Source organism: Heterodontus francisci, chromosome 30, assembly GCF_036365525.1.
Source record: "Heterodontus francisci isolate sHetFra1 chromosome 30, sHetFra1.hap1, whole genome shotgun sequence".
Lineage (NCBI taxonomy): Eukaryota > Metazoa > Chordata > Chondrichthyes > Heterodontiformes > Heterodontidae > Heterodontus > Heterodontus francisci.
The window spans coordinates 44196116-44340294 of NC_090400.1; the positions used below are offsets into that span (position 1 = coordinate 44196116).

Consider the following 144179-nt stretch of genomic DNA (forward strand, 5'->3'; position numbering starts at 1 on the left):
GCTTCACCTACTTTGTCCCGTAATCCGCTCAATTTCTCATCTAGGTGTGGGATTGGGTCTTGCTCTGACTCTTTATAATGCTGGAGGTGATCGTGGAGCTGATCAGTTGCATTAAGGTTTCCAGCCCCCGCTGTTGGATATAAACTATTCAGGCTAGTCCTATAGTGACTGGTTGTTGAGGGGTAAAACAGAAGTCTGGGTATGGTATGGGACGTCAACTTCCATAGCAGTATGATGTTTTGATGGTGGAAACGCAGTACTTTCCATTTCCCTGGTACCCCGACCTTGCAAAATCTCTGTCAGATAATATCGGAGGGAGGTATTGCCTGGTCGATCCAATCTGGTACCTCTCCACTTTGGAGCTGATCGAGGTTGTGCCTCATTTGTTCCACCATCCACAGCCCATAAGTGTGGCACAATTGTCCCTGCCGGGTACGGCATCCAAAATGATTAGAAGTCTTGGCATGGGCCTCCAGCACCGCTATTCCATCTAATTGTATTTCCATTGTTCTCTGCCCCAGACCTGTTTGATTGGGCCCCCTCAGCTTGAATTATGAGCTCCCTTATAACCCTCCAGAGTCGTTCCACATTCTCGTTTACCGCTTGTGTATGTAAAAAATTGATTAAAGAAGTCCCAGTATTGATCCCTGTTAACTCATCATTTAATATTTTTTTCTCTTGTATCTATGAAATGGGTTACGCCCCCCTTATCCTTGTGGCCCCTGTGGCGTCAGCAGCTTGTCGCACTATTACAGTGGCTAACATACTATACATATTCTTAGCCTGTTCTGAACAATACTCTGGCATCCGGATACCTGAGACATTGATCAACACAGGCACAATTTCATGTTTTACATGATCATACAACACTTCCCCTGGGCTTGATGTACCCACACACATCCATGTTTCTTTCAACTTTCCTTATCATCTGTTGCCCAATGGAAGGGACACAAATAATTCCAAAGACACAGCTCTCAGTTATCCCTTCCCCTTTCTGTCTGGTCACGCAGTTAGCACGGTCATCTGTGGAGCACCGTACACATACTGCATCTTTGCCCGGATTCACCGTAAGCCATGCAGTCAAGTAGGTTTACTCGCCGTTATACACTTCCCTTCCAACATGTTGTGCAATGCCCCATAGTTCATATAGTCCATATTACTACTCCTTTCATTAATCCGTTGTGCATCCATTACCGGGTCTTTGTTCGTCCTCTTCGGATATTAGCATCAGGCCCCACAGCCACTGCAGTCCGGTTCTTTCCCATTCTCCACTAGTGGTTATATCTGTAATTTAAATACACTGCCCTGGTGGTCACCAGGTGTTAGTACTTGTCCATGTTGTGAGTATCCCCTAACGACGGATACATGTCTACCTGTGGGGACCGAACATGTCCTGGGGAATCCAGGAGTTAATTTATATTCTTGGAAATTAGTTGTTTATTTCACCATTTGTTTATCCCCAGAATTCCTTTATTAGCGCTTGCATCAGCCAGATCTAATTGCCAATTCCTATTAATTATAATTCTATTTCATTTTGAACCCTGGAGAACCTTTACAATCAATATTCATAATTCCTTAAAACAGAAATCTAACATTTCCGTTTGATTCCAGACATTAGTGTATATTGTTTGTGTTTTTTTTTAAACCTTCGATGACATTTTAATTCCTTAAATAACTTGTCAAATTAAACTGGATTTTCGACATCTCAGATTATTCCAAATTCAAATAACAGTAAATTTCCCTTTGAATGCTTTAATTAACCACTCATATCAATTTAATTTTGTTTATCGATTCCAATTTCTTATGCCCAGACTTGGTGATATTGCATTTTTTTTTTTTTTTAAGTAAAGACAGAAGTGCTTGCAACTATTTCTCCTTCTCAAGCACTTTGTCTCATTGATAAAGATAGTTGCAGCAAGGTTAATTTCTTGCTAGTCTCCAAGGGGGCGGAGCAAAGCATTCTCCGCTGCGTCGCTTTACGTAACCCTTTTTTTTTTATATAATCGAAAAGGACTAAACTCCATTTTAAATGTTTTTTTGGTATTCTTAGGATTTTCAAACAACAAAAGTTTTAGTAACATTATCAACTTCAAAGGAAACCATCTCCATCAGGAAAGACAGCATTTTAGATTAAACTCCAATTGTTTCCAAACTTTTAGCATCTTTTGTAAGAGGTTTCTAATCCAAGGATTTTTTATAAAACAAAGATGATTCCAAATTCCAATTTACTGCAATAAATATTTAAAAATCAAAACTGCTGATGTTATATGAGTGAGTTCTATGTCCGGAACTTAAGACTCCCCCAAAACTCGACATGCTAAACTTGAAAGTTCATTGTGGTTGCAAATGACATTTCCAGGTTGTTTTTAAAAAAAAATTTAACAGGTCAATTAACCTTTACAGTATTAATTTAATTCAGACTTATTAACTTATAATACTTATTAACTACACACAGAACAGAATAGCACGTGCTTTTTAAAAAAAAAAGATAGGTAAATTACGTCATTTTTCTTGTTCTTCAGGCGCCTTTTCAAATGACTGTAATAAAACCAAAAACTAAAGAAAAAGTTATTTAACATTCTTATAACAAAAGACTTAACACCAGCTCCTTACACAAACTTTAATCTTTCCCATTATCTCCTTTGCTTATCCTTCTCTCCCTTAAAACCAATATCCAATTCCTGACATTTGCTCCTTAAAATAGTCAGTAAAACATGACTAATTTAAACTCCAAAAAACTAGAACAGATTTTAAACTGGAACTCCAATTAAAGCAGGAGTTGTAAAACTTCAAATTGGATTTCTGCCAAACATCTTCAGACCTTCAAGGCAGAAGCTTATCTCTTACAAAATTGTTCATTGCCTTTTCACAGTTGCAAAACCAACTTTTAAAATCAAAATAAAATTTTAACTTAAAGTATAATTCAATTTTATATCCCATTCCTGGGTGCACAATCTTAAATCGAAATGAACACACTCAACAATCACTTTTCACACTCATTCAATTCCAAACAACTTAATAGACTCATGCTTTCAACATTAAAGCCAGACAACAAAGAGTTAACGACAGTCAGTTCTACAGAACACAAGCTGTACATCCCAGACATTCAATTCATTCGTGGACGCTTCCAACAATCACACATTCGAATCAAAGACACAGTAACTTGTTTTTACTCTAAAACATAGCCCTTTGTGTCACTCTGCCATAAACTTAGTGAATGCTTTTTTTTCTTTTTGTTTCTCTGCCAGTTGGCAGGTAATGGACCCCTCCGGTCCCCACTCGAGCTCTATCTTTTTACTGGCCAGGCTTGGGTAGGATTAGAACCATTAGAATCTACTCTCAGAGGTCCGCTTTTAACTTAGCGCAACTTGTAGTAGACCGTCTCCTGGCTAACTGCTGGGTCACAAGTCTGTCCGTATTTCATACAACAAGCTTATGATATATATACGCATACATATATTCCAAACCCTCCTTGAGTGCCTACGTCTCTTAACAAACTACCTACCACCGTTTGACCATTGTTCAGATCCTGTTCACAAACTTGGCATTCGTTGGTCGTGAAACACCACCTGGCCCCGGGATAAGCTTTAAAGATACTCACCCGGTATTCCTGATGGCATCAAGCGACCGCCTAATCCTGTTCTCAAGTTCGGGATCAGGCTCCAGCCAACTCTCCCTTGCCCCCTTTGTTCCCTTCACCCATTTAATTCCTGGCCTTCACGTGGGACTCAGTTGTCCTCTTAATTCCGGCTCAGGCTGGGTGATTGGGATATCAGGGTCGCAGAAGAGTTGACTTACCCCTGATCCTGCCGACTATGCCAATTGTTAGCGGGAATGAATCTAGAAGAATCACTCGACACTCAGGTCTGCTCCAATGTCAAACAGTTTATTGAGTTACGCCAGCGGGGAGCAGGTCACTAGTCTGTCCAGATGCCTCTCCACCGAACAAAGGAAAATCATACATACTTATACATTTTTCAAACAGTTACTCAGCCCATCCTGGCTGGACATGATCCAATCATAATGGTTATTGATTACATACATTACACATATTACCAATTAGATTACTCATTAGGCATCATGTGGCTACTTGATCAGCTCATGCAAGCCCCCTGAACATCTTGTGATGTTTCCCAGACCCCCTTATCAACTATCCTCGAGTCTTCACAATGAATCCTTCTACCTTTATCAAGCTTGCATTCCTGATTGCTTCGTGCAGTCTGCAGTTACACAAAGCAGCTGTCTTATACACTGATATGAGGGGCCCTCCTTGGTCAGGCTAATTGTCTGTGCTGAGCAGTACCATGCTCAAGGCTGCAAGCTAACTAACTTGTCCCACAATGCCTTGGGTAAATACTCCATTTTGTGACAATTGTTCTCCTTTATTCTCTAAAAAAGGTAAAAAGGTAAACTCATTAAGTATTAACTATTAATCTTGCCCATGTGGCTTTAGGTTTCATTTCCTGAAGGGTTATACAATAGCTCCTGATGGCAGTCTATTTTGATAGGATGAGGTATTCTCACACTTTATTGTAGTGATTGTAGCTGGAGATGGGGTGTCAGTGAGTGCCTTTGTTATCGCTCATTTTTGTGGATAGCTCACATCCATGTGTGCTGAGTTGTTTACAGTTTCAATGCAGATGGGGTTAACGAGTTTTAGTTCTAGCAGACATGAATGTGTATTTCAGTGCAGGAGAAAGTGGATGTCATGTGACTTTGTCCTCCATCTTGTTGAAGGCAAGTGTACCAGTCTTTTAATTTTTTTTTAATATAACTCTCCAGTTTTGTATTTCCATCACTACACTTCTCAGGAGCGTGACACCAGTGACTAGTACAGCTTCTAGGAACAGCCAGAAGGCTTTCGTCGAGCCTAAATTGGAGACCTAATCAGTAGAGTGCTGGTGATAGAAATTTAGTGTCTTGTTATTGTATGGGCAATCACAGGGCACAAGTCGAGAAACACCAAGTGCTTTAATTGCCAGAGAAATGGTCATTTTGCAACTGCTTGCTGACTGTTAGCCAAAGCAGGAAAGGGAACTCATTCCAGTGGTAATGGAAAACAATGACCTCACAAGGGTGGAGTTCACAATCTTGAAGTGAATCCAGAGTGTCTCAGTGGAGAGGAGCTAGGAATTGTACAGCATTTATGCCACTAGCAATCACTCAAATGGCAAAGACTTTTGTACAAAAGTGTCACTAAATCAACAGCATGTGAATCAATACACCTGCAGATGGTTCCATTATGAGTAGAGACATGTATGAGAGCAAATTCAGTGACGTACCTCCAACTGAGAGCATAGTTCAGTTGAAAACCTACTCTGGTGAGGTGTTACAACGTGCGGACAAATGGAGTGCAATGTCTAATAAAATGGCAAGTCCCTCAAGTTACCCATTGTTATAGCAAAATCCTTCAACAAACCAACTTGAATGGACAAGGACTGGTTTCCCAAGTTGGAGTTAGACTGGAAATATGTCTTCCAAGTTGAGGCAACCAAGAAGCTTGATCAGCTATTGTACAGTTACAAGAACATTTGAGGATAGCTATGAAGCTATAATCAGTGTGAAAGCAGACATCTGAATTAGGCCCGATGCAAAAGCAATATATTGCAAGGTTCGCCCAGCTCCTTATGCTCTAAAAACCCATGTTGAAGAGGAACTAAAGAAGCTAGAGAGGAACTGTGTGTTAGTGGAAACTGACCACAGTGATTAGGCAATGCTAACTGCAGTAGTGCCCAAGTCAGACAAAACCGCAAGACAATGCAGGACTACAAAGTCACAACCAGGCTGTGGATGATAAGCAGTATCCACTACTGACCTCAAGATTTGAATGCAGAGTTAGCGGGATCCAAGCTATTCAAGTTGGATTTGTCCTTTGCTTATGCAAAACTCAATGTAGATTGAGCTAGTCAGCAGTATCTCATGATAAACACACATATGGGGTTATACTCCTACACAAAGCTGCCTTATGGCGTGAATTCTTCTCTAAAATCTTCCAAGCTACATTGGATAAGATTTTGCAAGGAGTGCCGCACTGCTTGTGTAATCAGGATGTTTTGTTGATTGCAACTGCAATAGTGGAAGAGAATTTTCAAGTGTTGGATGAAGTGTTAAAAAGGCTCAATGATCACAATGTGAAGTTGAAAAAGCGCAGGTATGCTTTCGTGCAGTCTGAGGTAGCGTACCTTGGCTTGAAAATCAATGAAAAAAAGAGAGAAGATACAGGCAATAGTTAATGCTCCAAAGCCAAAAGATGTGTCTGAGCTTAGGTCTTTTCCAGACATGGGCCAATGCTACTCATGGTTTCTGCCTGAGCTTGCAAAGGTGCGAGCTCCACTACATGAGTTGTTGAAGAAAGATGTGAAATGGGAATGGTCTAAAACACAACCAGATGCTTAAGAGGCAAGTAAGAGAAGCTTGACCAGTGGTGCACTACTCATTCATCACATGAATTGTGATTTGAAGCTGGCATGTGACGCTTCAAACAATGATGCTGGAGCAGTGATCAGTCATGTGATAGATGATGGTCAAGAGAAACCCATAGCGTTTGCATCGCGTACCTTGACCAAAAGTGAACGTAACTACATTCAGACAGAAAAGGAAGCACTTGGAATCACCTTTGGAATTAAAAGTTTTACCCGTTTTTGTTGGATAGAAACTTTATGCTAGTCGCAGATCATAAATCCTTAATAGCTATTCTGGGACCAAAGTCTATAACACCGACAATGGCAGTATCAAGGTTGCAGCAGTGGGTTATACCTCTCTCAAAGTACAATGACAGTATTGAATACTGCAGTTCGAAGGAGAATGCTATCGCTGACGCACTGTCGCACTTGCTGCATGAAGACTCAGAAGCAGGCTGTGAATGTGCAATCTTCACAATAACAGTTGATGAGGACTTTCCAGTCACGGCAACCGAAACTGCAGCTGAAACTCAAAAAACTCAGTGTTGAAAAGAGTATAGAAACAGACATTCAAGACCCCAAACACGCCTTCCAAATGAACAGCAACTTACTTGTACTTTCAATTTAGAATACTGTATTTGCTGTTCACGATGTGATCTCCTCTACATTGGGGAGACCAAACGCAAACTGGGTGACTGCTTTGCTGAACACTTCCCTATAGTCTGCAAATGTGACCCCAAGCTTCCTGTCGCTTGTCATTTCAATTCTCTACTTTCCCTCCCACTCTGACCTTTCTGCCCTTGGCCTGCTACAGTGTTCCAATGAAGCTCAATGATAGCTTGAGGAACCTCATCTTTCGACTGGGCTCTTTGCAGCTTTCCAGATTCAACATAGAGTTCAAACCTCTGCCCCATTTTTTCTTCAGGTATTTTTTGCTGATTCATTTTTTCCCCTCGTTTATTTAATCCCTTTACTTTGTGTTCGGACACCTCATTCAGACACATCTTTTGTTTCTTTACTTGTCGCATTACCACTCCCTTTGGCTTTGTACCATGAAACCTTGTGTCATTTATTCTGTCCTGCTCTCCACTCTATCACAAGCCTTCCCCTTTTGTTGTTCTACCTCCCTCCACCCTTTCACTTCCTCAAAACCTATTAGATTCTAACTTGTCCCAGTTCTGATGAAAGTTCAGACCTGAAACATCAATTCTGTTTCTCTCTTGATAGTTGCCACCTGACCTGCTGAGTTTTTCCAGCATTTTCTGTTTTTGTGCCTTTAGCAATGCTGGCACCTGATGATGTAAATAGGAATTGCACTACAAATATTAATCAATGTTAATATTCCATACTTTCTGTGGGGATGATAAACGGCACAGGAATCTCAAAGTAGCTTTTATCCCTTTTATTAAAACAAAAATGTGACAGAAGTTTTGTATGTGTGACAAAGTGCAATGTCTGAAGTGTGGCACATCTCAAAACTGTTATACAGAGAAATATTTAATATTTTGTCCCAGTTTTCACTCATGAGGTATGTTTTATGGCTGTGGTCTTCCCTCCAGAAATTCAATCAATTGGTCAGTTTTTATTAGACCCCAGAAAGTAAGCGATGAGAGTTATGAAAGGTATTGCAGCTGAGCCCAAGCCCAGTCATCTCTTCACTCCATGTCCACATATACATATATTCCAGCAGGTATCCTCAGGTAGTGATCAGAAGCAGGAAAGCTAGCAGATATTTCATTGCACCACCCCAGGGCACTGAGGCCAACCGGCATTTTGTCAGCCACCAGATAGCTCAACACAGAACAGGGACTTTCCAGTCTCAATTTTCGGCAGATTTCCTAATTTCATCCAATGTGGATTAAATGTCAGATGTGGTCAATAGTCCATTACTGCTGGACATAATGTACTCTCAATACTGGCCACATGAGATTTTCCCTCATTCCTGTCTGGTGAATTGAAACATTAGAGGCATTACATCTGAGACTACTTCAAATACTCTGGGTATTTGAAATCTGATCACAAAATTGCCCAAGTGATGCAGCAACTTAAGTCACCCTGTAGCCATTTATGGGTTATTCTAGCAAGCTTTGTGGGGCTGAAATCAAAATTTCATTCTTACATTCGTTCATTTAACATTCTCTCTCAGAGGCTTTTACTTTGCTCAGTTCTTTCTACAGTCTACAACGAAGCTTGGCATCATGCAACAACTTCTTGATTTATTTTGGACCTGATTTTAACTCCGATTAGGTGGCCAAGAAATCAGGCCTGGGCTATTTTATCCCCTAGGCATCATTAATATGCTGCCAGTCCACTTTCTGACCAGAATGAGTTGCTGGCCCGCAGAGAAAAGGCCCTTGGCTGCCCACCGACATGCAGGCAGATAGTTGTGGGAAAGTGGTTTTGGGAAGCTCGGGCAGGCATGTCTAATTAAGCTTGTCTTATGGGATCTGGATGAGGTGCACATCAGCTCCTCCTGGCACTACGAAGAAAAGTAAAATTTCAGGACCTGTTAACATCCCTATCTTCTTCTGACCAGCTTCAGCACGGCTGGAAAGGCACAGTGGATTCTGCACTCCAGCCCGATTTAAAATTGCAGTCAGAGCATACTTAAAGGAGGATCCTACTAGCTTCAGGTGAGTGCCATCTGAGCAGGAAAAGAACACTGAACAGCAATTGTGGCGGGATACAGCGTCTATCCTTGCTTAACCTCGCCTCCCCTGAATTCAGACAGCTGTTGAAGGCGGCTATGAACAGAAAAACACCAAGAAATGGAATATATCAAAGCAAATAAATCAAAAATACATTTCCTGGTTTCTTGGAAGCTAAACTTTTATGCGCAAGAAATTCAAAATATATTTTCCAGTATCCAGAACCTGATATCCTGAAGTCATGTGAACAGACATAGTTGTCCTATTGTTGGGCAGGCTGCAGCAAAATTTACACTGAATTTCTACCAAATCTACACTAAAATATTTATTTACAACAGCCAGAATATCTTATTAATAAGACACCAAAACTTTAAAAAAAAAATTTATGATGTTTTGCAAGCTCAGAGCTATTTGCTGTTATTCGGTTTCAAGTTAAACCGGCATGTCCCTTTCTCTGTATAGTTTAAGTTAAATGTACACTGCAAACCTCAACTCTACTCAGATGAGGGATTTTCTTTTTGATTTTCATTCCCTATGTAACATAGGCTGCGTTCTGTACATTTGGCCTGATGCCTGGCAGTCACTCATCTATTGCCAGATCACCAACCACCAGGAGGCAGAGATGCCCAGTGCTAACTCTACCATGTGATTTTCTCACATCATCTCGGCAGAAACTGTACTTTCTTATCTTAAAGCTGTTCAAATTAAGAACTGGGCAGAGCAGCATTTGAAACTGCATTTTTCCACCCTCCATGCCAATGATTGTTAATTTGAACATAAAAATGTTATAGGGCAAGATCAATATCAGGTTTGAGAATTAACCACTTTAACAGACATATTTTATACCTCTAGCTATAGTTGTCGAGTAGGTGACCAATTGCAGGGATTAAAGTAAATCTTTAGCAAACGCGCTAACTTCCAATTTAGAAAATATAGATTGAATTTTCTAAACACTTTTAGGATGTGATGATTCTTCCTTTCCTATCCTTTTTAATAGCAAGAAATTGGTTTTAAAGACTTATAAACTCTTCCAAACTCTAGTCCACAAATAGTTACTCCCTTCTGCAAAAATACTGATCCAGAGTTGTTTGCAGCTAACTTGCATTTACATAGCGCCTTTCACGTAGAGAAGTGTCCAAGGTGCTTTGCAGAGGCATAAACAAAAATTGATGCCAAGACTAAACAGCAGATAATAGAACGGGGGTGGCCAAAAATTTGGTTAAAGAGATGTTTTTTTTTAAGGACAGCCTTAAAGGAGAGGGATGGAGCAAAGGGACGGTTAAGAGGCAGAGAGGTTTGGCAGGGAATTCTAGAATGTGGGGTCCAAAGAGCTGAAGGCATGATTGCCAATGATAGGGCGAAGGCATGCAAGCAATTCACAAAATGGCAAAATTAATGGGGGAAACCATTGAAGGGCTGAAAAAGGTGAGATAAGGAAGGGCAAGGCCATGAAGGGATCTAAACTCGAGCATAACAATTTTAAATTTGAATCGTTAGGGGACTGGAGGCTAATGTAGGTCAATGTGGACAGCAGCGACGAGAGAGCATGACACGGTGCAGGGTAATGGGAGAATTCTGGATGAACTAAAGTTTATAGAGGGGGAGGAATGGGAGGCTGACCAGGCAAAAACCGGAATCGTTGAGTCTGAAGATTAAAGAAAGCATGGTTAAGAGTTTCAGCAGCAGATGGACGAAGGCAGGGGTAGAGGCAAACAATGTTACAGAGGTGGAAGTAGGGGGTCTTTGTGATGGAGATGATATGAGGGGGGGGGGAAATCAGGAACTCATCTTGGGATTGAATAGGAAGCTGAGAATGCAAAGAGCCTGATTCAGCCTCCGACAATGGCCAGATAGGGGATGGAACGCCCTTCAAAGGGGATGCAAAAGGCCACCAAAAAGTGGATAAGGGAAAAAATAGAATGAGAGCAAACTAGCCAGCAATTGATTGCAAGAGCTTTTACAAGTACACAAAAAGGAAAAGAGTAGCTAAAGTAGACGTTGGTCCTTTAGAGGCAGGAGAAATCATCCTGGGGAACGAGGAAATGGCAGAGGCATTGAGCAAATATTTTGCGTCTGTCTTCACAGTAGAAACCACAAGTTACATACCAGAAATAGGCAGTAACCTAGGGGCTAAAAAAAAGAAGCGAGGAAATTATCAGCTGAGAAAAAGTATTGGAGAAACTTGAGGGATTAAAATCTGAAAAATCTTTGGGGCCAGAGGGCCTAACCCCTAGGGTTCTAAAAGAGATAGCTGCAGACATAGTGGATGCGCTAGCTATGATATTCCAGAATTCCTTAGATTCGGGAGCAGTCCCATCAGATTGGAAGTTGGCAAATGTTACACTGCTTTTCAAGAAAGGAGGTAGAGACAAAACGGGGAACTGCAGGCCAGTTAGCTTATCAGTCGTTGGGAAGATGCTGGAAACTATTAAAGAAGTCTTAACAATGCACTTGGAAAAGCATATGATTAGAACAAGTCAGCATGGTTTTACTAAAGGAGAATCCTGTTTGACATATTTATTAGAATTTTTTGAGGATGTAACTAGGAAGGTAGATAAAGGGGAACCAGTAAATGTCGTATACCTGGATTTCCAAAAGGCATTTGATAAGGTGCCCACATAAAAGATTAATAGGCAAGATAAGGGCTCATGGTGTTGGGGGTAATATATTGATATGGACAGAGGATTCGTTAACAGACAGGAAGCAGAGAGTGGGCATAAATGGGGCAATTTCAAGTTGGCAGGCAGTGAATAGTGGGGTGCTACAAGGATCAGTGCTGGGGTCTCAGCTATTTACACTCTATATTAATGATTTGTATGAAGAGAGAGAGTAATGTGTCTAAGTTTGCTGATGATACAAAGCTCAGTGGAAAGGCAAACTGCAGGTGGAGAGGCTGCAAAGAGATATAGACAGGTTAAGTGAGTAGGCAACAAAATGGCAAATGGAGTATAATGTAGAGAAGTGTGAAGTTGTTCACTTTGGTCACAAAAATAGAAAAGCAGAATTTTTTTTATAAAAAAGGTGCAAAACTGTTAAGTGTTGATGTTGAGAGAGACTTGGGGGTTCTCGTACAAGGAACGCACAAAGTTAACATGCAGGTGCAGCAGGTTATTAGGAAGGCAAATGGCATGTTGGCCTTTATTGCAAGAGGATTGGAGTACAGGAATAAAGAAGTCTTACTAAAATTGTACAAGGCATTGGCGAGACCGCACCTGGAATACTGTGCGCAGTTTTGGTCTTCACATTTAAGAAAGGATATACTTGCACTGGAGGCAGTGCAGCGAAGGTTTGCTAAATTGGTCCCTGGGATGAGGGAGTTGTCCTATGATGAGAGGTTGAGTAAATTGTGCCTGTATTCTCTGGAGTTTTGAAGAATGAGGTGATTTAATTGAGACATACAAGATTCTGAAAGGGCTTGATAGGGTAGAAGCTGAGAGATTGTTCCCACTGGTCAGGGAATCTAGAACAAGGGGACACAGTCTAAGGATAAGGGGCTAATCCTTCAGGACTGAGATGAGCAGAAATGACTAGACTCAAAGGGTTGCGAATCTTTGGAATTCTCTACCCCAGAGGGTTGTGGATGCTCCATCATTGAACACATTTAAGGTTGGGTAATAGATTTTTGGTCTCGTAGGGAATCAAGGGATATGGGGGGTGAGCAGGAAAGTGGAATTGAAGCCCAAGATCAGTCATGATCGTATTGAATGGGGGAGCAGGCTCAATGAGCCATATGGTCCATTTCTACTCCTATTTCTTGTGTTCTTGTGAATCAATGGTGAAGGCATGGAGTTGTTGGCAGAAGCCAAAAACATTATCAGTCATTAGCTGAAAACCTGAGGCCAGTGCTCAACTTGAAAACACAAAAAATGATGTGTTGTGAAAATAGGTACAAATTGATACTTTTAACAGATTTAAAAATGAAATCCAGAGTTGAATGTACTATATTGTGTTGATTTCATACTTTGGAAAGAGGTTTAGATTATCTGTACATCAGTATTGCCTCTAAACAGTCTACCATCTAATCTGGACAAAACTATCACTGTAGTTTTTTTTGGGATTATCCAATGCATCAAACTAGCAAATTCCAAGATGGCTGCCTAGGTGCAGTTGCACAGTAGACTGCACAATTACTGTAATTAAAAACCTGAACAGAAAATATACATGCATTAATCAGACATGCTATTTAATGAGCAATTATTTACAATTTTAAACCATATCACCGTATCTTCAAATGTTTCACTAACAAAAAAAATTGACCATAATTTTTATTCCCAATGCCATTCCTTTAAATGCAGCCAGATTCATCTGTGCTAATGAGATTTTGTGTATCTTTTGCCAGATTTCCTCATCTTTTATGGTGTAATCTCCATCTGCCTTGTTTTTTGCTGCAAGCTCCTTCAACGCGAAGAAATGCTCACGAGCCAAAACTGATTTGCATCCAGATCAAAGTGTTGGAGTTGGGTTCTGAGCTTTCTGGATAATCTTTAAGTAAACCTACGGCTGTGACGCATTTCCTTATCAGCAGTCAGATGAGAACGATGGATTAAAAAAGACCTGGTTTAAACCGGGTGCATTGTATCTGTATAACAAGTAGATTTCTTGAACGAAATGGAACCCTAAAATGTTATGTTCGTGAAGAAAGTAAATCTATGGCCACCTAAACGCCAGTGAAAAAAAATGCAGCTGAGTTGTGAAAGATCAGCAAAGTAGTAGTGCACACTATCTGATGTCTTTAACCTTCCTGTCAGTGACAGAAGTCAGATTAACTAGGATGAGCTAGTAAATCAGTACTCAGTGTACAAACAAGACTGGGGATCACTCACAGCAGGAACTGCACAGTAAAACTTCAAAGTCAGCTTTCATTAGTAAAACAAATGAGGAACTACAGCATTATTTACTCATGATTGCTTTTGATAGCTGTTCAATTCACATTTTGATTATTCACTGGGATTTTACCTATTACCAATGTTGGGAAAATTAGATGTCAAAAGGTAAAGGGGAGCAAAATTAAATTAACTGCATTACCATTGAGATTAACAATATGCTTCCCAGTGCAAATCTTGTTCCTGTAATGTTAGTCACTTTAAGAATGAGGATGACCTCCCAGTGAACTCAGGGGATAGAATATTTGTATTCTGACGGGATTTTCCTTTGTCTGTTTTACCTTGTTCACCTCCATTGCTTTCTACTTCTCTCCTGGTGTTTGATATGGTGCCTACCAAAACTCGTTTTCACAGCCACATCTTCCTCAGTGACCGTCTCCGGCTCCAACTTATTTCACGTGGATTCCAACTGAAGTTTCATCCTTCATGTTTTGAATCCACCCAGGATTACAGGTATCTCCGAGAAATACAACGTTCCTTGGTCTGGGATTCTCGCCGCATCCTGAGATCCACACTCAGTGCCTTGCGCCACCACATGTAGACACTGGACCTCTCTCTCTCTCCAGAAGCACCGCCTTACCTTATCTCAAAGCTGTTCTACTCCGCACTTTCATTTCATCCTTCGTCTTATCCGACGCATTAACAAAAAACTTTTTTTCTTCCTTTCAGATGTTAAGGAATGCAAGCTCCAGCAGCTGATGGGGACTAATGCCCCTCCAGAACCTCCTTCCTCTTCACTTCCCTCTGACCCCACCCCTTCTGATCTGACCCCCTTGCCGTGTATTCACTATACCCTCGGACCTTCCCCTCTCTGATGCTGAACGATCTGTACTCAGCAAAGGACTCCGTTTTATCCCCTTACACCCCCACCTCAAATGAATTTTGCACTCGGCATGACGTTGAGCTCTTCTTCCGTCGCCTTCGCCTCCGGTCTCACTTCTTTGACCAGGAGTCCTCCCCCCGACCAGCAGACCCATTCACCCGCCTCCAGCATTCTCCCTCCACCTTGACCCCTCCCTCTGGCCTCTTACCCGCTCGAGCTTTTCATTGAAAACTGTCAGACATTGGCCATCTCAATTTCTCTGCCCCCCTCACTCACTCTAACCTGTCTCCCTCTGAACTTTCTGTGCTCCGTTCTCTCAGGTCTAACCCTGAGATGGTCATCAAACCTACAGACAAGGGTGGTGCTGTTGCCTGACGTATCGACCTCTATCTTGCAGAGGCTGAGCGCCAACTCTCAGATACTTCTTCCTACCTCCCGCTGGACCATGACCCCACCACCAAACATCAAGCTACTGTCCCACAGGACTGTCACTGACCTCATCTCCTCTGGAGATCTTCCCTCTACAGCTTCCAACCTCAGTCCCACAAACCCGGACATCCCGCTTCTACCTCATTCCTAAAATCCACAAAAGGGATTATCCTGGCAGACCCATTGCTTCAGTCTGTTCCTGCCCCACAACTTATTTTTTCCAATCTTGACTATCTTTACTCCCCTGGTCCAGTCTCTTCTCATCTACATCCGTGACTCTTCTGAAGCCCTACGTCATTTTGACAATTTCCAGTTTCCTGGCCCTAATTGCCTCCTCTTCACTCTGAATGTCCAATCTCTCTACACCTCCATCCCCCACCAGGACAGTTGGAGGGCTTTCCGCTTCTTCCTTGAACAGAGGCCCAACCAGTCCCCCATCCACCACCACCCTCCTCTGCCTGGCTGAACCTGTTCTCACATTGAACAACTTCTCCTTCAACTCCACTCACCTCCTTCAAGTGAAAGGTGTGGCTATGCGCACCCGCATGGGTCCTAGTTATCCCTGTCTTTTTGTGGGATATGTCGAACGTTCCTTGTTTCAGTTCTACTTAGGCCCCCTCCCCAACTCTTTTTTCCAGTACATTGATAACTGTATCAATGCCTTTTCCTGCTCTCGCCCCGAACAGGAAAACTTAATCAACTTTGCTTCCAATTTCCATCCTTCTCTCACCTTTACATGGTCCACCTCCGACACTTCCCTTCCCTTCCTCGACTTCTCTGTCTCCATCTCTGGGGATAGGCTGTCTACTAATATCCATTATAAGCCCACAGACTCCCACAGCTACCTCGACTACAGTTCTTCACACCCTGCCTCCTCCATTCCATTTTCCCAGTTTCTACATCTCCGACGCATCTGCTCCGATGATGCAACCTTCCACAAAAGTGCTTCTGATAGGTCTTCCTTTTTCCTTAACTGAGGATTCCCCCCCACCACCCCCCCCACCCCAAATTCTGGTTGACAGGGCCCTCAACTGTGTCTGACCAGTTTCCTGCACCTCTGCCCTTAGCCCTTCCCCTCAGAACTGCAACAGGGCTCCCCTTGTCCTCATTTTCCACCCCACCAACCTCCAAAGGATTATCCTCTACCATTTTCGCCACGTCCAGCATGATGCCACTACCAAACGCATCTTTCTCTCCTGTCAGCATTCCAAAGGGACTGTTCCCTCCAGGGCACCCTGGTCCACTCCTCCATTACCCCCGACACCTTGTCCCCTTCCCATGCAATCGCAGGAGGCGTAATACCTGTGCTTCTACCTCCTCTGTCCTCACTATCCAAGGCCCCAAACACTCCTTTCAGGTGAAGCAGTGATTTACTTGTACTTCTTTCAATTTTGTATACTGCATTCGCTGCTCACAATGCGGTCTCCTCTACAGTGGGGAGACCGAATGCAGATTGGGTGACCGCTTTGCGGAACACCTCCACTCAGTCCAAAAACATGACTCCAAACTTCCTGTCGCTTGCCATTTCAACACACCCCCTTGCTTTCTTGACCACATCGGTGTCCCGAGCTTGCTGCAGTGTTCCAGTGAACATCAACACAAGCTTGAGGAATAGCATCTCTTTTACCGATTAGGCACGCTACAGCCTACTGGACTAAACATAGAGTTCAATAATTTCAGAGCAAGATTCCTCTCCCCACTTTTATATTTTTATTTATACTTTTTATTTTAATTTTATTTTATTTTAGTTTGTTTCATCATTCAATTTATTTTTAACCCTGTGCCTGCCCACTTTTTTGCCATGTTTGTGCTTTAGGCTAGGGCTTTCATTATTCTGTCATTTAGCACCCTCTCTGCATTAACTCTGTCTTTCACCACACTATTTACACACTCTTTGCCTTTGTCCCATGACCTCCTTGTCAATTATTCCCTGTGACCCTATGTCCTATCAACACCTTCCCTTTTGTTCTCTTTTGTCCCATCCCCACTTTATTTGCTTAAACCCCATTATATTTCTAACCTTTGCCAGTTCTGATGAAAGGTCACTAACCTGAAACGTTAACTTTGCTTCTCTCTCCACAGATGCCACCAGACCAGCTGAGTATTTTCCAGCATTTTTTTAAATTTCAGATTTCCAGCATCTGCAGTATTTTGCTTTTATATTAGAATATTTGTATAGTGGGGCTAGAGGCTGAATGGACCATTAGCAACTCTAAGCAGAATAATATAGGAGGTAAATTTGCATGCAAGGTTCCACAAACAGCAAGCAACAAATGACCATTTTAGTGTTGTGGGCCAAGGAGAACTCCTTAGCTCTTTAAATAGTGCTATCGAATATTTACATCTACCAATGAGGGCATATCTCAACATAGTATGCGTTTATGATTTGTAGTTAAAAAGACATAATTCAATACCAAACAGCAGACTAATTACCTTTATGGTGTCAGAAGTGGAATCTGTAAAAATATACAAATGACAAGTTAAAGAATTCATGGGGCAAAAATTGCTTTAAAATCAATAATTAAATGATTAACACCCACTTTCCTGCATATTCTCTTTACAGCAGATTTTTTTTTCAAGAATAAGGAATTAATGACATGTAGGAAATATGAAGATCAAGATGGTGGTGTATGCCATTTTGCTTTTGCATGATCTGCACTATTAGTATTAAAGCATTAAATTCAACACTCACCTGTTACATGCTCCTTTCACACTTCTTGACTGTCAATCTATTTTGTTACGACTGAGTTGGGCGGAGTGCACTGTTATTCTAGTTCCACTTCTCCACAGGTCAGAACATATATTTAAATTTTTTCCCCACTTACCGATAGTCAATCCCAGAATAAAACACCCCAACCAGGTCTCTTTAATAAACAACAAAGTTATCAGATTATGAAACAAGTCTTAACCAGTAATGAAGTAAATCATAAACACACAGATTGAAATATTAAAGTTCCTTTTCTACCTTAGCCCCTCACACACACCCACCAGTTAACCAGAAAAATAAAGGGGTTTTTGTTTTTAAGAGTTCTATTACAGACAAAAAAACATTTGGGCTGAATACTTGCTCATTCTTGAAGAAACAGCAGGCAAGATATGCTGCGTTCCACAAGGGAAACATCCTTTCCACATCCACCCTGTCAAAACCCATCAGGATCTTGTATGTTTCAATCAAGTCACCTCTTCCTCTTCTAAATTCCAGCGGATACAAGTCTAGCCGGTCCGATCTTTCATCGTAAGACAGGCCAGATATTAGTCTAGTAAATCTTCTCTGTACTGCCTCCAATGTATTTACATCCTTCCTTAAATAAGGAGACAGTACTGCACACAGTACTCCAGATGTGGTCTCACCAATGCCCTGTATAGCTGAAGCATAACCTCTCTACTTTTGTAATCAACTCCCCTCGTGATAATTGATAACATTCTATTAGTCTTCCTAATTACTTGCTGTACCTGAATAACCTTTAGCGATTCATGCACTAGGACGCCCAGATCCCTCTGCATCTCACCATTTAGATAATAAGCTTTATTTTTCCTGCCAAAGTGGACAATTTCACACATTATAATCCATTTTCCAGGTCTTTGCCCACTCACTTAACCTATCTCTACCCCTTTGGAGCCTCCTTACGTCCTCTTCACAAGTTACTTCCCTACCTTTGTGTCATCTGCAAATTTAGCCACCATATCTTCAGTCCCTTCAGCTAAGTCATTTATATAAATTGTATAAAGCTAAGGCCCCAGCACAGATCCCTGTGGCATACCACTCATTACATCTTGCCAACCAGAAAATGGCCCATTTATGCCTGCTGTCTCCTGTTAGCTAACCAATCTTCTATCAATGCCAATATGTTACCCCCTGCACCATGAGCTTTTATTTTCTGCAATAACCTTTGATGTAGCACCTTGTCAAATGTCTTCTGGAAATCTAAGTACAATACATCCACCAGTTCCCCTTTATCCACAGCACATGTAATTCCCTCAAAGAACTCCAATAAATTGGTGAAACATGATTTCACTTTCACAAAACCATGTTGACTCTGCCTGATTACCTTAAATTTTTCTAAATGCCCTGCTATAACGTCTAATAATAGCTTCTAACATTTTCCCTCAGATAGATTTTAAGCTAACTGGCCTGTAGTTTCCCATCTCCCATAAAGAGATGGCCTGAGAGACATCAGTCGGTATAGAGAGACAACAGTCACGGAACAGATACCTACGAGCGAGCGAGCGAAAGGTTAGTATACAGGTACAGCACGTAATTAGGAAATCTAATAGAATGTTATCGTTTATTGCGAGGGGAATTGAATACAAAAGTAGGGAGGTTATGCTTCAGCTATACAGGGCATTGGTGAGACCACATCTGGAGTACTGTGTACAGTACTGGTCTCCTTATTTAAGGAAGGATGTAAATACGTTGGAGGCAGTACAGAGAAGGTTTACTAGACTAATACCTGGAATGGGCAGGCTATCATACGAGGAAAGATTGGACAGGCTAGGCTTGTATCCACTGGAATTTAAAAGAGTAAGAGGCAACTTGATTGAGACATACAAGATCCTGAGGGGTCTTGATAGGGGGCATGTAGAAAGGATGCTTCCCCTTGTGGGAGAATCTAGAACTAGGGGTCACTGTTCAAAAATAAAGGGTCACCCATTTAAGACAGAGATAAAAAAAAATTTCTCAGAGGATTGAGTGTCTTTGGAATTCTCCCTCAAAAGGCAGTGGAAACAGAGTCTTTGAATATTTTTACGGCAGAGGTAGATAGATTCTTGATTAGCAAGGGGGTGAAAGGTTATCCAGGGTAGGTGGAAAAGTGGAGTAATCAGTTCAGCCATGAACTTATTGAATGGCAGAGCAGGCTCGAAGGGCCGAGCGGCCTACTCCTAGTTCTTATGTTCGTATGTACATATGTTCCTGCTTTCTGTCTCCTTCTCTTTTTGAATAAAAAGAGTTACATTCACTATTTTCCAATCTAACTGAACCTTCCCCGAATCTGGGGAATTTTGGAAAATTAAAACTAACACATCAACTATCTCACTAGCCACTTCTTTTAACACCCCAGGATGAAGTCCATCAGGACCCGGGGACTTGTCAGCCCGCAGCTCCAACAATTAGTTCAGTACCTCGTCCCCGGTGATTGTAATTTTGAGTTCCTCCCTCCCTTCCATTTCCTGTGAATTTAGCAGGCTTTTCTTTAAAGACAGGAGATGAGATGAGTTGTCAGTGGACTTCTCAGGGTCTTTTAGAGAGGTGCTGGAAAGCTGAGCTGGGCTGTGGTCTTCTCTCCTCCTTGGAGGTTCTCTTTTTATACAATTCAACCCTAACTCAAAACAATTCAAAACCAAAACCGACAATAGGAGGTCAACCTTTTGACCTCTATCAATCTTGACCCATCACTTCTTTGCAAACATCTTTGCCAGGTGTCCAAAGTTCCCTGTTGTTTATTGAGCTGGAAGTCAGGTGGTTTTCTGGAAAGGCTGGTTTTCCTCAAGACCTTACAGTGCCCCTTTTAAAAAAATATTGCCAGGGATTGTTTTTCAAAGTCAACTGGCCTTTACATGACCCCCTTTGAAAACCCCAAAGTTCAATATCTCTTCAATCTTTCAAAAATGAATCTTCAAAAAATATATTTAAAACAGACACTTTCGTAACAATATCTAGGTGCATAAATTAGAGAAAATGGAGCAAAGCACTCAAAGCTGCTTTATGGATTGTTAGAGATCCGTATTGACAGTATTCTGTTGCCAACATACTGCCGTGTTTGGCCTGGGCATATGATCTAGCAACGCGTAAATGTTTGCTATTTTGAGAATCCTGGCATCATTATATCTGACCTTTGCTGGAGCATTGGGGTTATGTAGGGCTGTCATCAGCATTGGTTTCATTGCCCTCAGAGAAGGAAGCTTGCTATTTTTCTTTCTTCTGCAGTACACCATTAGATTGGCTCAAAGCACAATGCATGGGCCCTGGGGAGCATACACTGATGTGCATAATTTTCTGACACTGGTTGCTTGCTATTTGCACAGTAATGGAATAATATGCCTTCCTATATACTTATTCTAAAAGATTAGTAGGCACAGAATTTTAGCTGCTGGTTATAGTATCTGCTGAAAGGTCAAGGGTGAGTGGATAGCAAAAACTGAACTTAAGTTATATCCTTAGTGCAGTAATGGAGAGCGTAATGACAGACTAGTGTGCGTCCCCTGAAAGGACCTGAAGATATTATAATTCAACTGATTCACATCAGGAAGGGACCTACCACCCATACCCAGTTTGGCCAATGTGCAACTCAAATCCCACAGGCACATGGTTAACTCTTAAAAGACAGAGATTGTCAATAAATACTGCCTTACCAATATTGTCCAAATGCTAACTACCAATAAAAACAATGAATGAAGTGGTGACTTTCACCAGCATGTGGATAGCAGGCCATTGCTGAGTGCTTGGCTTACAGAAGTAATAGCCTTCTCGATGAGGCAGATTTTATCATACACATAAGCATCACTTTACTTCATTTTGTGAATGGTGGGCTTTCTCTATGGCCTCTGCATTCTTGGGCCACTCGGTCCTTAAATAAAAACTGTCCAGAGTGTGAAATGCTGTGGAAATGAACACACTCTCTCTCAGTCAGTCTCGAGACCGAGTGTGACTTGCTTCCACTCCAGTTCACTGAGTTCTAACATGGATAACGACTCTGATGCACGAACCACACTCTACCACGTGGGACAAGTGGTGTTTGAAGAGATGGATCGGCGAGTTGCTTGGGGGGGGGGCTGTGCGCTCCTTCCACTGCCTGCACTTGGCTTCCATGTTTTCCCGTTGAAATCTCAAACTGCTGGGTATCTTCCCAAATGCACCTTTTCCACTTTGAGCGGTCGAGGAACAGGAACTCCCATGAGTTGGTGGTATGTTGGATTTCTTCCGGGATACCTTGAGAAAGTTCCTAAAGCATTTCCTCTGTCCTCCTGGGAGTCTTTTTACTGTAGAGAAGCTCAGAGTAGAGCAGTTGCTTCAGGAGGCTGGTGTCAGGCATGTAAGTGACATAGCCTGTCCAGCAAAACTGGAAATAAATACAATAGACTTCTGGCAGTGCTTTGATGAATCATTTATATATTTTCCTTTGTTTGAATCGCAAAACTCTCAGGTACATATATTAAGGTGTGAACCCAGTCTTCATGAAGAAAGGTATAAGGGTTTGTCTTGATTGATCTTTAACAAGGGCTCAACAATGCTTGAGGAGGATTTATTTTCCATGACTGATTTAACAAAGTATACTTTTCACATTACAAGAGTATGAGCAAAGAAAGTAAGAAAAGAAATGACATCATGACTAACTACTGGGTCTTTCTCACTCATATAGTCACATCCAATTTCTTTGTTAAAACATTATCTGGAAGAAAACTTTGACCTGTCTGTATTTCTGTATTCAGATCATTGGAAGGCCCCAATGTGCCCTCAGTGCAAACATTCCCCCACCCCTTGAAAGGGGGCACAGAAATCCTAGAGGGATGCAGAAAGCAGACGTCACATTTAAACAGGTCCCTAGGTGCATTTCCCTCTACTTTGTGCCCATAAACTGATCATTCCTTGAATGCAGGAAGTCCAAAGTGTTATTTTCCTCCCCCATTAGTAACCTTGAGCACAGTGCTTTTGTTCAAATGCATAGATATTTAAATGAATGGCTTTGGGATTTGCATTGTTTTGCATCAGATAGTGAGAAACTGCGTTCAGCGATGACAAATTTATCTCCGTCCATTAAAAAAGGGTCTTATTTGAGAGAAGAGCCGATGTTGAGTTTGACAATGAAAGTCACAGAGGCATTACAGAAATTGCTAACTGAAATCCCCAAATGAAAGCTCTGTACGGACTATAGTGAGTACAAATAATTCAGCTACTTATTATAACTGTCAAGTTCAATAAGATTCAATACCTGCTGCTGTGGAAAAATAAGCTTAAAAGTCAAGACTAGTTTTAAAAAAATGCTGAAATGTGATAGCTCCCATCCGAATCCTGCAACTGTTGAAAGCCAGCATTGTGGTTTTGGGATACAGTACAGCAGCAAAATCCAAATGAACAAAATCCAGTTACCATATTTGCAAGAACCACATAATTTACTGTTTGTCAATGTAATATGACTACTGGTTTTCAGATCTTTAACCATTTAATTTGCTGGTAAGGGAAACAAAGCTCGATTGAAGATAACATGCCTTTTATAAAGATCTTTCATTTCCATTACTTTCCTGTAATGGGTCACGTAAAACAACAGGCAGCTTGCTGTGTAGGTTTGGCAGAGGACACTCCTGACCTGTTTTCCTCCTTTTTTTTTTGTCTTCTTACAGTTCATAAGCACAAAATTAAAAACAGTGAAAATTAAACAATGCATTTACATTGGCTGCAGCAGCCTTAGATAGCATAATTCCAACTACTGGGCCATCCAGTCCACAGAGCATCTGACTACAGAACAGAAAATAGGAATGTACAATATATGTTGGCACTGAAATGAAAATAGAAGTACATCAAGAATTTATTTAGGTCAAGATGCAATAAATTACGAAACACAATGCAAGTTGATTGAACGCATTGCGGTATGATTAAAAATGGTTTGATTCTAGATGAGGATTTTCTCTATGCACAAAAAAAATTACCTGTTCTTTAGAAAGTTACCAATTTTGCTGCACCTAGGAGAAAATCTCTTCAGGCACATCAACAATTATCCCTGTGCTTGCTGACCTTCACCTAAGGAACTCTTCCCCAAGAGACAATGCCTCATTTTTTAAATTCTCATCCTGGTTTTCAAAACCCTCCATGGCTTTGCTCCTGTGTATCCTCCTTCAGTGCTACAAGCCTTCAACATCGCTGCACTCCTTCAATTCTGGCCTCCTGCACATCCCTGATTTTAATCGCTCCACCATTGGCAGTTGTGCTCCTAAGCTCTGGAATTTTCTTCCTAAACCTCTGTGCCTCTCTACCCCTTTCTCAAGAGGCTCCTACCTCTCAAGCTTTTGGTCAGCTTTTGTGATGTCTGCTTCTGTGGCTCGGTGCCAAAAAATGTCAAAAATATTTCCATTGACATCGCTCGTTAAGTGTCTTGGGATGCTTTGCAACATTAAATGCACTATATAAATGCAAGTTGTTGAGAGAGGAATTGAAGTTGTTATAGTGTTTACAAAATCCAGTATAGACAATGTTTGCTGGATTAATGTAAGCCCTGAATTAATCAGCAAAGTCCTGTACTATTTCTGCATGTTGCTGTCATTTTTGGGTTTGCTATAAAAAGGAGTTGCTTGAACAGACTCTCAACTTACAGTAGTTCCACATCCATCTGGTATATATAATATTGTAATTTGATTACTGTAGTAGGCTATGACAGGCTGACATTTAATGTTGAGCAGCATTGGGTTGACATGTCAGGCAGCAGGTTAGATTGTGACCCATGTGCCCCCCCCTCCCCCGCTCAAGTAGCAATGGAATTATGCCTATTGACTACAAAAATTTCAAAAAACCATCAGGGAACCAACTGACAGAAGTGGGCATACAAGTGCACACGAAGCAAAAGGAGAGAACTGCCCTGCGCTGCTTGTACCTTGAATTCAGGATAACTTTATGTTGATGCTATAATGATAGCACATGGTGCAATAAAACTTGCATACTCATGCAGTAATACAAAGTCAAAAGATCACAACATTGCAGGGAACTGGTCTATAAAATTATATCTATGTCCTAATTTTTATTGTGCATTTTGGCTGACTGTTATATGGTTCTGTAAATTGAGCTATTTTATGTGGTACTACTACAAAAAAATGACAGTTTGTTCATGTCGTCTAAACACAATAGAGGACTGCTTAAGGGCTTAGGAATTTTCTGTAACAGATAGCAGCAAGGACAATAAAAAGCAGTCAGAAGAGATAATTGTGTCACACGTGTAACTTTACCTGCTAGAACATGAAAATTAAAATACAAAAATCACTTACATCTGTTGCAGCCAGACTTCAATCCCTGATGCTGGTCCTGGCATTGGAGCAGAGTACAGTGCAACTTCCTAAAACCCTGAGCAGTCAAAAAAAAGCAGTCCTCTATAATGAGTCTAGACTATATCAAATCAGCCATCTAAGGATTGAAGTTGAATAGCAGGAACTGGAGGAGAAAGGGATGAAAATATGTGAACAGCAAAAAGTGAAATAAAGGAATTGAAAAAAAGCTAGAACACAAAAATTAAAAGCATTGGTGGGGAAAAAAGGAAGTAATATATTTGATAGATCCCATTAAACCAAAGTGTTATTTTGAGCAGCCAACTCAAACGTAACACTGGTGGGATTCATAAAATGTTGGTGCTGAACCAGTAACACAGCAAAATAATACATCAATTAAGAGATGAATGTGAAAATTAATGTCCCTAAGGGAGTAAAGGGATATTCTGTTGCAGCCAATTGTTTATTTTCCTGTCGGATAATAGCAGGAAACAAATTGAGCAGAAAAGTAACAAAGAAAATGCATAATTAGGAAAAGGGTTAGCAGTTTTTAACCTTGTTTTCATGAAGTCATACTCCCCATCAACTATCACCAAACCTCATTAATACCTGCTGACTATTACTTCCTGGCACACAAAGCACTGTGGTCTGCAAAGGAATGCCACTCTCAACTTGTATTCAGAGAATTAATTATACTGTTGTTTTCAAACTAGAATCCAAGAAAGATCTGCAAAGGTTCTGAGAGATTAGTTTCTGTATTGTTGTTTGTTGACATATTCAACTGAAAAGAGAAAAATTTAACTATACAGGAAGCCAACACTAAAGGGTTTTCTACTGAGAATAAAGTTGTGTTATTTATCTTTAAAGTCAAACAGGATTAGAATACAAGGGGGTAGAAGTCATGTTTCAGCTGTACAAAGCCCTGGTTACACCATACCTGGAGTACTGAGTGCAGCTCTGGGCACCGCACCTTAGGAAGGACATATTGGCCTTGGAGGTAGTGCAGCGTGGATTTACTGAATGATACCTGCACTCTAAAGGTTAATCTACAAGGAGAGGTTAGACAAACTAGGGTATATTTCCTGGAATTTAGAAGGTTAAGCGGTGATTTGTTCAAAGTTTAAGATATAAAGGGAAACTCATAGGATAGATGGAAGAAATTATTTCCTCTGGTTGGAGAGTCGAAGACTACAGGGGCCTAGTCTAAAAATTAGAGCCAGACCTTTCAGGACTGAAATTAGCAACTATTTCTACACGTAAAAGGATAGAAGTTGGGAACCTTCTTCTGAAAATGGCAATTGATGCTAGATCCAGTGTAAATTTTAAATCTGAGTGAGATTGGATAATAATCTATCAAAGATATTAAAGGCAAAGGCAGGAGTTGGGTCACACATCAGTCACAAACTCAATAAATGGTGGAACAGGCTTGAGGGGCTAAATGGCCTACTCCTGTTCCTATGCATTTTCTAGTTTTATTTCTTTGCCATTTTTGGGTTACTTGAGTTGAATTAAGAGTTCAATTCTTCCTTTTACACCCATGATACAAGAGTTTCACAGTGATTAGCAAGAGTTCCCTCCACATAGAATAAGCATTCCTCTAGGAATTTGTCAGTCTCAAGGGGATGGAGGAGCTCTAGAGACGAGCGCAGTTAGAAGCCTCAACAGACTTCTGCTTTTCCAAGGAGCTGTGTGCACACACACAAACCACACTAGTTACTTGGACATGTGTTTGCTGGTTACACTTCACCAGGGAAGCAGTTGCAGAACTTTCCCATCTTCTAGATTGGACCTGCAAAACTACTAGACTGGGACTGTTCATCCTATGGCAACAATATTCATAACTTCCCTGAATTTCTATGCTACTGGCTCCTTTCAAGACTGGTTGACAGTCAAATCAGCCAGTCTGCAGTACATCAAACAGAGCTCTGCTTTTCAGAGTGGCTGACTTCCCAAAAGCATATAGCCTCATTATATGAACTGATTAACCATAAAGGATTCCGGCAATAATGCAAAGGGCACTTATGAACAGGAGGGTTCTATTCCATCAACATGAAGACTGCACGAGGCCATCAGAACTACCAAATTCAGGTTTCCTGGAAGTTGTCATGGTGCACGTATTCTTGTCCAGCTACAAACTCACCACTATTTCAAGGTACTTTCACCCTTGCTGGATGGATGGAATCTGGGCAACCAGGGATACCCACTCAAGTTGGAGCTCATGATGAGTGCGGGATCAAAGAACTATAACTAAAAGAAGCAATACATAGAAAAGTATGAAAGCTTACAACCCAAGTATACAAAAAGTGATCCCCTTTCAATGATTTAAGAGGTAATATACACCAATTTGAACTGAACAGAACAGCAAGGTGGCAACTGTGATTCCTACCTGTGCAGAGTTTGCTGATCTCAATGAAGCAAAGCAGGGATGACACAATTGACCAACAAAAATTAAACCTTTCTATTGACTCCTGCTGGAAGAGTGGGAGGCTTTTTAAAAAAATTCTTTCTTGGGATGTGAGCATCGTTGGCAAGGCCAGCATTTATTGCTCATTCCGTAATGCCCTTGAAAGAAGTGGTGGCGAACTGCCACCTTGAACCGCTGCAATCTATCTGGTATGAGTACACCCACAGTATTGTTAGGGAGTTCCAGGATTTTGACCTGGCAACAGTGAAGAAATGGCTATATGGTTCCAAGTCAGGATGGGATGTGGCTTGGAGGGGAACTTGCAGGTGGCAGTGTTCCCATGTGTCTGCTGCCCTTGTCCTTCTAGGTGATAGTGGTCGCAGGTTTGAAAGGGACTGTTGAAGGAGGCTTGGCAAGTTGCTTCAGTGCATCTTGTAGCTGGTACACACTGCTGCCACCGTGTGCCAGTGGTGGTGGAGTGAATGTTTAAGATGCTGGATGGGGTGTTGATCAAGCGGGCTGCTTTGTCCTGGATGGTGTTGGGCTTCTTGAGTGTTGTTAGAGCTGTACTCATTCAGGCAAGTGGAGAGTATTCCATCACAATTCTGACTTGTGCCTTGTAGATGGTGGACAGGCATTGGGGAGTTTAAGGCTGGGATAGATAGATTCTTGGTCTCGCAGGGAATCAAGGGATATGGGGAATGGGCAGGAAAGTGGAACTGAAGCCCAAGGTCATCCATAATCGTATTGAATGGCGAAGCTGGCTTGATGGACCATATGGTCTACGTCTGCTCCTATTTCTTGTGTTCTTGAGTCAGGAGGAGAGTTACTCGCCACAGAATTCCTAGCCTCTGACCTGCTCTGTATGTATACGCGCATATAAAGTATACAGGCTTGGGATGACTATGAGGCCCTCTATGGTCAAACAGCAAGCTGGCATGCTGTCGGAGCTCACAAATGAATAGTATTTGAGTTAAGAACTGATGGATTACTGCTCTCCATAGAACTGTACCTCAGCGAATGAGTAAACACCATCGGGGGGGCGGGGAGATAATTAGGGAGACAAAAAAATAAGTCTTTCCTATTTCTTCACTCAAAGCAATTGGAAATCAATCAAAATCATAACAGTATGCATCTTTTCTTTTGGGCCTCCTTATCTCGAGAGACAATGGATACGCGCCTGGAGGTGGTCAGTGGTTTGTGAAGCAGCGCCTGGAGTGGCTATAAAGGCCAATTCTGGAGTGACAGGCTCTTCCACAGGTGCTGCAGAGAAATTTGTTTGTTGGGGCTGTTGCACAGTTGGCTCTCCCCTTGCGCCTCTGTCTTTTTTCCTGCCAACTACTAAGTCTCTTCGACTCGCCACAATTTAGCCCTGTCTTTATGGCTGCCCGCCAGCTCTGGCAAATGCTGGCAACTGACTCCCACGACTTGTGATCAATGTCACACGATTTCATGTCGCGTTTGCAGACGTCTTTATAACGGAGACATGGACGGCCGGTGGGTCTGATACCAGTGGCGAGCTCGCTGTACAATGTGTCTTTGGGGATCCTGCCATCTTCCATGCGGCTCACATGGCCAAGCCATCTCAAGCGCCGCTGACTCAGTAGTGTGTATAAGCTGGGGATGTTGGCCGCTTCAAGGACTTCTGTGTTGGAGATATAGTCCTGCCACATGATGCCAAGTATTCTCCGAAGGCAGCGAAGATGGAATGAATTGAGACGTCGCTCTTGGCTGGCATACGTTGTCCAGGCCTCGCTGCCGTAGAGCAAGGTACTGAGGACACAGTATGCATAGAGGAAGAACAAAGGGGAATTGATGGGAGTTAAATTCTCTGAAGTGCAGCTACTTAACTGTTCCTTCGCACTGCACCTAGTTAAATCAGTGATTACCTTAGTACTGGAGGCATACATTAAACATGAACAGGCGAAGATCAAGGGTTCAAATAATTCCTCAATGTACAGTTTCAGCAAAAATTTACCTAATTTATTAGTTACTAAAAGTTTAATGACAAAATACTAAATGGAAATTATTTATTTGACACACTTAGCAACAGCAGGATCATAAAAGAATGGATTTTGGATTCTGGTATTTCATATTTAAGCATTCAGAATTTAAGTGGAGTTGATTTTAAAACTTCATTATATTGTTATGTGTACTATTTTTTTGAAAAATGTATTTTAAAGGACTTCTAGTTGAATTATGGACATTGATAATATTTAAAATCTCCCCTTCTGTTCAACAAGACTGAACTCATCTAGCGCCCACCACCAGCCTTGGTAACTGCGGGTATACCTTGGCAATCTTTATGCCACTCAGTGCTCCTGCATGTGTGCTCTCTTGCTAGGTGAGACAGCCAGCCCAATCTGTACTACACTTGGCTGCTGCACTCCGCTCCTACCTCCTGGCTTGCACTAAGCCCACCTCTAGCTGCCACTCAATTATCTCAAGGACCCCCATAAAATGTCTCTATGGACCTCAGTTTAAGAATCCACAAGGCAACTTGCGACAATTGTGGTTGCTTACCTGGAAAGTACACTGAAAACAAATGTGTTTAGCCCAATTAAAAAAATAAATCAAATAGGATTTGAGTCTTACCAGGAATTCTCAATGCTCTACAACCTGGCAACCAGAGACACTGCAGGGGAAAAAAATCTTTGTTTCGTGATCCTCGTGTAAAGTCAGAAATTAGAGCTGTTAGTTATATTCGCAATATTTGTACGCAGGCTTCACAGTTCTGTGGCAGATTTAAATATTGAGAATATACCAACAAAGCAAAGGTGAATATTGCACCTCCAATCACTCCAATCCAATATTAATAAATGGCGACTGGTAAATGAGGTCAGGATACAACCCAAAACATTATATCCTCTGTCCTCTCCACGGATGCGGTCTTATCTGCAGAGTGCTTCAAGCATTCCACTTTGGCTTCAAGTTCCAAAAGTGTTCACGGAATGGTGAACCGATGCAGAACCTAGATTAATTTTCTCATTCCTAATCCCTGGGTCTCAATTATAACATCTACCACAACTAAAGATCAGTGAACTCAGCATACAGGATTAAACCTGGGAGCTTCCTGATCTGCATACCTCAACTACTTATCGAACGAACTTGCTAGGGCATTGGTTGGCCCAATTTTCTACCAACTAAATGCTAGATGAAGTAGATGGAATAGGAGCAAACTCGTGTGGACCATCAGACTAGTTGGACCAAAAGGCCTGTTGCTGTGTTGTATACTCTATGTAAAGATATGCACTGTATAGAAGGAAAGTGGCTCCAGTACATTGCGGCTCATCTAAAATATGAACATTTGAAAATGACAGGCAGGAAAATATCAGCTGGTCCACCAAGCTTGCCCCACACTCATGATGCCTGCAGCATCATGAGTAAACATTTCCCATCCCGCCACAGCCATGCAATCTCCTGAGAGGTAAAAAGAGAAAGATCCAGGGCCAAAAATGGAAAATATTCTCTAGAAAATTTCTCTCCAACCCCTTCAGGTGATTGAATTCAGTACAGGAGATCACATGGACCATTATCTGTAAGGCCACTTACCTTCTATAATGATGTTATTTCTGCCATCATTTAGAAATCCAGCCACTTTTGAAGGCAGCACACATCAGGCCAGTCTGCACACTCTAGGTTCACTACTCTCCGGGAAGAACCACCAACCTCCAGTCTACTCCTACTCTAGAACAGTTTAAACTCATTCCTTGGTGTTGCCAAATCTTTTAAATCGGACTAGTCAACGATACAGAATCCGTCTATTAACACAATAAAGGCAATCTATTTTTAATGTCAGAACTACATGCTTTCCTTAAGACAGTTGATCTATAAAAGTTAATCCTTACTTGTTTCCATAAAGTCCAAATAACAGCAGTGCTAAATCTACGTCAGAACAATCTCACCTTCTGTATCCTATCCCTGGCGCATGATACCAAGGACATTCTTGTACCTAAGATACTCTGTGCATGCATATTTATGTATAAGTCCACGTGGTAGATTTTTGTTCAAATCAATCCGAAATCCAAGATCTAAGGCTAGCCAAACGTAGGTAGAGAAGGACGGAAAGGTTAGGAATATCTAAAAAAAAAATTGCAGTCAAAGATAACATCCAAGATTGTATTCATCAAATAATTCGATGTACCTTCTCTCGTTCTTCTCAGTTAAACAATCTGGACAACTGGTCTGCTCTTCACATGGCACTTGCAAAACCTTACCAAAAGCAAAATGACCCATGAAACATAAATCCTCTCTTAATACCTCAATAGTTTGTGAACCCTTTCCTTTTTAAACACACATGTTTTCTATATTACAAAACTGATATCAAAGTTACCAGTGTTGCTTCAGATGTATGACTTTTCATCATCTTGAAGACACTTGAGCTGAATGCCACACTTTAAACAAAATGGCAACAAATAGGAAATTGGCCAGATTTGTACAGAATAACTTATGCTCATGTCAGCAGGTAGCCAAACGTTAACCCTGTAAACAATGTGCATTTTGTTCTGTATATAACACTGAAAAGGTTATACTTCACTTCTTGCCAGTTCACATGGTCACATTTTGAAAACTTAAAAGTGACAGCCCTGCTCACATTACTATTTTAATTTATAACCAACTTCTAATTAACTGTTTAGAAAGCACATCTGCCAACGTGTTTGATTCACTATTTCCTGATACCATATTCTCCATTAGGATGACAAATTTTAAATGCCGGCAAGCACACGCCATGAAGTTTTTTTTAAAAAAAGGATTGAATTATTTTGTTCCCATTAAGATTTACCAAGAAAATGTATAATTGTTAAAGTTTGCGTGCATTAAGTCAATTCAAAGCTACTAATTGTCAGCTTCCATTTCTGCATTGAGTTATTGCCCGTTTTTTTTGTTTCATAGGAGATTTAGATGTAGGGGGTACTTTTAACCAAAGCTGCCTCGCAGTAAGGTGTCAGAATTAGGCATTTAGTTCACATTCACTTCTATTTTACTTCCTATTTTAATGGGTCATTCCAAATATCAGGCTGCGTTTCTTCTGCCTACAGATGGGTTCCATATCCATCTGCATACAGGAAGTGACTCATCCACTTGCACAAAGTGCAAGGGAACAATATAAAAAAAGGAAGACTTAACAGTTCTATCAGAGTTGGGATGCAAAATGTACCCATTGAAACTGGATGGCAACTCTATTGTTTATAGATTACAAGGGCTTCCATTCCCGCAATCGAAGGTACCCTTCAATTTCTACAAAAAAGGTTCCTCCATGTTACTGAAGTTTCTGGGTGGTCAATTATTAGTCCTCCAACATTGGCTAGTTAAATACATCAAGCAAGAACATGATCAACTTCAAAATTGCTTGTTGAATCAGAGGTAGTCTGAAAATTCCTTGATGTCATCAAACTCCACAAACACAAAAATATTTAATCTGTTTTCTATGACAGACATCAGCTTCGCAAAACAATTTCAGTGACTTTTGCGGTGGACTACCAGATAGCTCAATCAACCAATCTAAAACAAGGTCCAACATACATACAACATAAATGACCTGCAAATATGTGCGTTTTATACATGCCACACTTTTGGTTTCAGGTTCATTTGTGCAAACAGTATATATTAATTTATCACTGCAGTTTAACTGCAACGGCCATACGGACAGGCAGAGTAAGACAACCATGCATTTTAACCCTAGTCAATTAAACATTAGGAAGACTGAAGCATTGTCTTAACCACCCCACCCACAAACTCCATCCCTTCACCATCTATTCCATCCCCTTCTCTGGCCAGTGTCTGGCTGAACCAGATTGTTTGCAATTTTGGGATCTTATTTGACTCCAAACTGAGTTTCAGGACCCATATTCTCTCCATTGGAAAGACTGTCCATTTCTGCTCCGTCTCAGCCCATCTGCTGCTGAAACCCTCATTCATGCTTTGGTCACCTTCAGTCTAGACTATTTTAATGCTCCCAACCTCTACCATTCATAAAAAGGAGCTCATCCAAATCTCTGCTCTCCGTATCCTAAGCTACACCAAATCCCAGCCACCATCAACTGTCTTTGGCAACCTATATTGGCGCTCAGGCTCAAATTTAAAATTCTCATCGGTGTTAAAACCCTTCATGCTCTTGCCTTCCACCAATGTTCCCCAATTTTTATCTGGCTGCACACGACCTATTCATTTAAGTGTTTGGTACCTTTAAATTTTTTTTTGCGTGGTAGCTTAATGGCTTGTGCATGGCCTGTGTGTTAACTTCCAGGTTGCTGCACAGCTTAAAAGGAACATTGCCTACCACCTTCCGTCCCATCTGTATAACCACCTCCAATCCCGAGAATTCTGTGTACCTCTAATTCTGGCTTTCTACCCAAACCCCAATGCCTTTGCCCCATCTTTGGCAGCTTTATTTTCCGTTATCTAGGCACCAGGCTCTGGAATTCCAGTCAGAAACCTCTCTATCCTTATCCTAAAGTTAACCCTTCAAGTTATGTCTGATCAAGCTTTTAGTTACTACCAATATCATCTTTGGCTCAGCATCAATCTTTCTCTGATTATACTTCTGTGAAAATGTGGGACATTTTCCTACATTAAAGGGCACTACAGAAATGTAAGTTTATCATCCTGTTCTTTAGCAGATACCAACATGATAAATACATAATTGAAAAAATGCATCCTTACCAGTCAACTGCTGAGCCCCCAATATCAACTGTGACCATAACCTCTTTCATGGTCAAGTAGCTGGCAAGACTTTGTAGCTGCTTAGTTGCTTGAGCATCTGTATTTCTCCACCAGTGGATCTTCACTCAAGATGGCAGGAAATGTGCAATCTTTTATTTGGTTTGTTTAAAGACATTTACAGTTCATTTGTGGCATCCATTTGAGGTGATTGTACTTAACTGCTAGGCTACCTGAATCCGAAGGTCTCCCTCCCAGCAGGTGGAGTGTGTCTCAACTTACTGAGAATTGTAATGTTCGCTTCTTGAAAAATTATATCACAATTGTTTCAAATTTCTTCCTGTTCACAAATTGGAAAATATGGCTTATTGGTCTTAACTTAATAGCCAAAAACCAAAATGACTTTGGGCTATATTTAAAGTTAAAAGCGATTGGTCAGATGACACAATAGTGTTGGAATTTTGGTCACCACAAAACATACTTGGATCAGAGGTAGTGCAGACGCTTGGATGGTTGGTCCTAAGAATGCAAGGGATGAACTCTGATCAAAATTTAAAGTAGTTTAAACATTAGAGTTTAAAAAGATAGTGAAGGTGAACTTTATCACCATAAAATATTAAATGGTATAGATTGGTGAACCCAGAAGATTACTTTAAATTTAAACAAGCATGATCAAAGACATAATTAAAAATTTAATGTGAAGGAAAAATGTCTTTACTCAGAATAAAGTGTTTGGAATAACCAAGCAGTGATAGAGGGAAAATATTTGCATATAAATGGTATTGAATGCCATATTGGAAGAGCTTCTGTACCAAACAGATAAGCATTGAAAGGTTAAATGAACATTTTGTACCCTTAACTTTTTTATTCTTGCATTCATCCAGTTAACAATCCAACATTACAGTTGTTAAAATGCTTCACAAGTGAATTGTTTGAGGCTTAAGGTTGCTTATCACTTGAATCCATTGGCCTGCTCTGAATTTCAATCAGTTCTCAGCCATGCACGAGTCAAGTCATTTTGCGATGGCTTTATATGACCAAGGCAAAAGGCTGAAATCACAATTGCACTTCACTGAATATATTATGTTTTTTTGAGCTTGGGGGCAGTGGGACAAAGAAATCTCCACGTTACATTTGATGTAATGGACAAATAATGATGAAGTAATATTTCAAAAGTAACTTTTCAGTGAGCCCATGAAATAAAATTATTCTATGGAGTTTCAGATTAAGGTAATGTAATGGTTGATGTATATTTTGATATTTGCCAAACTTTCTCCTATGCTGGATATGTTTGTGTGTTGATATCTCTCATTGTATTAACCATATTTTGTAGCCTTTCCCAATAAAATACCACAGCCAAAATATTAACTTGGACAATATATTCATCTTCAATAAGCAAAAATAATCAGCATTCGCTTCCTCCCTTTTAAAATTTAGCATGCCTTTGGGGCTCTAAAATTAGTGCTAGATTTGCAATACTTTTATTAATTTTACCAAGTTCTTCTATGTTCAAAAGGTTCAAAGAAGCTATGTACTAAAGTATTTAAATATGTCAACTCGTATTAAAAGGGTCAAGAATGTCAGTGCAAATATAGTGGTCCATAATTTGCTATCAAAGCAAGCCTGATGACAGTGATTTATGTGCAAATGTTACAGCAACTTCAGGCGAGGGCAGATGCGAGATTAAACGCAGAAATTCAAAAGTTGCTGTCAGAGATGTGCTATGTTAATTTTATGAAAATGGCACCTTGCTGTCTGGCACATCATTGAAATGCATCGAATGGTGTGAAGTTGCTGTATTTGCATGGCAGATACCAACTAAACTTGCCATAGAAAATCAGAGCTGGTCTGAAGTGACACAAAGTCAGTCTTCGAGCCATTTAAACTTTGTGCATATTTAAACCTGGATTAGCTGGGATTCTTCTAATGATGTGCTAAGGATTGATTATTACCAATGAATCCCTTTGGCACTACAAATTAATTACAAATATGGAGTCTTATTCCTTCAAGTTTTACTTGGATATTTTCCTGTCATGTTTTCCATCTCTTAATCCAATCTTCCTGCTCCCTATTTCTTTCTGTACTTGAATTCACCCACTAATTTACATTTCTTCTCAGTCCTTATTCTGTTATGCATTTATTTGCCCCATTCTCCTGCTGTGGCGTTATCAGCTTGCAATGCAAAATATCACAAAACAGCCATGCCTTATGGGGGATGGCATTAGTTTGCCTGCTACAACAAACTATGGCCTATTAAGTTACAGAACTGACTGTACTTGAACTTTGCAGAAACAAATACAGTTTTGATTAGAATTGTGCTTGACTGTCATCACCACCTCAACCAGTGAAAATTGCTACCCAAGTAATCACTATTGTCTACTTATGCACAGCTACAATATGTTGCAGTCCAAACTATATTTAAGTGAATAATGGAAATTAATGTAAAAAAAGGAACAGAAAATAGATTTATTGCAGAAAATAAAGCAGAAGAGTTTTATTTGAACAATTTTTGTACCATGATTGTCAGTGAACTTAGTAGACAGTCATGACTTAAGTCTTGAAAGAAAACAAAAACTGAAATGCCTGCACTGAAATTTAATTCACTTCCTGGAGCTAGATGGCATGGCTGAAGCTGCCAGGAATTGACTTTTACAACTAAAATCTATTACAAAGTGGAAGGGTATTACAGAAAGGAATTTCAAGGTGGTTAAGGAGTGACAAAAACTTTGACAGATGAAACCTCTCATACAATAAAATTGGATCAAAATTTTCAGATATCACATTTTGAAGTTGCCATGTATTATTACGGCCACAGTCCCATGCCCCCAGGTGAAATTTGTACAATTAGTTATTTCATAATATACCAGAGGTTTGCTCATTATCCACATGCCTTTATAAACTTTATGAAAAACACAATTCCACTTTCCAAATAGGTTCAAGAAACTGCTGTGTAATAAAAGCATCTTTTCCCGGTCAAGGTTCACAGTACATTTCAATGTCCATTTCAGCTTTTTTTTAAAAAAAGGTCACTAACCAGATCAGGTCATTGTTTTTTTAGTTTATTAAGGGAGAGGAAGGAGAGAATACATTTGCAGTGTTCAACAGGACTCCTTTGCTGGTATGGGACAGTAACCAGAACACAAGACAAAAAAAGCATGACTGAATTGTAGCTGGAATTGACACTTAACACAACGAAAAATGCATATTCAAATACAACACTAGACAATCTCATCTGGGAAGAATGGGCCATATTTGTGCAGACATGTCTAATGCTTTCACTTCCAGGTTTTGACATTACCAGTGACCATTAAACAGCTCTTTCAGAAACTAAAGCAATTATGCCAGTTGCAAAAATATGCAAAGAATTTAAACCATTTTAAGAAGCAGTGCAGGATGGGGTGGGGGGGGGGGGGGAGGGGAGGGGGTGGTGGTGTGGACAAACCAGAATCATTTAAATAAAACATGGCAACTCCCAAGAACCAAATTTGCTGTGGGTCGCTGTTATAAATTTTACAAAGGAATTCATGCACATGTAAGCATCCAGGACCAGTTTCTGTGCTTTTTATACCAGCTAAATCATGACACAATATAAAGTTTGGATAAGAGATTTTTTTTTAATATACTGGTTCAAAGCAAGGGAATAGTGTTCCTTTCACACGAGAAATTTCTCAATGCATTCAAATGGTACTGATCCCAACTTAGGAGAGTGCATTCCCTACACACTCTAGGATTTTAACAAATGTATCCTATTTACATATTTTGCAGGAATGCTTTTCCCTTGGTTTTTGTTTAGAGATCTCCTCAGATGACATCATTTAGTTTTGAATAATGATTATAGAACAGAAAATATTTCAGCCAAAGTCGATTCCATGTATTTCGAACTTTTCATGGAATAAGGATCTAATATATTTTGTTTTGAAGGAATATTTGAGCCATGAAATCCACAGATTTTACAAGGTCAATTTGTAGGGAATGATTTAACTGATAGATAAAAATTAACTCCTGGAGCTCACCAAGGTACTGTACATCAAGTCTGGCCAACACATTTTAAAAATGCATGTTTTTGATCACGAGTTTTAATACATTTGTCTACTTACAATTTGACATCAAAAGTTAGTCAGCCCAAGTTGCCGCACAATTCTGGATATTTTATCCTTCCTTAAGAAAAAAAACTTATATTGAAGAGTGCACACCGGTGGTTTATTAGAATAAAATGCTGTATTCATGTTGCTAAATTTGATTTGACCAAATAGACACTAGGCATCCCAAGATCCTCTTGTGGCTAGAAGGCTTCCAAATGGCAAAAGAAGGTTTTTCTAGGGCAATCAGAAACATACATTTTGGCCAAACCAACAGCCATACATCTCTCTGTACACCTATTTATATTAACATCCATTTACAAGATAACATTCTATATAAATTCTCCTATGGCTTCTGAAACAGAAAATTCAAAAATTGACACTAATTGAAAATAGCAACACAGTTTAATCAGAAATTATGCAGTTCTTTACAAATGTTAGAAATAAGAACTTTTAAAACATTTTTGTGATATAGATTATAGCTTTTAACAATTGTGAGACATACAAACAGGCGACAAATACATGAAAAAAAAGGGGTTGGGTTGTTTTGTTCATTAAACCTTCCTGCTCTACCATATAAGCGGAGTTTGAAGGTACAATGCAATGCACAAACTTCTTGATGTATATGTTATCTCAAGGGGTCAAAGGGGTAGGGACAATTCTACATTACTAACTGGTCATTGGCCCAGCAGGATATGTTTACTTATTTGAACCCAACCATGGAACTTGAAATGTAAAATTAAGCACAACACACACAAAAATCATACTGGATGGGAAGAAATCTACTAACTCAACACACGTGCATAGCTCAATACCATCAGCTCAAGCAAACATTACTGGAGCTTCAGCAAAACCTGAGTGTGCAAAATGCATTTCTAATGTAATGCAAGCAGCCCAGGAAGTAAATCTTACACAATAATACATTGAGGGATTCTGTATAAGGCAGAATTAGCAAAGAGATGTTTTTTGGGGGGGGGGGGGGGGAGGGAGGGAGAAATTACACTATTCTATTCAGGACAAAGAGTTGCAGACAGCTATTTTTAGCAAGGTGCTTAAAAACAAATTCAGGATTCACAGATTTTTTTTTTTTAAAGTTTTGACTGGTTAATTTATAGACCAGTACGCACACAATTTCTAACCAGAGTGAAGCCGATTCTATGTCTTCATAAATCATTGCATTCCAGACTGGAAAATGTTAACCGTTTATATAATGTGCTGTCCAATTCCTGGCCAGAAACAAATTACATCAAGTAACCAGTACAGCAGCAAGACAGAATAAGCTTGGTAGGCAGATGTACATTTGTGAGCTCTGCCATTTCCCCGCATGGTATATCAACTGTTTTAAAAAGTTGACCGACTTTGATAAATCTATTTTCAGAGAAGTCACTTTTTGTTTGCTGAATACATCCATTGTATAAAGGGAACATACAATTGTACAATACATGGTAGTTCATTCCACATATGGATAAGGTCAATCAGGCCATTTAATCTAATCACACAGGTTAAATTTCCTACTCCAATAACTGCTATAATAATGCAGTCTTGTGTATTTAATATTTATGCTGTTCTCGCTAAACTTTAAATGGCATTACTGAAATACTTTTCTTCATAAGCACTTAATTTTTGGCCACTATACGTAGTCACTTTAATTAGTCACAGCATATTGCAGCATACCCTTAACCCACCCAAAAATGTTTCAGCAGGGAGAAAGGAGCAAAGATGACTCTAAATTCCTTTACAAAATAGAGTCTAACATGTGCTGGCTAGCTTAGCACAAGTTTAAAATCAACAGGAAACAAAATACTCCATGCATCTTTTCACCAGCACACTCAGGCAAACTGCAAGCATAAGAACACTTGGGAATAAGCAAATTTCAGATCAAATCTGCAAAAAAGACACTTTGCTAATCAGAGATCTTCCAAATATGTATAGTTACTGATACCCATCCCTCAGCTTTATACTGGGTGACCAACATGGATTATCTTTGAAATTCTACAAAATGCATTAACCTATTTCTCCTTCCTCTCCTGCATCCCTTCCCTCCCCCACTGCCCCCCACCCCTTCCCCAAGTCAAACGTTATTCAGATATTCTTGTTTGCAGGGAGAAAATTTATTAACATTTACTAGGTCAGTCAGCACAATGCCTGGACAATCAACATGGAAAAGTTAGCCACTCAGTGCTGTAAAGTACAAAGTTAGCCACTATTGTCTTTATATGAGGAATATTTTTCAAAGATTGCAAGGGAAAAGGTTCCTTTATTTTTTGCATGATGGAAGTGGAACGTGCCCATTTCCTGAAATGAAATTTATAGACAGAGTCATGTCTTTTCATTCGGAAATACATAACCAGCAATTTGTTACACTGCCAAATACTGGTTATGGTTAAGAAATACTGTATTTGAACACAGCAACATGTTCCAGTCACCAACTTCACTCTGGTGGTACAGTATGCACTGAGCAAATAATTATGAAGTACTATACTAAAATGTCAAAACAGGAGTTGTGTTATGCTCATTAGCACTCCGGTTTTCCATGTTGTATGCATATGTATTTTAAGTTTTTAGACTGACCCCACCATCTCATGCCTGGTCAGAAACTCTATGTAGCAGCTTCAGTTATTCACGTACAACCCAATCCCCACCCTTTACTGTAAACAGCTATTTGAAAAGGGAAAAAAATTGAAAAAGGAAACATCCTTGAACATTGGTGCAAGGTTTCAACAGCCAAAACATTTCTAAGCTGTAACCTGCCAGAAAGTTTCTGCAGATTAGATGTTCAATTCCACATATTTACATGAGTTTTTTTTAATTTTTGTTTTTAAATTAACAATTAGTAAGAACAGCAAGCATTTAAAATACATGTAATTTATGGTGGCATACAGACAAGACTTGCAATAATTAACCACAAATTAATATAAGTCCTGGTAACCATACATTCCATCAATTCTGATGGTATACATACTACAAAACATGAAATTTGGGGAAACGTGGATTGATAAATTTCTTCAAATGAATGTGGGCGGGAATTTGGAGCACACATGCATGTTGACAGCCTAGCTTAACTCCCTGAGGTTCTGGCAGCCTTTGCGTTGGGAGAAGGGGGCACTATATGGGAATTGGAATGAAAAAAAAAGGCTGACCTGCAAGGCCTACAGCTGGACTGACATTGCATTACAAAAAATGATTTATTTTAAAAAATACAGGTATCAAAGACTTCAACCATGATTAGTTTGTATCTTAGCAACAATTTAAAAGAACCTATGCTATCTTACTTGCTTAGTGCCATTCTGCAATAATTAGACCTCTATGATGATCATTACTCAATGATAAAATGAAATCAGCACATGGCACAAAATAAATTAAGTTCTTATTCTGAATACTAATAAATGCACCAGATACTGTATAGATCATACATACACACGCACATTCATTCAGTCCCTCTTCCCATGTTTTTAGTCTCTTCATAGAAGAAGGGGGCACCACAGTCTACACTGTATTTGGTTTATGCTACAGTACTAACACTCTTGAGGCGGAAAATGTTATACCTACAATAGTAACACATTAGCATTCACTGTACTAATTAGTCACAATTGATTGAACTGTACTTAAAACTTACATGCCTATCCAAAAAAATATAAACAGATTAAAAAGTTAAGAAATTTTAAGTGCTTATTGAAAAATCAAGGAGGGACATCAGGGAGAGATCACAACACAGCATAGAAAGGGTAAGCGTAACAAAATCTGGGTGGAACTACCCAGTGGTCCTGTGGCCTTGGGTAACCAGAATATTGTACAGTACCAAACACGTACTGGACTGCCGGACCACTCATTCTAGGGATCAATGATCAAGTTAAGCAAATTGTCATTATAAACTAGCCTTCATAGCCATTAGAAGTCAGTAACTGATGGCATGAGTCAAATTTAATTGTCTCTCCAAGGCATGACATTTTCCAGTTCGGCATTTGCAAGTAAAAATTTCAATGAGTTACAGAAAATCTCTACAAGCAATGGGCACAAAATAAGCAATGGTTGATATTCTAAAACAATACTGCCTATGTTGAATTATTCAGAAGTGTATTTTGCCATCACTGTATATTACTGGATACTATTGGTCAAGCCCTAAACCATTATTTTTGTGTTTAAGCTAGCACAAATATTAGACAAACTAAAACGTAAAGAAATGTCAAGCCTTTCTATTCTATAGGAAGAATTTGAAAGGACAGTGGTTTCCTGCATTTTCATATCAGTACACAAAAGGGGTGTTCAAAAGCATTTCCAGAAATTAGGATTACAGTGCTGGTCAGATCCTGCACACAGATGCCATGGGCTACCATTTTTCATTCTGGCTACCATAATGAGAGGTTTAAAGTCTAGCAAGTACACACTTTACTCCCAAAAAAAGAATAAGTATGCTAGCTTGGACACCATTTTCTCCCCAGAAATCCAGTTATCTAGAAAACTGAAGACCAGCAGAAATATATTTGGCGTTTTAGGATTTTAATTAGAGTAATTAATTAAGCAAATTAGAGGGCTACCTCCAGTCTAGCACTCAAAAGACAACAAAAATGATGTGAAAGCACGAGCATCTGGGGAGGAGTGGTGTTGAGCACTGGGTTACATCATACTTTCCACAACCACACTGCAAAAATTAGATTGAGAACATTTACTTTGCAAGACATAGCATAAAGCCACAGGAACTTTCAAAAATATATCTCTCGACTCTGGCACTTAGCCTTACATGCTGCACAAGCTGTAGTGTGTAATAACTACTGTTGCACGTTCAGAAGTCCATGCCTGCACACTCTTCACTCACTTCTAATATTGCCATAAAGCTCTTTGCCGATTTGTAAAATCCAAGCAGGTTTTTCATATTAAAAATATATATTTAATAGTTTAGAAGCAGCAATAAAGCTGTGGACTACACAGAATGCGTTAGAATTCAATAACCGAATTGTCAATTTAAACAGAAACTTTAAACTGCCCCATAAGAGGGATAAAGAATGTAAGAGAGTGATCCAATTTTAGTTTGACTTTAAAATCTACTTTTTTTTCCTTTTTTTAAACTGTATGTTCTGCATGATTCTGGTATATATTGCATGAAAATGCAAGTCTTTAAAAAGCAAGATGATATTAAAAAGGGAAAAAAGGGCATAGTAAGCAACTACATATCATGTTGTTATAGTTAAGGCCAGACACGCAACAGGGAAATAACCTACTGAATGAAATACTTAATGAGCTAGAGAAAGACAGTGAATGTAGAGCCCCTACAGCAGAAGCAGTGCGGTTTATGTTTAACACATACAATGGTAAATTAAAAAAAAAAGAGGGAAAGAATTGTACAACATTAAATACCTAAGTTGAATTACTCCACAAATTTCACGTAATACACCCTTTGCATGTGGAGCATGGTCTTTCCGACCAGTGAACAATCAGAACTGCATCGCCTAATATTGCGGGTGCCTGTGACTTTCCGATTTCTTCCCAGTGATGAGTTAAGACAATTTTCCCCCAAGGGCTAACTGACCATCTTAATCCCAGCAAAAGCCGAGAGCCTTGCAGCAGAAAAGAAAAACACATACTGTACTTCAAGGCATTATTCCAGCATAACTTTTTTTTTGGGTTTTAAAAAAGTTTTGTAATCCTCCTGTTTTCCCGTGTGGAATCTTGGTGCACTCACAGCAAAATGCAGCCTTTGTGAAGTGGGACAGCCCCTTCAGTGGTTCATTGGAGCCTGACATTACACCAGCAGGATCTTAAGAACCAGACTTAGGTAAAAAGTCCACTATTCATTGATCATTGCATTCAGGTTTTGTTTTGTAATAAGTTCAGTACCAGAGGTCATTAAATATCCAATTAGAGTCCATCGAAATAACTATACGACACGCTCTTTGCACTCACTCAAATTCAGTTTCCTTTAAAAAAAAATTTTTTTTGACGATTCTCCTGAACTGGTCCACTGCTAAAGAGATGATGTTAAAGGAGCATAAGGGCATCCAGACAGCGGCTTGCAGCAACAATGAAAACAGGCAGTTCACCAAGCTGACTTCATTGATCAGGACGATCCATAGATTCATCATAGGTAACTACTCTTGAAGGATCTGAAAACAAACAGAATTCTTTCATCATGCAGAACTAAAGTTTAAAGTAAAACACATACGATTGTATAAAACCAAAAGAACCCATCACACCATCGCGCCTCCATTACTAAAGCATCAGTTCGCAACCCCACACAGTGCATTCCAACTTGAAAGCTGAACCAATCTAATTCACAAAAATATATGGACAAAAACCCCAATTCCATATATAGCATATATAGGCTATCTCACGTTTAAGGGGAGATAGTGGCAGTGGTAATGTCACTGGACTGGTAATCCAGAGGCTCAGGCTAATGCCATGGGGATATGAGTTCAAATTCCACTATGGCAGCTGCTGGAATTCAAATTCAATTCATTAAAAATCTGGAATTGAAAGCTAGTCTCTAATAGTGCCATGAAACTAACCGATTGTTGTAAAAACCCATCTGGTTCACTAATGTTCTTTAGGGAAGGAAATCTGCTATCCTTACCTGGTCTGGCCTACATGTAACTCCAGATCCACAGCAATGTGGTTGACTCTTAACTGCCCTCTAAAATGGCACTGAGCAAGCTACTCCATTTTCAAGGGCAATTAGGGATGGGCAACAAATGCTGGCTTGCCAGTGATGCCCACATCCCATGGAATAATAAAAAAGAGTTTTTATTTTGTAACAGATTTCTGTGTTTAGGATACTTACTTAAGGTATGTCTCATTTTACCTTTCTCCTCAGATTTTGATATAGTAATTAAATGTACTTTAGGGTGAAAAATTCAAATGGGATGAGTTATGATTTAACTGAAGGGGGAAAATGTTAACACCAATTTATTTCACATTCATTTAATGTGCTGGTGTCAATCTTTATTGGCTAGCTTTGTTAAATACATTCAACGTATGTGTTAAGTTTGTACACACAAGCATGCAAAATATACCGAATACCAAAAATTTAGAGGATGCCAGAAATATAGTTTCCCCCTAACCTTTCAAAGGTGAAACACCACTACTGATGTAGATGGATATCTAAAATTAGCAATTTCATCTTTCTGCAAAGAACATAGTGTGCAGGAATGTAAAGCTAAGTACTGCCCTAGAAACACTGCAGTTATGAGGTGAAATCAATCTATTTTTCTCTCCCAAGGAGTAGCCTCACATCTACCTGCTTCAGTAAAAAAAAAAAAGACAAAAACCAACTTGCTGACTATGAATCAAAACAGGGCTGGACTGTTGAGACTCAGTGGGTAAAATCTGTGAGATACTACACGGAGTCAGGAATTTCCTGGGTTTGATCTACAGAAAAAAAAAGTTAACTGATGCATCCTGCAGCAACAGTGCAAATGATAGTCAGGCTCATATTGCACAGTGCAATCTAATGTCCTTGATTGATCCTATCCATGCACACGTTTCTCACATTCATTGCGAATTTGCAAACATCCTGCCCAATCAGGTTTGTAATTATTTTAAATGTGCAAAGAAAAAAAAGGGCTGCCAACACCTAATGGATCATGCCATGTATAAGTAGTACGTTCGAGTAATTGGGCATGGTGGGAAAAATTAGAAAGAAAATATTTGAAGAGCACCAAAATGACGAGGTGTATTCAAATCAATTTTTCATTAACCCCATTAGATTGCCCTGATCATCCAGCTGACTGTAAAGTTGTAAATGGTTTGACAGGATCTAGAACAAAAAAATTGTATACAAAAGAAATTGCAATTGTTTTCTAACTTTCAAAACATTAGATCTGATTAAGAGATCTGCAATTCACAGCTTTTGCAAATGTCTGCACAAACATGTATTCCTCAATTTAAATAGCAAAGTTTCTCATCTTTCAAGTTTTAAGTAAGCTTACCTTGTTTATGCAGGTTCCATATAGAGTCCATTTCTGCAGAAAAAATAAACAATTGCAATTAAGGCAAATATAACCAAATAGGTTTACTTTTTCAGAATATCCCAGAGTAGGTTGCATGGCTCCAGGGAGAGCACTGGGCAGTGGAATTAGGTTTGGACTGCACCAGCAGAGAGCTGGCAAAAACACAGCAACACCAAAACTGCTTTCACCACTTCTGAATGCTTATGAAGACAACAGATTTTGAAAGTTGGTGATACTGATAAAATATTGGCCAAGACTTCAGAACTTATCTCTTAACCAACTCCAAAATAAGGAGTGATCTCATTTGCTGCCTGCAAATTATTTGTCGCTTTTGCTAACAAAGCAACAGGGATTGCTAATCAAAAGTAATTCATTGGCTACAAAGTGATTTCAAAAGAAAATCAGATGGGCATTTGAAGAAAATAAACTTGCAGGGCTACAGGGATAGTGCGGGGGTATGGGATGACTGGATTGCTTGACAGAGAGCTGGCTCGACTTGATGGCCTTCTGTGCTGTAATGACTAATTCTAAGTAAAAAAACGGACATTTAAAATATCTGCTGTGAAAAGGAGTTGTGCAAATATTTTCTGGGTGAATTTTCATTTTAAAAAATCAGTAAGATACGCTTTCATCTAAAAAAGCAAAGTTAAACCCCGGGAGTATGCGTTTTTGCTAGGGGTTTCAATGTTCATAACACTTCAAACTTGATGTTTGGGCAGCACAGTGGCTAGCACCGCAACCTCTCCGCTCCAGCTACCTGGGTTCTGTTCTGGGTACTGCCCATGCGGAGTTGGCAAATTCTCCCTGTGGCTGCGTGGGTTTCCGCCAGGTGCTCCGGTTTCCTCCCACAGCCAAAGACCTGCAGGTTGATAGGCAAATTGGCCATTGTAAATTACCCCTAGTGTAGGTCGGTGGTAGGAGAATTGAGGGAAGGTGGGGATGTGGTAGGGAATATGGGATTAATTTAAGATTAGTATAAATGGGTGGTTGATGGTCAGCGCAGACTCGGTGGGCCGAAGGGCCTGTTTCAGTGCTGTATCTCTCTATGACTTTGACATTGTTTAATAACAGGTATAATATTTGGTAAAATTTACAAATGTTGTAATTACTCAAACTCTGCTGACGTGACCTCAATCTGAGAATTCAACCACATCATAGAATCAAAGCAGAAGGCCATTCAGCCCATTGTGCCTGCTCTTTCCCCATAGCTGTGCAACTTTTACCTTTTCAAGTATATATCCAATTCACTTTGAAAGTTACTATCTAATCTGCTTGTTGCCTTTTTAGGCAGTGCATTCCAGATCCTAACCACATAAAAACATGCATCTTTGCACTGGTTCTTTTGTCAATTATCTTTATCTATGTCCTGTGGGTTACTGACTATCCTAGCAGTGGAAGCAGTTTCTCCTTGTTCACACACCCAACCCTTCCTAACCTTGAACACCTTTACTAAATCTCCCTTTAACCTTCTCTGCTCCAAACTATTCCAACTTCTCTCATTTCTCCAAATAATTCATGCCCGACACCTACTATAATACGTGTAAATCTCCTCAGTGCCCTATCCAAGGCCATGACATTCATCCTAAAAGTTACTGTCCAGAATTGGATAATACTTCAGCTTAAGCCCAAGCAATGATTTGCAAAGATTTAACATAAAAGCTCAGGCCCTGGTATGCTTTAAAAAAAAAACAGCATTATCAACTTGTCCTGCTGCCATTAAAGAGGTGCGTAAATGAAATATATATTTATTCGGTTAGAATGTGGGTGATCATTGGTAATTGCAGCGAGCATTCAATACAGCTTATAAATAACAGTAATGAAGATGTTTAAATTTAGATTGAATCCTACTTTAAAATTTGGTAATTATCTGTGGAACACTGATTTGACGTTCTATGAACCTCAAAGTTGGATGAACACGACTTTCAAAATGTTCCAGTTTTAACTGAAACACTGAAGTAATCATCCTTTCACGCAACACCACATCAGCCCCTTATAGCGTTTCAAAATTGTACTTTACTGTCTTCCACAATAAGGAGTACAACTATGGCAAGTTGCATAAACTAGGTTTACATTCCCTTGCGTTTAGACAGTCCAGGTGACTAAAATGATGAAGGAGCTATAAGGGTAGATACTGAAACAATTTCTTCGGGTGCTGGAATACAGACCAAGGAAGCATAATGAAGAAGCACTTTTTCATGAAAAGGTTGATAGAAATCTGGAACACACTACCACGAGACTGTGGCTGCAGGGCCAACTGAAATTTATTATGATGTGAAGGCGTCCAAGGATATGGCGGAAATGCAGGTAAATGGAGTTGAGGTGCCGCTCAGCCACAATTTAATACAATGTTGGAATAGGCTTGAAGGATTGCATGGCCTATTCCTGTTCCCATATCAATAAAGATAACTGGATAGCAATTCCTACTCAGTAGGGTCATTTATGGCACAGGAGGCAGCCATTCGGCCCACTGAGTCTATGCCAGCTCTCCGTGGAGCTATTCAGTCAGTCCCACTCCCCTGCTCGATTCCCACAGCCCTGCAAGTTAATTTCCTTCAAATGGCCATCCAATTTCCTTTTGAAGTCATTGATTGTCTCCGCTTCCACCACCCTAGGGGACAGAGAGTTACAGGTCATGACCACCCACTGCATAAAAAAAAGTAGTTGCTCATATTACCCCTGCACCTCTTGCTCAAAATGTTCGATCTGTGTCCTTGTACCATTAGTTAATGTGAAGTTTTTCCTTGTCTAACTTATCTAAGCCTCTCACAATCTTGTACACCTCTATTAAATCTCCCCACAATCTCCTTTGCTCGAAGGAAAACAACCCCAGCTTTTCCAAACTTAACCTTGTAACTAAAATCCCCCATCCCTGGAACCATTCTGGTAAATCTCCTCTGCACCCTCAAGGAGCTTCACATCCTTCCTCAAGTGTGGTGACCAGAACTGGACGCAATACTCCAGCTGGGGCTTAACTAGAGCTTTATGAAGCTCAACCTGATTTCCCTACTCAATGTCTCTATTTATGAAGCCCAATATCCCATATGCTTTACTAACCACTCTCAATATATCCTGCCACCTTCAAAGATCGATGCACACACCCCCCCAGGTCCCTCTGTTCTTGCACACACTTTAGAACTTTACCTCTCCCTATTCCTTCAGCCAAAATGCATCATCTCTCACTTGTCACTATTAAATTCCATCTGCCACCTTTCTGCCCATTCTGCTAGCCTATCTATGTCCTGTTGCAGGCTGTTCATATTATTTTGCCACTTCAAGTTTGGGGTCATTAGCAAATTTTGAAATTCTACTCTGTATTCCAAGATCCAAGTCATATATATAGCAAAAAAAAAAGCACTGGTCCCAGCACTGACCCTTGAGGAACACCAATGTCTACCATCCACCAGTCTGAAAAACAATTATTTGCTGTGATTTACTGTTTTCTGTCTTTAAGCTAATTTTTTTTTTTAAATCCAACTGATGCTGACCCGATTCCATAAGCCTCAATTTTGTTATCCAGACTTTTATGTGGTACCTTATCAAACACTTTAAAATCCATATAAACATCCACTGCATTACCTTCAATAATCTTCTGTTACTTCAAAAAATTCAATTAGTCAAGCATGATGTTCCTTTTACAAATCCATGCTGGTTCTGCTTAATTAACCCAAACCTCTCCAAGTGTCTGCTGATATTTTTCCACAATTATTGTTTTTAAAACCTTACCCACCACTGATGTTAAACTAACTGGCCTGTAGTTGCTCAGGCTGTCCTCACATCCTTTCATGAATAAGGGGGTCACATTTGCCTCTCTCCAATCCTCTGGCACCCTCCCTCCCCCCATATATTCAGGGATAATTGGAGAATTATGGCAAACCCTTCCTCTATCTCCATTTCCTTTGGCAACCTGGGATGCAAGCCATCTGGACCAGGTGACTTATCTACCCCAAAGGATAGCCAGACGTTTTAGTACCTCCCCCCTCAACTTTTACTCTCATTGCCTCTCTCGCCACTTCTTTCAATATTTTGTCAGATTCCACTTCCTTAGTGAACACTCATAAAAAGTACTCATCAAGCATATTATACTTGCCCTGCACCTCTAAACATATATTACCTTCTTTGTTTCCTAATAGGCCCCACTCCACCTCTTACTATTTACATACCGGTAGACGATTTTTGGGTTCCCTTTTATGTTGACTGCCATTCTATTCTCATGTACTTCTTTGCCAGTCTTATTTTCCTCTTCACCCCACAACTTACCGTATGTAGCCTGGTTTTCACTTGAAGAATTCACCTGATCTGCATCATACACCCTCTTCTTTTTTCTTCATCATAATCTCTATCTCCCTCATCATCCAAGGAGCCCGGTTTTTATGTTCCCTTACCTTTCATCATTGTTGGAATGTACCTAACCTGTACCCGAAGCACATCATCTTTAAGACAGCCCATTGTTTTGATACAGCTATTCCCATCAGTCTTTGGTTCCATTTTACCTTGGCTAGATCCCTTCTCATCACGTTGAAATTAGCCCTCTTCCAATCTAGACATTCTACTTTATTTTGCTCCTTGTTTTTCTGTTTTACTAGTCTAAACTTTATGATATGATGATCACTCTTACCCTCCAAGTGCTCCCAACAGACAATTGGCCCACCTCATTTCCCAGTACCAGATTCAGCAACACCTCCTTTCTAGTTGGGCTAATAATGTACTAATCAAGGAAGTTCTCCTAAACACATTTCAGAAATTCCTCCCCCTCCTTACCCTTTACTTTAAAATTAGCCCAAATCAATATTTGGGTAATTAAAGTCCAACATAGTTCTTGTACCCGATTTCCCTGGAGATTTGCTCCTTTATCTCTTTCTCACTATGGAGGCCTATAGAATATCCCTAGCAGCATGATAGTACCTTTTTTGCTTCTCAACTCTAACCAAATGGATTCTGTTCTTGCCCTCTCTACTTTTAAAGTAAAACCAATTCTCAAACAGTAATTGCGAGCAGTTAATTTTAACAGGTATTCTTGAACTGTAGGTTACATCTCCCTTACTCCTCTCACTTAACAGAACTCGCCAGGAGACATACCTCCTTTCTCTACAACCATTGAAGTGTTCAATTATGGTTTCAAAGACTGTATCCTGGTTCAAACACACTGCGCTCTGTTCAACACTTTCTTACTGCAATACAACCCAGACTTGGAACCTATCAGTTTGAGAGAGAACAAAAGAATTCAAATTCCATTTCCACCAAATACATCTAGTCAGTACACTGGGCCAAAAAAAATATATAAATGAGTGTCCACATGCTACTTTAACTTTATTACCAATTAGCCTATATTGTCAGCTAGACACAATCTTAAAACTAGATGTGTAACAAATGCTTGACCACTACCAATTTGTATCAATACTACAAGAGTGTATGTACAAATGCACAAAATGTAGCTAATAAAGTTGGTGAGCTGCAGATGCAAATAGACATGCGAGTTATCACCATTACATCATATTCTGAGACCTGGCTCAAAAAAGTGGGTGGATTGGATGCATAATGTTCCTGGGTACAAGGTATTCAGGAAAGATAGGTTAGGAGAAAAAAAAAAAAGAGGGGTTCAGTTTTCATTAAGGAAAATATTACACTGCTAGAAAAAGAGAGAATGTCCTTGTGTGCCAAAGACAGAATCAATTTGTTAGGACGCAAGAAACAATAAAGGAGCTATTACGCTATAGACCAAATAGTGGGAAGAAGATAGAGCATATTTGCAAAGCAATTACTGAGAGATGCAAAAATTATAAAAGTAGTGACAATGGGAGACTTTACCCCAGTATTGAATGGGGCAGTGAATCAGTTAAGGGGAGAGAAGGGGAGAAATTTCTTAAGTGCATTCAGGAAAATTTTCTTGATCAGTAGGTTTTCTGCCCAACAAGGAAAGAAGCATTGCTGGATCTATCCCTGGGGAGTGAAGTGGCAAATGTCACAGTTGGGGAGCCTGGGCAAATTGGAGTCACAATAGCAGGCAGAAATGTAACTGAGCAATGGATGGCCTTTAAAGGGGAGATGGTTCGAGTACAGTCTAGGTACATTCCCACAAGTCGGAAAGGAAGGACAACCAAAGCCAGAGGTCCCTGGATGATGGAACTAGAGAGCAGGATGAAAGAGAGAGATAGTGAGTATGACAGGTATCAGCTTGATAAAAGAAAGGAGAATCAGACTGAATATAGAAAGTACAGAATAAGTGAAAACGCAAGTGAAAAGGTCAGACAGTACAAGAATAGATTAGTGATCAAAATAAAAGGAAATCCAAAAGATTTTCTACAGACAATATTAACAGTAAAAGGGTTGTCAGAGAAGCGGTGGGCCAATTAGGTTCCAAAATGGAGATCTATTAGGGAGGCACAGAAGGTATGGCGGAAGTACTAAATGAGTACCTTGCATCGACATTTACCAAGGAAAAGTACTTTGCCAAAACTATGGTAAACAAGGAGGTTGCCTGGATACTGGATGAGATAAAAATAAAGGCAGTACTAGAAAAGCTGGCAGTATTTAAGTAGATAAGTCACCTGATCCAGATGGGATGCATCTTAGGTTGGAGAGAAATTAAGGATAGAAATTGTGGAGCTGCGAGCCACAATTTTCTAATCCTCCTTAGATACAGGGGAGTGCTAAAGAACAGTAGGACTGCAAAGGTTGCATCCTTGTTCAAAAAAAAAGGATAATCCTGGCAATTACAGGTCAGTCAGTTTAACGTGTTGGTGGGAAAGCTTTTAGAAATAATTAGGGAGAAAATTAGCAGCCACTTGGACAAGCATGGACAGCCAGCAAGGATTTGTTAAGGACAAATGGGTTTGACTAACTTGATTGAGATTTTTGATGAGTTAGCAAAGGGTGGAGGAAGGTGGTGCAGCTAATGTACATATGGACTTTCAAAGGGCAGTTGATAAAGTACCACAAATTGGACTGCTTAGCAACAAAAAGCGAAAGGAGCAGCATTGGTACAAATTAGCTAAGGGATATTAAACAGTTGTGGTGAATGGCTTTTTTGAACTGGAACGTATACTGTCGAGTTCCGCAAGATTCACTTTAAGGACTACAGCTGTTTTTGATATACATCCATGACTTGGGGATACAAGGCACAATTTCAAAATCTGCAGATGATACAAAACTTGCAAGTATAATAAACACTGAACGATAAGAGGATACAGACGAACTGGAAGAATAGGCAGACACTTGGCAGATGAAATTCAATACAAAAGTGAGGTAATACATATTCATAGGAAGAATGGGAAGAGAATACATGTTACAAGTTCAAAAGGGGTGCAAGAAGAGAGTGCTTGTGCACAAATCTTTCTAAGTGGCAGGGCAGGTTAACAAAGCAGTTAATAAACCATATCAATCCTTGATTTTATAAATAGAGGCACAAGAGTACAAAAGCCAGGAAGATAACATAAGAAATAGGAGCAGGAATAAACCATAAGGCCCATGGAGCCTGCTCCGCTATTCAATACGATCACAGCTGATCTTCGGCTTCAACTCCACTTTCCTGCCCACTCCCCATATCACTGGATTCCCTGAGACACCAAAACTCCAAGCCTTAAATATAATCAATGAAGGAGCATCCACAACCCTCTGGGATAGACAATTTCAAAGAGTCACAACCCTGAGTGAAGATAATTCTCAACTCAGTCCTAAATGATCGATGCCTTATGCCGAGACTGTGCCCGTGTTCTTGATTCCTCAGCCAGGGGAAACAACCTCTCAGTGTAAACCCGGTCAAGCCCCTTCAGAATCTTGTTTGTTTCAATGAGATCATCCCTCATTCTCCTAAACTCCGGAGAATACAGACCCAATTTACTCAGCCTCCCATCGTAAGTCAACCCTCCCATCCCAGGGACCAAACTACTGAACCTTTGCTGTACTGCCCGAGGAAAGTACATCCTTCCATATGTTAAACCAATATAAGACACTACTTCAGCCTTAGCTGGAGTACTGTTCGATTCTGGGCATCACTTTAGGAAGGACATGAAGGCTTTGGAGAGTACAGAAGAGATTTACTAAAATGATGCAGGATTACAGTTATGTTGATAGGCTGGAGAAGCTGGGATTGTTCTCCTCAGACCAGAGAAGTCTAAAAACTGATCTGGAGTTCTTTACTCTACTTTAAACCCTTTGTTTTAAACAGAGAGAAACTGCTTCCAATGGCCGGTCAATAACCACAGACACAGACTTAGTGATTGGCAACAGAAGCGACATGAGGAAAAACGTTTTATACAAAAGTGGTCAGGATTTGGAATGCAGTGGTGGACACATTCATTAGTAGCCTTCAAACGGGAACTGGATAAATATTTTGAGAAAAATTGCAGGCATATGGGGAACAGCAGGGGAGTGAGAATAAATGGTCCACTCTTTGAAACAGCTGTCACAGGCATGATGGGCCAAATGGCTTCCTCCTGTGTTGTACGATGCTATAATTCTAATACGTGGACATAGGCTGGCATGCCAAGATTAATGTAGGCCTAGGTCACGTAAAAAAAAGGGCAAGGAATCACAGATGAATACTAGTGAAAGAGATAAGATAGAATAAAAAAGCAGGGTCATTGAGAAATGGATACTGGACTAAAACTGCTGACTACTACACTGGAATTGTATTAAACTTCTATTCCTTAATGGAGGAAAGGTTAAAGATGTACTTTTTCCTCCATTTTGGAGTGCAATAGAAAAATATACAACCAACCGCTTTTAGAGCGAATAAGGATGCAAGGATAATGTTGGTTTGTATAGATAAACTGCATAATGCCGCCCTGACTCCAACCCATCTGACCCAATTCATTCAGCTACAGCAGTCTCTGGAAATATCGGACAGATTCAGCTGGACCAAATGGGAGTCCCGAGACCGCACTTGCCAGCAGAGAGACCGGTCCACCAGAGGTGGGCACCAAGGCAGATCGGGGACCACCAGTACATCTCTACATGGAGATGTGCTGCACAGCCTGTAGAAGTTAACAAGATCGAAGTGAGCAGGTCCTTCGGGGCGGAGGGGAAACCCCTCCACTGGATAGGGATTGGCTCCGACTGCAGCCCTTCATGCTCGAGGCCTCAAAATCACCTCGAATTGGGGTCTTAATTATCTTAATAGGCTGACCACCTCAGTGGTGCGGGCAGCCAATCCTCTTCCCAACTTGGCCCTGGGAAACCTCTCCAGCAGCAACAATGCATAGGAAAGCGGTCCCACACAGCAGCCCCCAGCCCCCCCTCCTCTGGCCTCCAACCCCATCTTCACAGAGCTGGGAAAATCCAGCCCATTGGGGATATAGTTAAGTCCACCATAAGCAGCTTATGCTGTACATACAAGAATTTGCTCTTATTTAAAACAGCTAATTTGCTTACACTGAAGGAGGTTCATGAAGTGAAATTCCCCTCTGTTGCTTTAAGCTGCTTCAAGACTTCAGTGATAAGTAGCACGCAAGAAAAACAAATTCTTGGGAGTTTATCTTTCTGTACAAAATGAAGGGCACTTTAAACAAAAAAAGTACTGCCCTAAACTTTCCTTCCTCTTTCGATACTTTTGATCCTCTTGTTGCACACCAATTTTGCATTTTCTACTTTCTCTGAACAGTATTTGCAAGTACTAGATACTGGATTTAACAAAAAAAAACCCAAAGCAGCACCAGGTTTGTGCTGTATTGTGTTGCCAAATGAAACACCAAGCAGCTGTTAATCCTGAAATTTATATAGGAAATACTATAGCATAAATTAGCTTTTAACTTGCTAAGAGGATTTGTAAATTTCCCTGGAAAAACTTTCAAAGTACACCATGTGATTGATATCTTGAAATATTGAGTAACATTTTCAATCGGAATATATCTCCTCCACATCGCAATGTCTTTAGAACAGTGCTTCAATAGTAGTGAAAACAGATTGGAATGATATATACGGGCATTACTTAATGGGTTTTTATAGCTTCACTTATTCTGCATTATTTACGTTGAGGCAATTCGATTAAACAGAACTAAAATTATGCATTGTAAACTCTGAAATTTAAAAAATTAAAGCTGTTGAATGGTGAGTGCAAACAGCCAAGCTCAATTGATTATGACTTTAAACATCACATTCAACGCATTTGTACAAAAGCTTCGATAAATACGAATGACTCAAGTATTTTACGTGGTAGTAGTTGATCAATGAAAGACTCCCGTTTGATGGTTGATCTTCAAATTAGCTCATCTTAGCGAGGATGACTGAAGGGGCGATACACTTGGCATTTGTCCTGGTTTAGGGGAGAAAAAAAAATGCCACATGCCTGCTCCTAATCACTAGCTACTGACCCCTGCTAGAAGTACATAAATGGATTATGATAGGCTATGACCAAACAGTCTGCAGAAACACAGTCAAGGGTCATTATGGCTACCTGGTGTGGGCACCGAATGCACACAAACTTCTCAGCAAGGAGTCAGTATTTTCAGGGGAGGAAGAAAAACAGTGACATTCCCACATATTAAAAGAACTCTACCAAAATAATGTCTAGACCTGCCAAATGATCCACATTCAGACTGGATATGTGCCATTTAGCACACCGTTTTAAAACTACACAGACCATTCTTTAGAAATAACTTGCATATTTATAACATTAGGACATTAATGGGCAAAATCAGCTGTTCCAGCAGCTACCCTTTTCAGAAATAAGATACAATGGCAAGACAATTCCCACAAGAAAGGCTTTGATACATATGTAGAAACTATTCAAAAAAAAAAGTAAACTGGATTAGCTTTGTTGGAGAACTGGTGATGCCTTAGCCGCATATGCATTATTTGAGGTACTAAACTAAGCAAACCAAAAAAAAGGCCAGAGTTTACTTCTGGATCTGCGTTGAGCTAGCAGATATCAGAAGGGGCATTAGAACTGGCCTCAGCACCCCGATAAGGAGAAAGAAATAAGTGGTTATCTACACAATGAGGAATGCTGTCCGTTTATACACAAAGTATATAATAAACCCTAAAAATCTGTCAATCTGTAAGTGCCCATATCGTACACCAAGTTCCACTTGCTCATCACTGCTGCCCTTACTGACCTGCAGTTACCCCTGGACCTCAAATTATTCATTGTGACTAAGTCACATCCTGTCAATATCCAGCAACCCCAAATGCAGGCTCTTCAGCAAGGATCACTGGATATTGATCAGAAGTAGAGGTCTTGGCTATCCCACTCCCCCAAACACAATGTTAATAGCTTACAATTTTCATACATGTACAAAAGTAAACTGAAGAAAGACAATGCAACCATGGCTACAAATGCTATTGTTTAGCAAAATTAGAATCGGAGTTATACAGCACAGAAACAGGCCCTTCAGCCCATCAAGCACCGATCTATTCTAATCTCATTTTCCAGCACTTGGACCATAGTCTTGTATGCTATGGCGTTTCAAGTGCTCATCTAAATACTTCCGACATGTTGAGGGTTCCTGCCTCTACCAACCCTTCAGGCAGTGTGTTTCAGATTCCAACCGCACTAGTTGAAACTGTTTTTCCTCAAATCCCCTCTTAAACCTCCTGCGCCATACCTTAAATCTATGCCCCCTGGTTACTGACACCTCTGCTAAGGGAAAAAGTTTCTTCCTATCTATGCCCCTCAATTTTGTATCTCTCAATCACGTTCCCCTTCAGCCCTCTCTGCTCTAAGGAAAACAACCCTAGCCTATCCAGTCTCTCTTCACAGCTGAAATGCTCCAGCCCAGGCAACATCCTGGTGAATCTCCTCTGCACCCTCTCCAGTGCAATCCCATCCTTACTATAGTGCAGTGCCCAGAACTGTACACAGTACTCCAGCTGTAGCCTAACTAGCGTTTTATACAGCTCCATTATAACCTCCCTGCTCTATATTCTATGCCTAGGCGAATAAAGGCAAGTATCCCATATGCCTTCCTAACCACTATCAACCAGTGCTGCTGCCTTCAGTGATCTATGGACAAGTACACCAAGGTCCCTCTGACACTCTGTACTTCCTAGGGTCCCACCATCCATTGTATATTCCCATGCCTTGTTAGTCCTCCCAAAATGCTCACCTCAGACTTCTCAGGATTAAATTCCATTTGCCACAGCTCTGCCCATCTATATCGTCCTGTAATCTAAGGCTTTCCTCCTTACTATTTACGACACCAATTTTTGTGTCATCTGCGAACTTACTGATCATACCTCCAATATTCACGTCTAAATCATTAAATCATGGTTGCAAATGACATGCTGTTCTCCCTTCGTCAGATACAGGAGAAATGCCGTGAACAACAGATGCCCCTCTATGTTGCTTTCATTGATCTCACCAAAGCCTTTGACCTCGTCAACAGACGAGGTCTCTTCAGACTACTAGAAAAGATTGGATGCCCACCAAAGCTACTAAGTATCATCACCTCATTCCATGACAATATGAAAGGCACAATTCAACATGGTGGCTCCTCCTCAGAGCCCTTTCCTATCCTGAGTGGCGTGAAACAGGGCTGTGTTCTCGCACCCACACTTTTTGGGATTTTCTTCTCCCTGCTGTTTTCACATGCGTTCAAGTCCTCTGAAGAAGGAATTTTCCTCCACACAAGATCAGGGGGCAGGTTGTTCAACCTTGCCAGTCTAAGAGCGAAGTCCAAAGTATGGAAAGTCCTCATCAGGGAACTCCTCTTTGCTGACGATGCTGCTTTAACATCTCACACTGAAGAGTGCCTGCAGAGTCTCATCGACAGGTTTGCGGCTGCCTGCAATGAATTTGGCCTTACCATCAGCCTCAAGAAAACGAACATCATGGGGCAGGACGTCAGAAATGCTCCATCCATCAATATTGGCGACCACGCTCTGGAAGTGGTTCAAGAGTTCACCTACCTAGGCTCAACTATTACTAGTAACTTGTCTCTAGATGCAGAAATCAACAAGCGCATGGGAAAGGCTTCCACTGCTATGTCCAGACTGGCCAAGAGTGTGGGAAAATGGCGCACTGACACGGAACACAAAAGTCCGAGTGTATCAAGCCTGTGCCCTCAGTACCTTGCTCTATGACAGCGAGGCCTGGACAACGTATGTCAGCCAAGAGCGACGTCTCAATTCATTCCATCTTCGCTGCCTCCGGAGAACACTTGGCATCAGGTGGCAGGACTATATCTCCAACACAGAAGTCCTCGAGGCGGCCAACATCCCCAGCTTATACACACTACTGAGTCAGCGGGGCTTGAAATGGCTTGGCCATGTGAGCCGCATGGAAGATGGCAGGATCCCCAAAGACACATTGTACAGCGAGCTCGCCACTGGTATCAGACCCACCGGCCATCCATGTGTCCGCTATAAAGACGTCTGCAAATGCGACATGAAATCCTGTGACATTGATCACAAGTCGTGGGAGTCAGTTGCCAGCGTTCGCCAGAGCTGGCAGGCAGCCATAAAGACGGGACTAAAATGTGGCGAGTCGAAGAGACTTAGTAGTTGGCAGGAAAAAAGACAGAGGCGCAAGGGGAGAGCCAACTGTGCAACAGCCCCGACAAACAAATTTCTCTGCAGCACCTGTGGAAGAGCCTGTCACTCTAGAATTGGCCTTTATAGCCACTCCAGGCGCTGCTTCACAAACCACTGACCACCTCCAGGCGCGTATCCATTGTCTCTCGAGATAAGGAGGCCCAAAAGAAAATCATTAATGTACACTCCAAACAGCAGTGGTCCCAGTACTGATCCCTGCGGTACTCCACGGTCACAGGCTTCCAATTGCAAAAACAACCCTCGACCATCACCCTCTGCCTCCTGCCACCAAGCCAATTTTGGATCCAATTTGCCAAAATGCGCTGGATCCAAAATTGGCTCTTACATTCTTAACCAATCTCCCATGCAGGACCTTATCAAAAGCCATCAACTGCTTTACCCTCATCTACACACCTAGTCACCTCCTCGAAAAATTCAAACAAATTTGTTAGATATGATCTCCCCGACAAAGCCATGCTTCTGCCTCTCCAAGTGGAGATTAATCCTGTCCCTCAGAATTTTTTCCAATAGTTTCCCAACCACTGATGTTAGACTCACTGGCCTGTAATTACCTGGTTTATCCCTGCTACCGTTCTTGAATAAAGGTACCACATTTGCTGTCCTCCGGTCCTCTCTGGCACCTCTCCTGTGGCCAGAGAGGATTTGAAAATTTGTGTCAGAACCCCTACTGACTCCTGCCTTGCTCCACATAACAGCCTGGGACAAATCTCATCTGGGCCTGTGGACTTATCCACTTTTAAGCCCGCTAATACCTCCTCCCTTTCAATGCTAATTTATTCAAGTATATTACAATCCCTCTCCCTGATCTCTACACTTACATCGTTCTTCTCCATAGTGAACACAGAAGAAAAGTAATCATTTAAAATCTCACCTACGTCTTCCAGCTCCACACACAGATTGCCATAGAGAGATACAGCACTGAAACAGGCTCTTCGGCCCAACTAGTTCGCACCAACCATCAACCACCCATTTATACTAATCCTATATTAATCCCATTTTCCCTCGCATCCCCACCTTCCCTCAATTCTCCTACCACCTACCTACACTAGGGGAAATTAATCTTTTTTTTTTTACAATGGCCAATTTACCTATCAACACGCAAGTCTTTGGCATGTGGGAGGAAACTGGAGCACCCGGAGGAAACCCACGCGGTCACAGGGAGAACTTGCAAACTCCGCACAGGCAGTACCCAGAACTGAACCCGGGTCGCTGGAGATGTGAGGCTGTGGTGCTAGCCACTGCGCACCACTTTGGTTCCTAATGGGCCCTACTCTTTCCCTAGTTATCCTCTTGCCCTTAATATACTTATAAAGCGCCTTGGGATTTTCCTTTATCTTGCCCACCAGTGTTTTTTCATGCACCCTCTTCGCTCTCCCAATTACTTTTTTATACCAATTACAAGCCTTATTACAAGATTTTATAGAAAAGACATCAAAAGGACGTTCAAAAAAAGGATACAGCTAGTTCATGAATACAGCTGGTACATCTGTTTATTTTTAGAACACAAATGCTTCCAATAAAAATTAACGTTTCACAGCCAACTGTTTCTGGGGCTGCAACAATTGAATGAAGACTGGAGAAACAATTTCAAGCATAACTGAAATAACGAATTAAGCCTATGGTTTACCAGCCTTCCTCGGCAACCGACTCCCAGTGTTGCTACATCAGCTTTGTCCCATCGCCTTGAGTATAAACACATAGGATTGCTCTTTCAGTACACTCCTGCCACAATCGACAGCAGCGTGCTGGAAGAGCTAGAAATTAAGCCAGGACAGGCATCTTTTGGGAATCCCAATGGACCATGTAAGGCGTGTAGTGTTCACTGCACTCAAGGTCATTGACATTGGAGGGTCCAGGATCTCCAAATGCCAAAAGTTCTCTCGTCCCTGACAGTCAAGGGGGGACTGAGCGTGAAAGCAGGCGACTGAAGAGTGCATATGGGCTGCACCCAAGAGCCAATGCCAGGATTATGACCTGAAGCCTCAAGGATTATGCAAATCCTTTCAACGCTGCCCACTTTCAAAAGGAGTGCATCCAACATTTCAGTGCAATTTTTGGCCTCTTAATTGGATGGGCATCTTGGATTCACTCCCAGTGGCATAGGCGGTAAGAAAATGACAGGATCTCCCCATGACCCAACAAAATACGCAAGATCCAGCAGAAGGTTTTGGCTCCAGCGTTTTCAATTGAACCAAGGATTCTGGAACACGAGTGTGCTTCTGGAAGATATGTTGATGCCACAGTACCTTTCTCTATGCTTCCAGCAACGAACATGAAATTCAAGTAACACATCTTTAAAGCTTTCACCAACTGCACTCTACTTTTATATAAAATATCTATACATAAACACTCATTATCCATCACCATCCAAAACAGCTCAAAAAGTAGAATCTTTTTTCTCAACCTGAAATTTACAAATACCCAGTACCTGCAAACTTTTCAAACTGCCTGGCCACAGGATTAAGACCACTGCTACAATAATTATCAACCAGATTAGCAGCTAAGCAACAAACGTACTCCAGAACAAACCTGAACAGTACTTGAACAAACTGAGGGAAAAAAATTCCCACTTTCATCTTGCAAGCAGCATGTTGGGTCTTTCAAATGTCAGGTGTTACACTTCATATTACATACACATGAATTTTTGAGGCGCATTTGCACCAGATGGACTTAGGTTTCATAGCCATAAAACCATAACTCAATGGTATCTGTAGTACACTTATTTTCTCCATCACCATTTTATTTAACTTGCGTTAAAATCACTAAGTTCCTCCCCTTGACTCAAGATTCTCCTGCACTGGTATTTTGCCCACTTCCTCCACTGTGAAGATGTGTGCAAATGAGTCATTTAACAAATCTGCCATTTTCTTATTATCCGTTAATCTTGCCTGCATGGTCAAGAGGCCCACATTCCCTTTACCACACTCAATATACCTCAAGACTTTTCCTATTAGCTTTCATATCCCTTGAAAGTATTAATATTCCTTAGTTGCTTTTTACTTATGGAGCAGGAGGAGGAAATAATTTATTGTGGGTACCAAAAACAATTTTCTGGGATTAGATGCAATTGTTTACTACCCAGAGACCCTTACTGATTTTTTTTTCCCCAGTGGAGATCTCCCCAATTTACAAAACCTAACGCCCATTCTTATGAAGCAATACCATGGGAGAAGTGGTAGTATATACTAAACTGCTGCCAAAAAAAATGACATTTTACTGCTTTGATCAAACCTCTCAATGTTTAGAAACATCCCATAACAGTTAGCCTCGAATTAACCTTAAGATATTCACATTATCATTACTTCTCCACAATGAGTTCTTGAGCACAGACCTTGAAAGCAGCTCCATCAAAGCAGTTTAACATCACAGCTCCAGACCCCAGAATACCAAGGGAGACTGGTTAGCAAACAAAAATAAAAGTCAAGTTCACTGGTGATAATTCAACATACATATAGGATACATAGCAGTTCTTTGTTTCCATTATGGTGAATTACATACAAACATACAAATTAAGAGCAGGCCACTCGGCCCCTCGAGCCTGCTCTGCCATTCAACAAGATCATGGCTATCTGATTGTAACCTCAACTCCACATTCCTGCCTACCCCCAATAACCTGTCACCCCCCTGTATCAAGAATCTATCTACCTCTTCCTTAAAAATATTCAAAGGCTCCGCTTCCACTGCCTTTTGGGGAACAGAGTTCCAAAGACTCTCAACCCTCAGAAAAAATTTCTCATGTCTTAAATGGGCGACCCCTTATTTTTAAACAGTGACCCCTAGTTCGAGATTCTTCCACAAGAGGAAACATCTTTTTCGCATCCACCCTGTAAAGACCCCTCAGGATCTTATATGTTTCAATCAAGTTGCCTCTTACTCTTTGAAACTCCAGCAGATACAAGCTTAGCCTGTCCAACCTTTCCCCATAAGACAAGCCACCCATTCCAGGTATTAAGTCTAGTAAACCTTCTCTGTCTGAACTGCTTCCAATGCATTTACAGCCTTCCTTAAATAAGGAGACCAATACTGTACACAGTATTCCAGATGTGGCCTCACCAATACCCTGTATAACTGAAGCATAACCTCCCTACTTTTGTATTCAATTCCCCTCACAACAAACAATAGCGTTCTATTAGCTTTCCCAATTACTTGCCGTGTCTGCACACTAACCTGTAGCGATTCATGCATTGGGCCACCCAGATCCCTCTGCAATCTCACCATTTAGATAATATGCTTTCTTTTTATTCTTACTACCAAAATGGACAATTTCACATTTTCCCACATTATACTCTAGTTGCCAGATCTTTGCCCACTCACTTAACCTATCTTTGTGGCCTCAGGTCCTCTTCAAAACTTACTTTCCAACCTATCGTTGTCTCATCAGCAAATTTGGCAATCATACCTTCAGTACTTTCATCCACATCATTTATATGAATTGTAAAAACCTGAGGCCCCAGCACTGATCCCTGCAGCACACCACTCGTTACATCTTGCCAATCAGAAAATGACCTGTTTATGTCCACACCTGTTTCCTGTTAGCTATCCAATCTTCTATCCGTGCCAATGTTACCCCCTACACCATGAGCCTTTATTTTCTGCAATAACCTTTGATGCGGCACCTTATCAAATGCCTTCTGGAAATCTAGGTACAATACATCCACCGGTTCCCCTTTATCCACAGCACATATTACTTCAAAGAACTCCAATAAATTGGTTAAACATTATTTCCCTCTCAAAACCATGTTGATTCTGCTTGATTACCTTAAATTTCTTCAAGTGCCCTGCTATAACGTCTTTAATAATAGCTTCTAACATTTTCCCTACGACAAGCTAACTGGCCTGTAGTTTCCGGTGTTCTGTCTCCCTTTTTGAATAAAAGGAGTTACATTGGCTATTTTCCAATCTAAAACGAACCTTCCCCGAATCTAGGGAATTTTGGAAAATCAAAACCAACGCATCAACTATCCCACTAGCCACTTCTTTTAAAACCCTAGGGTGAAGTCCATCAGGATCCAGGGACTTGTCAGCCTGCAGCTCCAACAATTTGCTCAGTACTACTTCCCTGGTTTTTGTAATTTTGATTTCCTCCCTCCCTTCCATTTCTTGATTTACAGCTACTTCTGGGATGTTACTTGTATCCTCTATGGTGAAGACAGATACAAAATACCTGTTCAATTCATCTGCCATCTCCTTATTTTCCTTTATTAATTCCCCAGACTCACTTTCTATGGGACCAACACTCACTTTGTTAACTTATAGAAACTCTTACTGTCTGTTTTTATATTTCTAGCCAGCTTTCTTGTACTCTAATTTTTCCCTCGTTAAATCTTTGAGTCATTCTTTGCTGCTTTTCACATTCTGTCCAATCTTCTGACTTGCCAGCCATCTTTGCACAATTATATGCTTTTTCTTTAAATTTGATCCTTTTTTTTTAAAAAAAAAGTTAACCATGGATCCTCCCTTTGGAATTTCTCTCTCGTTGGAATGGATCCATTGTGTATTCTGAAATATCTCCTTAAATGTCTGCCACTGCATCTCTATGGACATATCCTTATCCTACTTTGCCAGTTCACTTTTGCTAGCTCTGCTTTCATGCCTTCAAAATTACCCTTAAGTTTAAATTACTAGTTTTAGACCCACTCTTCTCTCCCTCAAACTGAATGTAAAATTCAATTAAGGTTACGATCGCTGCTGCCTAGGGGGCGTCTTCACTATGAGTTCATTAATTACTCCTATCCCGTTGCACAATACCTGGTTGGCTCCAGGACGTGCTGTGCTAAGAAACTATCCCGAAAACATTCCGTAAACTCATCAGCATTACCTTTACAGGTATTGGAGGCCAAATAACAAAAGTTGCGCTTGGCCAAATCAAGAATGAGTGCTCTCACACAAGGAAAGATAACTGGCCTAGCAATGAAAGGGAGGGGGGGGGGGGGGGGGCATGGGGAGAAGAGGAATGGATGAGAAAAAGACTACAGACAGACGTGAGCTTCTACATATTAAAGAACTCATGCAAAGACAAGAGCCTGCAACTGTGAATATAAACGTCTTTATCTGTTTTAAATTAGCTGTGCAAAATTTTGCTGCAAGCTTTACACTTAACATTCAAGTCACCCCACAACACTGCTGAAGAAACAAATATCAAATACGCAGCTTCCTCTATAGCTTATGGATTAATGCACCATGCAGTGTGCAACAGTATTCAGCTGAATTACCAGATTTATTCACAAGAGGCAATCACCTCCTTCAAAACAGGAGAACCATTTTTTTTTGGTTTTATATAAAAGTTATGATTAAACTTGGAATTCAATTGGTTCAATTTCTTTAAGATAGGAATCCTTGCGATCTCACCTCAATAATAAATCAAATCAAACATGTCTAATTACAAATCATGCAGTCAACTGTTCTAGAAACTACTGCAATAAGAGCTTAACTGGCTTTTGCAATTTTAGCAAATGCAGAACACAAATTATAATTCACTTGCCTACTTGATATATTACTGGATTTGCAGTGACTATGTTGTTAAATTGGAATCTGCACAGTTTTGCAATGACCGGATTATAACCATGTATCATGCAATGTATGGTGCTACTAAACTGGAGTGTCCCATTAAGGCCACAAGGTTTAACTCCTATAAATATGCACACAGAATCATAGAAAGTTTACAGCACAGAAATAAGCCACTTGGCACATCATGTCTGCACCAGCCAAGATACAAGCTATCCAGCCTAATTCCACCTTCCAGCATTTGGTCTGTAGCCCTGCAGGTTACAGCACCAGAGGTGCATATCCAGACACCTTTTAAATGAGTTGAGGGTTTCTGCCTCCACTACCCTTTGAGGAAGGGAGTTCCAGATCCCTACCACCCTCATCTCCCCTCTAACCTTTAACAATCACTTGAAATCTATGCCCCCTCATCACTGATCTCTCTAAGGCAAATAGGCCCTTCACCTCCACTCTATCCAGGTCCCTCACAATTTTGTACTTGTCAATCAAATCTCCCCTCAGCCTCCTCTGTTCCAAGGAGAACAACTCCAGCCTATCCAAACTTTCCTCATAGCTGCATTTTTCCAGTTCTGGCAACATCCTCGTAAATCTCCTCTCTACCCTCTCTAATGCAATTACATCCTTTCTGTAATGAACTGCACACAGTATTCAAGTTGTGTCCTAACTAATGATTTATACAGTTCCAGCACAACCTTCCTGCTCTTATATTCTATACCTCGGCTAATAAAGGACAGAATTCCATATGCCTTCTTAACCATCTTATCGACCTATCCTGCTACCTTCATGGATCTGTGGACATTTACTCCAAGGTCCCTCACTTCCTCTACTACTCTCAGTATTCTTCCATTAATTAATAGATAACACTACAGTAGGGAATAGTAAGTTATCAGGTGGGGTCAGAGTAAGGGAGAAAGTAATAAAGTCTGAATCAGGGTTAATGTGCATGTATGTGAATGCATGATTAATAAGACTGGTGAGATACAGGCACAGATTGCCACGTGGAAATATGATGTTGTGGCTATAACAGAGACCTGGCTCAAAGAAGGGCAGGACTGGGTGTTAAATATTCCTGGATACAAGGTGTTCAGGAAAGAGAGGAAAGGGGAAAAAAGGGGGAGGGCTGGCAGTATTGATTAAGGATAGCATTGCAGTGCTGGAGAAAAAGGATGTCCCAGAGGGGTCGAGGACAGAATCAGTTTGGCTAGAGCTAAGGAACAAAAAGGTGTGGTTACATTGCTCAGTGTTGTCTATAGGCCACCAGCTAGTGGGAAGGATGTGGAAGAATAAAGTTGCAAGGAAATTACAGACAGCTGCAAAAATTATAGGATAGTTATAATGGGGGACTTTAATTATCCAAACAGATAGGGATAATAGTAGTGTAAAGGGCAGTGAGGGCAAGAGTTCCTAGAGCGTGTTCAGGAAAATTTTCTACAACAGTATGTTGCTAGTCCAACGAGAAAGGAGGCACTGCTAGACCTAGTTCTTGGGAATGGGTGGGCCAAGTATCAGTAGGACAGCATTTAGGGGATAGTGATCATTGTATCACAAGGTTTAGGCTGACTATGGAAAATGACAGAGAGCAATCTAGGGTAAGGATAATTAACTAGAGGAAAGCTAACGTCAATGGGCCAAGAATGGAGCTGGGGTGAATAAATTAGAGTGAAAAGCTGGCAAGAAAACCGGTAGATAAACAATAGGCTACCTTCAAAGAGGAGGTAGCGCGGGCACAGTCGAGGTATGTTCCTTTGAAGGGGAAAAGTAGGGCAAACAAATCCAGAGCTCCCTGGATTATAAAAGAGGTAGAAATTATGATAAAGAAAAAAAGTGTGCTTATGACAGATGCCAGGTAGAAAACAGGCTGAATAAAGGAGGCCCAGAGGGGAAGTGAAAAAGCAAATAAGCAAATAGAGCATGAAAGAGAGACTGGCAGCCAGCAAAGGAAATCCCAAAGTTTTCTATAGGGATATAAGTAGCAAAAGGGTGGTAAAAGGAGGAGTGGGGTCGATTATGGACCAGAAAGGGGATTTACATACCGAGGCAGAGAGCATAACTGAGAGATGAAATGAATACTTTGCATCTGTCTTTACCAAAGATGATCCAACCCAGGCAATGTAGAAAGAGGTGGTAAATCAGACAGTAGAGGGGTTGAAAATTGATAGAGGAAATATTAGCTAGGCTGTCTGTACTTCATGTGGATAAAGCAGCAGGACCACATGAGATGCATCCATGGATAGAAAGAAGTGAGGGTGGAAATCGCAGAGGCACTGGTGGCAGTGGTTAGCACCGCAGCCTCACAGCTCCAGCAACCCGGGCTCAATTCTGGGTACTGCCTGTGCGGAGTTTGCAAGTTCTTCCTGTGACCGCGTGGGTTTTCGCTGGGTGCTCCGGTTTCCTCCCACAGCCAAAGACTTGCAGGTTGATGGGTAAATTGGTCATTGTAAATTGCTCCTAGTATAGGTAGGGGAATTGAGGGAAGGTGGGGATGTGGTAGGAATATGGGATTAATGTAGGATTAGCATAAATGGGTGGTTGATGGTCAGCACAGACTTGGTGGGCCGAAGGGCCTGTTTCAGTGCTGTATCTCTAAATAAAAAAATAAATGTAACTAATGTCATCATTATTTGGGGCGGCACAGTGGTTAGCACCGTAGCCTCACAGCTCCAGGGACCCGGGTTCGATTCTGGGTACTGCCTGTGCGGAGTTTGCAAGTTCTCCCTGTGACCGCGTGGGTTTTCGCCGGGTGCTCCAGTTTCCTCCCACAGCCAAAGACATGCAGGTTGATAGGTAAATTGGTCATTGTAAATTGCCCCTAGTGTAGGTAGGTGATAGGGATTATGGGATTACTGCAGGGTTAGTATAAATGGGTGCTTGTCGGTTGGCACAGACGCAGTGCTGTATCTCTAAATAAATAAAATCAAGAGTAACATGGACGAACGCGAGTTAATTAAGGAAAGCCAGTATGGATTTAAGGGAAAATCATATTTAACTAATATTTTGAAGAGGTAACAGAGAGGGTTGATGAGGACAATGCAGTTGATGTGGTGGACATGGAATTTCAAAAGGCATTTGATACAGTGCCACACGACAGACTTGTGAGCAAACTTGTAGCTCATGGAATAAAAGGGATGGTAGCAACATGGATACCGAATTGGCTGAGAGATAGGAAACAAATAGTGATGGTTAATCGATGTTTTCCAGGCTGGAGAAAGGTTTATAGTGGAGTTCCCCAGGGATCAGTGTTGGGACCCTTGCTTTTCCTGATGTATATTAATGACCTAGACCTTGGTGTACAGGGCACAACTTCAAAGTTTGCAGATACAAAACTTGGAAGCATTGTGAATTGTGAGGAGGATAGTGTAGAACTTCAAAAGGACAGACAAGTTGGTGGAATGGGCAGACAGGTGACAGATGAAGTTCAATGCAGAGAAATGTGAAGTGATTCATTTTGGTAGGAAGAACATGGAGACACCATATAGAATAAAGGGTACAATTCTAAAGGGAGTGCAGGAGCAGAGGGACCTGGGTGCATATGCGCATAAGTCATTAAAAGGTGGCAGGACAGATTGAGAAAGCGGTCAATAAAGCATAGTGTGTCCTGGGCTGTATTAATAAGGGCCTATAGAACAAGAGCAAGGAAGTTATGTTGAACTTGTACAAGACACTAGTTCGGCCTCAGCTGGAGTATTGCGTCCAGTTCTGGGCGCCGCACTTTAGGAAAGACACGAGGACATTGGAGAGAGTACAGAAAAGATTAATGAGAATGGTTCCAGGGATGAGGAACTTCAGTTATGAAGATAGATTGGAGAAGTTAGGACTGTTTTCCTTGGAAAAGGCTGAGAAATGATTTGATAGAGGTATTCAAAATTATGAGGGGTCTGCACAGAGTAGATGCAGAAAAACTGCTCCCACTCGTGAAAGGCTTGAGAACGAGGGGGCACAGATTTCAAGTATTTGGCAAGAGAAGCAAATGTGATATGAGGAAAAACTTTTTCATGCAGTGAGTGGTTAAGGTCTGGAATATGCTGCTTGAGAACGTAGTGGAGGCAGGTTCAATTGAAACATTCAAAAAGGAATTAGTTATATGAGATGAAAGAATGTGCACGGCTATGGGGAGAAGGCAGGGGAATGGAATGGAGGGAATTGCTCTTTTGGAGAACCAGTGCAGACACGATGGGCCAAATGGCCTCCTTCTGCACAATAACGATTCTGTGTATTCCTTTGCCTTGTTTGACCTCCCCAGTTGCATCACCTCACACCTCTCCAGGTTGAATTCCATTTGCTACTTTTCTGCTCACCTAACCAGCCCACTGATATCTTCCTGCAGTCTACAGCTATCCTCCTCACTATCAACCACAGCGCCAATTTTTGTGTCGTCTGCAAACTTCTTGATCACGCCCCCTACATTTACATCCAAATCGTTTTTATATACCACAAAAAGCAGGCGACATAGTACTGAACCTTCTAGTCGCAAAAACACCCATCAACAATTACCCTTTGTTTCCTGCCACTGAGCCAACTTGCTACATGTCCTGGATCCCATGGGCTTTTATTTTTTTTTTTAAAACCAGTCTGCCATGTGGGACCTTGTCAAAACCCTTGCTAAGATTAAATGTAGACCATATCAACTGCACTACCTTCACCAATCCTCCTTGTACTTATTCAAAAAATTCAATCAAATTATTCAGACAAGATCTTCCCTTAACAAATCTATGCTATCCTCGATTAATCCATGCCCTTCCAAGCAACAGTTTATCCTGTCTCTCAGAACTGATGGCAATAATTTGCCCACTACTGAGGTTAGACTGACTGGCCTGTAATTATTTGATCTAATCCCTTGCTCCCTTTTTAAACAAAGGTACAACATCCGCAGTCCTCCAATCTTCTGGCACCATAACTGTATCCAGCGTGGACTGGAAAATGGACAGACCCTCCGCTATTTCCTCCCTGGCGTCTTAACAACCTGGGGTACATTTCATTCTGCCCTGGTGAATTATCCACTTTCAAGGAGGCTACTCCCATTAATACCTCTTCTGTCCTCATGTTTAGCACATCCAATACTTCACACTCCTCCTCAACTACAATATCTGCATCGTCCCCCTCTTTTGTGAAGACAAATGCAAAGTAATCATTAAGAACCATACCAACATCTTCTGCCCCTACACATAGGTTACCTTTTTGGTCTTTCATGGGCCCTACTCTTTCCTTTGTTCTCCTCTTACTCAGTGTATTGATAAAACATCTTTCGGCTCACCTTGATTTGGCTTGCCAATATTCTTTCATTCCCTCTCTTTGCTTTCCTAATTTCTTTTTTGATTTCACCCCTCCACTTTCTATACTCCTTTCTGTTTTCTGTAGTATCGAGTTCTGAGTGTTGGACACAAGCTTTCCTTTTCTGCCTTATCTTACCCTGTAAGCTCAACATCCAGGGAACTCTAGATTTGTCTGTGCCACCCTTTTTCTTTGTGGGAACATGTTTACTCTGAACCCCATGAATCTCCCCTTTGTATGCTTCCCACTGCTCTGACACTGATTTACCTTCAAGTAGCTGTTTTTAAGTCCACTTTTACTAAGTTGAGGAGCAATTTAGTAAAATTGGCCATGCCCCCAATTGAAATCTAACTCCTGTTCTATCTTTGACCTTTTCAATAATTATGTTAAAACTGACTGAATTATGATCACTACCACCAAAATGCTCTCCCACTGCCACTCCATCAAAACAATTCCAGTTAATATTGGGGTAGTTAAAATCCCCTATTACTGCTCTACAGCTTTTGCGTTTCTCAGGGATTTGCCTACATATCTGCTCTTCTATCGCCCTCTGACTGTTTGGGGATCCATAGTATACTCCCAGCAGTGTAACTGCCCCTTTTTTGTTCCTTCGCTCTGTCCATATAGCCTCATTTGATGATCCTAACATATCATCCCTCCTCACAGCTGTAATTGTTTCTTTGACTAAAATTGCCACCCCCCACCCCAGTGTCTGAAAACCCTGTAACCAGGAGCATTGAGCCGCCATTCCAGTCCCTCCTTAAGCTATGTTTCTGTAATAGCTAGATCATACTGCCAAATTTCTATCTGTGCCCTCAGCTGATCGGCTTTATTTGCTATACTTCTTGCATTAACCCTCGAGTACTGCCAAACTTTTTTTAAAATTTTCTAACCTGTTTCCTCCGCCTTCCAGACTCATCCACTAATTTTTGCCTTACATTTTAATTTCAGATTTTGTCCCAATTGAGTCTACCCTCCAGTACCCATCCCCTGCCAAACTAGTTTAAACCCTCCCCAACAGCACTAGCAAAATCTTCCGCAAGGAACTCAGTCCCAGCTCTGTTCAGGTGCAGCCCGTCCTGCCTGTCCATCTCCCCAGAGCCGGTCCCAATGTCCCAAGAATCTAAAGCCTGCACCAACTTTCTAGCCGCACCATCATCTGCCTTATCTTCCTATTCCTGTACTCACTTGCACGTGGTACAGGGAGTAATCTGGAATTAGGAGATCTGTGGGTGGATAAGTTTCTTGTGCTTATAAAGGCTTAAGGAACATACGAATTGGGAGCACCAGTAGACCATTCAGCCCCTCCAGCCTGCTCCACCATTCAACAAGATCATGGCTGATCTGATTGTAACCTTGACTTCACATTCCTGCCTACCATTCACCCCCTTGCTCATCCAGGATCTATCTACCTCTGCCTTAAAAATATTCAAAGGCTCTGCTTTCACTGTCCTTTGAGGAAGAGTTTCAAAGACTCACGACCCGCAGAAAAAATTTCTCATCTGCCTTAAATGGGCGACCCCTTATTTTTAAATAAATAGTGAGCCCTAGTTCTAGATTCTCCCACAGAAGGGAAAACATTCTTTCCACATCCACCGTCAAGACCCCTCAGTTTCTTATGTTTCAATCAAGTCACCTCTTGCTCTCCTAAACTCCAGCCGATACAAGCCTATCCTGTCCAACCTTTCCTCATAAGAGGACACGCCCATTCCAGCTATTAGTCTAGTAAACCTTCTCTGAACTGCTTCCAACACTTTTACATCCCGCCTTAAATAAGGAGACCAAAACTGTACGCAGATGCGTGTACCTCCCCAAAGTCAAAAATGATATTGGCAACTTTTTTCCAATAACAAATCTCATTAAAACTGAGTTAGAGTTATTTACGACAGAGGTGGCGGCCATTCGGCCCATCGAATCCACACCAGCCCTCCATAGAGCTATGCAGTCAGTTGTTCTACTCTGCTACATTAAACCGTATCCACTTCCAAACAGCACAAAGATAGCATGTCTAATTCTTTGGGTTTAATTAGTGATTTTGCAACCTGTACTACTCTTAACTACATGCCAAATAGTATGTGAAGTGCTGGAAATTGTTTCAATATAAACCATATCTGACCATTCCCAACTTTTAAGAGTTAATATTTCCTGTAAATGTTTAAAAACGATAAGCACCCCTTCTCACATCTATTCAGCAAAAAAAGTTGAACAGCCCAAAATCTAACACTATACTTTAGAATTTGCCCAGATGTACACATGTTTCAATCCTTCTGGTCAGCTGATGATTTACATGTATGACAAAACACAAGTCTCAAACTGGAGGCTCTTGCATTCTTCATGCACACTGGTACTCCACATTTTATAAGCAACTGAAGCAGTTGACTGCCTGGTCAGTGCAACCCAGTCATTCCCAAATACATCAGAGTAGCCTTACTCTGGTTAGCGAAAGGATCAAGTGGTTAACTGACACTATTATGTTCTCTTACCCAACTTTAATACATAACATACACTTCCCCACACTACTACCCAAATCAACTTAATTCTTCAAAATTAAACTTCAGATTATGTTGGATGTATTTAATTCTATAAAAAAAAACTCAAGTCAGTCCCCGTGGAGCACCTGAAAAAAAGTTCTGTAGGCGCCCTTACAGTAGCCTAAGTAGCCTGTAGGAGGCACCAGAGGCATGCGGATTTGAAATGTTGCCCAGGATAAACATGAGAACGTTCACATTTCAAAGTTTTAACTATATGGTCATTAAGCGATCAGAATAGGTGCCTGTTGCTCAAAAATGATAATTATTTGTGCACAAGGACATGCTTCCAAAATGAAACATTTCAGGAAACAGCAACACATTCATCTTTCCATGTGATGCTTTACATTTGTCTGAAACCTATTTATATTTCTTCTAACAAAGGGGTACTTCTAAGCATTTGTGGGAGAAACTTTCAACACAAAATACCAAGCCAAATGTTTCAGAAAATCATACCTTATTAAAAAGTCATTCCAATTTTTAAGTTTACTTCCCCCATTCCTGATTTGACAAGATTGAGGTTCCCCAGCTTGGATACCTCCCAGTTGGCATCTAGGACCAAAAAGGATGCCGACTCGCTGATTGTTCAATTTCACTGATGACAGCTCGACAGCACCCTGAAAGTGGAACTCTGTGGCAGGTGGGAAAATACACCAAGGATTCTAATCTCTCCACAAGATGGGAATTTTAACAATTACTGCACCCTACTCAGACAGGGAGGGAGGAACTTGGTACTAAGAGCATTTCACTTGCATTTACCAAACTCCATTAACATTTATCATGATTCGATCTCAAAACAGCAACTTGACACCTTTCTCTCCCCACCCCATAGAAAAAATTCCCCCCTTTCCCCTCAAAAATAACATTACCTCCTTCCCCCATGCCTCCTCCACGTCAGACTTATACAGACTATTTGGACACAGGCAGTCTATTTTAACTTGCAATCAAAATACTAGTAAGACAGAGTTTTTTCAAATCTCTACCATGAAATTAACATGACTAACATTGATATTGCAAATATGCATTTTCCAAAAAAGGTGCAATTTCCCCTCGGCTACAGAATCATTGGTTTTCCACTTACAAGATATTAACACTTGAAAGTCATTTATCCTCTCTTCGTAGACCATTTTCAATTCCACGTCTTTCTCCATTTGAGACAGAAGGACATTAAATAACATCGAGCCAAAGCAGCTAATGACCAGGAGGCAATAAAGCAAATTTTCTCTTCCCTTGCATCACCCCCACAAACTGACCAGCTCTATACCATATGCTGCATACATTTGGTATGCTGAACAGCAGGGACAGATCAAGGTTTGACCATAACATTTGCCAAACTTACCATCCGAGTATTAGTAGTACTGGGATGATCACTGCCGACTACCCAATCAAAAGATTTGGTAACTAAAGTAAAGCTTCCAATTGAGATCTAATGAATGGAATTCTGACCCCTTAAACATATTTTAAAAATCCATTACCCCACCAACGCTTATAGCTTTCCCCCCTTAACGAAGCTTCCTGGCCTGGCTACGCCTTCCACCAACTGCCCAACTCAAACCATTGCGGCAGCTATGTAGCCTCGAACTGTAAATCACACCTTGGTCTCTTCCCCCTGCTCTTTGAGTATCTCATCTCGTTCCACCCTTCACACCCCTTATTTTAAATCCTTGCTCTGTACCGCTCATCCAAATAACACTCCAGATATTTCTCATATCTTCTCTGCTTTCTTCCCATCGCCTCGGTATTGAGTGATGACTCATTTTCAGTGATTTCAACCTCCATCTCAACTCTTCTTGTTCCGAGGTTACCAGCCTCCCTCCCCTCCCCCCACCCCCCCCCCCCCCCAAAACTCTCTCAAATTCTGCTTGCATATATGGCCATCCCCTCAATCTGGTCATCTCATGCACCCTCACTACCCTTATCATTATTATCGCTGATAAGGCAACCACTGGTCATTTCTTTGTATTGCTCTCTACACACATTCACCTCCCAAGCCCATTTCTTTCGGTGTTTGACCCTGGAAATAACTCCCCCTCAAGTCACTTACCTCTGTACTCTCAAATTCCCAACTATCTAGCCTTTAATTCATCATATCTCAGCAGCTGTTGATTTGCTAAATTACATGTGCTCCATCACCTTTGATGCCCTTGTCCCCTTGAGAACTATTCCTCTTTCCCACTTTCCCTAATTATTTCTCTGCCATACCCCTCATCTCCATTCTAAGCTCAAGGGATGGGCCTTGAACGCCTTTGGCAAACAACTGGCTTAATCATTCGCTGTTAGATCTGGCTCAACCACTTTAGGCATTTTTGGGCTTCACTTTTCAAAGATCATCCAGGAAGGCAAAGATAACACCCAACTTCTCCACCACTAAGTCTTCTTAAACCACCCTCACATTCAACAATAACTGATGAGCTCATTAACTTTTTCGTCAAAGATCAAGACCATCTGTTCAGCTGTCTCTGTTGCTTCCCTCCCTTTCCCAGCCCACTGGGCCAACTTTCTCCAAGGTTTCCCCCTTGCTACAACCTGAATTTGCATCTTTCTCTAGTTTCTCTCCCATCTCCCCTCTCTGAGTTCATCTCAACGAGATGATGAGACCCATGTTGCTCTCTAGACCCTATTCCCACTAAACTGACCACTCAACCTCCCTTCCTGGCTCCCACGTTAGCCAACATTATTAACAGGTCTCCCCTCAAGTACTGTCCCCCTCTCCTTCAAATCTGTTGTCAACCTCAAAAAAATCAACCGTTGATCCCTCTGCCCTTGCAAACTACCATCGCATCTCTAGCTTCCCTCTCCAAAGTCCTTGAACATCTTGTCACCCAAATCCATGCCCATCTTTCACCGCACTTCATGTCTCAATCCCTTCAATCACATTTCCACCTATTACAGTACCAAAATGTCTGTTAGCAAAGCCACAAACGACATCCTAGTTGATTGTGATAATGGTAAGCTATCCCTCCTCAACCTGTCTGCAACCTTTGCCATCGGTGATCACGAAATAATGCTTGAACACCTCTCCATCGTCCAACTGGGTGAGACTGCACTTGTCTGGTTTCATTATCATCCATCTTCTAGTAGCTAGAGAATCAGCGGCAACAGCTTCCCTTCTCCCTCCCACACGTTATATTTGGTGTCCTTTAAGGATCTACGCTTGGCCCCCTCCTTCTGGTCATCTACGAGTTTCCCCATGGCAACACTGTCTGAAATCATGGCGTCAGTTTCCATGCGTATGCTGACAATATCCAGCTCTACCCCTCCTGTTTCTAAATTGTCTGGTAGCCCAACATCCAGTATTGGATAAGCAGAAATTTCCTGGGAAGATATCACCTCTGGTCCCTGTCAAAAACTCTGTTCCACTGACACTGACTCCATCTCTCACCCTGGCAGCTGTCTGCAGCTGAACCAAATTGTTCGCAACCATGATGTTAAATCTGACACCGTGACAAGCTTCCCACCTTACACCCACACCATCACCAAGAGTGACTCATGCATGCCTTTGTAGCCTTAGACTTGATTACTCTTATCTGGTCTCCACATTAAACCTACTGCAAACCTGAAGTCATTCAAAACTCTGCTGCCTGTGTCTTAACTCACATCTACACTGGCATCTGGTCAAGTAATGCTTTCACTTTAAAATGCTCACTGTTGTTTGCAAATCCCTCCATGGCCTTGCCCCTCCCTATCTTTGCAATTTCCTTCATCCCTACCATCCGCCTCCAGATCATTGTGTTCCGCCAGTTCTGGCCTCGAGCATTCCCGAATTTAATCATTTCACCACTGGTGGCCATGTCATCAGCTACCTAGGCCCCAAGCTGTGGAATTCCCTCTCCATCTATCGTTATTTCTCTTTCCTCCTTTAAGACAGACCTTAAAACCTACCTCTTTTTGGTCAAATATTTCCTTGCGTGGTTCGGTGTCAAATGTTGTTCCCAACACCCCTGTAAAGGGCCTCGGGATGTTTTATTAAAGCTCCAAATAAATGCAAGTTGTTGCTTATTCATTGCAACTGAGTCTTATGCACAAACTTGTCATCTAAGGTATCTTTTCAAAAATATGATGGATTTCAGTGTCTTGGTACAAATATGTGGTACTGAAGTACACCTCATGGTGGATCCAGATTCAATCTCTAGACTGTGCTGACTTTACTGATCTCACCTAGGAGGGCTATGAGGTTATCACATTTGGTCTTGTGGTGCTCAGGTAAAATGGGTGTGGAGGAAAGGGTGGGGGGAAGAAAGCTCAGCCAAGGTTTTGGCTCTTGGTGTTATCAAGCTACCCTGCTGGAAACAAGCACAAAAAATGCGAAGAACAGGATCAGGCTCAAGTGTGAAGACCCTGCACAGTGGCGAAATCTGGTTTGCTCTTTCGACTAATAAGAATGATCAATAACGAGAGCTACTAGAGTGCTGTCAGGAACAAAACAGGTGGCTGGTGACATACAACAATTATCTTATGGCTGAAAGATTTGTGCAATTGTCTTGATCAGACAAGACTATATTCAGCAATAAAGCCTTTCACCCTATCCCTCTACAAATTTCAGTTATTTATTCCAGACTCACATAGCATTAAATTTTGGGAACAGATACAAAGTTATTGCCACTTCAAGAAACCCATTTCTTAGATAGATTTCATACTGCTTTAATTCAAGGTAGCTTTGATCCACACCACTTCGCTGCAAAACTAGATGTGTAGATGCTCCAATTTCATATATAAAAAAAGGCCAACTCAAGTCTTGGAAGCAAATCAAGGATGTAAGCCTTCTGAAGAAAAGCACTTCGACATAGTCCTTGTATATATAAAGATAATTTTGATAAAGTCTAATCAATTCAAAGCAAACTCAGAATTTAAATGGTGGAAGTGGGTATGGTAGCATACTGGTTATGTTACTGAACTAGTAATCCAGAGACATAGGTCACAACACACCATGGAAGCCAGGGAATGTATATTCAGTTAGGTAAATAAATCTGGGATAAAAATAGCTAGCATTAGTAATGGTGACCACGAAACTCATTAAAAAACCCATCTGGTTCACTAATGTCCTTCAGGGATCAAAACCTGCCATTCTTGTCCAGTCTGGGCAGCATGAGACTCCAGACCCACAGTACTGTAGATGACTCAACTGCCCTCTGAAATGGCCTACTAAGCCACTCAGCTGTATTCAAGAAAGCAACTCACCATCACCTTCATAAGAGTAATTAGGGATGGACATAAATGCTGGCCTTGTCAAAAACCTAGTCTTTATACATACCATATATGTTAGGTTTAGCAATATTAAAAAATAATTTAGATAAAACAATTCAAAACAAAACAGAATTTAAATGGTGGAAGAAGTGTCTTCCATCCTATTAAACTACCAGGATCAAGACAACTTGATATGCAATTGAACTAAAAGCAAACTCAATCACATTGCAAACTTGTACTTGTATGCCAAAAGTTGGAACTCCTGCTGAATAAAGATAATCACTGAAGGGTGCTCAAAGCCCCAAAAATTGGAACTCCTGTTGAATAAGGATAACCACTGAAGAAAGGATGCTCAAAGCCTGTTAAGACTAAAAAATCCCGGTTATCAATGTTTTGAGATCCTTAGAAAGTAGCTGTAATGCAACATCCAATTTTCATTTGTGTGCAAGCTCCATTAAAATATTACCTTTAGTGTGATACATAACAGCAGATTTCAAGTCAAATGACCCAAAGCTGTCTTTTCTGTCAAAGCCTCTGTGGTACCTTGGGTGTTCTTTGGCTGATGGCACCAAAGCATTGGTAGAAGAGGCTTGTTGTGGTGTTTCACTCCCAAAGTCCTTTGGGACAAAAACTATTGCACTTTGGCTTGTGGCAGCCATCTTTTGCAGTTCACCAACATGTGGTTCCATAGGCAAGGCTATGCCCTCAGCAGAAACACCAGCAGCCACTGGGGCAGTCTTCATGACACTGCTGAGAACCTGAGGGCTAGTCCGTTTGTCTAGTTCATAAGCCTTTGGAAACACAGGAATTTCAGATCCTGATGACAGCTGTTCAGCACCCTGTGAAACCAAAGTGGCAGCACATTCAGCTTGAAACATCACCTCCAGAGGTGGGTTGTCCACAGATCGTACAGTGGCTAGCTCAGGGCCAGCACTTGGCTCATTTATAAAAGATAACCCCCACTGGTTCTGGAAAATATCCCCCAAGTTTTGTTGAGTTGTCTGTGATGGCAGCTCCACCTGCGTCGTGCTAGGAAGCACTGATTGCATATTTGAAGGATAGACAAAGAGACCCTGCTTTCTTTGTTCCACAGCCACTGGGTCTGTGCCATCAGGGGACACGGAAGTTTCACTCCCAGATGAGGCAGGCACTACAGTATTAGCAGCAGTAACTGTCTGGATTCCTGAAACACCAATATGCCCATCAGTCACTCCTGAAGCCAAACCATTGGAAAAGCTAGATGAGGTGACAGCTTTCACAGCAGACATGGGAACCTGTGACAAACGACCTGAAGCTTGTGCCTGAGTGTCCACAGCCTGTGACTGATTTGAGGGCGATTTGTTGAGGTTCTCTTTAACTTTACTTGCATAACTAATCTTGGGAACAATTTTTGCACTACTGTTGTCCACTGGGAAGACTGGAGGTGGTTTAAAGAGTGTCCAAGAGTCTTCCTTTGAAGTTACAGATGCTGCCTTTGATTTAGGTCGGTCTTCATACTTTTTAGCACTACTAGGTTTTCCATCAGAGTTTTTTCGCTGGGTTTCACCAGCTCCCACCTTCCCACGAGCTCCGGCTGGACTAGCTGCTGTAAGTTCATATCTACCACTAGGCTTAGCGTTTTCCAGACGATTTGTCTTGTGTTCAGGTACCTCAAGTTTGGCATTCTCAAGATCCGATTTTGGGGTTAGAGGATTCCCCTCGTGCTGCATGATTTTGTCTTGAAACAAATTTAAGTTCTCAACACCTTTGTCACTATTCCTCCTGCCTTTACGTTTCTTCGGGGTGGTGTAACCACTCTCAGATCCACTACCATCATTGTCAGCTGAATTCTTGACAGAAAATCCATTGGTAATGTACCCAGAGCTGCTAGTTATGACACCATTGAGAAATGACAATGCCTCCTTTTTCTCAATTGATCTGCTGTCCCTAGATTTATTCTCAAAGGCTTTGTCATTCTTTTTGTCCATACTATTCTTTTGATTATAATTCTTTGTTTTATTCCCCACCCTGTTATGTGAGATGGTTTTTGTCATGTGCCTGGGGTTGAAGTTAGTGTCTAAAAATTGCTTCCTGCCGTTAGCTGCGCTGGAAGAAATCAAATTTAATTCTTCAGTTTCCTGGCTTGCTGCAAATTCAACCTCGTCTTCTGATCCAGCATCACCATTTAATTCTTCAAAACCTAAAGAAAAAGAGACAAAAGGTTAAATCTTAATCACAATTTTAAAATAAAAGCTTAGTTGTTGGGACTGCAAGATTCTCTACCGTATCATGCAGACTGCGCAACAAATTGCATTCAAATATATGGACACACAGGCTAACCTGACAACAGCATTTCTGCAGTGCCCATGACAGCGGAGACAACGGCATTTTGGTAATGTCACTGAACTAGTAATCCAGAGGCTACTGTCCCGGGGGCACTGGTTCAAATCCCATGGTGGAATTTAGACAAGTAATAAATTAAAATCTGGAATTGAAAACTGGTCTCTAATGGGGGTCACAAAACTATCAATTGTTATAAAAAAAACCCATCTGGCTCACAAATGTCCTTTAGGGAAGGAAATCTGCTATCCTTACCTGATCTGGCCTACATGTGACTCCAGTCCCTGATTCTTAACTGCCCTCTGAAATGGCCTAGCAAGGCACTCAGTTGCCAAGGCAATGAGAGATGGGCAACAGATGCTGGTCTTGACAGTGAGGCCCACAACCGATGAAAGAATTTTTAAAAATTAATCTACTACTTCATTTTCTTCAGCACACAAAGGAAGTCCTATTCTGATTCAAAATACTATGCTTGTATATTCTATAGATTATGCATTTGAAAATGTTGGTTTCAACAGTTCCATTTATATTTCTAAAATTTCAGTTCTTAAAACTATCAAGAATATCCTTCAATTTATAAGATGACACTGCATGAAGGACTGACTTGAAGACAGAAGTTAGAGTGAACATGCATCAGAAACGGTAGTTTCTACAACCAAGAATGATTCATGAATCTTAGCCAGCCAATGTGATCCAAACTGTTAGATTGCAGGCCCCCTGCGACCCCCAAATTATAACTATATTCCACTTAGCAACACAAAGAATTCACGGAACTCGTAGCTGTCAATCTCTCCCCTCACCCCAGACACGTGTTGGTAATGGTCTAGTTGCTTTTAAATGCTCAATACATTATATAAAGTTTGTTTTTTTGCAGTTACTGCAACTTCCAGCAAGAATTGGGATCTCATCTTGATAAAGGAAAGATTCCCAAGCTACTACAAAGAGGGCAAGTCAATCAGCCATAGCATTGCTTACTGAAGACCAAAGAGGGCTAATCTGGAGAATTAACAGTAGAATGGGCAAAACAGGATTTAGGATGCAAGCAGTGAGAAGATCCAATACATAGCAAGGAAAACCACGTACAACGGTTGCCTGAGGAACAAAGAGCTGGATGGAGGCGGCAGGGAGGGGGGAAGGAAGAGGAGGAAAAAAAATATTCAGCAAATGGCAAGCACCATGATTATGTTTAACACTAATGAACCAGTGGGAAGGAGGGGGGGGGTGCCAGAGTTTCAATGTAATTAAAAAAAAATACTGGTTCACAGCTCAATACCAGGGAAAGCCAAACAATTGAAAATTGTCGCCCAAAACAGCAAGTGTCAGAAAGCACTGGTCGGGGTGGGGGGGGGGCGAAGAGGAAAATAGAAGAGAAAGTATTTTACAGCACAGATTGGCAGAGTAGTAGAGAGAAGTGGAGGAGGGTGCGATGGGGTGGGGTAAATAGCACTGGAAAACCAAAGATGATTAAATAGCTTGTGCATGCCTGTCCTGTCACCTGTGAAGCTAACTGCACAACTTTGATTAGATTAGAGATACAGCACTGAAACAGGCCCTTCGGCCCACCGAGTCTGTGCCGAACATCAACCACCCATCCATACTAATCCCATATTCCTACCAAACATCCCCACCTGTCCCCATATTTCCCTACCACCTACCTATACTAGTGACAATTTATAATGGCCAATTTACATATCAACCTGCAAGTCTTTTGGCTTGTGGGAGGAAACCGGAGCACCCGGAGAAAACCCACGCAGACACAGGGAGAACTTGCAAACTCCACACAGGCAGTACCCGGAATCGAACCCGGGTCCCTGGAGCTGTGAGGCTACGGTGCTAACCACTGCACCGCCCTTTGCTACCTGTTGCTGTTTCCTTTTCCTTCATCTTCTACAGCTGCTCTTCTCCTGCCTCCACATTTTCCAGGCCAATTGCCTGTTTCTCGACTACCTCAAAAGGCTCCCGCTTGCTCCCTTTTTCTTTGTTGACTCATACTAATAAACAGCATTAAGCAATACCTCTCTGCTCCAGTTCCAGCCTCCCCTTTTCTATCTTTTCCTCGTATCCACAGTGCTTCCACTTATCCTTCAGCTGACATCTTCCATCCACCCAAACCATCATTTTGTTACCCGAGTGTACCAAACTACTCCACTAATTTATTAGGGCGGCGCAGTGGTTAGCACTGCAGCCTCACAGCTCCAGCGACCCGGGTTCAATACTGGGTACTACCTGTGTCTGCGTGTGTTTCCTCCAGGTGCTCCGGTTTCCTCCCACATGCCAAAGACTTGCTGGTTGAAAGGTTAATTGGCCATTATAAATTGCCCCTAGTATAGGTAGGTGGTAGGAAAATGTGGGGATGTGGTAGGAATATGTAGGATTGGTACAAATGGGAGGTTGATGGTCGGCACAGACCCGGTGGGCCAAAGGGCCTGTTTCAGTGCTGTATCTCTAAACTAAACTAAAATCAGAACCCAACACTCCCACTGCCCAAAGAAAACTCACTCCAAGACTATTCAACCCTAAACATCCACTGTCCACTCCAATTCCTCGGAGAAACACCATTTTATCCTGACCATTTCACTGACCTACAAACTACTCAAATTTACAAGTGTCATCATGGGCAACATACTAGCAATATGAAAATTATGCAATTATAGAACAGTAGAACATCTACTACAGTAAATGCAATACCCGGAGATATCCACATGGTACTCCAAGAGCAATTCTACAATACGTGCTATGTTGTCATGAGGAACATGCAGTCATAGAACAAAATATCACATAGATGTTAATAAATTCCAGGCATACTTTTCAGTCTTAAGCAAAACTGTCATAACCAATGAAATAACATCTGGACTCAACACTGGTAAATAATATCCCATTTTAAAAGCATCATCTGAATTCATCATAGTGTACAACAGACTTTATTCCACGGATTAGTTTTAATTGCCAAAACTTAAAAGGCTGCATTGTGCAGGTTTTGGGACATGGACATAGAATATATAGCACAGCCACAGGATATTTAGCCCAACTAGACTGTGCCAGGATATCCATGATCCCTCACACATCAAGTACCAAATCCTGCCTGGTCGATCACAGACAAGTGCTTGGCAGATGACAGGTACTTCCACGTAAACAGGAAGGAAAAAACAAAGTCATCAAGTGCAAACCACCATAGACCCTCTTCTCAACAAGCAGAGACATGGGACCAGATTGCTTGCCACAGTCAGAGGAAGAGCAGCCTAAATCCTAACAGCAAAAAAGGACAAAGGAAGGATGCTCATTATGATAAGCTTCAATAGGTTACTTACTAATAGAATCCTAACTCAATACAAGAAAACAGTGTGAAATTTCTAACTTTTCATCAACTAAATTGGCCCACAATCCATTTTTCTGTACTATAACCGACAAAGGATTCAGCCAGAGAGCAAACTGCTGGAATTTCCCATGCTTTAAGTACATCATGGGATGCGAAACCAAATGCCAATTCCAGCTGTATAAGATGTGAATCACAACAGTTGCAGATATTGTACATGTCTTGCTGAACTTATAAAATCTATAGCCTGAAAACAACCCTCAAAAATAAAGTTAGAAAAGCTAAATAATTGGCTTACGAACAAGCCAGTGGCCATACCCTATCAGTGTTTGTCAGTTAATACAGGAGAAAAATCAATAACCCAACAATGCCATCCTCAAAAGCTACATGAGAAGATCATAACTATACATTGAAAAATTTACATCTGTTGGTGGGGGGGGAAGAAAAGAGATGGAGAAAGAGGGCAAGGGGAGAGAGGAGGAAAAATGCATCCAATACCTTTCCTATGATTGCCCTCCTGCACAGTGTCAACCAATCTCAAGAGTATTGGAATATTTAAACAGGATACTGGTCCAATCTCTCTCCTAGTGCCCACTGAATTATAAAATCTATTCTGCACAGCAGTCTGAGATTTTATTTCAATGGCAAGAACTTGCTTTAGTCAGTAAGAGAAATTAAAAGATTACATAATTGGAGAAGGATTGGAGCAAAAGCAGCTAGCATGCTGGTTTCTCTAGCACTTTGATATTTAAATGGCAACTCTCCCTACTCTAGTCCAGACCAGTCTCCTGAGCTAAATGGAGAATAAAAGTTCCCTCTCAGATGTCACAGTATTATAGGAATGACACCAGCTGACAGGAGCATGCAGCACTCCATTTCTCCAAAAGTAAGGAGAAAGACAGGATCGCCTAATATGCACGTCACATCTTCCCGAGGATGTCTTACTGCTGAAGGAGTCTCTCAAGATGCCAGAGGTATTTAAATCAGAGACTGCCCTCCTGACTTTAGTCTAGACTCTGCTTATACAATTTTAGAGGAAGCCGAAGATAGACATGGGGAAACTTTTTTTTTTTAAATTCATTCACAGGATGTGGGCATTGCTGGCTAGGCCAGCATTTATTGCCCATCCCTAATTGTCCTTGCAAAGATGGTGGTGAGCTGCCTTCTTGAACCACTGCAGTCCATGTGGGGTAGGGACACCCACAGTGCTGTTCGGAAGGGAGTTCCAGGATTTTGACCCAGCAACAGCGAAGGAATGGCGATACAGCTCTAAGGGAGGACGGTGTGTAAATTGGAGGGGAACTTGCAGGCGGTGGTGTTCCCAACCATTTGCTGCCCCTGTCCTTCTAGGTGGTAGAGGTTGCGGATTTGGAAGGTGCCACCTAAGGAGCCTTGGTGCGTTGCTGCAGTGCATCCTGTAGATGGTACACACTGCTGCCACTGTGTGTCAGTGGTGGAGGGAGTGAGTGAATGTTTGTAAATGGGGTGCCAATCAAGCAGGCTGCTTTGTCCTGGATGGTGTCGAGCATTTTTGAGTGTTGTTGGAGCTGCACCCATCCAGGCAAGTGGAGAGTATTCCATCACACTCCTGCCCCCTATACAAAATTTAGCAGCCATAAGTGAACTCTGATGCACCATTATCCAGTCATTAATATTTTCCCCTGGCCATTAACAAATCCTCATCTGTCAGCAGCTTAGGACGGTGATGGATTTGAGAGAGAGCACTAGAGACTCTTCAGGGAGTGGAGTATATAATGAACAACTTCTGAAAGACTGAGGAACTAATAGCAAAGGTTTGGTCAGAATGTGTCATTTTCATTAATTTGTCCTTAGGTTAAATTTGTCTTTGTTGCACTGAAAATAAGAGCATGTGAAGTACAGGGTACATGTTGTCCCTCCCTACCAAGCAGTTGATCAGGTACAGTGTGAACCAGTAGTTGAATAAAGCTTTATCTATCATATTAATGCGACTTCAAGGAGAAGGAAAGTCTGGCAGAGCACGAACATTAAAAAAGTGCTAAAATATTAATTTTTTTGTACATAACATTCAACTTTTGCCTTCATGGAGATCTGACAAATCAGTTCTCCTCCACCATGCTAAACCAGGCCAAGTGGTGATCTAGAGCAAGTGACTCCATGAAAACAGAATACTTTATTACTTTGGGCACAAATATATAAAAAAGACTGACCAACATCTCTACATTAACAGTAGCTCAAGTTTCTTCAAGTCAGCAACTGATGCAGGACTGCAGTGTTCAATGGAGAGAGAAGCAGAGTTAACGTTTCAGGTCAGTGACCTTTCATCAGAACGGTTCTGATGAAAGATCACTGACCTGAAACATTAACTCTGCTTGGCTCTCCAGAGATGCGTCGACCTGATGAGTATTTCCAGCATTTGGTTTTCATTTCAGATTTCCAGCATCTGCAGTATTTTGCTTTTATTTTACTGCAGTATTCATTCAATACCTGAAGATTCTCTGGTGCTCCTTTCTTAAATAAGTGAGTAAAAGCATGCAACAGCAAAAGTGTGAAAATTAAAACAGACAGGTAACAACTTGACTAATTTCTATAATGTTTCATGAAATGACTAGTGAAATTAGTGCAATACAGTTTACCTGTGACTATGTTCTGTACTGAACAGCAGTGATAGTTTGCAAAAAGACATCATTGCTGCCACCATATAGGAACATTACTCAAGAATTCTCAAAGTTATAAAAATATTTTCTAAAAAAAACAGGTATTTCACAATCAAAATTAATGCTCCATATGACCTCAGAAATCAAGACTTAAACTAGGTGCCAAAGTAACTACTGTATACTAATTTAGTTTTTACAGGTTCATCCTTTGGCCTCCTCGCCTTGAGAGACAATGGGTAAGCGCCTAGAGGTGGTCAGCGGTTTGTGAAGCAGCGCCTGGAGTGGCTCTAAGGCCAATTCTAGAGTGACAGACTTTTCCACAAGCGCTGCAGATAAAATTGGTTGTCAGGGCTAATAAACAGTTGGCTCTCTCCTTACGCTTCTCTTTTCCTGCCAACTGCGAAGTCTCTTCGACTCGCCTCTCTTTAGCCCCGCCTTTATAGGTGTCCGCCAGCTCTGGCGATCACTGGCAACTGACTCCCACAGCTTGTGGTCAATGTCACAGGACTTCATGTTACATTTGCAGACATCTTTAATGCGGAGACATGGACAGCCGGTGGGTCCGATACCAGTGACCAGCTCGCTGTACAATGTGTCCTTGGGGTTCCTGCCAGCTTCCATGTGGCTCACATGGCCAAGCCATCACAAGCGCCGCTGGCTCAGTAGGGCGTCTGTGCTGGGGACGCTGGCCGACTCGAGGACTTGTGTTGGCGATACGGTCCTGCCACCTGATGCCAAGGATTCTCCGGAGACAGCAAAGATGGAATGAATTGAGATGTCGCTCTTAGCTGACATACTTTGTCCAGGCCTCGTTGCTATACAGCAAGATACTGAGGACACAGGTTTGAAACACTCGGACTTTTGTGTTCCGTGTCAGTGCGCCATTTTCCCACAACCTCTTGGCCAGTATGGACATAAGCATTCATAAACATTACTAAATTCACAAGTTTAAAAAATGTTTTGGCAGACAACATTGAGGTCAAAGCCCCTTTACTAAGCCCAGATTAGTCTATCACACTGCTCCATATGACTTCGAGGAGGAGGAAATTAACTGATCACAAAACTTTTCAGAAGCAAGACAGCAGAATTGCTGATGTAAAAACACAGGTGGTCAGTATTCTGCTAACCTCCAATGAGGTGCTACCTTTAGTTTACTGTAGATAAAATATTTAAAGATGAGTCATTATGAGTTACTTAATATCCAAATATCACCCTCTATAAGAACAAGGGTAACCGCGGTGACTGCAACAACTACTGTGGAATCTCCCTGCTCAGCATAGTGGGGAAAGTCTTCGCTCATGTCGCCTAAAACAGGCTCCAGAAGCTGGCTGAGCATGTCTATCCCGAAGCACAGTGTAGCTTTCGAGCAGAGAGATCCACCATTGACATGCTGTTCTCCCTTCGCCAGCTACAGGAGAAATGCCATGAACAACAGATGCCCCTCTGCGTTGCTTTCATTGATCTCACCAAAGCCTTTGACCTCGTCAGCAGAAGTGGTCTCTTCAGACTACTAGAAAAGATTGGATGTCCACCAAAGCTACTAAGTATCATCACCTCATTCCATGACAATATGAAAGTCACAAATCAGCATAGCGGCGCCTCATCAGACCCCTTTCCAATTCTGAGTGGCGTGAAACAGGGCTGTGTTCTCGCACCTACACTGCTTGGGATCTTCTCCCTGCTGCTCTCACATGCGTTCAAGTCTAAAGAAGGAATTTTCCTCCACACAAGATCAGGTGGTCTAAAAGCGAAGACCAAAGTACGGAAAGTCCTCATCAGGGAACTCCTCTTTACTGATGATGCTGCATTAACATCTCACACTGAAGAGTGTCTGCAGAGACTCATCGACAGGTTTGCGGCTGCCTGCAATGAATTTGGCCCAACCATCAGCCTCAAGAAAACTAACATGGGACAGGACGTCAGAAATGCCCCATCCATCAATATCGGCGAACTGGCTGGGCAACAGGAGACAGAGAGTAGCAGTGGAAGGGAGTTTCTCGAAATGGAGACGTGTGACCAGTGGTGTTCCACAGGGATCCGTGCTGGGACCACTGTTGTTTGTGATATACATAAATGATTTGGAGGAAAGTATAGGTGGTCTGATTAGCAAGTTTGCAGACGACACTAAGATTGGTGGAGTAGCAGATAGTGAAGGGGACTGTCAGAGAATACAGCAGAATATAGATAGACTGGAGAGTTGGGCAGAGAAATGGCAGATGGAGTTCAATCAGGGCAAATGCAAGGTGATGCATTTTGGAAGATCCAATTCAAGAGTGAACTATACAGTAAATGGAAAAGTCCTGGGGAAAATTGATGTACAAAGAGATTTGGGTGTTCAGGTCCATTGTTCCCTGAAGGTGGCAACGCAGGTCAATAGAGTGGTAAAGAAGGCATACGGCATGCTTTCCTTCAGCAGACGGGGTATTGAGTACAAGAGTTGGCAGGTCATGTTACAGTTGTATAGGACTTTGGTTCGGCCACATTTGGAATACTGCGTGCAGTTCTGGTCGCCACATTACCAAAAGGATGTGGATGCTTTGGAGAGGGTGCAGAGGAGGTTCACCAGGATGTTGCCTGGTATGGAGGGCGCTAGCTATGAAGAGAGGTTGAGCAGATTAGGATTATTTTCATTAGAAAGACGGAGGTTGAGGGGGGACCTGATTGAGGTGTACAAAATCATGAGAGGTATAGACAGGGTGGATAGCAAGAAGCTTTTCCCCCCCCAGAGTGGGGGATTCAATTACAAGGGGACATGAGTTCAAAGTGAAAGGGGAAAAGTTTAGGGGGGGGGATATGCGTGGAAAGTTCTTTACGCAGAGGGTGGTGGGTGCATGGAACGCGTTGCCAGCGGAGGTGGTAGACGCGGGCACGATAGCGTCTTTTAAGATGTATCCAGACAGATACATGAATGGGCAGGAAGTAAAGAGATACAGACCCTTAGAAAATAGGCGACAGGTTTAGAGGGAGGATTTGGAGCGGCGTAGGCTTGGAGGGCCGAAGGGCCTGTTCCTGTGCTGTAATTTTCTTTGTTCTTTGTTCACACTCTGGAAGTGGTTCAAGAGTTCACCTACCTAGGCTCAACTATCACCAGTAACCTGTCTCTCGATGCAGAATTAAACAAGCGCATGGGAAAGGCTTCCTCTGCTGTGTCCAGACTGGCCGAGTGTGGGAAAATGGCACACGGACACAGAACACAAAAGTCCACGTGTATCAAGCCTGTGTCCTCGGTACCTTGCTCTACGGCAGCGAGGCCTGGACAACGTACGTCAGCCACGAGCGACGTCTCAATTCATTCCATCTTCGCTGCCTCCGGAGAATGCTTGGCATCAGGTGGCAGGACCTTATCTCCAACACAGAAGTCCTCGAGGCGGCCAACATCCCCGGCATATACACCCTACTGAGCCAGCGGCACCTGAGATGGCTTGACCATGTGAGCTGCATGGAAGATGGCAGGATACCCAAGGACACATTGTACAGCGAGCTGGTCACTGGTACCAGACCTACCGGCCGTCCATGTCTCCGCTTTAAAGACGTCTGCAAACACTACATGAAGTCCTGACACTGATCACAAGTCGTGGGAGTCAGTTGCCAGTGATCGCCAGACCTGGCGGACAGCCATAAAGGCGGGGCTAAAGAGTGGCGAGTCGAAGAGACTTAGCAGTTGGCAGGAAAAAAGACAGAAGCGCAAGGAGAGCGCCAACTGTGAAACAGCCCCGACAACCAATTTTATCTGCAGCACCTGTGGAAGAGTCTGTCACTCTAGAATTGGCCTTTATAGCCACTCCAGGTGCTGCTTCACAAACCACTGACCACCTCCAGGCGCTTGCCCATTGGCTCTCAAGACAAGGAGGCCAAAGAAGAATATCCAAATTGAGACATTTTGGGAAAAGATAGTTCAATTTTCTTTTGAATGCTGTTAAACATCTTCCCTACAAGATCAAAACTTAACTTTGCGAGACAATTTCATGTAAACTTTCACCTATAAACATGTTGAATCTGTGATATAACATCAATCTCAAGATGTTCCACAAATAAATCATGGGAGCCAGAAGGTAAAAGCAGCAAGGCAAGTGAAGATTTAAAGCAATTTTTTAAAAAGAAAAAATGCAAGTTAGGTTGGATAATTTACAAGAGGAATTCAGTGCGCTGAAAATTACAGACAAATTTATTAAAGTTTTATTTTAATAAAATGCTGTACTGTTCTTTCTCTTGGGCCTCCTTATCTCGAGACACAATGGATACGTGCCTGGAGGTGGTCAGCGGTTTGTGAAGCAGCGCCTGGAGTGGCTATAAAGGCCAATTCTAGAGTGACAGGCTCTTCCACAGGTGCTGCAGAGAAATGTGTTTGTCGGGGCTGTTGCACAGTTGGCTCTTCCCTTGCACCTCTGTCTTTTTTCCTGCCAACTACTGTAGTTGCACAATATTACATTAAAGCCATTACTGCCATAAAAGTGTTAATTCCAGCAAAGTACAGGAGATTAAAACAACCAAACTTCAAGCTGAAGACATTAGAAATTTCTTTGGTCCTGTTCACTGATTTCAATGGAACTAGGAGCTACATCAAATAGAGAGCAGCTCAAGAATAATTAGCCAGCCTTCTAAATTAAATACCTACAAAATGTACTCACCCAAAAGGTGAAGTGCAAACGAGGGTTGAATAGGTTATTTTAAAGTAAAAAGGACTAAAACATAATTGGACTAAAAGGATCAACAACCAGGAATGCATCTATATAGTCTCCTTTTTTTAAATTTAAAGTTTTAATTCGAGGCAAATCTTTCTTTCCAGGCCGTACCACACAATGGACACAAATGTCCCAATGCCTGCCTTAAGAACTTTGTATTTATATAGCGTCTTTAATGCAATAAAATGTCCAAAAGGTACTTCACAGGAGCATTTCCAAGGAAAATTTGACAGCCACAAAAGGAGATATGTCAGGTGACAGAAAGCTCGGTCAAAAAGGAGCATCTTAATCAAGGAAAGTGAGGTAAAGCAGCAGAGATTTCGGGACAGAATTCGAGAGATTAAGGCCCTGCCAGCTGAAGACATGGCCATTAGGGTGGAGCAAATAAAATCAGGATGCTCATAAGGGTTGTGGGGCTGGAGGAGGTTACAGAGATGGGGGGGGGGGGGGGGGGGGGGAGAAATAGGCCACAGAGGTATTTGAAAGCAAGGATAAAAATATGAAAATTGAGGCTTATTCAGCAGCCAACACTGGTCAGTGAGGAGGGGACACAATGAATGAACGAAACTTGGTGTAAATTAGGACACGGGCAGCAAGTTTTGGATGACCTCAAGTTTACAGAGCATAGAACTTGGAACAGTCTTAGAAAGTCAGAATTATACAGCACAGAAACAGGCCCTTCAGCTCATAGTGTCCATGCCAGCCATCAAGCATCTAGCTATTCTAAACCCACTTTCCAGTACTTGGCCCGTAGCCTTGTATGCAATGGCGTTTCAAGTGCTCATCTAAATACTACTTAAATGTTGCGAGGGTGCCTGCCTCTACCACCCCTTTAGGCAGTGCGTTCCAGATTCCAACCACCCTCTGGATGAAAAATGTTCTCCTCAAATCCCCACTAAAATTCATTCCCCTTACCTTAAATCTATGCCCCCTGGTTATTGACACATCGAAGGGAAAAAGTTTCTTCCTATCTATGCCCCTCATAATTTTGTATATCTCAATCAGGTCCCCCCTCAGCCTTCTCTGCTCCAAGGAAAACAACCCGAGCCTATCCAGTCTCTCTTCATAGCTGAAATGCTCCAGCCCAGGCAACATCCTGGTGGCTCCCCTCTACACCCTCTCCAGCACAATCACATCCTTCCTATAGTGTGGCAACCAGAACTGTACACTGTACTCAGCTGTGGCCTAACTAGCATTTTATACAGATCCATCATAACCACCCTGCTGTTATATTCTATGCCTTGCCTAATTAAAGGCAAGTATCCCATATGCCTTCCTAACCACCTTATCTACCTGTGCTGCTGCCTTCAGTGATCTATGGACAAGTACACCAAGGTCCCTCTGACCCTCTATTTCCTTGGGTCCGACCACCCATTGTATATTCCCTTGCCTTGTTAGTCCTCCCAAAATGCATCTCCTCACACTTCAGGATTAAATTCCATTTGCCACTGCTGAACCCATCTTACCAGCCCATCTATATCGTCCTGTAATTGAAGACTTTCCTCACTATCTATGACACCAATATTTGTGTCATCTGCGAACTTAGTGATCATATCTCCTATGTTCACATCTAAATCATTAATGTACACTACAAACAGCAAGGGTCCCAGCACCGATCCCTGTGGTACACCACTGGTCACAGGTTTCCAATCGCAAAAACAACCCTCAACCATCACCCTCTGCTTCCTGCCACAAAGCCGACTCTGGATCCAATTTGCCAAATTGCCCTGGATCCCACGGGCTCTTACCTTCTTAACCAATCTCGTATGCAGCACCTTATCAAAAGCCTTACTGAAGTCCATGTAGACTACATCAACTGCTTTACCCTCATCTACACACCTAGTCACCTCCTCGAAAAATTCAGTCAAATTTGTTAGACATGATCGCCCTGACAAAGCCATGCTGACTATCCTTGATTAATCCGTCTTTCCAAGTGGAGATTAATCCTGTTCCTCAGAATTTTTTCCAATAGTTTCCCTACCACTGATGTTCGACTCACTAACCTGTAATTACCTGGTTTATCCCTGCTCCCGTCTTGAATAATGGTACAACATTCGCTGCCCTGCAGTCCTCTGGCACCTCTCCTGTGGCTAGAAATGATTTAAAATTTGTGTCAGAGCCCCTATCTCCTCCCTCCTCACATAACAGCCTGGGATACATCTCATCTGGGCCTGTGGATTTATCCATTTTTAAGCCTGCTAAAACCTGCTCCCTTTCAATGCTAATATTTGTTCAAGTATATCACAATCCCCCTCCCTGATCTCCACATCTAAATCATCCTTCTCCATAGTGAACACAGATGAAAAGTAATCATTTAAAATCTCACCTACATCCTCTGGTTCTACACAGATGGCCACTTTGGTCCCTACTCTTTCCCTGGATATCCTCTTGCCCTTAATATACTTATAAAACGCCTTGGGATTTTCCTTTATCTTGCCCGTTGGTGTGTTTTTCATGCCCCCTCTTTGCTCTACTAATTACTTTTATTTTTACGTACCCCCTTATACTTCCAATACTCCTCTAGGGCCTCTGCTGTTATCAGTCCTCAATCTGCCATAAGCCTCTTTTTCCTTATTCAATCCTCTATATCCCTGGACATCCAGGGTTCCCTGGACTTGCTGATCCTACCCTACACCTTTATGGCAACATGTTGGCCCTGAACACTCTTTCCTTTTTGAATGACTCCAAGTGGTCTGATGTACACTTTCCTACAAGTAGCTGCTCCTAGTCCACTTTCGCCAGATTCTGTTTTATCATATTGAAATCGGCCTTCCCCCAATTAAGCACCTTTATTTCCGGTCCATCTTTGTCCTTTTACCTAACTTCCTTAAACCTTACAGTTATGGTCACTATCCCCAAAATGCTCCCCAACTGTCACTTCTACCACTTGCCCAGCTTCATTCCCCATTAGGTCCAGTGCCACCCCCTCTTTTGTAGGACTTTCTAAGCGCTGGCTCAAAAAGCTCTCCTGGATGCACTTTAAGAATTTTGCCCCCTTTAAGCCTTTTGCACGAAGACTATCCCAGTTAATATTGAGGAAGTTGAAATCCCCTACTGTTATTACCCTATTATTTTTACACCTGAATATCTGCTCCTCTATCTCTCCCTATTTGGAGGACTGTAGTACACTGCCAAAGTGATTGCCCTTTTTTTGTTTTTAAGTTGTATCCATATAGCCTCATTTGAGGAACCTTCAAAAGATATCATCCCTCCTCACTGCAGTAATTGACTCCCTTTACACCCGCCCACCACCCCCCAAATCCCCCATCACACCTGAAGATTCTATACCCTGGAATATTGAGCTGCCAGTTCTGCCCTTCCCTCAACCACGTCTCTGTGATAGCAATAATATCTTAGTCCCACATGTTAATCAATGCCTTCAATTCATCTGCCTTACTTGTAAGAAAAGTCAAGTCGAGAGGTAACAATGGCATGGATGATTTGTAAGCATCCAAAAACAAGAAAGAAATCAAGACGACCATGCCAGCACAAGCCTCAGGAAATGGGCCTAAAATGAAGCCATCTGCCAAACTGGATGCGTCAAGGAGGATTATATTGGGCTCCGCTCACACAAGTCATCGAGTTAGAGATTTGCAGGTCTCATTAGATGATCCGTAAAGGAAATCGCCAAAAAGAAAAATGAAGACACAACATGGAGAAACTTGTATAAGTAGTAAATAATGTTTCAATTCATGGGTTGTTGATGTAGCACTTCAAGAGGAATTAATGGCTCCTCTGCACCAAGAAAATTAAAATACATTTTGTACTTTCATGTAATTTTCAGTACCAGCTCGACAAAACTTCTATATCAAGACTGAGTCCTACAACTGAACTTCCACATTGAAGACTGAGCTGTCCACATACAAGGTACTATGAAACATTATCAGCACTAGTCTGTCCTTCATTCCTGTTTTCAATATCGTCATTTTGAAAGGTAAAGTGAATGGCAATGTTTTAGGCAAAAATATTATACTGGAATTAAATCTGCTTTAATGAACACAAAGGGCTTTTATTTGCATTTTTACACGTCTATAACAATTTTAAAAATATGGATATCAAATTTAGGCCAATGGAATAAACTCAGTATATTGTCAAATTTGAGAGATTCGATTAAGAAAACGCAACAGCGGCAAGCCCCACCTAAAGGGAAACTCTCTTCTCTTGCAATAAAAAAGTGCTGGAAATACTCAACAGGTCAGACAGCATCTGTGGAGAGAGAAGCAGAGTTAACATTTCAGGTCTGTGATTTTTCTGCTTCTCTCCACAGATGCTGCCTGAGCTGCTGAGTATTTCCAACACTTCCAGCTTTCTGTTTTTATTTCAGATTTCCAGCATCTGCAGTATGTTGCTCTTCTCTTGCAAGCTGCTATTATGACAATGGTGAGCAGATAGCTAACTGGACACGGCCACGACAGAGTCTGGCCCAATCTGTGTCATCAAACAATGATGAATGTTAAAACGGTGACACTTCACACCACCCCTCTGGATCCCCACAACTGCTGCTGGAATTAAAATTAAGTCAGCAGAACAACAAATGATAGTGAGCACACTGGCTACCTTGAAGGCAAAGTTCAAAAGCAGGCATTTAATTCCATATTAGCTAGCACTCAGATGTTTGGAGTGGCAAGATACAGATTTAGAAATGTTTATCTATTACTGGGCACTCACCATTTTACATATTTTCGAAAGTATGACTTTATACACATTATATAATTCCAAAACACTACGCAAATATAGCGTGGTCATAAGAATGAAGTACGTAGTCCATTCTTATACTTTTAATAACGAGTTAAAATGGTCAGTGTAAAAAAGAATCTCATTGAAGATTTTTGAAATGAATTTTTTAAAGTTATCCGATCCATAAACAATGGAAATTTAACAAGTCATGTCAGTTTATTTCGTAAGTACAACGCATTTTGTCGGCCTTTTGCGTTTATGCTTTTCCACAAGTAGGCCTTAGTAAGACCTTGAAAATGCGATTTACCTCCACAAATGTCCTTTAAATATATTTTAAGAGAAACTAAAATAATTTATTTCATTAAATGTTTAGGATATATTTTGGATAATTCCAGAGCTTCAAAAAAAAAAGCGCTCGATGCTCCCGAGTGAAACCAGTCCCTCCCCGCCCTCATTTAGAGACTTTCCCACGTTGCAGGCTGAGTCGGTGCCACACATTGCACCTGCCAAATAGTGACCCCGCAAAAAAAAACTTACGAAATCGAAAAGTACAAAAAACATGAATATATAATTTTCTCTCAATCTTATGGGGGAAGGAGGAAGAGAGAATTATTCAAGCGATACTGGTTCACATTATGAAACGATTTCGAATTGGGGAGGGGGGGTTTGGAAAGGGAGAGAAAATAATGCACCGAGATTAATCAGGAAAATGCTTCAAAAGTGACAACATTCAGGGTTGGGCACCCTCAAAGACCAAATAGGTCGATCACCGGAACGTAGATATATTATTAAAATCAAAACGAGTGGAGAAAGGGCCGCTACAATACCCCTTCCTCCTTCAGAGTTTATGTAAATCCTCAAAATGATTTAGTCTTTCAAGAGAGTAGAATAATTTAATACAAAAGCAGCAATGCCCCCCTCCCGGTTATAATGCTGGAGAGATTATGGTGGCGGTGTTTAAAAGAAAATTGCCACCACTGTGTGTGAGAGTATATGAGAGTGGGGCTTCTCCAACATGGCGGACAGGAAATGGCAGCTGAAGAACATTCCAGTGAGCCGGCATCATTCCGGGCCCTGCCGCTCCACGCCGGCAAAACAGGCAAGCAGGCCGATTTCCGCTCAGCAAAGCCCGCAACAGATAGGAGGCTGTGGAGAAACCACACACGACAACGCCGGCTTTCGGGCCTCGGGGTGCCCAGGGGGCCTTAGAGCCGAGTAACTGATGAAACCAAGGTCACCACAATTCCCGCCGCGGATTGCAAACCCACCTCCTCCTCCTCCTCCTCAACAACCCGCTCGACATCTTACCTCAACCGCCACCCCCTGCGCCGCCGCCGCCACCACTCCACAACCTTAAATATAAATTATCTAACCTGCTTTCTTCTTCTTTTTCTTCGTTTTCTGACTGTCTGAGACATCGCTTACTTTGGTGATTAAGTCGCCGCCGGCCTGCTGCTGTTGGGCGTCTCCATTGATGAGAGGAGCGGGAGCTGAAAGCTGCTCGCGACTGCACTTTTCGTCCATTGAACGCGGGGAGAGAGAGAGAGACAGAGGCCTACACTGCGCCTGCGTCATACGTTTACTCAACTGGCTGCCTTTGCAGCTGATTCAACACTTCGATCTGAGCCCGCCCCTCCCCCACCCCTAACACGAGCGCTCCACTCCAAGCAGCAGATTCAACACACACACCCCAAACAAACATTACCATAATTCCAATTGGGAGTGGGGAATAAAAATATATTTGTTTCACTCACTTTCCACTTGGAATGATACAACAGGCACGATGGGCCAAACGGCCACCTTCGTCACCTTTTCATTCTCTAAAAAGAACCACTTGGAATGATAGAATGGGCAAGGTGGGCCGAATGGCCTCCCTTGTGCTTTTATAAAAATTCTTTTATGGGGTGTGAGCAGTCACCATTTGTTGCCCATCCCTACTTGCTCTTGAGAAGCTGAGCTGCCTTCTTGAAACACTGAATCCATCTGGTGTAGGTGCAGTGTCGATGCTGTTAGGGAGGGAGTTCAAGGATTTTCACCCAGTGACAGTGAAGGAGAGGCAATATTGTCCCGAGTCAGGATGGTGAGTGAATTGGAGGGGAAATTGCAGGTGGTAGCGTTCCGATGCGTCTGCACCATCATTCTAGAAAAAGGACTTGCATTTATAAAGTGCCTTTCACAAACCTAGGACGTCCCAAAGCTCTTTCCTGTCAATGAAGTATTTTTGAAGTGCATTGTAATGTAGGGAACACCACCTTCTGTGCTTTATCATTCTATTAAAAAGACTTGCATTTGTATAGCACCTTTCAAGATTGTATGACATCCCAAAGCTCTTTACAGTCAATGAAGTATTTTTGCAGTGTGTTGTAATGTAGAAAATCTGGCAACCAATTTGTGCACAGCAAGCTCCACAAACAGCAACGTGACAATGACCAGATAATCTGTTTTCTTGTGATGTTGATTGAGAATAAGTATTGTCTGGTCACTGGGGATAACATTTTTTGCCCTTTTTTTTGCCTTTATCACCAGCTGTAGTTAGTTTTTCACTCTTTCTCTCTCTCTCAGCAGGTACATTTACAACTACTCACACTTATATAGCATCTTTAATATAAATAAACATTCCAAGGAGCTTCATCAGGCAAACATTGCCCCCAAGCTAAAGGAGATATTAGGATGGGTGAATAAAAGCTCAGCTAAAGACGTACGTTTTAAGGAGGTCTCACATGAGGAGAGAGACATTTAGGAAAGAAATTCCAGAACTTAGTACCAAGACAGCTGAAGGCACAGCCACCAACGGTGGGGTGAAGGAAGTGAGGAATAGGCAGGAAGTCAGAATTGGCGGAACACAGAGTTCTGAGAGTTGAAGTACTACAGAAAGTTGGAGAGATAGGGAGGGATAAGGCCATGGAGACACTTGACTACTCGGACTAGAATTTTAAAATCAAAGGATTGGTGGCAGATGGCATGGTCAACCATATCAAAGGCAGCAGAGAGGTTGAGCAGAATGATGAGGGATAGTGCATCACAATTGCAGAGGATGTCTTGTGAATTTGATTCCATTTCAGTGCTGTGGCAGGGGCAGAAACCCCACTGCAGAGTTTAAGCAAACATGGATTTGCCAGAAAGAATGGCATGAATTTGCCAGGTGACAATATATTCCAGGACTTTGGAGAGGAAAGGGAATTTATTGATGGGATGGCAGTTGCAAGGACAGAATGGCTAGGGATGGGCTTTTGAGGAGGGGATTGATGGGGGCAGATTTGAAAGGGAATGGAACAGAACCCAAGGAGGTGAAACTGTTTACAGTATCAGCTAGCATTGGAACCAAGAAAGGAAATTGGATAGTCTGCAGGTTAGTGGGAATAGGGTTTCATGGACAAGATGATTGCGGGGGACATGAAGGGAGATGAGAAAGAAACTGGGGAAAAATGTGAATTCAGGGCTAGGGCAGGGGGACCATTGGGAGAAGGTTGGACTGATCGACAAGAGAAAGGGATGTATGTGGCTAAGTGGATGGTCTCAATCTTAGTGACAAAGTCCAGGAGCTCCTCGCACTTGTTGGAGGTTTGGTCACACTAGCCCATACAATCTTATGACTCTAAGGCAAGAGTGCTACCTACTGAACCACTCTGACACTTGCCCAATTTCTAATTTCTGGACACATATATATCAATCTTGAAAACTAGAAAAAGCTGACGGCTCAGAAAAAGGCCTGAATATATAACACTGAGTCAAATAATTAGACTGAAACTGAGCATGGGCTATAATATCTTCAGCTGGCTGTATACCACATTCAAGTTTATTGCAGGGGGAAATTGTAATGTGGACAAAAGTGCAAAATGTTGTAATAATGGATTCAGAAATTGCTGAAGCCATTGTAATGTTTCCTACATTACAACAGTGACTATTCTTCAAAAGTACTTAGTTGGCTGTAAAGTGCTTTGGAACATCCTGAGGTGATGAAAGGTACTAAAACAGCAAGTTCTTTCCTTCAAGCCTTCATTTAAAATATAAGTTAACGCCTTTTAAAATATTGGATTGGGAAATGTTACACAATGGCATCCATCCACAATTATCACAGACTTTAACTCGTGACATCAAGGCCCTAAATGTCGACTATCGCACCCGGAAATCACTAACTGGCAAAAGAGGGAAATGGTGACACATCCTGTGAACTGGTGACCAGTGGCTGCGGCAGCTTGGCAACAGGTGCCAATGCTGAAAACAACTCACAGTGGCACTTGGCAGCTTCATATGCGGCACTTGTGGCAGAACCTGTCTTTCAAGGATTGGTCTTCACAGCCATCAGCAAAGGTGCAACAAGAGAAGATACCCCACCTAAACAGATTGTTTGCTGCATGTCCATCATCTTTCGTAAATGGAAGGATGTCAACAACCAACTTGTAATCTATGTTTCTCTTCTATGTTTACAGCCAATGAAGTACTTTTGAAGTGTAGTTACTGTTGTAAGAAATGCAGCAGCCAATTCACGCACAGCAAGCTCCCACAAACAACAATGTGATAATGACCAGATAATTTTGTGAAGTTGATTGAGGGATATATATTGGCCAGGACACCTGGGGTAACTCCCCTGCTCTTCTTCAAAATAATGCCATGGGATCTTTTACGTCCACCTGAGAGGCCAACAGGGCTTTGGTTTAACGTCATCCAAGACAACAGCACCTCCAACTGTACAGCACTCTCACAGTCCTATACTAGATTATCAGCCTGTTTTTTTGTACTCAAGTTCTGGAGTGAGTCTTGAACCCATAACCTTCTGACTCAGAGGTGAGAGTGGTACCAGCTGAGCCAGAGCTGAAGCCTAATGACATGTTGGAATCATTAAAAACATTTCGTATAAAAATATGATTTACAGGAACAGACATGTGGAGTTGAATTTTGTGCCGTCATATGAACATCATGCCTTCATTCTGTTTACTGTAGTCTTATTTATTATTGTCACTCGTTACAATTCTTCATGAATGTTAACTGGTCTAAAATGTACAGCATTGGTCTCTCTGCATGCACTGCAAGATTAAAGAGAGATCACCACCACAAGCATACAAACAAACTGAAAGAGTGTTTAGGGAGATGGTGCAGCCCTATATGCCAGGGACATCTGTGAGATAAAGGCTGATCATTTGGGAGGTCGAAAAGTACAAAATGAACTACTCTTGTTAGATCTCTAAAGCTTAAAATAATGAAAGCTTACAGTAGGCGTATGCTCAAGACCTATGAGGTCACATGAGGAGGGCAGTTTGCTCTCTGAAAAGGATGCGAGGAAAGCAGAGTTATTTTAATGGGAGACTTCAATCAATATAACAAATTGAGACACCCCAAGTGGTTTCAAGTCAGAGTTGGTGGACAATCTAATGCACCGCATATGGCAAAAACAACCATGTGGGCGTGACTACCACAGTGTTTATTCCTCCTGGTGACATTCAACGTAATGACATTCAATGTGATATGATTGTTTATGACTTTCAGTACAATAGAGGCATTCAAATTGGAGATCTAATTCCGGCTGTCTGTGCACAGTTGTATTTACAGATTGTGATACATCAAAATGAATCTTAATGAAGCGAATACATGACTTGTCTATGACTACTGAAGGTTCAGGAATTCTTGCAAGCTTGATCACTTTTCCATGAATTACAGTGCAAAACAGTAACAAACTTACAAATATGAATATGCATCCAAGGGTATAAGACACCCATGATCTGACATCCGCTATATAATTGCACTGGGAATAAAGGCAGAAAATGCTGGAAAGACACAGCAGGTTTGTCAGCATTGGTAAGCAGGAAAAATTAGGTTACCATGTCAGATAGAGATACTTCTTCAAACTATAAGTTCTGTACCTGAACAAACTGGTTTGTGCTTCAAGCATTTGCTGCTTTTACCTTAGATTTGCAACATTTTCAGTCTTTCTCTTGTTTGCATTTCCAGTGTACAGTGAGTTAAGATTTTTATTCTACTTCCAGGAGACACACATGCCAAGAACAAAAAAAAATGTAGGCATCGCTAGTTCGGCCAGCATTTATTGCTCATCCCTAATTGCCCTTGAGAAGGTGGTGGTGAGCTGCCTTCTTGACCTGCTGCAGTCCATGCCGTGTGTAGGTATACCCACAGTGCTGTTAGAGAGGGAGTTCCAGGATTTTGACCCAGCGACAGTGAAGCAACGATGATGTAGTTCCAAGTCTGGATGTCATGGGACTTGCAGAGGAACTTGCAGGTGGTGGTGTTCCCATGTGCCAGCTGCTCTTGTTCTTCTGGGTGGTAGAGGTCACAGATTTGGGAGGTGCTGTTGTAGAAGCCATGGTGAGTTGCTGCAGTGTATCTTGTAGATGGTACACACTGCTGCCATTGTGCACTGGTGGTGCAGGGAGTGAACGTTTAAGGTGGTGGATACCTCAGGATCTCAGGACAACAATCAACTCTCATTTAGGGCACAAAGGGTAAATTAAACCTTGACAACAACAATAGCAACTTGCATTTACATAGCACCTTAAATGCAGCAACGTTCCAAGGTGCTTAACCATGGCAATACCAATAAAAAAAATTTTAACGCCTAGCCACAGAAGGAGATATCAGTACAGATCACCAAAATCTTGATCTAAGAGGTAGATTTTAATGACCGTCTAAAAGAAGGAGAGGGGTAGAAAACTGGAGAGATTTACGGGGAGAATTCTGGAGTTTAGGGCCAAGGCAGCTGAAAGCATGGCTGCCAATGGTGGAATAATGAAAATCGAGGATGCAGAGAGGCCAGATATGGTAAACTGCAGATATCTCGAAGGCTTGTGGGGCTGGAGGAGGTTACACAAATAGGGAGGGGCAAAGCCATGGAGCAACTTGAAAACAAGGATGAGGATTTTAAAATTGAAGCAGTTTCTGCTCCTGTACTAGCTCCTGTTTGAAGACATGTGCGAGGATAGCAGTCCCTTGCTCATATGGCAGTCAGACAAAGTGGGCCCTCAGCCTGCCCTACTCTTCTCTGTTCCACTCTGGCCACCTTAACTTGCTGCTCCTCACTTGTGAGTTGCCGATCATCCAGTACACCTTCCTCAAAGGCTACCTACATTCCTGGGTTGCTTGGGACAAGCTGTTGTGATGGTCCATGGTGGCACTTACTCTCCTGTCCTCATCTTGAGTTGAACCTATTGGAAGAGGAAAAAAAAAGATTACTATGCATTTCTGAGACAATGCTTCCAAAGAGAGACAAGATCATAAGACATTTTGTGCACCAGGTGGCTGATAACACACTGCCAAAAAGACTTATGGAAAATGTCATGGCATTTGGAATTAAGGTGAATTTGGTCACATGGATAGATTGATAGCTGGACATTAATGAAAGGATAGTGGTAAAAAGAAGTTTCACAGACTGGAAAAATATGTTAAGTACGATCCCACAGGGGACTGTATTGGGGAAATGCATTTTAACTGATTTAACATCCACATGAATTATCCAGATGTAGGCACTGATAGACAGCGTTGACATTTGTTAATGACAGGAATTGGGTAGGGGGATAGAAAATTTTAACAAAGGAAATAAATGCATGTAGGGGGACATAGGTAGGCTAGCAGGGTGGGCAGATGCAACCCAATGTAGAATAATATGAAGTGATGTATTTTGGAAGTAAGAATAAGGAAAGGAAATGCCGTTTATATGGTCAGATTTTAAAGAAGAGCAGAGAAACCTTGATCTGCAGGTACCCAAGTCATTAAACATAGAAATGCAAGTAGACAAGATGACAAAATGGCAAACAGGGTCTTTAGTTTTGTATCTGGAGGCAAAGAATACAAAAGGAAGGAGGTAAGAATTTGTAGGGTTTAGTTAGGCCGCAGTTGTAGTATTGTGCACAGTTTTATGCACCCCATTACAGAAAGCATTGAAGAACAATGCAAGAGGTGCAGTGTTGATTCACTAAGATGTTACCAGGGATTAAGGGTTGTTCTTATGAAAAGACATTTGAGAATTCAGGGCTTTTGTCAGTTGAGATTAAAAGATTAAGGGTGACTTGTTGGAGGTCTTCAAAATTATGAAGAGATATGATAAGAAAAACAGTGATGGATTGTATCCACTGGTCATCAAGGCATTAGTAGAGGGCACATATTTCAGCTGCGGCTCAGTTAGTAGCACTCTTGCCTCTGAGTCAGAATGTTGTGGGCTGAAGTCCCACTCCAGGACTTGAGTACAAAACTTTAAGCCTGACACTCCAGTGCAGTACTGAGGGAGCACTGCACTGTCGGAGGTGCTATCGTTCGGATGAGATGTTAAACTGAGTCCTTGTCTGCCCTCTCAGGTAATGTAAATGATCCCATGGCACTATTTCGAAGAAGAGCAGGGGAGTTATCCCCAGTGTCCTGACCAGTATTTATCCCTCAATCAACATCATTAAAACAGGTTATCTGTTCATTATCACATTGCTGCTTGCGTGTAAGTTGGCTGCCGTGTTTCCGATATTACAACAACGATTACACTTCAAAAATAATTAGCTGGCTGTAAAGCACTTTGGGATATCCTGTGGTCATGAAAGGCATGATATAAATCCAGAAATGAAAACAAAAAGTGCTGGAAATACTCAGCAGGTCAGGCAGCATCTGTGGAGAGAGAAGCAGAGTTAACGTTTCAGGTCTGTGACCTTTCATCAGAACTGAATGTAAATCCAGGCCTTTCTTTCTATAATCACAAAAAGAATCACTGGGGAGATTAGAAGAAAAAAATCTATACACAGAAGATTGTTAAAATATGGAAGTTTCTGTCTTAAACTGTTGGTGAAACAATTCAATAAATTTATTTTAAAAGTGAGTTAGATTTATGATTCAAAAGGAAAAATATCAAGAGTCATGTATAGTAGCAAAGGAGTGCGATTAAATTAAGTGAATTGTGGGAAAAACATGAACATAGATTAAATGACCTGTTTCTATGCTGTCACATTAGATGAATCTATGATGATCAAAGCCTGTTTAAAAAAGTGAGCAAATGATGGAAAGATAATATTAAATGGAATGTGGCCTTCAACTCTGAAAAGGTCCAACCTGCCTTGCTGCACCTTCAGTGGCAGGTCTCCAAGGACTTGTTGCTAAGTAAGAGAGGTTGCTCCACCACCCTTATTGCACATATTTTTGCTGACCAAAACAATTGTACACTATCTCCCAATTAATAGACTCCGTTAAAGTACACCCAATACAGAAAAGTATTACAGACTCCCCTTTAAAATGACTACTCGTCCAATCTTGCAAGTCACAACCAACCAGCAAGCAGATGCAGCTCCACATGCACACTTTCCACACACAGGGAGCATGTTGAAATTGAGGGGAGAGGCTTGTCTTGGAAAATTCAGTGAAGCAAGCCCTGCACTAATATTAACATGGATGTGCCAATGCACTGGCAAATACAACACTGCTTTTGCTGTTTTGACAAAAATTGGGATAAGGAAAGTTTCAGGATGGTTTTGAACCCATTTGCATCTGTCATTATTGATTATTATTGTTGGTGAAATGTTGAAGGTGATTTTATTTGGTTTGTTCTTGATAATGATGGATTATTGGAAAGGTTGAATGCTGCTTCTGGGAACACCAATTTGCATGAATTTTTAATGCTGGGTGCTTCTTACAAAACAATTAATGCCTATGTTTCTTGTTTGGTTTGATAAATAAAAATAAATCTTGTTTTAAATTTATTAGGTCAAGTTGTTTCATTGGGAGGCGTGAGTATGGTTTCAGTCCTTCTTGTCAGATCTACTACAATTATCTTGTGCCTTATTTGAGCAAATGCTCAATCCTTGGTTTTCTAGTGAAAGTCTCTGATGATGTCACTAAGGCTGATTGGTTCTATGGGGAGCTGAGACGGGGAAGGGCACAATGCCTGTATCGAATACCTTTAATACATGCCAGTTTCTTTTTACTTTATTCCCCCTTACTGGAATGTTCCTACATTTCCTGGTGGTCTATGGTGAATTCTGCCCTTCACCCACACATCTCCTTCCACCCCCTGCCCCAACAATAGGATTTGAATCAGATCTTCAGATTCAGATTCCGAGACATTTGAATTTTGGACTTCTGAGGTCAAATTCAAATCCAAATTCAAAAACTAACAGCAATTGAATTATCTACTGTCAGACAAACCTCCCACCTGCCAAGACTGAGGCACACATTATTTCACCACTTGAATATTAAAAACTTAAAAATTGCAAGCCTCTGACCGGAAAGACATTTCCATGGTAACCGACAGTGTTGGAACAAGGGACAAAGGGCCATACTGAATCTTGTGAAGACACGTAAACTCAGAGAGAGAAAAAAATCTCCTCGTGAACCAGGTTTACGAAGAATACTCGGCCCCAACGAAACGCAAGACCATATCTTCAATCAAGGACTACAGCAAGCTTGAGAAACAGTAACAGGGGATTGGCTCAAATTGTTCTACTTATCTTTTCTTCTGCTCTTTTCTGTCCCTATTTGCATGTGTGTATCATGTGTGCATGCTAGCGTGGGCGCGCCATATATCCGTAGGCGTTAACCATATTAGAGTTTAAGTTTAAGGTTTAATAAATTTCATCTTTCTTTAAACCACAAAAAGCCTGTTTGTGCTCATTTCTTTGCCTTATAATTGGAAAGTTGTGAACAAGGATTCACAAAGGGGAAGCTCAAAACACAGTGAATTTAAAATTAAACCCTGTTGCAATAAGACCAGGTGGAGATAGTAACAGACCTCGAGACACATTTTGCACCTGGTCGTAACACCTTCCCTTGCCGCTTAAAATTCTGAACAAGACTACCATGGATCAAACATATATTCCCAATGACAAAACTGTGTACATTCCTATCTGTCAATCTGGACTTAAACATACACTCTCCCAGAAGTAAGAAATAAAGAAAATCTGTTTGTGACTGTGTTATGGAAGTGGTTCTTTTTTTGTGTTAAAATATTTTTTGAGGAATTCGTAGTCAAACTGAATAAATGTCGGACTAGTGTTTTTTTCCAAGAGGCATCAAGGGGACACTGAAAGAACTGGTTTGGAAACAATGTACTGGTTGTTAAAAATAGAACAGAAACCCTGGTAACTAGAGAAGATGTGGGCAGAGAAGTCAGTTGCACACCCCTTGATTGGACAAGCCCAGGGGCAGCAGCACACCTGAGAGCGAAAACTCACAGGCTTTTGGTTATTATGTCAGTGTGTTTTACCTTCTGGAGTGAGCGGCTGATAAAATTAGCCTGCTGCTGAAGAAGCGTCAAGGAAGAAGAGAAGACCACAACCCAGCTCACTTTCCAGCATCTCTAAAAGACCCTGAGAAGTCCACTGTGTCAATTCATCTTGTCTCCTGTCTTTGAAGAAAGGCTACTAAATTAATTCTCAAGGCCGCCTGAAAAGAACTGTTCTAAAAGATCCCAGTGACCTGTCTACATGTACTCAGAGGCTAGACTGTATGCCAGTTTTGGAACAACACATCTCATCTGCTGTTTTCTTCAAAATGAGCAAGTAATCAGTCCAAGTTTTTTTTGTCTGTAACAGAGCTCTGAATTTTAAAAAATCCCGTTTATTTTTCCGGTTAACTGGTGTATGTATGTGTATGTGTATGTGTTCGAGTGTGAGGGACTATGGTAAAAAGGGGACTTTAAAAATTTAAATCTGTGACTCTATGCTTTACTTCATTACTAGTTAAGATTTGTTCTATAACAAACTGATAATTTAGTTGTTTAATAAGAAACCTGCTTAATGTGTTCTATTCTGGGAAAAATAGAGTATATGTTTTACTGTATTAGTCAGTGGGAAAAACGCTATGGCATTGGAAGGACGAATGAGAATGGTCAGAGACTGCTGGAGTTGTGTACCTATCACAACCTCTGCATCACCAACTCGTTCTTTCATACTAAACCCTGTCACCATGTTTCATGGAGACACCCAAGATCATGTCGTTGGCACCAGGTGGACCTCATCATCACAAGGAGAGCCTCTATAACCAGTGTCCAAATCACACGCAGCTTCCACAGTGCGGACTGCGACACCGACCACTCTCTGGTGTGCAGCAAAGTTAGACTCAAACCAAAGAAGCTGCATCACTCCAAGCAGAAGGGCCACCCGCACATCAACACTAACAGAATTTCTTATCCACAGCTGTTACATAAGTTTCTAAATTCACTTGAAAAAGCCCTTCAAAACACTCCTGCAGGGGATGCAGATTTGAAGTGGGCCCACATCAGAGACGCCATCTATGACTCAGCAATGACCACCTTTGGCAAACGTGAGAAGCAGAATGCAGACTGGTTTCAATCTCACTTTGAAGAGCTGGAACCTGTCATAGCCGTCAAGCGCACTGCACTGCTGAACGACAAAAGCCCCCAGCGAGTTAACATACGTAGCAATTAAAGTAGCCAGAAGCGCTGCACAAAGAACAGACAGGCGCTGTGCAAATGACTACTGGCAACACCTGTGCAGTTGTATTCAACTGGCCTCCGACACTGGAAACATCAGAGGAATGTATGATGGCATTAAGAAAGCTTTTGGGACAACCATCAAGAAGATCGCCCCCCCCCCCCCCTCAAGTCTAAATCAGGGGAAACGAGCACTTACCAACGCAAGCAAATGGACCGCTGGGTGGAGCACTACCTAGAACTGTACTCCAGGGAAAATGTTGTCACTGATACTGCCCTCAATGCAGCCCAGTCTCTGCTAGTCATGGATGTGCTGGATGAACAGCCAACAAAATCGGAACTCAGTGATGCCATTGATTCTCTAGCCAGTGGAAAAGCCCCTGGAAAGGACGACATTACCCCTGAACTAATCAAGAGCGCCAAGCCTGCTATACTCTCAGCACTCCATGAACTGCTTTGCCTGTGCTGGGACGAGGGAGCAGTACCACAGGACATGTGTGATGCCAATATCATCACCCTCAATAAGAACAAAGGTGAATGCGGTGACTGCAACAACTACCGTGGAATCTCCCTTCTCAGCATAGTAGGGAAAGTCTTCGCTTGAGTCGTTTTAAACAGACTTCAGAAGCTGGCTGTGTGTGTCTACCCTGAGGCACAGTGTGGCTTTCAAGCAGAGAGATCCACCATTGACATGCTGTTCTCCCTTCGCCAGCTACAGGAGAAATGCCACGAACAACAGATGCCCCTCTACGTTGCTTTCACAGATCTCACCAAAGCCTTTGACCTCGTCAGCAGATGTGGTCTCTTCAGACTACTAGCAAAGATCAGATGTCCACCAAAGCTACTAAGTATCATCACCTCATTCTATGATAATATGAAAGGCACAATTCAGCATAGCAGTGCCTCATCAGACCCCTTTCCTATCCTGAGTGGTGTGAAACAGGGCTGTGTTCTCGCACCTACACTGTTTGGGATCATCTTCTCCCTGCTGCTCTCACATGTGTTCAAGTCTTCAGAAGAAGGAATTTTCCTCCACACAAGATCAGATGGCAGGTTGTTTAACTGTCTTACAGCGAAGACCAAAGTACGGAAAGTCCTCATCGGGGAACTCCTCTTTGCTGACGATGCTGCATTAACATCCCACATAGAAGGGTGCCTGCAGAGACTCATCGACAGAATTGCAGCTGCCTGCAATGACTTTGGCCTAACCATCAGCCTCAAGAAAACTAACATCATGGGACAGGACATCAGAAATGCTCCATCCATCAATATCGGCGACCACGCTCTGGATGTTGTTCAAGAGTTCACCTACCTAGGCTCAACTATCACCAGTAACCCATCTCTTGATGCAGAAATCAACAAGCGCATGGGAAAGGCATCCGCTGCTATGTCCAAACTGTCCAATAGGGTGTGAGAAAATGGCGCACTGACACGGAATACAAAAGTCTGAGTGTTTCAAGCCTGTGTCCTCAGTACCTTGCTCTATGGCAGCAAGGCCTGGACAACGTATGTCAGCCAAGAGTGACGTCTCAACGCATTCCTTCTTCGCTGCCTCCGGAGAATCCTTGGCATCAGGTGGCAGGACCGTATCTCCAACACAAAAGTCCTCAAAGTGGCCAACATCCCCAGCATATACACCCTACTGAGCCAGCGGCGCTCGAGATGGCTTGGCCATGTGAGCCGCATGGAAGATGACAGGATCCCCAAGGACACATTGTACAGCGAGCGTGTCATTGGTATCAGACCCACCGGCCGTCCATGTCTCCGCTTTAAAGACGTCTGCAAACGTGACATGAGGTCCTGTGACATTGACCGCAAGTTGTGGGAGTCAGTTGCCAGTGATCGCCAGACCTGGCGGACAGCCATAAAGGCGGGGCTAAAGAGTGGCGAGTCGAAGAGACTTAGCAGTTGGCAGGAAAAAAGACAGAAGTGCAAGGAGAGAGCCAACTGTGTAACAGCCCCGACAACCAATTTTATCTGCAGCACCTGTGGAAGAATCTGTCACTCTAGAATTAGCCACTCCAGGCGCTGCTCCACAACCCACTGACCACCTCTAGGCGCTTACCCATTGTCTCCTGGGACAAGGAGGCCAAAGAAGTGGGAAAATTTAAAAATATATGTTGTGACCTATGGAGAAGTGGGACTAGAATAAACAGGGCACTTCTCCCGCCTCGGTCGTAGCAACTGCTTTATAATCCACAGGCAATAAGTATTCAAAATTGTAGTGTGCATATGCAGAATGACAGCATTTCCATGCAAATGTCTTTTTCAGAAAAAGAGGCAAGCTTTGCAAGTTCAAACTGATCCACATTGGGAAAAAGGTTGTCTATGTGCAAAATAAAGGCAAAATTCCACGAGGCAACTTATTTCAGATTTTTGCTTCCATTTGCCATTGTCTAAGCCAACATTTGCAGTACTATCCCCAAAAATGACCTAGCTACCATATATTGTGCAAGTTGTAGTTGTGCTGGTGTGCAAGATAAGTTTACAAACTGGCTGAATTTCTCTTTTATGGACTTTGGCATAATGTGACTTGCTAGGATTCTGCACCGAATTTTCGAGTCGGGGGATGTTTCAGGTAATGAACCTGCCCCTGGTACCTAGACCCCAAGCACTGCAGCGGTTCAAGAAGGCAGCTCACCACCACCTTCTCAAGTGCAATTAGGGATGGGCAATAAATGCTGGCCTAGCCAGCGACACCCAGATCCGATAAACGAATAAAAAAACGGAAATGATGCAAAACATTCATGGGGGAAACCCCTTAATTGATATGGAGATGGGTTTGCCTTCCAATTAGGGGCTGCAGGGGCAGGAACAGAGGTGGGACTTTTTAATTGCAGGTCCGATTTAAACAGACCACAGCAGCCATTACTTTGGCTGCTGTTTAAATCAATCTGCTGTCATCTCCAAAATGTCCCAGAAGGCCTGGAACCCGGGGGAGGACTGCCCCTCGTTTCTCCAATGCAGACCTTGAGACCATGTTGGAGGCCGTGAGCGAGAGGAGAGGTCCTCATCCCAGAGGGTGGCAGGAGGAGGCCACGCAGACTGATGAAACAGGCCTGGCAGGACATCGGTGTGATTGTGAGCGGCAGAAGTGTCACCTGGAGCCAGTGCTGGAAACGGTCAAAGACCTCATATGCTCCGGCAAGATGGGTGCTATCCCCAACCCTCAGGACAGGTCCTTGAGTTTTCACTCTCCAGAGATACACCTGCTAAGGAGTCCCAGGGTGCATGCTGCCCCTGAATATGGGAGGAACGCATGACCAGGGCACTTACTGAGCCCTCAGAATGGCACACTGCCTTAGTGGTGATGAGGACCTGTCACCCCTGAGACATGCAGCTGCTAATAAATAGGAGTGGCTGACATTGGCCATACAGGACAGCAGTGCCTTATCTCGCTCTCTACTGTCCTCGAGGAGAAACGGAAACATAATATCTGGGAGACGGCCTAAATGGGAGGAGGTGTCCCCTACATTCAGGTGATAACACCCACGGAGGATTGAGCAATGGAAATAGCCAGGACCATGGACCAGGAGCAAGTCAGCCCGGGCGAAATGGGAACTCCTGGTAGAGATGGTGATTACAGAGGGCAATGTGTTCATAAAAGGGGTACATTGCACTCTACCCCATCCGACATGAGTTGCATTGGGAAGCCTCAGCACTGCAGAGGCTCCTGCTCTCCAAGGCTAGGTCTCATGATCTTTTCTTGTGTCTTCCCCAGGTGCAGACGCCCACCACAGAGAACTTCTCCCTCCCAAGCAGCAGCCCAAGAGCAGCAGCAAGAAATCGAAGAAGCACCGTCACACCATACATGCACACCGCCCAGCAGTGCAGATACTCTCACCTCGGTGGGTCCTCGCGGGCCATTAGGGAATGTGTCACTGGGTGAAGAGCACGGAACTTGTGGACAGGAGGAAGTGCCAGAGGCAGAGGGAGGTATGGGCAGTCCTCCTCGGAGAGTGGAGGACAGACACAGTCCTCAGCTAGGCACAGATGTAGGGCCTCAGGAATCACAGCAGGAGATGTGCTCCCATATGCCAGAGTTCCCTGATGCAATGTGGGATCATGGGCAGAGAATGGAGGAGTCAATCCAGCTCATGTACTCCACAATAGCTCAGGGATTTGAGCGCATGAGATCCTCCATTGACAGAGTGGTCAATCTCGTGCAGAGTCATATGCGGCACCACTTGGAGTGCATGCAGGAAATGTGCACTAACGTTCATCGGATGCATGCCACACTGTGGGTTGAATTTTTACAGCTCGCTGCCGCTCTCAGCAAGCTTCAAAAATGGCGCGGCGCACGTGCGAGATGTGCACCACGGAGCCACCGTGATACTTCGTGCGGCAGCTCATGAACATGAAGGGGGCGGAATGCCCACCCCAATGACGTAGAGAGGCGGGCACTCCATCCCCGGCAATGGCGTCCAGCGTCACCGCACAGGTGCCAATGCCATTTTTAAAGGGCTTCAAGCCCTTCAGTTACATTTAAATTTATAAAGGTCCTGGTCGACAAAAATAAAAATTACAATTTTAATAGCACTTTTAATCCCCTCTTCCACACCCCCCCCCACCCATGAGTAATCAATAAATAAATTGGCCTCTCCCCACAAAAAACATTTATTGCGATCCCGAACTTACCCCCCGAACTTTATTAAATGTGACCCTCAACCCCTTCCCACTATCCCCACAACCAATAGGAAGAGTTTTCTCCGCTCCCCATCCCCCTGCCCTGAAAACTTCACTCCTCCCCACTACCCACCAGTGTTCCACTTCGGATTTCTGAATGAACAGCTGAAGACACGGGGGTTCCAATATCCAGCCGGAATATCGGCATGGGATGGCCGTCGGGACGAGCAGCGGGGGGCCGTTACGAGGCCTCGTCACCGCCGGTAATATGGGGTGGGGCCTTCCCTGCGTCGAGGCCTGTGGCAGGCTTCTCCCGGAGGTATATTTTGGGCCCCGCCACGACCCCCGACACCTGGGGCTGGTAAAATTCAGCCCTATGTAGCCTGGACCAGTCAGTGGCACAGGGATGGTTGCGTCCTAGCTGGTGTCCTCCCTAGGCATCTGGTGTGCTCGCCAAAGGCGTCTTCATTGTCCTAGGCCTCCTTGGCTCCTCTGATAGTGGGAGTTTCTGTGCAGCAGGATCAAGTGACGGAGGATGCTCCTGCAATGATGCAGGTGCAGCACCCTCTGGAGATGCCCCCAGTGGCACCTCCACGACGAGGATGACCGCCACGTGCATTTTAGCTGCAAGCCGAGACCAGTGAGCAGGGTGCCTCCAACTTCTCCGAAGCCACAAGGGGAGCACCAGGCAGGAGTGGCCGAGTGTGGAGGCCACTGTATCGGGTAGAGCACTGAGTGGGTCACTGGGTATCTTTTTACTGTCTCTGTGCACTAGTTCCTTTTCCTAGCACTGTATAAATAATGACACTTTAAGCAACACGTTTAAGACTCCTTTTATTACCGGCTTGATAAGAAAAGTTGTATGAGGTGGTGAAGGAGATCCAAGGGTTTGTCCACAATGAGGGCAAAGTCTCCGGGCAGATGTGCATCCTTCATTAGCTGTAAGAGTTGAGATGTTTCAGGCTATGTCTTGAATGGAAATGTTAGGACGGTACCTCAGACTGCTCTCCCTCCCATGCCCTCCATCCTGGGTCAGAGGGACTTGGTTGAAATGTTCCTTAATCAAATGATCCCTGACATTCATGGCATCCTGACGAGACCTTCGTATCCTGCACCATGCCCGGCCGCCTCCTTGTGTAGCAGGGGCACCTTGGTGTTCTGCATCCTCCCTCTCTGCCTCCACTTCCTCCTCCTCTCTCGCCTTCTGCTCCTCTTCCTGCAATTCTGCTCCTCTTCCTGCAATGCGGGAGGCGGTGGCGTACTGGTATTGTCACTGGACTAGTAACCCAGAAACCCAGGAATTGCTCTGGGGACATGGGTTCGAATCCCACCACAGCAGAAGGTGGAATTTGAATTTAATGACTAAATCTGGAATTTAAAGCTAGTCTAATGATGGCCATGAAACCATTGTCGATTGTTGTAAAAACCCATCTGGTTCACTAATGTCCTTTAGGGAAGAAAATCTGCTGTCCTTACCTGGTCTGGCCTACATGTGACTCCAGATCCACAGCAATGTGGTTGACTCTTACATGCCCTTGAAATGGCCTAGCAAGCCACTCAGTTCAACGGCAATTAGGGATGGGCAATAAATGCTGACCTGGCCTGCGACTCTCACATCCCATGAATGAATAAAAAAAAAGCTATTGGTTCTAGGGCCTCTCCATCCTCAAGGTCCACAGCTCTTTGGAGGGCCATGTTATGGAAGGCACAGCAGACCACGACAATGAGCAAGACTCTTGCAGGTGTGTATTGGAGAGCACCACCTGATCAGTCCGAGCACCAGAATTGCATTTTGAGAAGCCTGATGGCCTGTTCAATGGTTGTCCTAGTGAACAGGTGGTATTGGTTGTATCACCTCTGTGCCTCTGTCTGGGACTCCCATAGAGGGGTGAGTAGTATCCATCTCTTCAAGGGATATCCCTTGTCCCCTAGAATCCAAACGCGGACTTTGTGGAGTGAACATCTGCAGCAGCCTGGTCTGGCGGAGGATGAAAGAGTCATGGCAGCTGCCAGGAAACTGAGTGCACACATTGGGCGGCACAGTGGTGCAGTGGTTAGCACTGCAGCCTCCCAGCTCCAGCGACCCAGGTTTGGTTCTGGGTACTGCCTGTGCGGAGTTTGCAAGTTCTCCCTGTGACTGCGTGGGTTTCCACCGGGTGCTCAGGTTTTCTTCCACAGCCAAAGACTCGCAGGTTGATAGGTAAGTTGGCCATTGTAAATTGCCCCTAGTGTAGGTAGATGGTAGGAGAATTGAGGGAAGGTGGGGATGTGGTAGGGAATATCGGATTAATGTAGGAATAGTATAAATAGGTGGTTGATGGTCAGCACAGACTCGGTGGGCCGAAGGGCCTGTTTCAGTGCTGTATCTCTCTATGACACACATGGAGGAAGCTCTTGTTGTGGTGCAGACCAGCTGAACATTAAGGGAGTGGAAGCCCTTCCTGTTAATAAATCTGACTGGCCTGTCATTGGGTGCCTTGATGACCACATGGGTGCAATCGATGATGCCTTGTACCTGGGGTAATCCAGCAATAACAGCGAAACCCAATGCTCTCTGTACCTGCGAAGCCTCATGTGTTGTGAACTGAATGTATTGTCCAACTCTGGCATATAGGGCATCAGTGAGATGCAGTGATGTGCAGCCGTTTGCGAGATGCCACAAAGGTCCACAGCTGATCCTTGGAAGGAGTCAGAAGTGAAGAAGTTCAAGGCTACAGTGACTTTGATGGCTACTGGCAGGACATGGCGACTGGTGCTGCAGGCTGCAAGGTCTTCGGCGATGAGGGCACAGATGTCAGTGAGCATCTGCGTGGAGAGTCGCAGTCTGCTGTGGCACTGGGTTTCGGTCATCTCAAGGTAGCTCCTTCTTCAGCGGTATTTCCTATGCAGAGGGTATGGCCTCCATGTCCTTCCTGGTCCTCATTTATCTTCCCTGCCCTCCTGATGCCTGGGGCTCCGCCCTTCCTGTGCAGGGTGTTGCCCCTCAAATCCACTGGGCACAAATTCTGATAGTCGTGCTCCCATTGCTAGCTGCTTGCCTTCCTTGTGGTCAGATGATTGCCCAATTGCCCTTGGCAGCCTTGCCCTCTGCCCCATGATGCCAGAAGCCCGACCACTCCCTGCACTGCTTGAGTACTTGCTGCCCACTCTCCCCGGCACCCACACGGCACCAAGGGCACCTGTTTGTCAATGGCCGAGTCCCCCTTTGCGGCGATTAAAGTCTTCTGGGTCTGGGGTAATTCCCTGGGGTGGCCATGACTGGCTCCCCACTGTGTACCCACCTGCCTTCATCTGGTCTGCCCCAGACAGTACGGGTAATCTGTGCACCACCATGAAACTCTCAACACCCCCATTAATGAGCTCTCCAAGAACCTGCATTGGCTTTAATGGGGGATCTGGCGGAATCGCGATCTTTCCCTGGTGACCAGGAATAGAGTTGAGAAACCAGCACACTGGCCAGTGCTGGTATTTTCAGGCCCCGTCCCTGTCTGTTCCCACCCCTGACGGGACTCGAAAATTCAGCCCTTCTGTTGCAGACCAACTCAATTGCATTTCCACTACAGCTCTGAAGTTGGATTTTCTCCAGATTTGCAGCTGCTCTTTATGAACAGTGCAAATTATCCTACTGTAATGTTAGCCTGTATGCTTTAAAATCAGCTGCACTGTCATTCTCTTGAAAAATGTAAGAGAGGGCAGAAAAAGTGAAAAGGAAGAGAACCTTTTAAATTTTATTAGCTCCAGGAATGCGCAGCCTCCAAAGACTTACACATGTCACTGTTCATTTGGGTGATGCAATGTTGTATATTAGAGGTGGATGGGACAAAGATTTTCCAGCTCAAACTGAGCCAAACATCTGTCTTGGCTTTCTAAGCCAACATGCTCCCTCCACACTATTTAACTCCATTTGCATTCCTCTAACAATGGTCCATATTATCATCTATTCTTGAGGTTCATTTTTTAACATATAATTACATAGGATTTATAACACAGAAATACGCCATTCAGCTCAAGTGGTCCATGCCAGTGTTTATGCTCCACTCGAGCTTCCTCCCAGCTTACTTCATTTAACCCCATCAGCATATCCTTCTATTCCCTTCTTCCTCACTTACTTATCCAGCTTCCTTTTGCATGCTATTTACATCAACTATTGCATGTCTAGTGAGTTCCATATTCTAACCACTCTCTAGATAAAGAAGTGTCTCCTGAATTCTTTACTGGATTTATTAGTGACTATCTTATATTCATGACCCCTAGCTTTGGCCTTCTTATTTAAGAAAGGATATAAATGCTTTAGAGGCAGTTCAGAGAAGGTTCACTCGACTGATACCTGGGATGGGGGGTTATCTTATGAAGAAAGGTTGGACAGGTTGGGTCTGTATCCATTGGAGTTTTGAAGAATGAGAGGTGATCTAATTGAAACACATTGAGGGGACTTGACAGGGTGGATGTTGAAAGGATGTTTCCCCTTGTGGGAAAGCCTCGAATTAGGGGACACAGTTTAAAAAAGGGGTCTCCCATTTAAGACAGAGATGAGGAGAATTTTTTTCTCTCAGAGGATTGGAACTCTCTTATATTTTTAAGGCAGAGGTAGTTAAATTCTTGTCTAACAAGGGAGTTGAAGGGTATTGGGGGTAGGCAGGAAAGTGGAGTTGAGGCCACAATCAGATCAGCTATGATCTTATTAAATAGAGGAGCAGGCTTGAAGGGGCCGAATGGCCTACTGCTGCTCCTAATTCATATGTTTGTATGTATGTATGTAAACCCCATCTTAATTTTAAAGACCTCTATTATTCACCTCTTGGCATCACCTCTTCTGGAGAAAGGAGCCCCAGCTTGTTCAGCCGTTCCTGGTAGTTATAACTTCTCAGTTCTGGTATCATCCTTGTAAGTCTTTATCTTTTTCTCATTGAGCTCTACATTTCTTTTTGGTTCCCTTGAATGCTCACTACACTTTGTCATTGACTGAAAAGGGCACGCACTGGAATTAAGTCTTATATCTTTCAAAAGCAACTGCCAAAATACTACAAATTATTATAAAGTATCTATAGTCCAACTGGTCCATGCTCTTATGAAACCTATGATGCCTGGACCTGTCTTCTGTTGCTACTTAGTCTGCAGTATATTCCTGCCTCAGTCTCACCAACCTCATGCTGTTATAGTTTCATGGCAACGATTTGTGTTTAAGAATTTTGTAGCTATGCACAAAGGAAAATAAAGAGCATTTATGTTGGATATGTCTTTACAGCTACTTACATACCCTCAGGGAAGCTTTCCAGTTAATGATGCTGCTCCCTGTTAAAAAAAAACTCTCATGCTGATGACTATAGAGAATATGGAGCTAACCACAACTCATTGTCCACTTGTTATTTGAAACAGTCACTTTTTAACTATCCCTTTCTCTTTTCTAATGATCTCACGTTCATCAATGATCAAGGGTGTGGGTGATCTGCTTCAAGGCCTCTGCTGTAAGTTGCACAAGGACATTCCAAAATATCCCTTCCTCCCTGGAGGGAAGCAATATCCCATGCTAGCTAACTCCCCATGATGGCAATGGCCGTGGTTAGTAATTCACCATGTGGAGGGGTGTTGATGTTCCAAAGTGTTGCTTGCATTTTTTTTGTAAGTACAGATGTGAAAAGGAGACTGAACCAGTGCTTAAATCTGGCTCTGGTTCCCATTGGCTCCCGCCAGTATACTGCATTTGCCAATTATGCAAAGAATTATATTAATGCACCCTGCTAGGTGCATTGACAGAGACTGAGGCAGTGGAATTACTTGGACACATGCATTCTGGCAACAAAAAAGAACCGACACAAACTTTCTAGCTTTTTACCACTTAAAATAGAAAATATGCTTATTTCACAAGATAAACAAAATAAAGTTCCTTTTTTGCAATTGTTACTAATTGTACATGGTCAGATAGAGAGGCTAATTAAATCTATACCTAAATGATGACACACAGTTTTGCATTTTCATCCTCATTTACTGCCTTGCTTCATTGTTTCATTTCACTCTGCCTTTGCAACCCTCTTTCAGCCCTACATCCCAGCCTTTGCCCTCTGTCTTCTAATTCAGCCTTCCTGTGTATCTCCTGTCCCTGCATTCTACTATTGGTGGCACAGCTCTGCCTTGCTACTTTCTTCCCATCACTAAAAGCTTCCCTGAACCTAACTCTTCACCAATGTTTAAATGCAAGTTTCTGTTGCCTTCCAACGTGACCCCCAGGGTTATAATTTTTTTTTTAGCCTGACAGATGAACTATCTTGATCCTCACTCATTTGATCAAATCATCAAAATTATCATAGGAACAAATCCTAGGCGGAAAAAGACTATGGATCACCTAGTTCCTCTCCTACCATCCTGGTAGTCACATGATACACTAAGGGAGTGGTTGACTAATCTTAGCAATCAATCTCTATCAATTAATGTACAACAGACCCAGAAACAAGCTGCAGAAAACTCCCAATGATAGAGAGCTTTGGGACTTATCAATTCAAAGTCATCTGTTCCTCCCAGGTACACTACACTTACCACATGTCATGTGTCAAATTACTCAGATACTGTATCCCAAAATATTATTTTCTGATAGTATTCTATCCAATTTGCATTTGAATAAATCAACATTATTTACTTGCACCATCCCTAAAGGGTGCCTTGTTCCATAGCTTTTTTTTGTGTATTGTTTATTCATATTGAGGCAATCACATTTTCAATGAGGAACTCTACCTATTGAAAAATTGGTGATAAAAGCAATTCTCTGCCAAGTTTCCTGATCTATATGCTGTTCGGTTATGGATAAATACCTTAATGATTTTAACCTGAGGTGGGGGGCTGCGGAGTGGGAAGGGATTGTGGGGAAAGTGAACTATTGTTTTTCCTTGAAGTGTATTCTGGCACGATCATCATACCCTGATATTTTATTTGCGAGTTGTAATAAATCGGTAAGCATATCATTTGTGAAACTTATGCAGAGATGTAAACATTGGCAATACAGTTCTCTGCAATTTACTGCATGACTTGACACATAACTTTGAGTCATAAATGTTAACTGTTGTCGAGATGAAGTGTAAATAGTAGCTGATCAAAATGTTCTTTCTGAAGTTCATCATTCTGTTGATCAGATCTCTAATAATCTTGAATTATTTCAGTGATGGTTTTCCATTTTTGCTTTGCGAATTTTTGTGTCAATGATTTCCTTTTGGTGAATTAATGTATTCATCAAGTTGAAGGATGGTAGTGCCGACAATGAAACACTTTTCTACTTCTGTCATCCTTGAAATTTCTGTTGTTGATAAGCCTAACACCAACAGTAATGGATGGGACAACAATTTAGTGACTACCAGGCAGTCCCCATGTACCACTCATGAGCACGCTGAAATTGCTACCAAACATAGGAATATAGGAAATAGGAGCAGGAGTAGGCCATTTGGCCCCTCGAACCTCAACACCATTTTCCCACACAATCCCCATATGTCTTTATATCTTTAATATCTAGAAATCTATCGATCTCTGTCTTGACCATACTCAATGACTGAGTCTCTACAGCTCTCTGGGGTAGAGAATTCCAAAGATTCACCACCTTCTGAGTGAAGAAATTCCTCCTCTTCTCAGTCCTAAATGGCTGACCTCTTCTTCTGAGACTGTGCCCCTGTTTCTAGACTCCACCCCCCCCCCCCCCCCCACCACCCTGAAGTCAGGGAAACATCCTTCCTGCATCTACCCTGTCGAGCCCTGTAAGAATTTTGTATGCGTCAACGAGATCATTTCTCATTCTTCTAAACTCTAGAGAATATACAGTCTCCTCAATCTCTCCTCATAGGACAATCCTGCCATCCCAGGGATCAGTCTGGTGAATTGGTATTTCAAAGCTACAGATCATAATGTGTTACTCACTCTTGCGTTGAGCTGCTGTCTATGACCTTACATTAGTAGTTATTTACTTAAGTTTTTTTACATACTATGGGGATTGTACTCAGTACTGTACTAGTATTTGACTTGGCAGCAAAGAATCAGCAGGAGCAGGAAGAGCTTTAGTAGATGCTTCTGGAACACAAGCAATTTTCATATTACTTGAATGTTTGGCTAGTTGACAATTTTAAACATTTGGGAACAGTTAGAGCCCTGGAATTCAATTTTCTTACCTCTGTTTTAAACTTACCTAGATTATGATACAGATTGCAGAAAGTTTCTATTTATAGTCACAAAACACATCAAAAAATGTCAACATTGAAGTTGTTATATTGCGTAAAACAGATGATTGTTCTTTTACTGTGACATGTCTTCCAAGCAAAACTAGTGTCATAAGTTCAGGATGTATACAAGTAGAAACACTAAACTAAATTCTGAAATTTTTCATAAAATGTTATTTTGGAATTAATCAATACCACAGCAGATTTTTTTGATTTTGCAGCTTCCTCCTCCTCTTCCATGTCTTTGTGTACAATTGAACAGGAAGAAATTTGTGGTAATGTAACACTAGTGTTATCCACTATTGTATCCACTCATTAGACAAAATTCCACATGTGGTACGGAAGAGAACAAAAGTATCTCCCCATCCCCCAGTCGGTCTTGTTAGGTGCCCTTATTCTCTTGATATTTTAACACCGTGCTAAAGGTTTCATTCAAAACTACACTGACCTGCCTTTAGTAAATGAGTTTTACCTAGCGGTCTTAATAGTGTATTGCGCTGTTATGGTCTCTGTCGAACTAAAATTTACATTTACAAAGTAGAAAACTTATTACAAGCAGATTCATTACACGTGGAACACAAAGAAATAAAAGTTTCAGATATTGTGCTTTATGTTTATCCATTAAAGTTATGCATGGCTGAAATTTATCTTTCTAATACATCACTAATTATCCAGGATAAGGGGAGGTATGATGTACACCAGATCATTTGTATCATTTGTCTCTCACTTCTATTGGCTCAATATGGAAGCCAGCCGATTTTCCACCTTTGAGAACCTGCGGGTCCCGCTGCTTGTCAGCAGTATGCTAATGAAGACTAAGCTTTAAAATGACTCGGATCTTGTGCTGGCACCAACAGGTGGATGAAACAGTTGATTGATCTTTCCTCCTTGAGGAGTAGCTGATCTCAGCTGGGCAGCAGTAACACAGCAGCCTGGGTTGGAGAAGAGAAGATTGATCAGGGTTCTTCTTCCTGATTATTACCCAGCAGCACCAGTTGAAAGTCTGAGCCAATAAGGATAAGATATGGCTCAGCTGTGATGTTTTTCATGGTTGAACAGTTTGCTGACACTTGACTTAAAAATTAATGATGGTCATTTGAGTGAGTTAATTGTGGCCAACTGCTGCCCAGGGAACCATACCACTGTGAGGCGGTGAACATCTTTAGGAGAGGAGGGGAGTGGGAGAAAAATGGAGAGAAATAAAAAGGAATTACCAAAAATGCAATGTTACCCATTGAATGAAAAATGGGCGGAAGCAATTGCAAGAAACTATTCTTATAAATAGAATGCAAAGGATTTCATGAACCCCCGAATGAAAGTAACTTATTTTTAATCTCCTCCACCCTTAAACATAATAGATAAAACATCTGTCATTAAAGTTTTTTGCCATCAGTTGAATGAACATTTGCCCCAGGGGGAAAGTGTCATTGCTGCCATCAATAGTTAGGATCCTCCATTCAGTTAACACCTGGTGGCATCTTGGATGAAATTTGTGATGCTATCAGTGCAAACTTGCAGCAATATAAATAGCACATCTGTAATAATACCTATGCAGACACGTTTCTGCCCATTTAATTCTAAATGTCTGGAAAGATAATATTTATTCTGTAATAAGGTCTTGACGTATGTTTTTGCAATCAGCCCAAACAAGAATAGATTCTAAAAGGAGCAGGCCATTCTTGACTAGCTTAATTGAATTGACAAAGGGAATGCTGTATATGTATTATTTTTGGACTTTCAAAAGGCATTTGATTAAGTGCCCATAGTAATAAAGGTAAAGTGATGACATGGATAGAGAGTTAACTGTAGGGTAGAAATCATGGGATTGAAGCCCTTAAAAGTTTCTCAGATGAGCAAGAATTAATTAGTAATATGCCCCAGGGATCCATGTCAGGATCTCTCTTGTTTTCCATACAAATAAATGACTTGGATGTGGGAATAGAGGGACAAATAAGGGAGAATGGCAATCTGTGAAGAAGAATGTAGGATCCAGTAGGCATTTTGGGGAGTAGGCAGACAGGTAACAGTGTTGATGCAGTGCAGATAACTGTGGAATACAATACATTGTATCAAAATAAGCTTCATATAGGAATTGGAACTGTGGCCATTTAAAAAAATACTTATGTAGTGTGTCAGGCAAACCACCTCACCTGCCAAGACTGAGGCACACATTATTTCGCCACATAAACATTAAAACTTAAAATTGCAAGACCCTGACTGGAAGGACATTTGCATAGTACTAGCAGTGTTGGAAATAGGGACCCAGTCGTTGCTTCCCCAATACACAGAAGTGGTGGTCAGACCAGTTTTAGTCACATGACCAGCTGGCTGTTGAGATTTGAACTTCCAACAAAGGATTCGAACTGAGAAAGCTCTTGGCTCCTGGTTTGATAAGATCTCTCTCCTGTCTGTGCTCATCTTGTTCTCACCAGCATCAGAAACCATTGAAGACGTGTAAAGAAAAAGATCTCCTATGTGAACCAGGTTTAAAAGGAACACTGGGCCCCAATGAAGCGCAAGACCATATCTTCAATCAAGGACTACAGCGAGCTCGAAGCACAGTAACAGGAGATTGCCTCAAAATGTTCTAGTTATCTTTTCTTCTGCTCTTTTCTGTCCCTATTCGCATGTATGCATTGCGTGTGCATGCTAGCGTGGGCGCATCGTATATCCGTAGGTGTTAACCATATTAGAGTTTAAGTTTAAGGTTTAATAAATTTCATCTTTCTTCTTCCAACCAAAGAAAGCCTGTTTGTTCTCATTTCTTTGCCTTATAATTGGAAAGTTGTGAACAAGGATTCATAAAGGGAGAGCTCAAAACACAGGGTATTTAAAAATTAAACCCTGTTACAATAAGACCTGGTGAAGATAGTAACAGACCCCTAGACACCTTTCACACCTGGTCGTAACAAGGGCAACAGGATTTAAAAGAACGGCTACCAAACCAAAATCTGCCATTTTTGTCATGGCTAAAATAATGGGGACAGACACTTCAGTCAAACACTTTGAAGGCTGGGTTTTATCAGCCCTCTGGAGATGGGCTGGTAAAACGGCAGCGGGAGGGAAGCTTGATGTCTTCCCGCCACCACAGCATCCCAGAAGCAGGAATGGCAACTGTGCAGCTGCCTGACGGCGGAGGCAGGCAACCAATTAATTGGTCAATTATCAGCTTCTTCCTACCCCTGCTGGCATTTTACTTGTGCCGGGGACAGCCCCAGCTGTGTGGGGAGACTGCCAGATATAACAAGACAGCCTTCCAGTGGGTTCCCGGGGGTGGGAGGGCTTTCCTTTATGGCCTACCCTTGGCCCACAGAGGGGTCCTCTGGCTCCGGTGCCACTGCTGGAGAGTTCATCCCTTCAATTGCCGGGGCCTGCTGAGGCTGATGAACTGCCAGCTCTGAGAGGCAGACCACCGTCCTCAATTGGATGGTGTCCCGGAGGTGGCCTCTTGGTTGGTTGTCGCCACTAAAATCCCAAGCTTGGTCCCGCCACCCGTCTGCGTGGGCTTGTGACCCACTTTCGGTCCTGGTGGCCAGGATACCCTATGATTTGAAAATATTCCAGCCTAAGTATTCATACTGCCAATACAATCTTAGAACGATGTTCTTGATCGTATGGCTAACTGTTCTATCTGTGGGAGTTTTGTAGCATAGTGCGTTAGATTGCACCAATGGACTGAGAGAAGGTAGGTTGGTTGACAGCCATGATGTTTGACATAGGAATTCCCAATGCTAGCTGGGTTTCCCCAGAGGGAGGGATGAAAAAGCAGCAGGTGAGCTATTGTAGGCCATTTCCTGAAGTTCTATTAAATCAGCATCAGTAAAAGGTGGGAGACAAAAGAGAAAACTTTTCATTTGACACAGTGTGCAAAGAACAAAAAGAAAATTGTCGAAGGAAGCTGGGGACAACAGAGGAGATTCTCCACCTCACATAATCTGAGAGAAATGGAGTACGAGACTCCCCCTGGTGTTGGAAATATGCTGATGCTCTGGGTCTGCCCCAGGGTCCAAGCTTAGAGAGGAGGTTAAAGAACTTCATAACATCAGTAGCCCTAAAAAGTGTAAATCCTTCTGAAGCCTGAACTTTGTGACCTGGGGGACCCACAGAGGTTTGCGGACCTGATCACAAGACCTGACTAGTGCTGCTGCTTACTATTAAAAAAAAAGTATAGATGGAGCAATCCCACTCCATCCCGATCAGTCAGATAGAGAGCAGAGATATTGTGGACAGTAGTTTGAAAGGCTTTTGTGAGCTGGGAGAGAAGAATATCAAATATGTTTGGAACCACAATCATGGGAAGGAAACTTTGTGTTCCAACATTCCCATTCAACAACAACAACAACTTGTATTTCTATAGCACCTTTGATGTAATAAAACATCCCAGGGTGCTTTATAAGAACATTTTTTTTTTAGATTAGAGATACAGCACTGAAACAGGCCCTTCGGCCCACCGAGTCTGTGCCGAACATCAACCACCCATTTATACTAATCCTACACTAATCCCATAGTCCTACCAAACATCTCCACCTGTCCCTATATTTCCCTACCACCTACCTATACTAGTGACAATTTATAATGGCCAATTTACCTATCAACCTGCAAGTCTTTTGGCTTGTGGGAGGAAACCGGAGCACCCGGAGAAAACCCACGCAGACACAGGGAGAACTTGCAAACTCCACACAGGCATTATAAAGCAAAATTCAACACTGAGCCCCATGAGGAGATATTAGGGCAGATGACCAAAAACTTAGTCAAAGAGGTAGGTTTTAAGGAGCCTTAAAGAAGCAAAGAGAGGGGGAGAGGTTTAGAGAGGGAATTCCAGAGCTTAGGGCCTTGGCAGCTTACGGCGCCAATAGTGGAGCAATTAAAATCAGGGATACGCAAGAGGCCAGAATTAGAGGAGAGCAGAGATCTCGGAGGGTTGTGGGGCTGGAGGAGGTTACAGAGATCGGGATGTTGGCGGCCATGGAGCGATTGGAAAACAAGGATGAGAATTTTAAAATTGAGGCGTTACTTAACCAGGGGCCAATGTAGATCAGAAAGTACAGGGTGATGGGTGAACGGGACTTGGTGCGAGTTTGGACACAAGTAGCAGAAATTTGGATGACCTCAAATTTACAGAGATTGATAGCAGGAGGTCAGTCAGGAGTGTATTGGAATAGTCAAGTCTAGAGGTAACAAAGTCACGGATGAAAGTTTCAGCAGCAGTTGATCTGAGGCAGGGATAAAGTCATTTGATGTTATGGAGATGGAAATTGCCCTCTAAAATAAGTGAGTTCAGGCTTCTACAGGGAGAACTGGAGAGAGCAAGTTTAAAGGAAGCAATGGAGGGAACATAGGATTTATGTCAAGGCAAGTGCATCATCCCTTGTGCTTACTGCTGCAATGAAGCTCTCTTTCAAGTCAAACTGATAAAAGAGCAGCACAGGCCTTTGCCGAGACAATGATAAAAGGAGCCATTTAGAATGTTGTCAGAGTGCAAATCTAAAAAGGATCCTGCACAAAATTAATGGATAAAATATTTGGGGGGGGGGGAATAAATAAAAGTTGTAAATCTTTTTAAAGCCTCAAAAAAGATTGCCAAAATGTTTGCAGCCTTTGCAAAAGGGTTTGGGGAGAGGGAAGGGGGGGGGGGGGAGGGGGTGGCGGGAATGCAGGAAAAATATTGGGGAGGGTGAAAAGACAAGGTTGACACCAGAAAATGGAATCTGTGGGCAAATCCTCACACCACCTGTTTCATGACTGGTGAAGTGGATGTGAGGAGAATGCCTATTTGGTATGTCAAGGCGCCCACCCAGAAGACACCAGTGCACCATGTCCGGTAGGAAGTAACGGCCAAGCTTAACACTGTCTACAGTTTTTGTAAATCCAGGAGAAAAATGGTTCACTTTAAGGAATCTAGACTAACCAACATTGTCATGTGCCAGGTCAGTGGCCTAAGATTCCATCGCCTGTCAACCTGTTCCACATTTAATCGCCAATCTTCCAAGCACTTATAGAACCTTACAGTTTTCTCCTGCATCTTATGCATGCCCTAACCTCAGCAAGAGTTAAGATGCAATGTACAATTGAAAGTCTTGCCATGTTTACATCTTCCAAGGATTTCACATATTAAACTCTTGTAAGACAAACAGGAGGGAAGTGACATTGGACAGACATGTCATGCTATTCAGGGGAAAGGAAATGACTGAGTTGGCCATGCTAACTGATGCATCAGTCACTAGTTTAATACATGTATGGTAGCCTGTTAGCTGATATTTCAGTGCAAGCCAGGATGAGTCATAGACATAGCACTTGAGGACAGTGGTAAACCCGCTAACTATGGGTATTGCTGACCTTATGTTACAAATTGGCCACAAGTGTCTTTTCTGCAGATGGTATAGCTCTGCTCTGTCAACCCAGAGTAAGCGGAGACAGTTGTCTTCAGTTATTGGCAGAGAGATGTGCCAAGCTCTGCAGATATGATGTGGAACCGACTGATCACCCTGGCATTTTGTACCATTTCAATCATGGAATACTGTATTTGAAATCTTTAAAAACAATCTTACTCTAAGGAGGAAATACCAAACCCAAAATCTTTTCAGAAATATAGATATTACTAAAAAATATTCAGAAATATTGGGCTGAATTTAATGACCAGCAGCAGGCCCAGAGAAGGGTGCCATTCCTGTCCATCATGTGGGTGGGGATTACGTGGCGGGCAGCCATTTTGCATAGAGGAGGCATGGGTTCCCCCCCCACCCCACCCCTGATCACATGGTGGGGACGGGAGGCGAGTCGGTGATTATGACTCCAGAGCAGGTTTTAGCGCCATATTTAAAGGCCTGCCAGTCCTGTATTCACTCCTGCCTTAGAATCATTTGTAGCTTTGTGCAGCGCAATACTTTGCTTGACTGGTTCCTTTACCCCACGCCCTGAGGCAGAAGATGATGGCCACGGCAAGACATGGCGCCGTCCCATCGCTCAGTGATGCCTCCTTGCAGATTCTACACCAGGCTGCAAAGGAAAGGCGGGAGGTTCTCTTTCTCAGCGATGGCAAGAAGAGGTCCTCCCACCTGATGAAGCAAGCCTGGGATGGAGATCGGAGAGGAGGCCAGCAGCCATGTGGTCACCCAGTGCAACTGGATCCAGTGCAGGATGAGGGTCAACCAACTGCTGCGTTCTGCCAAGGTAATGCTCCATATCACTTGCCTTTTTGAGAACTGCATGTGAGTATGCGGGAGGGGACACGACATTGGGAGGGTACCACTGCAACAACAATGGCTGAGGGGCCAGGGTTTCATCTCATCCTGACCGCCCACAAATGTATCAGGAATAACACGTAGTGACATTTTGGGTCTCATGGGTGTACCAAACATGTTTGGTAGCAACTAATTAAAATTTCCTTTGTTCAAATCATTAGCCTTCATTGTATGAAAGCAATGTGCCATTATGCCTTAGTTGTGAGCTGCTGACTTCCCCTTTCCCCCTTAGAGCAATACCAATATGACCACAGCCCTCATTAACATGGCAGTGTGATGAGAGCCCTCATTAACATATTGTCTCCCATGGTCACTATCACACCTCAGGCTCATGAATCACACTTGAAGTCACAGATTTAACTTTAACAAAGATTTAACAAGCTTTATTAAACACTTCTGTTCACTACAGCAACATATGTTTATCCGATGTTACAACAACCACCAAGTCAGGCGTTTTTCCCCAAAACACTCTGTTCCTTTCAGTTTCACTTCCAAGTACCATATAGTCTCTAATACTCAAGCCTACACATACAATCATGACATTCATAGAAACATAGAAAATAGGAGCAGGAGTAGGCCATTTGGCCCTTCAAGCCTGCTTCACCATTCATTATGATCATGGCTGATCATCCAACTCAGTAGCCTGTTCTGGCTTTCGCCCTATACCCTTTGATCCCTTTAGACCCAAGAGCTATATCTAACTCCTTTTTGAAAACATTCAATGTTTTGGCCTAAACTGCTTTCTGTGGTAGTGAATTCCACAGGCTCACCACGCTCTGAGTGAAGAAATTTCTCCTCATCTCAGTCCTGAAAGGTTTACCCCGTATCCTTAGACTATGAACCCTGGTTCTGGACTCCTCCACCATCCTTCCTGCATCTACCCTGTCATGTCCTGTTAGAATTTTATAGGTTTCTATGAGATCCCCCCCTCACTCTTCTGAACTCCAGCGAATATAATTCTAACTGACTCAATCTCTCCTCATATGTCAATCCCACCATCCCAGGAATCAGTCTGGTAAACCTTCGCTGCACTCTCTATAGCAAGAACATTCTTCCTCAGATAAGGAGACCAAAACTGCACATAATATTCCAAGTGCGGCCTCACCAAGGCCCTGTATAATTGCAGCAAGACATCCCTGCTTCTGTACTCGAATCCTCTCGCTATGAAGGCCAACATACCATTTACCTTTTTTACCGCCTGTTGCACCTGCATGCTTACCTTCAACGACTGGTGTAAGAGAACACCCAGGTCTCGATGCATATTCCCCTCTCTCAGTTTATAGCCATTCTGATAATAATCTGCCTTCCTGTTTTTGCCGCCAAAGTGGATAACCTCACATTTATCCACATTATACTGCATCTGCCATGCATTAGCCCACTCACTTAACTTGTCCAAATCACCCTGAAGCCTCTCTGCATCCTCCTCACAACTCACCCTCCCACCCAGTTTTGTGTCATCTGCAAATTTGGAGATATTACATTTCGTTCCCTCAATAAATCATTAATGTATATTGTGAATAGCTGAAGTCCTAGCACCGATCCCTACGGTACCCCACTAGTCATTGCCTGCCATTTGGAAAAAGACCCATTTATCCCTACTCTTTGTTTTCAGTCTTTCCTCCCTTATCAGACTAAAACATGGCCACGATTTTCCTAACTCACTGAGTAAATGAATTTCTTCAATTACATTTGCTTTCAAGGGCAGCGTTGGGCATACACCCTTTTTGTTATAAACATAATGCCAACACAAAATTGTCATATCGCTTTGGTGGTCTCCACTTGTGCCGTGATCTTCCTGTTGTCTCAGGAACTCTGGTCACCACATCAGGATTAGGAAATGTCATCAGCCCCTCTGGAACCAATGTTTCTACCTCTGGATAGCAAGCTGTCTGCCTGCCAACAGCATCGCTGGTTTGGACATTTGACTTGCTGAATGTCAGCTTTGCCTCAGCTCCTACATTTGGGTCATCTGCTGCTGTGTCTTTGTCAACATGATACTTTCTAATGCATGAAGGATTTCTGTCATACACTACTCCTGGTGACTGCACAGTCACACAGTTTCCCTTCTTGGCAATAACCGTGTACAGCTTGGAATAATACGATGTATCCATTTTACTAGGACTCTCCAGTCTCAGCAATTCTTCATCACTGGCACCACATCAGACTGTGTAGCTCTCCTTCCGAGGTCTGCACAAACCTTTGCAGCACGCTTTTTCTCAGCATCATGATCTTGAACCTCCTGATCAACTCTAATGTCCCTCAGCTTTGGTAACTTGGTGCGTATTTTGCGTCCAAATAACAACTCAGCTGAGCTCTTTCCCGTCGTTGTGTATAGTTGCTATATGCATGGCCACATATGACAACACCTCCTTCCAGTCTTTACCCTCAGCCTGAGCAATCCTTATCCATTTCTCTAAGGATTGGTTTTGTCTTTCCACTTCCCCATTTGCCTGTGGCCATTTAGGAGTTACTCTGTGATGGCGAATACTGTGACTTCCATGTAATCTGCAAAGGTCTGTGAAATGAACTGTGGCCCATTGTCTGAATACAAAGTGACTGGTAGACCATGTCTAGCAAATATTTCAGTAAATACAAACACCACTTTCTCTGCCATTGTAGACTTCATTACCATATACACATAATAATGGCTGTAATAGTCAAACCCCACTAGTATGGACTGTCCTAATGGAACTGGACCTAAGAAGTTAACTGCTACATGTGCCCATGGTCCAGCCGGTAACAGTGTGCTGCGTACTGATTCTGGTGGATTGGGTCTACTGACAAGTTGACATCCATGACATATTTTGACAAACTGCTCCACACCTTTCTCCATCCCTGGCCACCATACTTTGGTTCCTATGTTTTGCTTAGTACCAACCGCTCCCAAGTGACCCTCATGAGCTGGCATCACCAGTCTAGGCCTAAGCTTTTGTGGCAATACAAGCCTGTTACCTCTGAGAATACACTTCCCAATTGTGCACAGTTCACCTCATATAATGATGTGTGCTCTGAATGGGCAATTTTCCCAACTTCCAGCATGGATTCTCTATCTGATGTCATTCAATTCTGGATCTTTGACTCTCTTTCAATCTCCCTAGTTGTCATTGCTCTGTGTGTACCATGACCTGCCACAAACCGCACGGATGATTCATCATCATTCTCCAGTGAAGATCTGTGTGTTAGTCCTTCAGCTGGCTCTAAGATGTCTTGGTCAACCAGTTCCTTGATCTTTGCCTCAACTTCCCCTCCAGACCAAAAGGTGTTCTGCATACAGGTTGCGCAACAGGCTTTTCATTCTTGTCAATTGTTAATATCACCACGTGGTTGTTCAATTCCCAATTCCTTGAAACTCTGGTCCAAACTCCTCTCGAAGCTCCATATAGGATTTCACAGAATTCACTTTCAATCCAATGTGTAGCACCCCCAAGGCTTGGCCAGTTTCTCTGTTCAGAAGAGACTCACCATCCTTCTCAATCACTATGAATTCTGCCACCACACTCTGATCTCCAGCTCTTACACTCGCAGTGAAACATCCAACAGTTTGAAGTGGGGTTTTAGATGTGTAAGGATAAAGCTTTTTTACACATTTTTGAGATGTGCACTTGATTCTCTTTGTCTTCAGTTCCTCCTATAGTGCTCTGCCGATGACATTACTGTCACTGCCTGATCTACAATAATGCTCAACTCCAACACCCCCAACAATCACTGTAACTTTCTCATGGTTGCTTCCATTGACAGAAAACATGTATCCAGAATTACTATTCGTGTCCTCACTCACTGCATCTTCAACTCATCTCACAGTTGTACTACTTCCATCTCTCTTTCCTGTACATGGTGTGCCAGGCTTACCACCCTGTTCAGTTTTGCTCCTGCACTTCTTGGCAACATGGTCTCTGCCCCCACATTTTCTGCATATCTTTCCCTTGGCAGGGCAGCAATTATCTCTTCCATAGTGCCCCAAGCTGCCACATCTGAAACACTCTCTCTCAGACTTTGGCTGTTTACACTTACGCGTACCTGGATTCCATTGTGTCCCTCGATTAACCTCAGATTTTGTCGTGCTGATGGTGGAAATGGGTTGATGTTTCATGCTGTGACTTTATCCATCCACTGCTTCCAATGCAGCTGCTCTCTTCAAAGTGTCATCCAACGTTAAGTCACCTCTTCTTTCCAGCAGCCTACGCCTCAACTTATCCGTTGCAATGTTGAACCACCTGATCCATTATTTGGTTATTCAGATCCCTGGCAACATAATTGCATCCATCCAATGCCTGCCTGAAACACGTCACATTGGGCTACTGCTTCCCCCTCTTTCTGTCTCATTTGACAGATAACATGCCTTTGGAATGTGGCATTTGGCGTCACTCCATAATGGTCCTTTAAAGCTTTCACTGCACATTCATAATCTGCCTTTTCTCCTGTGTCTCTAATGTCTTGAAAGTCTCCCTCACCGACAGCAATAAGGCCCATCCTTGTGTTTTCTGGACGTTGCCCCCTCCAAATACAAACCCCGACTGTCAGCACACGTTTCCAACTCCTCCAGCCACACTTTCTGTTTCATGCTGACTCTACTGGCATTACTTGTCAGATCAAACGGCTCAATTCCACAGACATATCAGCTCCAGCAAATGCCATGATACAATCCTAAATATCTCTGAATTGACCTCTGTATTGTTTGTTTTTATAACCTCATTGCCAATGTCGCATCGCAGGCTGAACAATCCACTCAAAAGTCACAGATTGAACTTTAACAAAGATTTAACAAGCTTTATTAAATACTTCTGCTCACTATAGCAGCATATATGCTTATCTGACCTTACAACAACCCCCAGGTCAGGTGTTTTTCCCCAAAACACTGAGTTCTTTTCAGTTTCACTTCCAAGTACCGTGTAGACTCTAATACTCAAGCCCACACATACAATCATGACAGTCATTAGCGGCATTGCAGCCTCTTGCATAACAGGGACCACAAATGGAAAGGAGATGATCGAGATCAGGAATTAAGGTGGAGCCTTTATTTGACTCTGTATGAATAGACATCAGGGTGTCCGGAAACGAGTCACTGTGAGGTTGCCTCTTGCCTCCTTTGCACGTCGCTCAACCTGTCTGGTCTCCTGCGCAGGGTCTTCACCATCCATTGCTGCTTCCTCCTCTCCCTCCTCTGTGTCCTCCTCGTTGATGGATGAGTGTTGCTCAGACATGCCATCCTCATGTAAGTTCTTCCCCCTATGCAGGGCTAAATTGTATAGAGCACAGAAGATCACCACAATACAGGATACCCTTACTGGGCCATACTGCAGGGCTCCAACAGATTGATCAAGGCAATGGAATCTCATCTTCAGCAGCCCAGTGGTCTGCTCGATGGCCGCTTGGGTGGAGCCAGAGCAATTGTTGTACCTCTCCTCTACTGCATTGCGTGGGTTCCTCACAGGTGTCAGAAGTCATGTCTTCAATGGTTAGCCCTTGTCCCTGAAAATCCATCCCTGAAGGCGACTGGGGGGCCATCAAATGCAGTGGCACCTGGAACTGTCAAAGTATGTAGGAATTGTGACTGCTTCCCAGGAAGCGGGCACACACCTGTAGGAAACACTTTAGGTGGTCGCTGACCAGTTGAACGTTGATTGAATGGAAGCCATTTCTGTTGATGAAGGCGGCTGGCTGGTTCATGGAAGCCTTGATGGCCACACGTGTGCAATCTAACACACCTTGCACCTGGAGGAATCCAGCGATGGCCCTGAATCTAATGGCCCTCTCGGCCTGACTGTCAGGGTCAGTCTGGTAGCGCACATAGTCGTCAGCCCTCTTGAACAGGGGATTGGTCACCTCCTTGATGCAGTGGTGGGCTGCTGCCTGGGAGAACCCACACATGTATCTGGTGGATCCCTGGAGAGATCCAGATGTGTAGAAGTTTAATGCAATGGTGACTTTCAGGGCCGCTGGCGCAGGGTGACCCCCAAATCCCAAGGGTCTCAACTCATTCAGCAGCAGGGCACATTAGTCGGTGACGCCCTCCCTGCATCACTGACAGTGACAGTCAGACAGTTGGAGGTAGCTGATTCGAGTCCAGGACATACTCTGGTTCTGGTGGGCCCTTCTTGACAAGGCTGTCTGCTGTTTCTCTCGTCATGGAGCTTCATGGACAGGTGCAGCTGTGTCTTGGCCCTCCCTCCGTGGGAGACACCGCATCACGCCACGGGGGTCCAGAAATACAGGGTGTATGAGACCCATGTCAGGTGACCTGTGGACCTCAGAGCCCAACCTTGAAGATGGCCCACCCTCTGTTCCAGCAGTGTGAGTGACCAAACCCATCACACAGCATTTTGTCAACCCTATACTTCCCCCCCACCCCAAACCCACACTTAACCCGGGACCCCAGACCCCCTGCAGAGCCCCAAGACCCCACACCCCACTGCAGAGCATGCAGCAACACAGTCCCACTATGGCCTCCGACGTCACAACGTGGATTTCCCGGCGGACGGTTGCAATGCAATTCTCCGTCCCCCCTCACACTACCATACATGCCTTCAAGCCATGTGAAATTCAGCCCATCTAAACTCTCTAAAACAATACAACATTGTATTAAAAAACTACCAGAAACATTATAAAAAATATACAAATGTAATAAAAACATTCCTTTACCTTTGAAGATTTCCTTGTTCCTATTCCAACTGGTGCATTCCATAAATAAAAGAATAAAAGAACAAATTCACCACAAACACTGTTGAATTGTACTACACGTTCACTTAGATATCTTTGCATCAAATCTGCAGCCTAAATGAAGCTCAGACAGCAAGCACTTCAGTTCAATAAAAACCGAAGAGTTGAATTTTGAGGGCGTGAAAGAAATTGGCAGAGACTCCTCTTCCAATTCGATATTTCCGCTTTGGTAATTCTATATCTGCTTCCATGTTGCACAGGACTACTTACCTTCTCTGAAAAATCCCATAACCTTCAATCCCCTTTTTAAAAATACACTGAAATAATTCTCTTCCTCAAACATGTCAGTTAAGTCCAAGTCAACGACATTCTCTCTGTGTCTGTTCCAAGCGAAATACAGACTAACTTTTGTGGGATTAAGTGGGTGCTTGATCAGAGCTTTTAAAAAATTTCTTAAGCTACTTTTCATGAGCTCAGTTGGTAACATTCTCACATCTGGGTTCAAGTCCCACTCCAGGATTTGAGCATAAAAATGAAGGCTGACACTCCAGTGCAATACAGAGGGAGTGCTGCACTGTTGGAGGTGCTGTCTTTTGGACGAGACGTTAAATCGAGGCCCTGTCTGCTCTCTCAGGTGGATGTAAAAGATCCCGTGGCACTATTTCAAAGAAGACAAGTGGAGTTATCCCCACTGTCCTGCCCAATACTTATGCCTCAATCGACATCACAAAAACAGATTATCTGGTCATCAATTATACAGCTTTATATACTTTGCAGCATAGAAACAGGCCATTTGGCCCAACTGGTCCGTACATGCCTCCACCACCTCACTCCATCTAACCCTATCAGCATCACCTTTTATTCCTTTCTCCCTCATCTACATATCTTGCTTCCCCTTATTCCCCTAAACCACTTCAAGTTCTATATTCCAACCACTCCTGAATTCTAAACAGAAGTTTCTACTGAATTTTTCTTTTATAATTTTCATGACTTTTTTTATATATATGATCCATAATTTTGGATTCCCCATAAGTGGAAACATCTTCTCTACATCTACCCTATCAAACTCCTTCAGAATTTTAAAGACCTTTATCAGGTCATCTCTCAAACATCTGTTTGAATCAGAGAAAAAAGACCCAGCCTGTTCAGTCTTTCCTGATAGGTATAACCTCTCAATTCTGGATCACATTGCTATTTGTGGGAGCTTGCTGTGTGCAAATTGGCTGCTGCTTTTCCTACATTACAACAGTGACTGCACTGCAAAAGTACTTCATTGGCTGTAAAGCGCTTTGGGATGTCCAGTGGTCATGAAAGGCACAAAATAAATGCACATCTTTCTTTTTATAACCTCTATTTTGCTCTGCCCATCATGCCCCAATCAAAAGAATAGATTGCTCTCAGCTCCTAATACTCTTCATTTAACCTCTGGGAGGTGTATGGCAATACCTTTAATTGGCTCAGCCACCAATTCTTCCTCTCTTTTCATAAAGCATGACCAAGATAGGAATTCACCACATGAACAATCACAGCTACAAATCCAGTTCTTACTAATCTGTATAGTGTTAACCGACTACCTCTGAGAATACCATCAAAATGAGTGGAAGTTGCATATTTCAACAGTAGCCTCAGAAAAAACATAATGGATCTGGACAGAGTCTTCTTTGGCCTCCTTATCTCGAGAGACAATGGGTAAGCGCCTGGAGGTGGTCAGTGGTTTGTGAAGCAGCGCCTGGAGTGGCTATAAAGGCCAATTCTAGAGTGACAGGCTCTTCCACAGGTGCTGCAGAAAAATTTGTTTGTCGGGGCTGTTACACAGTTGGCTCTCCCCTTGCGCCTCTGTCTTTTTTCCTGCCAACTACTAAGTCTATTCGACTCGCCACACTTTAGCCCCGCCTTTATGGCTGCCCGCCAGCTCTGGCGGACGCTGGCAACTGACTCCCACGACTTGTGATCAATGTCACAGGATTTCATGTCGCGTTTGCAGACGTCTTTAAAGCGGAGACATGGATGGCCGGCGGGTCTGATACCAGTGGCGAGCTCGCTGTACAATGTGTCTTTGGGGATCCTGCCATCTTCCATGCGGCTCTATTTCATGGTTCTGGACAGAGTAAAACAGAGTAAAAACCTTTGCTTCTGAATCCAAAGTATCAATGGTCAGGACCGTGTTAAGTAATTAGCTTACCACCAGCGAGCTAAAGGCCGGCTACCCGACATGAACCCAACGGGACCTGACGACATGTGTTGGGTTTGGGTCGGGTCAGGTTGCACTTCCGGGTTTGACGTTCGGGCTCGGGTCAGGTTGGGCTGGGTCGGACACGCTCTATCACAACCTCAGGTAAGTGGCTCCACTGTTAATGTAACTTTTGAGCTAGAAAGGTGGTTTTGTGACAGTTATTTTAAGTTTGTTCAGGTCAGCAACAAAGTGAAAAACGGAAGGTAGGTTAATTGATGGTCGGGTCAGGTCGGGTCGGGTCAGGTCAGGTCAGGTCGGTTCGGTTCGGGTTGGGCGCGGGAAAAAATGGAAGGACTCGGGCTGGGTCAGGCTCTGGGTCAGGTGTGGTTCTGTCGGGCTCAGGTCAGGTTTCGTTTGCAGACCCTAGCTGGCCTTTATAGCGAACACCTGTGTTTATGTGAGTCTGATAATTATTTTCACAATATGGCCATTTGGCCCCCTTTATAAGTGAGCTGCAAGGATTTTGTACTGGGTTTATTTGGAGGCGGGGAAAGGAATGATCTAGCCTGGGAGCCAGTCCTAGACCCCCCAAGTGGGCTGCACTTCCATTGCTGAAGTGACCTGTATGCCATATTGAAGTCAGTGACAAGGTTGCTGGATGGTATTGAGGCCAAGGCGAAGAAAATTATTAACATGGGAAATCTTTCACCTCAGCCTCACACCCTCTGACACCAGCAACCACAGATGGAGGTTCTGCTTAGCCCAGGCCCCTGAACAAATTGAGAGGGAGCAGTCCTCTGGGCAGAGACTAGGCGATTCTGGGTTTCACCTGAATTCAAAAGTTTGTTGTCTCTTTGGCTCCTGCCAGGAATCCGCTGTTGGAGCCAAAGATTTTCAGCTCCAGTAAATTTACAGGACTGCAATTTTATTATTACTGTATGAGATGCTGCAAAAGTTTAAAAATAATATGGAGAATTTTAACTACATCCCCACCTAACCGGTGACAAGCGAGAGGGGTTTGGGGCTGGGGTGGGGGGGGGGTGGGTGTTAAATCAGCAAACTGACCCTAACCCACTGTGAACGCATTTACTTCCATTTTAATCATGGCTGGTTTTGGGGGTTGGTGGGGTGTCCAAGTATCCCATTCTAGACAGGCAGGCCCATGATTATAATATTTAAATGAGGCTCTGTTCTTCAGACTTTGGCAGATATTTAAATTTAAAGCTGGCCAGCTGTGTTTCTCAGGGTTTGGGACAACCTGATAGCTAAAGCTATGTTTTATTGTTTTCATTTTCTCTCTTTGCTTGTCAAAGTGTGGACTCACACTGATATACAGTTCCTCCAGTACCTTGCACACCAAGCTAACCTTCGTGTGCAAACCTGGATAGGGAGCATCAGCACACTCGTTGGATGGAGGCTATCACAGTTGCATTTGAACCCAATGTTCACACATATGCATTTTCCAGCAAGTGTCTGGAAAGTTTGGTCTCAACTAGAATATTTTGTCCATTTCTGGGCTTTAGGAAGGATGTGTAGGCTTTAGAGAGGGTGCAGAAAAGGTTTACGAGAATGGTTCTGGGGTTGAGGGACTTCAGTTACGTGGATAGATTGGTGAAGCTGGGGTTGTTCTCCTTACAGAAGAGAAGGTTGAGAGGAGATTTGATAGAGGTGTTCAAAAACATGAGGGATCTAGATAGAGTAGTTTAGAGATACAGCACTGAAACAGGCCCTTCGGCCCACCGAGTCTGTGCCGACCATCAACCACCCACTTATACTAATCCTACGTTAATCCCATATTCCTACCACATCCCCACCTGTCCCTATATTTTCCCTACCACCTACCTATACTAGGGGCAATTTCTAATGGCCAATTTACCTATCAACCTGCAAGTCTTTGGCATGTGGGAGGAAACCGGAGCACCCGGAGGAAACCCACGCAGACACAGGGAGAACTTGCAAACTCCACACAGGCAGTACCCGGAATTGAACCCGGGTCACTGGAGCTGTGAGGCTGCGGTGCTAACCACTGCGCCACTGTGGAGGGGTCACAAACCAGAGGACACAGATTTAAGGTGATTGACTAAAGAACCAAAGGCGACACGAGAAAATGTTTTTACACAACAAGTGGTTAGGACCTGGAATACACTGTCTGAGAATGTGGTGGAGGAAGATTCAATCTTGGCTTTTAAAATGGAATTGGATAAGCAGCTGAAGATAAAAAAAGATTGCAGGGTTACGGGGAAAGAACGGGTTATGGGACTTGCTGAATTGCTCTTGCAGAGACCTTGTGCAGACTTGATGGGCCGAATGGCCTCCTTCTGTGCTGTAACCATTCTATGATTTTATGATTCTGTGATAAACAGGACTGGAAACTTGACTGATCTTCCCCCTCTTAACCCAGGGACCAAATACAAAACCCTAACTGGTAATATCAACCAATTCAGCACAGACTGGGCATCAAAAGCTGGGACCTTCTGGTCTGTTTAACTCATTACAATTCTAGGTCATGAATTTATTTAGAGAACAGCTGCAGGAGCCATCGGAACTGTCCTGGGTTTCTCTTTCACAGCTGGGACTGACTTGGGATGAGGGAGGAAAATAACTTCCCACATGATTGGGGTGGGGACTACAAACAACTATAACCAGACTTGAATACTGAATTTTGTCCTAATGCATTACACCTGGTGCTACTGCACTCTTGTACTGTAACAAAAACCTGTCCTCATTAAAGGTGTCTGAAACTGCTAGCCTTGCTACCAGTCTGAGGCATAAGAGTAAGGAATGTTTGAGAGTAAGCGTGGCAGTGTCCATACACTCAAAATATTTTAAAAACTTTTTCAGGTTACCAAGTACCCAAAAAATACAACTAACTGAACATTTTAAAAATATGGGCAGATACCATGCTGGGCTTAAATCCTTGTGGTAAAAAGTCTAAGCGTTGGGGAATGGCTTCTCGGAGAAGTTTCATGCTGGAGAAACCATCTTACATTCACACAAATTGGCACCAAAACCGATCCATAAAAGTATCTATGATGTCACATGTGAAGATTGAAAGAATTCTGGACAACAATCACTTCTCCCAAATTACTGTTTTTTAGCATAACATACCCTGTATTACGTGGTTACCAATGGAACCAAATGGAAACCTTTACTTAACAAAATAACTCCCAAGACCTGCTAGCGAGAGAAAGATAAAGAAATATTTCCTATGCATGCTAAGGCTAGGATCAAACAGTCCTACAAAAATCTGAGACACATTCTCAATATATTGCGCAATTCAAAAAAGAACTATGCCTGACACGGAAAGAAGAAAACAGAGCCTGAGTCACAAACAAGTGCTGAATCTTATTTACTTTGCTTAGCCAGCTAAGTCCTAAAATGCACGCACAAAAAGCAACTAGTTGAATGGTATGGATATGAATCATACATTAATCAATTTGTGATACTGCCAAAAGTGACGTCATGGAGAAATGTAATCTGGGAACCAAAATGGATCTGCCAGTTTTTGAGTGCAGTGATCTCTGTAAATATTTTACATAAGTGGGTCTGGGGTTGGGGGCCCATGATTAAGGGTTGTGGAGGCCTAGAGTCTGCGATTGGGGGGCCTGGAGACCACAGTTGGGAGTTGGGTAGTCTAGAATCTTCAATAGGGGAGGTTGGAGGACCAAGGATTGGAAGCAGCAATCGGGCCTTTTTATGTGGGGTTGAGTGGGCCACTCCTACTTCTCCCAGCTCCACATTCAGGTAAGATACTGACCTTGGTTGGCAGGCGTTCTGTAGGACGGCTTTACCTGGTGCTATTCAGCCCATTTTCTAGGCCATCGGGTGAGAAGATCAGGCTAGGCTGTGATGCCCTCCACGCAGCTATTAACCTGCTGGTAGTCAATGTCGAGACTCACAGTCACACAGGTAGAATGGCCACTCGGGTGAGAATTACTGACACGTGTGGAATCAGTAGCCCCAATCTTGTGAGACCAGAAAAAATCAGGGCTGCATTTTCCCAAGGTATGGGAATGTCTGTAATGAGAGCTGTTCTTGCTGCGTTTTGTAAAATGGCTCCTCCTTCTCATTCTAACCGTCTCCTCATCTCGGGAAATGGACACCGGGACTCTAGCTAACAGTCTCATTAGCTGGGAGCAGAAAACTTGGCTGGGTAGCAACTGCTAAAAGGCTGTTCCCTGTCATTAATAGGGAGGGAGTTTTTCTTTGCCAGCACTGCAGGAAATGCCACAAGGGTGAGCTGTAAAGGCTTGCTGTAAAAATCAAATAAGTGCCGTCACCCTGGTCCATTACACCCAGATCAATGTGAGTGAAAGGAGAGTGTCAGAGTTTGTGTCCTCACCTTTGTAGACTCAAGGGAGTTAAATTGGATAACCTCCCAAAACTTAGAAGGACAAAGATAACAGGCACATGGGAACACCACCAACTGCAAGTTCCCCTCCAAGTCATACACCGTCCTGACTTGGAATTATATCGCCATTTCTTCATTATCACTGGGTCAAAATCCTGGAATTCCCTACCCACAGTGTGCCTACACCACACAGACTGCAACAGTTCAAGCAGGTGGCTCAGCATCACCTTCTCAACGGCAATAAATGCCAGCAATGCCCACATTTTGTGAAAAAATAAAAAAGAACCGAAAATGGGCAATTAACCCATGCCCGTTCATTGAGTTACAGGCAACACGTTAAATTGGTGTAGCCTGCTGATTTCCAGGATTCCTGCATGCAGTCAGTTGGCTGCATGTATCAGCAGGAGGCCCAATATCGTAAGAGGCTAACGCTACTTAAAGACAAACTGCACTTCTTAAAGGGAGGTGCATTGTGGTTGCAAGAAGTGGTGGGAGTTTGTTTGAAAACTGAATTTGATACTTTGAGGAGTGGATGAACATGTGAGAGAGTGAGCACCAGGTTTACTGATAACGTACCGGAGGCCTTGGTGCAAGAGGTGAAGAGAAGAAGAGACATCCTGTATCCGCAGTAGGGCATTAGGCTCTCGAGACATACGCTCAGGAGGCAGTGGGAGGAAATAGCAGTGGAGGACAATGCCAGGAATGTAAACTCTAAGAACATGGATGCATTGCAGCAAGAAGTTTAGTAATCTGACGCAAGTTGTCAAGGTGAGTGAGCTGAATCTTCAAATGGCATATCCTACCAACTGTACCACTAGCCTCAGCCACTGTTCAATTCACTGCAACCCTGTCACCCACCTACCAACAATTATCAATCAGTACTCAACCCTTCAATTCATACAGTTTACCTCACCCTTACATTCTTAGCACCGTTGCAAGCCTCACAGCCACAATTCACAGCTCACAGAAACTGCCAGTTACTTAACCATGACAGCAACATCGCCCAAATATATTGCAGGACACTCACTGACACACTTCTACCTTTAATGCAGGAGAAGGTGGTTCATAACAGGAGGCAGCAGCAAAAAACGAGGAGGACAAGCATGCCTGAACATTTTAACCCCCATGGAGGAGAGTTTTGACTGTCATAGGAAGGGGTAGCACAGAGGCAGAGGTTCTCTGCATCGTAATCCTTCTTCTCTCTTCCCACTTCTCCCTCATCCTACAACCTCTTCTGATTCACAAGCTGCAGCATGCATGTCAACCCAACCCTTATCCGTTTTTCATTTCATATACCTAAGAACTGGAATCTTCAGTTAGAGGAGGAAGGGAAAGAAGACACGGCTGATGAAGAGACACCGTCACTCAATCTTACACTCTCAGCCACCAGCTCTGAGGCTGACACTGCACATATAGGCTAGGAAAGAGGAGGAGTCTGCATGTGGTGAGACACAGGGCACAAGCGTGCAGGAGCCAGGGAAGAAAAGTTATCGCAGGTGCCAGCTTGCCAGAGGGCAAGGTTGCACACTTGAACTGAAGAGGACTCAGATAAGAACTTCAATGGCCAAGTTATGGAAAAAGGCTGATGGGTGAAAGCAATCAAATGCTTGGTGCACTGGGAAGACTGGCAGAAGGCCTGTGCTCAATGTCAAGGACAATGGAGCAGTTCAGCACCAACTTGGCACAGGGCTTTGTGCATTGCTTAGAGCCCAACCTTTCCAGCATGGAATGGGTAGTCAC

At 42.5% G+C, this 144179-nt stretch overlaps 1 protein-coding gene across 1 annotated transcript; it reads right to left on the reverse strand.

Moving 5' to 3' along the window:
- Positions 1–36693: 36693 nt before the first annotated feature.
- nufip2 (nuclear FMR1 interacting protein 2) lies at positions 36694–98402 on the reverse strand. Its single transcript, XM_068010468.1, has 4 exons — positions 98206–98402; positions 79672–81384; positions 46213–46245; positions 36694–44391 (listed from the first exon to the last, which is right to left on the reverse strand). Exons 1-4 carry the CDS (start codon positions 98354–98356, stop codon positions 44339–44341), a joined length of 1950 nt encoding a protein of 649 aa, XP_067866569.1. The 5' UTR covers positions 98357–98402; the 3' UTR covers positions 36694–44338.
- Positions 98403–144179: the final 45777 nt, after the last annotated feature.

Bases quoted from the DNA above. Each gene is read 5' to 3' on its own strand.
- nufip2 (XM_068010468.1), bottom strand. From the start codon at position 98,356: ATGGACGAAAAGTGCAGTCGCGAGCAGCTTTCAGCTCCCGCTCCTCTC. The intron at 81,385-98,205 runs GTTAGATAATTT...CTTTTTCTTTAG, and splicing joins GAAAAAGAAGAAGAAAGCAG to GTTTTGAAGAATTAAATGGT. The intron at 46,246-79,671 runs GTAATATTTTAA...TTTTTTCTGCAG, and splicing joins TGTTATGTATCACACTAAAG to AAATGGACTCTATATGGAAC.